This window comes from Lepisosteus oculatus, chromosome 13, assembly GCF_040954835.1.
Source record: "Lepisosteus oculatus isolate fLepOcu1 chromosome 13, fLepOcu1.hap2, whole genome shotgun sequence".
NCBI lineage: Eukaryota > Metazoa > Chordata > Actinopteri > Semionotiformes > Lepisosteidae > Lepisosteus > Lepisosteus oculatus.
Genome location: NC_090708.1, coordinates 26,886,444 through 26,992,484, shown reverse-complemented (window position 1 = coordinate 26,992,484; position 106,041 = coordinate 26,886,444). Strand labels below are relative to the sequence as shown.

General features: G+C 41.0%; 1 long non-coding RNA gene across 2 annotated transcripts; it reads right to left on the bottom strand.

Moving 5' to 3' along the window:
* Nucleotides 1-26,627: 26,627 nt before the first annotated feature.
* LOC107079188 (uncharacterized) lies at nucleotides 26,628-92,745 on the bottom strand. 2 transcript variants are annotated; one of them, XR_001480153.2, is made up of 3 exons: nucleotides 92,504-92,745; nucleotides 91,245-91,357; nucleotides 26,628-26,753 (listed from the first exon to the last, which is right to left on the bottom strand). It is a non-coding gene; the product is annotated as an uncharacterized lncRNA (long non-coding RNA). The 2 variants fall into 2 exon arrangements; XR_011191483.1 differs by lacking the exon at nucleotides 26,628-26,753 and adding an exon at nucleotides 84,801-85,521.
* Between the last annotated feature and the right edge of the window lie 13,296 nt (nucleotides 92,746-106,041).

Below are 106,041 nucleotides of genomic sequence, written 5' to 3'. Positions count from 1 at the left end.
GATATATGTGTAAAGTATGATATGCATTAATGCTTTGTTTCGCTTTATTATTACGTTATTACGTTACTGGGTTTTAGCAAGATATAATAAAGTTGCTTTCATGATTCCTGGACACCCGTAATAACCACTGGCTGGTGGTTTCTGTGCGTGTGATAGACTGATTACAGATTTTAATGCAGTGGGGAGGGGTTCTAGTAACTGGTGTTAAAAACTAAAAATATTGGGTTGGTTTCCACCCCTTTACTGTCGTGCTTGTGAAATGTATTAACATATGTACACATAAGCCGGTGTTCTGGATCTGTTAGCCGCCTGAAATGCAAAAAAAAAAAAATGCAATGGATTTTGGAGTATTTTATCGTTTTTATTTGCTTTTTTTTTAAAAAAATTAACATTTCTAATTTCTAATAGCATTTATTCATCCAGTTCAGGGTCGCAGGAAATCTACACATATACTGGTACACAGTGGGTGCAAGGCTGGGTACACCCATCCATAGATGGGATGCCAGTCCATTACAGGGCACACACACGTCCACAACTGGGCCAATTTACCCAGAAGCCAATTTCCAAACTTGGGGAGAACATGCTAACATACTATATGTCACTTTTTATTTTAAAGTTATTGATGTGTGTTTGCATGTGCTCAGAAGATGCCCTGGCACAAAATGACTGGAACTGTAATACAATATGTAGTCAGTTTATGTGACATGACAGAAAGCTTAGTAAATTCCATAATGCTGTTCACATGGTTTTGGAAATGATGTAATAAATGGCGTGCCACACAAGCACTTTATCTGTACAGTGCAACAGAACAGCAGTGCTGCAGAGGACTTGTAGTCAGAAGGTCTGGGAGAAAATCTTACTGGTACAGGCTATAGAAATGAGCTCTGGAGGCATAAGGTGACTATACTCCCATTTTACTTTTTGATTCTACCATCAGGGGGGGTGGGAAGAGAACATTTGACACCTGTGAACTCAAGTATGAGAGTGGTAGAACAAGTATTAGTAAGTGTTGGTAAATCCAGCCTTGAGTCCTTTGACTACCTGGCGTTTTCTGGTTTCATGTGAAGCTGTCATATATAGGCTTGGGCAATGATATTGAAATGAATGAGAAAGCAGACACACTACATATACTGTACAGAAACATCCATATGTCTTCCATAACCATCTAATCCACCAGGCTGAGCTGAATCTAAGCTGTCAGACGATGGGTAGGTGATAATATAATTAGATCACTTTATTGGCCATATACAATTTCTTGTATTATGAATGTGTCTTTTCGCATACCCCAGCTTGCTCTCCATGAGACACACAGACAGGGAGAAAGAGGCTTGGGGTCAGAGTGCAGGGTCAGCCATTTATATGGCGTCCCTGGAGCAGTTGGGGTTAAGGGCCTTGCTCAGGGACCCAACAGAGTAGGATTCTTCTGCTGGCCATGGGATGCGAATCCGCAACCTTCCAGCCACAGATGCAGAGCCTTAGCCACAGAGACACTGCACCGTCCTTTACCACTTGGACAGGATTCTGGACAGGATTCAAGTCCAGCAAAGAACACACATATTCACGCATTCATGCACATAGGGAACAAATTAGAGACACCAATTAACACAGAAATCATGTCTTTGGTCTGTCCGAGGAAACCAGAACACCTGGCAAAAGATGTACTTGGACATAGGCAGAACATGAGGACTCCATGCAGAAGGTGCCCCAGACCAGAATCAATCCCAGGTCCCAGGATCTGTGATGCGGTATTGCTATTCACCATGCCACCCTAAACAAAACCACTTTTTTTAATATATATCCTCCCCTTCAACCTGTGGTTTGGCATACTGCTTTACAAAACATGGTCTCAATTGCATCCATATTTTTTGTTCACTAATAAGGACTGTAAGTAAAAAGCATCTATGATAAATTTTAATCAAACAGACTAATAACCTGTCACACCCAGTACACCTAGAGGGTGGTCGACTTCTCTCCTGTTCCTAGTTCCCTGTGATTATTCATGTCTTTCTGGTGTACGACATTTCCTGAACAGCTGAGCCTGGGCTAACCCCCGTCTCGCTGCTATGCATAGGGTCTTTATCACTCCCCTGCCATTCCACGGTTTGTCCCTTCAGACATCTATGACAGAATGCTGAGCCTACTCTAGACCCCGCAAGTGTTTTTTTTTTCCTTTTTGTTTCCTGGAATTTATTTTCTTTATTCTTGGTTCTGGGCTTCCATGCCCCCTGCTCTTCCCTATCTGTTGGGGGTTATTTCTTTTACGTGTTGTTGGTTTCCCTGTTTATATTCGTTGCTTGTTTTGCCTCTGTCCCGGGCTCCCACGCCCCCTGCTGCTTCCGTGTTCCGGGCTCCCACACCCCCTGGTCTGGGCTTCCATGCCCTTATGTGTGGTCTGTTGCCCTGTTCCGTCAGGGTTTATTTTGTTGTGTGTGATTTTGTTTTATTTAATGTGTTTTGTGTGTCCCGGGCTCCCATGCCCTCTGGTCTCCCTGGCTCCGGGCTATCATGCCCTCTGGTCTGGGCTTCCATGCCCTTATGTGTTGTTTGTTCCCCTGTTCCGTCAGGGTTTATTTTTGTTGTTCATGATTTTTTACTTGTTCGGTCTAGTTTTTTGTCTTGCTCCTCCGGAGCCCAGTTCAGCCCCTCTTCCTCTACTCAATTAAGTTTTTTTTACCCCGAATGAGGGGTAGCACTCAGCCGTGGACTCCCGGAGGTTTCCTTTCAGTTAAATGAGGTTTTTACTCCCCCCAGTGCTGTGCAGCTCTTTTTTGGGTCTCAGGAGCCGCCCTGTGATTATTCATGTCTTTCTGGTGTCTTGTTGTGTAGTTTAATCACTTTGCAGGGGCCCACCCATTTAGCCTTGAGCTTTTGATGGCTGCCTTGGACTTATCCAACTTTCTCTTGGAAACTGTACAGTCTGTAGTTTGCCCTGATATCATAATTGCACTTGTATCTCTGTTCTCCTGCATGCGCCTGCTTCTCCTTAAACTGGTGCACCATTGCAGCTTGGCTGTGTGCTTAGGGCCCTCAGTCATCAGAGGATGGTCCAATGAGGTGCAAAATGCCATTTTCGCGGGGGGATCTGCAGTTCCCACCCCAGTATAAGGAGAGCAGGTGTGCACACTGTTGAGTCCTGCATCACTGTCTGACAGGCCAGGAGCACAGTGCTGGCTTACCACCAGGCACAGTTGTATTCCTAGAATCCTATTTAACTGTTTAACTAATCCATTTCATTGGGGATGCAGAGTAGTGGTCCATGTGTTCTTGATCCCCAGCTGCTGGTACATAGTGGAGAATGCCCTGGATTTGAAGTTTCTGTCTTGATCGGAGAGGATCTCCTAAGGGAATTCAAACCTACTGAAGAACCTTCTGTGCATCACACACGGTTTTGGTCTCTTGGTCTGGCAGGACGTAAGCTTCTGGTCAGCGCATAAAGTGGTCAATCAGGACTAGCACGAACTATTTGCCTCTTAATATATTAAGAATTGGTCCCAGGATGTCCACCACCACCCACTTCATTGGTACTCTCCTAGGAAAGGGTTAGAGGGCAGCTCTCGACTATTCTGTGGGGCCATTCCTGGTGTTGCAAGCATTAAAATTGTGGTATAAACTTCTACATCATGCTGGATGTTCTCCCAGTAAAAGGCTTGCTGGAGACATTAGAGCATCTAAGAAACACCAAAGTGCCCTCACTCTTTGCGGCCCATGGTGGGCTCTCAAGACCTGGGGTTGTTATGCAGTGGGTATGACTACCTGCCATAGTGGCTCTCCAGATGTGGGGTGTATCCAACACCACTACGGAGCTCCTTGCTCAGTCCCAAGCCTGGCCACTGCTCCCAGAGGACCTTAGTGGATGGCTGTTCTCCCGTAAGTTCTTCCCAGGTAGGTCATGTCCCGTCTTGCACTCACCATTGGTCCAGCTGTAGTTTGGGGTCATTTTCCCGTGTCTTCTCCCAGTCTGGGGTCTTCTCTCAGCTTGTGATTTTCGCTCTCGCTCTCATTCCTCTTGTTGCGTTCAGTGCTGTCTTCTTGCAACGGGGGTTGTTGCAACAGGGTATCTGTATTCTGAGTGTGCTGTCCAGGTCTGTGCTGCTCCATGAACTGGAAGACCTGTAGCTTGGTGATCCAATGAACAACCTGATCTTCGGGCCCCTTAAACGACAGAATCCAAAGGAGAGTCACATGGTGTGTGTGGAGGATGATGGAAAGCCCACAGATATGGTGACAGAAGTATTATATTGCATCCATGACAGCCAGGACTAAACAATAGTGTTACAGAAGGTTACACAATACTTGCGTTCTGTGGGCGTCAGTATCTCACTGTAAGACACAATGACTCATTTTCCCTCATCCGAGTTGTGCAACAGTACAGCTCCCAGTCCTTCATCTCTGATATCTATGTCAAGGATGAATTGAAGCCTGAGGTCTGGAGCAAATACGATTGGAGCATTGCACAATGTGTCAAAGGCCTACTGCCACATCCATCTATTCAAACTCTTCACCTTTCCAAGTGAGCTCATAAGGGGCAGAGGTGATAGTGGCCAAGCCTGCCATGAAGCAATGGTAGTGCAGTACCACCCCTTAGAAGGTTCTTAGTTGCTCCAGGTTGAAGGGCTCTGGCCACTCCCATACTACACTAACTTTGTCTTCCTGGATGTTAATTCCACTGATTCCACTAATTCCACTGATGTGGTGGCTTAAAAAGGATCCCACCCTCTGTATTAAGTTCACTGAGTACAGCTTTGCAGTTCTCTGTCACATGGTCTAGATCACTGCCGTTCTTGTCTCTGGGCTTGGGCTCCACTAAGTGGTGTCTACCAGGGTTGAGGTTTGAGGTGGCATGTCATCTTCCTGGGCTGGTCCCATGGTTTGGCCATGTTGCGGTGATGCACATCTCCCTCTCCAGTGTGCTGGCCATATGGAAACCTTCACTGATGGGGATGTCGCCAAAGTAGCTTTTTGGCATAGGTGGAGCTGAGAAGGAGCTGGTCTGCACTTGGCCTGTGAATTCAGAGAGCCATTCAGTGCTAAAGGTGCTCAAACAGGCCTCCTAGCTGACAAGTGGACCCTCCCTGGAGGCTAGCTGGGCCTGGGACCCCCAATGAAGTCCAACTCTCCTCACCTTCAGTAACCTCCAGGTAGAGCTTAGACTATGTGGTGTGCTAATCTCAATGTCTACAGCAGGCATTGGGGGACAGTGTATGCTCCTGGAAGATCTACTCCACTTCTTCAGATTTCTACGGGGTTGTTTCTAGGGTTGAGGGGTCTGCTAAGCATACTTAGTGGTGTGGGCAGTCGGGGGTGAGGTCATACATGAAGCAATAATTTGTTAGCTCTTCCTGGATATCTGTGTTGAAGCGTGGATAGGCCATGCATGGTAGATAGATAATGTCTGTGGCAGAGCACCCCATCCTTTTTCCAAGCTGTTGCATGTAATGTTTGAATGGTGTCACGCCCTCTGCAGCCAGAGGGTGCTCTTTCTCTGTTCTGTCTCTCATTTCCGTTTTTTTGCTGTCCTTCCGGTGTTTCTCTCTTTCTAGGACTATATATTTCCGGGTCTTTCAGTCTGCCTTGGCTCAGCATTGACGTTCGGATGTCCTGAGACCCGCCTAGCACCAGGTCGCTCCACATCCGCTACCTGAAGGCATAGGTTTCTACTGTATACGGCATTTCCTGAACAGCTGAGCCCGGGCTAACCCCCATCTCACCACTATGCATAGGGTCTTCTTTGCTCTTTGCAAACTCCACAGTTTGTCCTTTCCGACATCCGTGACAGAATGCTGAGCCATTTTCGACCCCGCGAGCGCCTTTTTCCGCAGTTTTTTCTTTTTCTCTGGGCTTTTTTTTTTCAGTTCCTCTATTCTAATCGCTGGATATCACTAAGATCTTCCGTGCCTGTAAGCAGGTCCTGTACCTGGCTTTCCTCGGGTACGATCTCTCTGATATCAGTGATTGAATTTTGAATTTTGAGCTGGCTCTCCCATCCTAATTGCTGGATATCACTCCAGTCATCCGTGCCTGTGAGCCTCAGACGGCACGCAGAGCGACGCGCCAGTTGGAGTATTCTCGGTCGCATTTAATGGCAACATCAGCTCAAAGATTTGGTTCAAACCACCAAATGGAGACGGGCGTGCTGACAAGCGGACCCTGCTGATGCGGGATTAACGCTAGGATGATAGAGATCCGTGCCTGTGAGTGGGTCCTGTGCCTGGCTTTCCTTGGGTTGTCCACTCTGATATCGGCGTTAGTTTGGTGAGTTTTCTGCCGTTCCTCCATTCCTTTTGCTGGATATCACTCCTGGCATCTGTGTCTGTAAGTGGACTACAGTCTGGCTTTCCTCAGGTTGTCCACTCCAATATCAGCGTTGGAATGTGTACGTGCCTATTGCCCAGTCTGCCGTATTATTTCCCATGGGTTTTTTGTTTTTTATTCTTGTTTTTTGACCGTTGTTTTGATTTTTTTCTTTCTGTTTTCCCTTCCTATTTGGTTCCCCCCTGCTCCATGTGTCTCAGAACTTTGGTTCCTATCTGTTTTTTGTGGTTTGTCTCCCTGGTCTTTCCCAGGTTTTTGTCTGTTGTGTTTGTGATTGTGTACTTTTTTGTTTTAAGTCTCCAGAGCTCTACTCAACCCCCCCTTCCTCTACCCAATAAAGGTTTATACCCTGGAGGAGGGGGTAGCTCTCAGCCGTGGACTCCCGGAGGATTCCTTTCAGTTAAATGAGGTTTTTCCTCCCCCCAGTGCTGTGCAGCTCATTTATTAGTATGGGTGTCAGGAGCCGGCCATGAAGGGGGGTGGGGGGGGGTACTGTCATGCCCTCTGCAGCCAGAGGGCGCTTCTTCTCTGTCCTGTTTCTCATTTCCGGTTCTTTGCTGTCCTTTCGGTGTTTCTCTCTCTCTGGGACTATATATTTCCGGGTCTTTCAGTCTGCCTTGGCTCAGCATTGGCGTTTGGATGTCCTGAGACCCACCTAGCACCAGGTCGCCCCACGTCTGCTACCTGAGGGCATAGGTTTCTATATGGCATTTCCTGAAGAGCTGAGCCAGGGCTAACCCCCCATCTCGTCGCTACTCATAGGGTCTTCTACGCTCTCCTGCCTCTTCATGGTTTGTCCTTTCCGATATCCATGACAAATGGTTCATACATCACCAGCGTTGTTTCAGCCCCACCAAAATGGTAATTGAAACCTTCTAGGAGAGCTTCAAAACTCCTAACTTCATCCCACGACAAGTCGTGCAGAATCCTGAACCTCTATGTGTGCACACCAACTAGCTACAGCCTTTTTTGTCTTCTGTCCAGCTGTTAAGGTCAAGGACTAATTCAAACCTCCTATTAAAAGCCTTCTAGGTGCCTTGTTCAATGTGCAATGCCCCACAGCCGACAGCATGGTCCGGTTGCAATACTAACTCAGCCTCCCTGCTTCACGGCCTGTTCTCCTAGGCCTCTCTAAATGCCCCAACCTTTCCTGACTATTGCATCTGGCCTGCTCTACTCTTGCTTCAGCCTGCAATCCCTCACTCACCAGTGCATTTGACAAAGTCCGTCATTTCTAACCACAACGTGAACCATCTTTTCACTTTCTCTTTCTGAGGAGTAATTTCACTCCTAAAGCTCTTAATAAATTCAGCAATTGCAGCCCTACCTCTCAGTTGGTTGGTCTGGGGGAATCCAATGTCCCAGCACAGCTCTGGTGCATATTTAGCTACATTCTTTGGTTTTCTGTGCTTGACCCCAGGTGGGGAGTCCTGGCTTTCTGCTGTGTTTTTCAACATTTTCCATTCTGCCTTCAGTTGGAAGGAACCTGAATCAATCCCACCAACTGACACCAATGTGGCGAAACCAGTTTGACAGAAACGATATAGACAGGAGGCAGGAAGAGGGAGCTCCCGTAGCTTGTCAAGTGGTGCAAAGAGGGCAAAGTGCTAAGGCGGACCCTCTTTACAGAGTGGGTACTGTGGGTACAGAGGTGGAAAGGAAGTTACGACCCAAGGTTATAGGGCAATGGCACTGTCCATAACTCTGAAGGGGAGCAGAATGCTACTATAATAATACATTTACAAAACATAGCACATTTAATTACAGTGAATCTCAAAGTAGATCTCAAAGTGATATGAAAGAAAAGCTAAAAGAGAAGCTAAGGAATCTAAAAGTTGCTAAGAAGTAAAAATATAAGAAATTATTAGTTTATAGTACAGGAATTTGATAGTCTTACTGGTAGAGAAGGGTTTTGAGATCTTTTGAAGGTCTTAGTTGAAACTACTTGTCTGAGATCAGCAGAGAGGCTATTCCACAAGCGAGGAGCTGCCACTAGGTAGGATAATACGAAAACATAATTTTAACCTTCATTCATATGCTGATGACACTCAAATATAAATTTTGCTTACACCTAATTACAACTTGTCTATTATCACTTCAGTTAATTGCATTAATGATTTAAAGACTTGGGTGTGTGAAAACCTTGTTACTCAAAACTGAGCTTCTGTTTTTTGGAGGCAACAATACTGATAGGACTACTATAACTTCAACATTTAACTCAGAGGATTTAAAAACTTGCCTCAAAGACTCAGCACGTAACCTGGGTGTCATGTTAAACACAAGCCCCTCGTATAACTCTCATGTTAAAACAGTACAGAAAACATACTTGCAAAACTAAGGCAGTTTAGTTGGTTCCCAAAGCTTATGGAACAGCCTCCCAACCCATATTCGCGAAGCAGAGTCAATCTCAGTATTCAAATACAGACTGAAGACCTATTACTTCAGCCTAGCCTACTCACACCTTACATTATAGTCTGCTGCAACCATGGCTGCTGATGCTGCTGTACATGCCATTGTGTGTCTCTGTGTTGGTCCACCAGGTAGACACATCTGTTCTGACCTATTATCTATCCTATTCTCCTCCTCACATGTCCGGATGGCACCCGGGCTGGACACAATCTGAGTTGGATGCTGCATCACTGACATGGATCCAAGAGGGACATACTGTAGCTATTGTTTAGGAGGATTTTGCTGGTCTACAGAGATCTGCATGGAGTACTGACATACAGAATACATGATGGATGGATTAATACCTTTATTAATTTTTTCCTTTTTTTAATTGTATAATGTAAGTATGCCCAAAGGGTTTGGGCAGCCAGTTGACCTCGGACCCCTAGAGGGATTTTTCTCTTTACTAAGGAGTTTTGGGTTTCTCTCCTCCACTGTCTTCTGGTCTTTTCTGTTCTGTATTCACGGCATGTATGGTCACTTGCTTTGTTTGCCTTGGGGCAATCTTGTTGTGAAAGGCGCTTTATCAAAATAAATTGAATTGAATTGAATTGAGATAGAGAAGGCACAGTCATTCATAGTACACAGTTTGGTTGGATTAAATTGACCTGATCATAAAGACCAGGGTGAGGTTTGAAAAAGGCCTGTGAGTGCCTTTTCATTTTAGAGTCTTAAAAACTAGGAGAAATTTAAAATCCACTGGTGGATGGGGAGCCATTTATGTAGCTCTTTTCCAAAGCTCATTCCAAAGGATCCCAAATCACTTTACACATAAAGGGAGTCCCACTCTACTGTGTATGTGGAACGTCTGAAGTGTTGTACCTACCGGGGTGCCACATTATACCAAAGTGAAGGGATGGCCAGATTACAAAAGTACAGAGTGGAATGTTTCCAGCACTGTGAGGCTAAAACCACTTTTCAATTCCTGAGCTGCTATCTGAATGGAGGTTGTATATATGTTCTGCCCATGCTCATATGGGTTTCCTTCAGGTGCTCTGGTTTCCTCCCACAGTCCAAAAACATTTGTCACGATTATAGTCCCCCCTCCTTAAGGGTGCTCCAGCCCTTCACTTTAGACTTAATTCTGTGCACCTGATCCCTTTTCCCAGCCCACCTTAAAAGCCAGGCGCAGACGCTCATCCTGGCTCTGCATCTGGTTTCCACACCGTGCGAGTCCGGGACCTGGAATTGCCTGGTCCCGTTAAGGTTTTAACCCCTGTTCCTGTTCCCTGTCCGCCGGTTCCAACTCAGTTCATGGTTTTTAATTCCTTGATGGATGGATCACCTGGCAATGGACTTATTCTTGTGTTTTGGATTCCCTCTATGGATTGTTTTTGGATTGTTTGCCTCGGCCACACCTCCCCCGTGCACCAGAGCACTTTGGACACGCCGCCCTGTTTTCAGCCCCGTATTCCTGCATGACGTTTTCCTAGTGTTTCCCCACTTCTTCGGATTGTGTCGTCCGCATAGGGTCTGGAAAGAACTGTTCGTTACAACATTCTCATAGGTTAGCTGGCTTGTGGGTAAACTGGCTCTGTTCTGAGTGTGAGCATGAATATGTTCATATCTGTCTTCCCTGTGATAGAGTGGTGTGTCCCATCCAGGCTGTATCCTGTTTTGCACCTGTTGCTTGTCAGTTTAGGCTCCAGCTACCCCTTGACATAGTAATGGACATAGAGGTTAAGAAATGTATGGATGAATATGTCAAAACATTTTATAGATTCAGTATACTCAAGAAGTATATTAATTGCCCTTACTAAGAAGGTTGAAACAATCTGCCCAGGGACACATGACCTGGTATCAACTACTGCTTTGGTTAAAAAAAGATCATTGTCAGGCCCTCCCACGGCAATTTGACTCTTCCGCAAGTACTGAGGTCTGATTGTTCAGTCTTATATATTGTTGTGAGTTTCTATCCCTTTATCCATTATAATTTACAAATTGATGTGCATCCATGTCTGTATGTCACTATAGTCTGTGATCCATTATGGAATGCCATCATATCACATGGGAACCGGTTTCTGATAATTGCCCCTGAAATAAGGCACTTGATTGCCTAATTGGTGACAATCCAACTAGTTGTTGAAATGTTGTGTTTAATGCTACAGAGGGTGGAGTGAACAGACATTTTGAATACATACTGTAAATGTGTTTTTGAAAATGCAGAGAAAGAAGCCAGCACCAGATGGAGCCAATAACTGAATGTACAGTTTTGCACATTAACAATCCTGTTTTCTTGAAATTACAGACATTCAAGACCCATAAAAGTCAGGCTGTAAAACTTTTACGTTTGCAAACTACGAATGATAAGGCAGCAGCTTGTTTTTAATTTGCACATTCCGCACGTTTTTGGAGGGCTTGGATTTATTAGGCCACACGTACAGAACTGGATTCTGCTTTTGTGTATAATTGCCTGGTGGTGCTGTTTCCCAAGTTTTGCGTAGTTTTATGTTATATCTTTTTGAAGTTTTGACTCCAGCAATTTGACTCCTTGAAATGCTCTTGATGTGTAGAGAAAGCTGGTTTAGCCTATGAGTCCTCTGTCAGGGCTAACACTTGTCAGTTGTGTTTGCTGTGTGCTAAATAGTTGTGAGTTATGATCAGGAATCTTTTAGAGACTTAGATCCACATTTGTCAATGACATTTTTGTTTTGATTTTATGGGGTTCTCTGCTATGAGGGTGCTTTCCGATGCTTTCTGGGATATTCTTTAGACACTTGTCTTATGTTTCAAGGGACTGGTCAAATCCATCCATCTTGTAATACTTTGTCTACTACAGGGTAATAAGGGAGCTGGAGTCTATTCCAGCAAGCAGCAGGCATAAGGCAGGATGCACCTTGAACAGGACGTGCATTGCAGGATACACAAACATCTACACACTGACACTAGGGCCATTGTTAACCACTGCTCCACCTGCCACCCATAAGTTAAATATCGGAGTGAAACTTATTAAGTCAAAACATCACCACTATGCATTATTAATAAGCTATAACCTATTAGCAATGCATAGTGGTTAACTGAATTAGAGTTCCCCAGAGACTGGAATATGCATTGATGCAATCCTAGTGAAGGTTACTCAAAACTTAAATCACTCCTACAGGTCATAGGAGTTTAGGGGACCCAGATCAGTGTGTGACTTTTCTCTGTCTTCACCTGTCCGTGCTGTCTTTGTAAAGATGTAGCACACTTTTACAAGTATAAGTGCTACAGGGTGTCCTAAACACTTATCAAAATAAAAAAAAAACTTATTGATATCTCTCAATTCCTAAAACCATCGCAAAAATTCATCAGACAGAAAAATGAAAAATAATAAAAAGCATACTTGTAAAATACAGACGAAAAATACAGAATACAGAAGCACTTTTTGTAGATGTGTTGCACTATAATCATTTGCCTACTTCTTCTAGGTGCATTGAAGGATGATGATGATATATTTATGCACTCTGCTTCTGCCAAAAATCACACTTCATTGCTGCAGCAGTCTGACACTTTTAGCTATTTAGCAACCCTGTAACTATTAGTTTGCAGATACATTTTTAGAAGCACATTGGATTTCTGAGGTTTTTTTAAGACTGCAACATCTTTTCAAAGACAGCACAGAGAGGAAAAGACAGAGAAAGGACATTCTGATCCTGGGCCCCAGTATTGTTCACATCACATCACCCCCAATTTCACCATCAATGCCGCCAGGGCTGCCCGCTGAGTGTGACGCAGGGCGCAGGACTGTTAACCCTGGCTCTGCAGGAGTGTGGCACCTCTTCAAGCGGAGTTTTTAAGTGCCCAGCTGAAGAGCCACTGGCAGATCCCATTATCGTTTACAGCTGCGAGTTCCTGGTCTGCTTTAAATGTAGGGCTTGCACCTGCCCTGGCACTGGAGGGGGGAGGGTGTTAGAAATCACCAGCTTCAAAAGAAAAGAAAGAGGTACACTTGGCAACCCAGGCCAATTCTTGCACATTGAACGCACCAGTTACAGTTATCTCCCCTGCGGCACCTTGGATAAAAGATTCCATCCCTTTACTGAGCCACACATCACCACAGGAGTGCCCTAATGTGCTGTAACAAGCCACAGGCAGAGATCTTTATTGGGACTCCAATCAGAACAGCTTTTTTTATGTTGCCCCTTAAGGACAGTGCTGGTCACAAATCCCGAGAGTGTAAGGACCTGCTAAAGAGAATCTGAGCCCTGAATCGGAAAAGACTTATATCTTCTAAAGAGACACACCTGCGTTCTGGATGAGATTAAAAAAATTGCATTTGAATAAAAACAACACACAGCTTTAGTTGGGGCATTCGCTGCGCCTAGGATTCAAGCTTAGCAGTGCAGCTGCTTCTAACAGTGGCTAAACTGAGAGTCTTTTCTTAAACCAAAAAGGACATGATAAACAAAAACTGCTTCATTCTGATCAGATTCTTACAAATTCTTAATCCATCTATCCATCCGTTTTCTAAACTTTTCGTCCCCTTCAGGTTTGTGGGAGAACCAGAACTTATCCGAGCCTGCAATGGGTGCAAGGCATGATACATCCTGGACCATTGCAGGGCAGACAGAAACACACACAGACACACACTCAAACCAGGGACAATTTTCCCAGAAGGCAATTTAACTTTCAATTTGTCTTTGCATTGTGGTTGGAAACCAGAGCACCCAGAGGAAACACAGCTGAATATGGAGAGAACATACAAACTCCACACTGATAGCACCCCAGCTCCAGAATTGAACCCAGGACCTTGGCTAACCACTCTGCCACCATGCCACCCAAAGCCTTAATCCAATTATTATTTGTATTATGAACTGTATGTACAAGACATTCTTTTTCTTTAGCTTTTTGGCCATTTCGAGGCCCGATGTGTGCTGCATTTTTTAATCTGCTGCCCTCAGCTGGACAACAATGTGTATTGTGCACAGAGCCTGGTACATTGATCTTAACTCTGCTGTGCAGTTCCAGCCTGCTCGTTTGCAGCCAGGTTAGGCCTAGGAACCCAAAGTAAGCGTTAATGGAGACAGAATATAGACTTGAATACTTGTAGGAATGTCTGTTTCTCCCTTGGCTCACACTGGTTTCACAGGGATCCTTTTCTTATAGACCCTCTCACACTTTCACTTCAGTAGCTGCTGATTTATAAAGGCCTATCCCACTTTCTAACAATCATCAGTGTTCATCACTAACAATATCTATGTACTTTTTTCACAGCCTGTTGAAAATTCACCAAAGAACTTAAATAGGTTCTGTGCGCTGAACAGGAGGGCTTAAACTCAGCAGAGGCTCTTTCCAGCTCCTTCTGCATTTTTGGTTCAGTCCTCTAGAGGGCAGTCAAAGCCCACTAGAAAAGCAATGTTTTCCTCCCTCCGTTGTCCAAGTTTCAATCCTTTTTTGCTTGGTCTGGTTCCTTCTGTAATGTTAATCTTTGGAGTGTCTGAAGAAGCTGCGCCAGCTGAATGCTGTCTTCCCTGGTCCAAGGAGGCTGGGCTGCATGGCCCATCTGAAAGGACAAGAGGGCCAGCAGCGTGACAGTGCAGTCAGGACATAAACACAGAAGCCAAGGCAGCTCACAACACTGGAATTATTGCCCTTCACTTAACCTCACATTTAATTACTACAGAGGTAACAAAAAAGCAGCCAGGTGGGCCTTCTTAATAGACATCACGCTCCAATCCTGTAAAGTGACTACTTGTGCACATTCATGTGTGAAATTCAAGGCAGAATCTTTTCCACAAGGTCATACAGCTGTGGATACTCAATGCACAGTTTATTCAGTGGGGATGAGGTTAAGTTGGCAGGAATTAAGTTCAGACACTCACAACTGCAGAGTTCCTACTGTACCAAAGGCCTCAGGCAGCAGTGGGGAGTAGTGGTTAAGATTTTGGGCTCAGAATTGGAAGGTTGTGGGTTCCAATCCCAGGTGGGATAGTATATTTAACTATAGGCTTTCACTTTGGCTTCTGTAGTAAGAGCTTTATAAACCTTTCTAAATGGGTAACAATTTAAGTATATTACCACTATAATATATTACTTTAGGTTCACGCAGTGGTTAGCATTGCTGGCTTGCACTCATTTGAAATGACCTGGGTACTATCTGCGTGGAGTTTGTATGTTCTCCCCCAGTTCGTGTGGGTTTTTTCCAGGTGCTCTGGTTTCCCCCCACATTCAAAGGACATACTGGTAGGTTAAGTGGTTTCTGGGAAAACTGGCTCTGGTGTGAGTGTGTCCATGTGTGCCCTGCAATGGACTAGCGTGCTGTCAAGAGTATATCTTGCCTTGTACCCTTTGCTTGCCGGGATTGCTTCCAGCTTCCCATTGACCCTAAATTGGATAAAGCTGTTAGAAAATGTATGGATGGGCAGGAAGGGCAGAAGTGTCAATAATCCTGTGTGTCAACGAAATTGTCATACTCCAGTGATTATTGCTAGCTAGAAGCTGTTCAATAATTCCATAACCGGTTTAAATGCTCTCTCAGGGAGAATGCTTTCATTTTAGATGCAGAATAGAGTTACGCTCTTCCAAGGAGGTTTTTTTCCTGCAACGTGGTTGTTCGCAGATGTTTGACCGCTCTCGCAACTGCTAGTGTCGGAGTACCGGTCTTTATTCTTTTCAGGACTGACGAAATCCCTGCAGCAGGCCGTGCTCTCTCTTAATGAGGACACAGCATCAGCCAGGATAAGGTAAAAAAAAATGAGCATATCATCAGGATGTTAGAGGAGTAAAACTGTTGCTATAAAATTTGATTTAGTGTCCCTCTCTGCAGCTGGAGCAGCTTACCGGCTTGAGCTTAAACATGATGCATTAAGACTGGGACTGTGGACGTCCTGTTCTTGTAACTCAAGAAAAACAAACGCTCTTTGAACAGAGATGCACATTAAAAACGGGGCCATAAAACAGCATTGGACCTGAGCAGAAGACATACAAGTGGAAACTCTTGTTCTGAGCTAATCTAAAACAGCGTTGGAGAATAAGCAATTTGATTATCTGAACCCATGGACAGGGATGAATGTAACACACAGGACAGCTGGGAACAGTCAGTCTTTTGCTGGAGGAAAGGTAAAAATGGGACTTCTCCAAATGCAGAGTGTTTAACTGAATGAAAAGATCAAGACTGAATCCAGCTACTGGATATCAATGACAAAATTGTTTACGTAACAGGGTCGGGAACACTGCTGCTGATTAAGCACGGCTGTGCATGATCAGAAGATTTATCACCTCGGTGGATGGGATGGAAGAAGTTTCTGAAGACAAAGGAAAACTATTTTCCCTGTGTTGTGTAGAGAATCACGGCTCTACGGGGTGTGATCTGTGTTCTCAGCCACCATGGTGTACAAACAGCTGCAGCTTGTTAAATTTTAAACCCACTGTTGCATTCAAACTTAAAAAAGGAGCCAAACAGCCGCAAAGAAAGAAGTGGAAGGACAGGGGAGAAGCTTATACACAAAGAAAATCTAAATGGAGTTTGGCTTGTATTGTGCAGAAACTTAAAAATGTAAAAAGTGAGTTTAGGGGGGAACTCTGACTGGCACTGAAAGGAACAATATTTATTCAGTGTTATGATGGTGGAAATCAGCTGCCCTGATTTTCATTGTATTGTTGTGCTGAAATTATTAAGAGTCTCTGCACTTAACTGTTAGTCGATAATTATTTAATTATATATGAGACACATTAGTGAATGCTTGTGTTAGCATGAGCACAGGAGATACAGACTAAAGACACCGTATGGATGCGTGTATATTTTTTTACCAGCAATAATTGCTGAGTGCCTAAGCTTTTTTGGGTGCAGTAATTGACTTAATTGGACACAGAGTTTGTTTCTGTTTGTAATGTAAACTGCACCAGTTTCCCTACTGTACAGGGTGGTTCCAATACTCAAGGGGTGTTGCTTCAGTATAAAAAAGGAAGGACTTAGTCATGGACAGGACAGGTCCCAGTGCATTAAGGGTGGAGTTTCACTTTGTGATAGGTGGAGCCTCAGGAAGTTGCTCTGTAGAACTCCCTTCTTAGGAGAGAAGACCTTTTCTGTAAAGAGGTTGTGGTGGTGGGGGGTAGTTTTTGTGCATTGGGAGCATCTTAATGTTGAGAATGGCCTTCAGCATTCTGTTTCTATATTGCATTGTTTTGTTCTCACTCCAGATACAGACAGAACTGTTTGCCTGTTCAGTGTGATGAATGGTGACCAGGTCTTTCATGACACAGTACTCATCCTATGCTAATTATCAATAACCATCCTCCTTTTCCCTTTCTGAAAGACACATGTTATACTGATGGTAAATCTTTTGGATTTATGATGTCTCCTATAGTTGTCACAGGGTTCTGAACTAGCAACTAAAAGCTTGTGACACTGCTGTTGAGCAAATTATTTCAAGTGAATTGATTCCGTAAGATATCTAAATGAATGGGTAAGTCGTATTGAATAAAAGTGTCAGCAAAATAAAAAAAATAGTTAATAAGTATGTAACGTGTGAGGAATAACCCAGAAAGCAATAATAAAAGCTTGCAGAGCTATAGCACTGCCATTCTTTTGTTTTGTATGACAAACTAGTAAAACCTACTGATGTGCAAGGGAGCTCAACTATTTCAACTTGAGTTGCCTGCACAAGCACATTAAAGTAATATGCCAGGATTATGGACCAGATACTGATTTCTTATGAGAACTAGCTTCTGTAGCATTGGTTAATGGCAACTGGATTGAGCTGGCATTGCTGTCAGGATTTCTGAGGTTTGTCTCCAAAATAAAGTCTTCATCGCTGAATAGAAAGCTGAGCTATAATCTGCAAGTGGTCAAAGGAAAGGCGATTCAAGAGCAACCCAAAAGTGTCTCTCAAACAAGGCTGGGGTTGTCTGGGGTTGGGCAGAATGTGAAGCAATATGCTACTGCAATCTAACAAGCAGAGGAATGCAACAAACAAGCACATCAGACCCCCAAAACACATCAGCTCGTCACCCCTTATTCCAGCCTTTCTAGATTGAGAAAAAAAAATTATTCCTGTGTGTGCTCTCAAACAAAAGGAAAACATGACTGCATCAATTATTGAATGATTGCAAACCATGAAATCAACAATGGAAGATAAAGGAGTTTATTATTATAAGGTAGTTTACATCAAAAACAGAAAGAAGATAGTGGATTAAGGTGAAAGTTGAGAGAAAAAAGCAGGGAGTGTGTTGAAGCAAGACTTAGCATCTGAAGAAAGGAATGAAGCCATATTTCAGGATGTTAAAAAGAGGTACAGTACAACTATTGGACAAGAGCCAAGGGGTGTGTTTAGGATTAGGATTATTTTCAAAAATTAAACATTCTCTGGGAGAATTTTTAAAGTAGATGCCAAGTAAAGTGGCATTCAAGTGGCTCACAAAAGCTCAATAATTCAAATAATGATGTCAGGTAAAACCAACTGACATAATGCAATGAGGTATCTGCGTCTCTTGCATCATACAGTTCCATTTAAGAGACCATCTAAGCTATTGAAGCTGTACGTAAGTGTGCAAAGCACCAGATCTTATCCAAATTAACTGTGAAAGTTACTGTGTGTAACGAAAGCATTCTTTCAGGACCCAATGCAGACAACACAATCCGGGGAAGGGTGAGGAAAACACGGGGAAAAAAGCATGCAAGGGGGCTGGAAGGAAAACAGGGGGCGTCTCCATGGTTCATTGGTTTTCTAGGGGGTGAGTCCAAGGTAAACAGTCCAAAGATTGTCCATAGAGAAATCCTTGATGAGGCAAATGTCCAGAGCCGGGTGGTCCATCCAAGACGAAGACAAACGGAGTTAAAAACTGGAGAAGGATCCGGCGGAGGGTGGGTGGGAAAAAGGGGTAACGGGACTGGGAACCAATGCCGAGCCCAGAACAGAGTGAGCGTCTGGTTTAAGTAAGAAGGCAGGAACCGGGAGCACGTGCGTAAAATCAACTCAAATGTGAAAAAGCCGGAGCGCCCTTATACTGTATAATATACTGTAATTATGTTTTGTTTACTCTTGGCAGAAACCTGCTCCCATAATGTGCTGTAGAAAATTTCACAATTCCTCCACTGCAGCTTAATTAATCTCCATTTTTGTTGAGCTGTTCTGTGAAGCCTGTGCTGGGATACATGCTCAAGCTACTATTGTACTTCTCAGACTCCGGGATAGCCACTGCTGTGTGCTGGCTCAGCGAGCTTTACTTTTATTTATAAAACTGCAGGGAGTAGGTTTTATCTCCCCAAATAAAATGTCTCTTCCAACTTTTCTCCCTGGAACGAAATGAGTTACAAATAATATGAAAGGATGTGAGGACAAATATTATAAAAGGCTGATTTATAATCAATTATAAACTACTACATCATTAAATACATACAGTATATAATCTTGGTAATCTGATAATAAAATAAATTCTCATTAATATATCCATCTGTGGGCAGCATAGTGGCACAGTGGTTAACACTGCTGCCTTGCAGTGCAGCGGCCCTGGTTTGAATTACTTATCTGTGTTCTATCTGCATGGAGTTTGTATCTTAAACCTGTGTTTGCATGGGTTTCTTGTTGGTGCTCTGGTTTCTTCCCACAGTCCAGAGACATGCTGGTAGGTTAACCGTCTTCTGGGAAAGTGGCCCTGGTGTGAGTGTGTTTGTGTGTGCCCTGCGATGGAACAGTGTCCCATCCAAGGTGTATCCTGGCACCTGTTACTCTCTGTGATAGGCTCTGGCACCCATTTGACCCTGTATTCGATAAAATGGTTAGAAAATGGATGCATGATATTCAGCTTTCACGATTTATCAACACAGGATAATTTCCTTCTGTTCCATTCCATAATGGGGTGGTCAAAATAGGGAAGCTGGCTGAGTGATCAGCATGCCTTTTTTTGGAATTGGGAAAAAACTAGAATACCTGGAGGGACTGGAGAAAAACAAGAGAAAACATGCAAGCATGTTCACAGAAGGGAAAACGAGTCCAGAATCAGAATTGAATCCAAATTAAAGACTTTAGAGATATGAGGCAGGAACACTCACCACCATGGCTCTGTGCCAGCCATCTAAACATGTTAAGTCTCTGTATGACCTTGATAATTAAGAAGCATATATTGACTACTGGATATTGGTTTACTAGAGCCTATGACATACAGTACATTTTATGAAATTATCCAGTTGAGTCACAATGTTTTAAAAAATTAAATAAGAAAAGTGGATCCATTATCTTTTCTGTAGCCTCCATAAATAAGTCTTGAGCACCTCCAGGGACCTAGGGCTCTTTACTGCAATCTGTCCTTATCCTGACAGTGTCTGTCTTTTATCTCAATTAACATAATCTCAAGGGAAGTTTGTAATTTAGCAGAAATTTAGGCTATATGTAAAGCATATTTAAAACATTTTAATAAAATGAATAACATGGATCCTGGACTTCCATAAAAATTAATGAGCTCATTGGCATAAGATGGAAGGAATTGTATCTGTGGAGGATTGTGGGTGTGTGGTCTTGGGGTACCTCCAGGAGAAGCCAGGTCATGCTGTACTGCCCCCCCCCCCCAGCATTTCTCTGAACACACTGTTCCTGTTTGGGACCTTTCTGTCTTTCTGTAGTTTTTTTAATTATTACCAGGAACGTGAAATGGGAGAGAAAACTCAATACAACATCTGCTAACAAACAAGAGGCTCACATGAGAGGAGAACAGCAAATTAGACATGAAATGAGCACGTGTACGGCAAGAGCTGAAAGATCCTGGGAGAAGATATTACTGCATGTTATTAGGCTCCATGCTCTGTTTCAGACAGAATGTGCTTCCCTGTGAGGCAGAGCCTTCGCTGCCCTGCCACAGGTGGAACCTGTAGGTTCTGTGCAGGGGAATGGAGTTAGCACAGAGCAAGGAATCTGCGTTTTGTTACGATCCCTGCCTCTCGGCAACGAAAGAGGCAGAAGAAGGCGTAGCCTTAGTTCATCAGTCCACCTATCACTGTATGCGTTCACCACCACACCTCCGTCTCATCTGGTATTTAAGCATTAGTCTTTCCCTACCTCCTTGCTCAGTATTGGTTTCCCTTTCGAGCTTCTTAGTTGTGCTACGCCTTCAACCTCCTCGTACTGTTCTGGTTCCGACTTTGGTTGTTCCCCTTTTACTACGTCTATTGGATTACGGCTCGGCTTCGGTTGCTTTCTTCTAGTTTGGTTCTCTGGCTTCCCCTGGATTCTCGGCTCTCTCCTTCATCTACGGTTTTGGATTACGGTCTGGCTTTGGCTACTCTCTCTCAGTTTGGATCACTGGCTTCCCTTGGACTCTCGGCTCTCTCCTTCGTCTACGGTATTAGGATCACGTCTCGTCTCTGTCGGCTCCCGCAAGTGGGTTCACTACTTGGTTTCGGTTTCACTGGCCGAATCTGTAACAAAAGAGAGAGCCATTTAACATAAACCCAGCGGAGCAAGAGGAGATTCGCTCGGTTTTGGATCAGCACTGGCAAGCCTTACTCCAGTTACAGGCTTCCGTACAGCAGATTTCTGCGCACCTGTCGGCAATGCCGCCTACCGGTAATAGTGTAAGTAACGCTGGAGCTGCCACTTCAGCTCCGCCCCCGCCAGCTTCTACACTTGCTCCTCGACCTCTTCCACTCACACCCCCTGACAGGTTTGACGGCAACCCTACAAAATGCCAGGGCTTCTTGGCACAGTGTGCGCAGGTTTTCAGGCTCCATCCGGTAACTTTTATTTCTCCTCAAGACAAGATTGCCTCCTACCCTCAGGATTCACCCTACGTTCCATGTTTCCCTCCTTAAGCCTTTTCGCAGATCCACTCTGTCTAAACCGCAACAAAAACCCCCACCACCTCGAGTAATTGATGGACTTCCTGCCTACACCGTAAATAAGATCTTAGATTCCCGATGGTCTCGTGGATCCCTGCAATACCTAGTGGATTGGGAAGGCTACGGTCCAGTCCAGAGGAGCGGTCATGGGTAGCCGAAAGAGATATACTGGAATCAAACCTGATCCGGGATTTCCATCAGAATTTCCCTAATCGTCCAGCTAGGGCGTCGGGAGTCGCCCATAGAGAAGGGGGTAATGTTACGATCCCTGCCTCTCGGCAACGAAAGAGGCAGAAGAAGGCGTAGCCTTAGTTCATCAGTCCACCTATCACTGTATGCGTTCACCACCACACCACACCGTCTCATCTGGTATTTAAGCATTAATCTTTCCCTACCTCCTCGCTCAGTATTGGTTTCCCTTTCGAGCTTCTTAGTTGCGCTACGCCTTCAACCTCCTCGTACTGTTCTGGTTCCGACTTTGGTTGTTCCCCTTTTACTACGTCTATTGGATTACGGCTCGGCTTCGGTTGCTTTCTTCTAGTTTGGTTCTCTGGCTTCCCCTGGATTCTCGGCTCTCTCCTTCATCTACGGTTTTGGATTACGGTCTGGCTTTGGCTACTCTCTCTCAGTTTGGATCACTGGCTTCCCTTGGACTCTCGGCTCTCTCCTTCGGCTACGGTATTAGGATCACGACTCGTCTCTGTCGGCTCCCGCAAGTGGGTTCACTACTTGGTTTCAGTTTCACTGGCCGAATCTGTAACACGTTTGGAAGAACAGGGAATAGCACTCCCAGACTTTCCATACTCCACTATTTCCACCTGCCTTCTGCTTTTAGGCACAGCATGTCCTGCCTCTGTCCCAACAGTTCAAACTGACATTTGCTCAGTACTTTTTTATCACAGCAACACACCTGAGAAGACCCACCTGTGAACCAGCAGGAACACTGATTCTGTAGGGTGAAACGGTGTCTATTTAACTGCACCCCAGTGCAGTGCATCTTACTTAATCTGTCACTCAGATCTGGGAACTGGGATAGGGCAGAGGCGTTAACAGAGAAGTGAACAGGAAGATGTAGGGATCTGTCATTTTTATGGTCCACCACTTCTGATTCCCTTAAAACTAACAATAAAGAATCAATAAAGAGAACCAAGGTGTATTTTGCAGGGTAAGGTGTTTTTCTGCCCTGTGGTTGTAGTTTGTGTTTCTGGGTCTCTTGCCTTACTGCATTTGTGCCTGAGGGGAAACACATGTGAACCAAATGTGCCCCCAGTGAACTGTAACCATGGCGCAAAAGTGGTGTAACATTGTACAAAACTTCTAATAAAAAAAAGAATTGCCTTCTTAAGACTTTATCAGCTTCCAATAATCCCCTCTCCAATAATCACAAATTTGCACAATTGAAGCAGTTTATTTGAAAATATTCCACAAAAACCTGTATCTCATGGAACAGCATAAGAAGGCAGGGGAAACTGTCAACGTTAAAATTAACCATTTCACACTTGGTTGTTAGTTTGTCGAGGATGTCATCCAACTCTTTTGTTTTGAAAGATCCCAGGAAATCTACTTTGGTAATTTGGCAGGATGGTTTATTCCAGACACACACAAATCTTTATTTAAGGGATTTCCTGTTTAGGTCAACACTTTACTGATACTTTAAATGCTTGCATTAGGTTCTCTCCCATTCTGTGTGACATTCCTTTAAAAGCCAAGTATTAATCCAGACACTCTTCCATTAAATGATTTCAGAGAAGCAGTGTCCTCTTTGCTACATGCTAATCAAATTTATTCAAAATATCCCAATATTCAATAACCAAAATATCGAAGAATTGACACAAAATGTCTATAGATTTTAATGCATCAATTTTCAGAACATACTGTACTCTAATGCCCTCTTTTCTTTGTTATTCCCACATTGTCTAGATGAGCACAATGATGAATAAATATAAATACCTTAATCCCTAGGTTGATTTTTCAGTACTTCAGGGTCCATCTATCCATCATTACTGCTGACTAACAAAAAACATTGGGAAAGCTCTAGACTCCAGTAACAACCCCCATGTACAGCTATGGCAGGTGCTCAAGACTATGGGACTGCTTCTGCACAGCCACAACTGCAGCTGCTAATAAAAAATGGGCCTTACTGGAGACCCATTATCCAAATGCCATCTTCAAACACCCTTACAATGATAACGAGTTAGTTTGATTGCACCATATACCGGAACTGTAGTTTGTGAATCAGCATAAAAAGCTTCTTGGTTTAGATACAGGTGAGTGTTCTGACACTGTAAATCCTTATTTGATCATTAAAATACTCATACTGTATATAGAAAAAAACAGTGAATGGTTTGCTGAATCAGTCAGTAACACATGGGTGAGAAACTCATTTGCTATGGTGGCCCGAATTCTCATACATACCATGCAAAATTTAAATACTAGACAGATATTATATTAGTGTTAAGATTATTTATCTGTAGTATTTTGTATTTGTGGTATTCATTTTACAATAACGTTCCTTTAAAATGTAATTAGCAGTAATGTCATGTAGCGGCGAGGCTTATTAATAAGAAAGAATTAAGTGTTCTGAGCCTTCCCAAATGAGGCCCCATTTCTCTGTTCATCTCTGTGGTGCAGCCACAGAGAAACTATTCATGCAGGCTGATTTAAGGTTCCTTTGATAAAGTTTCCTAGGACAGCTCTCAAAGGGGGATGCACTTAGCTAAGCCTGGCTATCATGATCAATGGTCATCCATTGGCGCCTATCTGTCTAGGGAGTGCCAGATGGACATCTGGACTGCATTCCTAGGTGTCAGGAGTAAATGACTCATATCTCACCTTGATCAACCATTCAGGGACTGGTAGGGCCGAGTAACCCACGTGGGACTATGATGCCCATGGAACTTTCAGCCAATCAACGAACTGAAGTTCCTCCAGGTAAAAACAGGCAACACAGAGAGCCTGAGAGATTCAGTAAGATTCAGAGGGAATTCTGAGACTTTTCTAAAGGGAATTCAAAGGAGAATTCCAGGGCAGGACGGCCCAAGAGCAGAAGGCTCCCAAGGGCAGGACATTCTCGCAGCGCGCCTCCTGACCATCCTGAGACTCACCCCGGACAACCACGGAACGGCCAGTGTGTCTGAGTGCCAGAACTTTCCTTTGTTCTAAGAGTCTAGAGCGGAGGTTGCCAGAGAGTAACCAGAGGATCCACCTGAGGTTAGCACCAGCAGCAGGCCTCGTGAACAGGTCGGAACTGTGGACAGCTGAATCACTATTCAGAACTAGCGCTTCATCAGGAACGAACCGGTCCTCTTCCTGACTTGCTGGGACCCACAGTCATCTTTTCTCCTGTGCACAAACTCTGGCTAGTTTCAGCCTAAACTAACTAGCCGGTCTTCAGAAAGCATCAGCAGCGTACCGTCGCAAACCGCACAGCACAGCCTGGCACGGAGCCAGGGAGCGCGGATTGGACAGCAACAAGCCTGCAACTGTTTCTTTGTGCCTGCAGGAGATCTGAATCCCCAGAGATTGGATGAATATTCAACTTCACTGCATTACAGCTCGAGAATTCAATTGTTATCCCAACCAGTTGATATCAATTTAATTCCTAAGAGTTATGTACTTGTTTTGAGTATCTAATGTAGAAGTTGTAACCAAGTTCAATTACGAAACGGTCTAAATGAATGATATACTGAACGTATGTCCTCTTGATATGTGTAACTCTTTGTGACTGACTGAATATATACCTCTTGTATTCTGATAACCCTCACGATAAGATCTATTAGGTTTACATGCATATTCTATGTATTAATAAATGTATCCTTGTGTATTAGTACCTGTGAGTGTGCATTGTTTGAGGTATATCGCATGGTTGGATTCTAAGGCCATTAAAATAATCAATTTTGTGATTTACTGCTACAATTAATAATTGTCCCAGTAAATGCCCAAACCCTACAGAACTGGTGCCTTCAGAGAGCACACTACATTACATTTTGGCTATGGCAACATTACAGTCATATCCACTAGATCTAATTAAGCAAAACCTATTAATTGTCCTCTGAGTATTGTATGTTGTAAGCATTAATTGTAATTATTTAAAATATCATAGTAGTCATTATTATATATTATATAAATCAATGTTCTTTTGAATAAAAAAGTGTCAGAACATCTTGTTTAGTGATCAGCCCCACCTGTAAACTCTGTATGAGGGCCTTGTAAGATGCGCACAGCCACCCAGATAATAAGTGAGATAGTATGATTTCCTTGTTTCCGGCCTCACAGGTTGAACCACTGAGTGTGGTGGGCCATATCTAAACAATGGGCCATGTAAGGGAATGCCATCTTTTTGGCAGTGGGAGTTGATTCATGTAGTGAACTATTGATGTCATCTTCAGGAGTCAGCTTGTTCTAATTGATAGTAATCTCCTTACAGTACATGGCATGATGGGAACCTACCTTTGTTACAGCAACACCAACCTTTTTCTTTCTATGTAACAAGGTTTAACCCCTCACGGCAAAAGATACTCAAGATCTTCAAATTCAATGCAGAACAAATCTCATGGTATTGTTCCTCTGTATAGGCTCATATTAAACCAATTAAGTACCTTGGAAACTGTGCCTTGTGCAGACCTACAGTATATTTCAGTATCAAGCATGGACATGTAACACGGATTACCTGGCAAATGCTTAACAGATTGTATGCAGGACATTCCTTTGAGATATATACAACATCTCTGTGAGAGTACCTCACAAGATACAACCTTGTGTTTGATCATATAACAAACATACCCAGGTATTCATCAAGGGTGTAGTGGTTCTTGACCTTACTGCTTGACCATCTATTGCTTATCTTCATGCCAGATCTGCTTCTGTTATTTATAAAAAAATATGTCTGGATGCATAAATAGGTAACTATCATAATATAACAATATCACACTAATGCTAATGTGTCTGCCTGCTTGACTATAATAAATATAATTAGAAGTTTTTTAGATGGCTCTGCTGCCGCTAATGTTTTACCAGTGAGAAACAGTTGCCAGACCTAAGTATCAATCATGGGATAGTGTATATGCATATTAAAAAGGTCTTAATTTCTAAGTAACAGAACTTACTAAGTAAGAACTTAATACTGTAGCTCCTTCACCTGGCACTGTGGCCAAAGAGCACCCGGCTGGAGTACACGTTCTCTCTTTCTTTTTCTCTCTGCTTGCATGCAGGCGGTGTGGTTGTGCTTGCTGTGCCAGACGCTCGTCTGAAAAAAAAGTGCAGTTTCTCATTCAAACAAGAGTCCGAATCACTGTGTCAGTCCTCCCCAAACCCGAAAACGTTACAATTTATACAGCATACAGTATATCCCATTATTCACAGCAACATCTGCTCTTCTCATAGACCTGAAAGGTGTTACTTCAAAGACAGTTATGTATAGTGGGGGTAGAAAGTATTGACCCTTGTTGGAGGTTACTGGGGGAGTGGTGGTGTACAGAACAATTCAGTTATTGTCACAGATTTTCTATGGCATTTATGTCGGGACCGTGACTTTGCCACTCAAGGACATCGATAGTGCTCTAGGTTCTGCCTATATTTTGCTCCATCCATTCTGCTCTCTATTTTGACAAGCCTACCAGTCCTTGCCAATGAAAAGGAACCTCCAACATTGTGCTGTTCCACCGCCATAATCCAATGTGGGGATGGTGTTTTGTGACAGTTGAACAGTGCTGTTCTTTTGCCAGACATAACACACAGCATTAACTCAAATAACTCAATTATTATCTCATCGGATCACAATTTTTTTACATGTCATTTCAGAGGTACTTACATACCTTTTTGCATATTCAAGAGAGGACTTCATATGTATTTTTCAAATATGGCTGCCCTCTCTCCACTCTAAAATACAGCTCAGATTTGTGGAGCAGCTGAACTATTGGTGACTCACCCACAGTTTCTTTCATCTCAATTACGAAACATCATACTGTAGGTCTTTGAGGGTTGTTTTTAACTTCTTGACTGCTTCTCTGACAAAGGTCCTTCTTGCCTGGCTGCTGGGTTTTTGAGGACAAGCTGTTCTTTGAAGATTCTGAGTAGTTGTATGTGTCCTCCACTTCATGATAATTGATTTAACAGTGCTCTGTGGCATATTCAGTGCCTTTGAAATCCTTTCATATCCTTAGCCTGACTTGTGTATGCCCAGAACTTTGTTTCTTTGAGGAAGCTCTTAATTCTTCGTATTATATCCAATGTCCAACAGTGGAAACTCACACTGATAGGTGTATTTAACCTTAGAATGACACGTGTTCAATCTGAATGGCAAATCACCTTAATTGTACAAAGGTTCCAATCAACATATTTAGCTAATTCTCAAGTCTACTGGTTGAGGCAGAGTTTATTAAGGAGTATTAATGCTAAGGGGATTCATATTTTTCAAATGAGGATTTTTAGGGTTTTTATTTTTAGCTAATTTATTTTTTAACTCCAAACTCTTAAACACTTTGTTATTGTAGAGCCCACGTGGGGAGCTGTGGGCATGCTCTTGCAAGGCAGGCTGGGAATAGCGGCTGAGGGGTAGGACTACCCACCTGTATATAGTGGGACGAGGGCTGGAGACGCCCTCTTCCCTCTTGTGTCTGTGTAGGTGTGGTGCAGTGCTGTATTTCCCCTGTCCCTAGGTGTGTAACCCCCCACAGCGCCTTTAATAAATCTCCTGCCAACCCGTACCAGAGCCTTCGGCCTGTTTCTTTACATCGGCTAACCCTGTAAGCGTTACAATATATTATGGGATTGTGTATGGAGCAAAAGGGAAAAAAATATGTAAGTCTTTCGAGTTTTCTGGTTGTAACACAACAAAATGTAGTTTGAAATACTTAAAAATACTGTATACACAATGTACAGTATCATTGGACTGAAGCAGTATTGTGTGTGTTAGGCAGTTACTGAGGACCAGATCCTCAGTCTGGTCCTCAGTCAGTAATCTGTCGCTGTCCGGGAGGCCATGACAGGGAGGACTCAGGGTGGACTGCAAGGTCTGTGGAGCTGCAGGGGTAATCTATATCACAGACACTTCTGTACCTTTGAGGATGCAGTAGAGGAGATATACAGTATCTGGCTGGCTTGTACAGCCCCATTTGCAGCTAAGAAAAAGGGGTACCTTGATTAGTCACATGCAGAAATCCTGTCTTTTCACTCAGTCTTGTGGAGTCAGCAATTTACGGGCTCCCTTACCCTCTCATGGCGAGCGTCAATAGAGTCAGTGTCAACAAAAGGGTATTTTTACAGAAACCAAAGAAAAGAAAACAACTGCCCTTGAATTCTAGGATACTGGGGCACATTTCACAATTACAAATAAAGAGCCCATTCAGAAAGAATGCTTAACATGGCACACAGTCCAGAATGTTAGCCAGAGAGACCCCAGGATGGAGATTTTTGAGGGGAAGGGGAAGTTACCTTCATCCATAACAATGTAAGTCACTTGATAGAATCCTCTAGCATCTAGAATTAATGAATTCTGCTCTACTTTCTACCACTTTCTTCTACTTTTTTCTACTTTCTTCTACCGTTTCTTTACCATAAATTATACTTTAATGATAATATTTAAATAATCAGTGAGGGCCTTTTATTGTACTTTCATATTAATTTGATTTGGTTCTATGTATAAGGCTAAACCCACATACATTATGGCTTATCACTGCACAGCTCATAAAATCTATACATTGGTTTAATCTCATTGCAGTAACTGACCACTGTTCCTGCAACAGAACAATTTGATAGTTGTTTTAGCTTATGTCCAAGATGTACTGTAAATAAAGAATCATTGAAGGCCATTTTATTGTATATTCATATTATTCATTCATTCCAAGATGTGTGTCCAGGCTGTCTCTTGCTCATCACAGCAGGGTTCAGACAGCTATATTTTTTAGGAGTGGCATATAATTCAGTCTGTAATCTTTTTGGAACAGAAGTATCAGGACTCTGTTATTGTTATTTGTAATTTTTTGGAGAAGGTCCCGAGATGACTTGAGCTGCCAATGAAGAACAATAAGTGAATTGTCTGGCTAAGAAAAAAAAAAGATACCCAGGTATGTTTTCTCAAAATGGAATATCCTTTCAGGTTTAAAGGATATTCCTTTAGGAGTTTGTGCCCCCCATAGCTGATAATAAAGAAAATCGTGAAACCTCAGCTCTTCAGCACGTGGGTGTTGTTTCCAGCAGCCAACCTGAAATCTAATCCAGCAACTGGGAGATGATACTCTAGCCCTGAAACCATGCCTGGCAGGCTGATGTCTAACACTCCCAGAACCTGCCTGCCTGATGGCACCCTGTCCCAGGTTTCCTGGCTCCTGCTGCTGCTCCGCTGAGCCAACATCAACAAGGATCTGCATTCCTGGCCTTGGCAAAGCACACAGCTGGCGCCTTGCTTGGCAAAGAGCAGCTTTACTGTTTACCAACATGGCATCCTTACTGAGATAACAACAAGAAAACAAATCTGCAGGTAAAACCAAAAGCTCTCTCTTAATGGAAGACCACGTGAAATGCTATGGCAGATTAGGCAATGTACTGTAGTGTTAAAGCTAGCGGGAGTCAGTAATTAAAAATGTTTTGTACTTAAAACGGAAAGCTTCTAATAACTTTTTTACATGACAAATTAAAATGGCTTGACTCCCTGTACTTGAAAAGTGAGAGCATTGTCCAGTCATCCTGCTTGCCATCTTGAGAAGATGGAGGAAAAGGGGAAGGTACAGAGGGTATCCAGTCTAGGGATTCTTCCTCACAGATCCTGTCTGTGGAAGAAACATCTGCTGCAAATACACATATCTGAATGCTGAGAGGAATTAAAAATGCAACACATTGAACTTACACACCAGCTTCCTTTTCTAAGCTCTTGATGTTTCTACTTTTCCCTTCTGGGTTAAAAAGCTAAATGTGCTGAAATCAATCTCTTGCAGTCTTCATGGCTTGTTATTTAAAGTATTAGAACTTGCATTTCTACATTACCTGTCTCAATAACAAGCCCTTGTTTCCTACTGATTCTCAGGAACTTTGGCCAGGATGTAAGTCTTGCCAAATCTGAACCCAAGCATGCAGGTGTCACAGGGATAGCCTGCAGCGACAGTGAGAGCTACCTGCAAGTTACAGACACAGTGGTGAAACGTTGGTGCTTTTTGCTTTTAAAGCTTTGGGCAATTGGCCGCTCAACCACACCTTGTATGTGGATGTGTGTGTGTTGCGTGGGGGGCGAAGAGATGAAGCTAGAGTAGAGCCAGAGATACAGGACAAGGCTTAGATAAGATTTATTCTGCTGCCACCACACTGCTGAGCCAGCGCCAACTGGGTCAGAACTGCCACTGAACGATTTCTCCTCAACACTCACGCAGAGAAATACTCAACTGTGTGGGGGTGTAGTTTTTTTAGGGAAGGGAGGGGAGGGGGGTCTGGGGAGGACAACCGGAACATTTTGGGAAAGCTATTCATCAAAAATTAAAGCAGCATGAAAGCAGACTTGTAAAACTGCTGATCCAGACTTTTGAAGGAAATTGAGAGAGTGCTCGTGTGTGTGTGTGTGGAAGAGAACAAGAGGAAGGCAGCAGCACTGCAAAGGAAAGGGGGTTGGGGGAGGTGCCCATAGATTCAAAAATCAAATGAACCAACAATCAAGTGTGCCTGAATCGTGGACCTCTGGTTCAAAGTGCCAAAAGGCACCTGAGATCCATTTGCAATCTGCTACACATAAGCAGTGTTTCCACGTCAGAGAGAACAATGGGCTGCATTGAGGCAGAAGCTGAGGAAACACCACATTGATAATGCTGCTGGAAGGAGTTCTTGCAAACTACCAACCCCTTCATAAGAAATACAGGAGGCAGCCAGTTTATAAACTCAAAGCACAGCTCCAGTGATTCAAAGCGAGATTTTCAAGCTGAGTGATTATCCAGGTGCCCTATTGCCTTTGTATACATTTATAAAGGAGATGAAAAAAACAAGATATGCTGCTGATAGAGTACCAGGGTTGAGAGTTGTTGGTCATCTTGTACAGACCTTGGATTCATACTTTAATGTGCTTGGTCTCCTGTTGAAGGCAGTGAGGAGGAAAAATGTTTTTACCCCCTCGTTTGGTTTGTGAAAATGGCCTCATGTCTTTGTGTGAGGGAACAAAGCATTGTTCTAGTGGTTGGAGAAAACAGCCACCTCCTAGTGAAAGAATCAGGGAGCTGTCTTTACTAGAAAGGCCTATGCTTGACTGTCATTGGGTGGGCAACACTAGTCTGTGTACAGAGAGTGAAATGTAGAGCATCTTTATGACTCTTTATGACATTTTAATTCTCTAGGGATAAATTTCACATTAATGATGACTAGCTAGGCAGGCTGGTTTAATGGTAAAGTCACCTTATTTTGAAAAATAAGTAACATGCTATGTTGCCTATTTAGTCCAACAGTCATAGTGCTGGATTAAATTGTATCAATCATTGTAAAATCCAAACATGTACTTTTTATTTTGAGCAATTGGAGACTACTCCATATATTTTCCCAAATCATATCTAAAACATGTTTTATCAGTAGTGTCATGATATCATGTGATTATTGACATTTTAATGGGGATTTTCTCCTGAAAACTTGCAGATCTCCAGACAGTCTGAGCTTTGCTGCTGTAGAAACACAGGAAACTAGATTAATCATTTTTACAATGAGATAAAACTATGTTTTTTGTTATTTTTATTCATCCAGTTTCTTGAGGAAACAATAATCCCTGATTGGCACATTTTCAAGAGGGAATGCTGTCTGGATTAATTAGCACTAAAGAAAGAGCTGCTTTAATGACAGACACCACTAGATTGTGCCCACGATTGTACATGTCAGCTCCCATTAAGTACAAGGACAGTTGTAATACAGAGCTTTGACCATGAGTCATATTTTGCTACTAAGAGAGTCCTTTCATTTGCCTGAGTTTGGCAGGTGAGAGTTAATAAGTTTTTTTTTTAATAAAGTACTTAGAAGCATGGGAAGCAAGGAACATTTTCATCCTGGATGATTTCCAAAACAGTGATTTCCTGAGCAGGAGTGCAGCATATTAGATTTGGGCCGCTGATGGCCACAGGCCCTGGAGTGAGATCTGCAACAGCCTGTCTGTGGTCAGAGTTCGGAAATATAGCCACCATAAACATATGCATGAGATCAAGGGGAGCACATCTACAAGCCTCTGTGGACACTCTTTGACCACAGAGCAGCGCGCAGCCCTTCTCTGCCCAGTATACAGTGACCTCTGGGTCCTTACAACACACTGCTTCTCCCTATCCTTCAGTGCTTCATGCATAATCAGCAGTAACTGGAGGGAGGCATATAGACTCACAGAGCCGGCCATAAAAATCTGATCTTCTTTCCTAGCTCTTTGGTCTGGTGTCCTTTGAAAGAGGACTGGCAGTGCAGGATGTGGAAATTCTTGAAACTAGATATGGTGTGTTTGCTGCGTGCTAATAAGTGGTTTTTAAAAGAGTGTGAGGAAATAAACTCTGTGGGATAGTGACGTGCTGAGCAGGCCCGTTTCATACAGGGACTTGCGCAGTGACCACAGCAGAAAGGAACAGAGCCTTCTGTTCATGTCAGAATTGTTGCATTTCCTGTAAAAGAGCAACAATGAACTGTGGTGCTAGGGGGTTTTATTCCACTTTTTTCATGTCAAATCAAGGAAAACAAGAACCATGTTTGTGTACTTGTGACGAATGCTGCTGTCGTCTGCCCCTGCTCAGATTCAATCACTGTCTCCTGTGGGCTCTGAGCTCACACAGTCCTGCTCCTTAGAGAGTGATTAACTCCATCATGCCACAAGACCAAGGGGGGGGGAGGGGGTGATTGGCGCACTGCACAGAAAACAACAAGCGGTCTGCTGGTGCTCAAGACAGCTTCCTATCACATCCAAGAAATTAACTTTCTGCAGATCCACAGTCAGTCCTTCTTCCTCTGGTGAGTAGCACAGACAGGGTATCTTGCTTTTTATCTGTTACTTGAACAATTGTCATCCGGCAACTAGTCAGGTGACAGAACAGCAGTCACTCATTCTCCCAGAGGTTTGTCTGACAGGTTTGCACTCTCACACCATGCTAACACAACACATTTACTTTGACATGTGTCTCTGCTTTACCTCTTTTCAAATCATGGTGGAAACTGTAAGGGTTTTGTGTTCAAACTAGACAGTGTTGTAGACCTTTAACAGGTAAAACCTGTGCCAAAGCAGCTAAAAAACTTGTCATGCTAACACACCTCTGATGCTTTTGCATAGATTGCTTAATCAACAAAATTTTGCTAGAATAGAGTAGAAATTACAGGTATTATGGAAAATAATATATAAATAAAGTATACTGACATCACATAAACAGCTAGGGTTTTTCAAGATCAGGAATTAAGTATATTTTCTGGATCATTTTAAATAATCAGCATCTCACTACACACAACTGGTGGCTGGAGAAGATGCCTTGGACTCCCAGAGGTTTATTTTTCTCCTTTAAGGCTTATCCCATTTCAGTGAAAACTTCACTGGAGGTTTCTGTTGTTCTCTCCTCTGTTCCTGATGGTTACACTGTTATTCTAAGATACACTAAACTACTTGACATCCACTTACACTCATTTCCTTCTGACATGTTGCATTGTATTGTATAACCCTGTCTGGTATAATTTGGGTAATAAACTGTGACAGCTGTCTATGGCAACTTGTTGTGGTGGGAATTATGCAAGAAATTAAATTGAATTGAATTTATCTGAAGAATTGGTTAATCTGTTCTTTATAACTAAGAAGTGCAGAAATCTTTGCTTAACCTAGGTGGCCTCAGGGTGACAATGTGACTGCATTCCACATGTAATACAGCATTTATTTTAAGGAATCTGTGCATATTGAAAAGTTAAAATAAAAATGAAAGCAACACTTGTTGAGTGGATTTGATTAGTCATCTGACTTAAAATTGTGAGGTGACTGACCAAAATGTAATTTCTACTTCTTCTTTGAACAATCGATTTATGTTCTATGCCAGCATTCAGCTATTTTTGTTTCTTCTCAGTAGTTTGTTCTCTTGTAGTGGCAGCACCTCAAATCCGGTGTTGTTACTGAGTACTGTCTACCTTTCGGAAGAGTCTGACTCCAGTGCTGTCTCAACTGCCTACCGGAGAACACTGCAGACAAAATCAAAACGTATTGTGTGAAAAGAAGGCAGGAGAGATCTGCACTCACTACTGTACAGTACCTGTACTAAACACAGGGACCCCACGCTGCTAATGAGAAGCACATGAATCCTGAAACTCAACCCTTCTCAATGTTTGAAAACATAACAAAACATCACAAGACTTTGACCTAGTTCTGAAAATGTGTTGAGAGGGGGCTACCAAGCTCACAGCCTGCTGAGGGACAGGGCTTCTTTGAGGATTAATGGAGCTGACTTCTGTTCTCAGTTAATCAACAACACCCAGTGTTAAACCTTCAGAAGCGTATTTGGCACTGTCCTAGTGCTTATACCTGCAGACCTCAGAAACTGGAGTTCAGATAAGACTAAAACAAATTTAAATAAATATCTGTGTAAAATACAGTAACATAAAAATGCTAAAATACAGTATGTAACTACCAATACTGTATTTAGAAATTAAAAAAATATCAATTATATAATGATTGTATAAAACACAATACAATGTATTCCCAATTCAGAAGCAATTTTTGCATTCATTAAAATGAGCTCACTTAAAGACGGACAACCTGGCACTGGGAGTAAAGCAGGAAAAATGAATTACTGTCAGCAAGTTGACAGTTTAATTAAATTAAATTAGGGAATGTTTGCTCGTCACCGTTTTCCAAGCAGTCATTTCTCAATGAGTGGGAATGACGATGATTAGGACATGCTGGAAGCCTGGAAGTTTCCAAAGCCTTCTGCAAAACAGTCATCAGCATCTCTTGCAGTGGTTGACTGCCGAAACTACTACTGGTTCTCCGAATCCCTGAAAATACCTAATCTTCTCCATACGATGAGTCAGTTGGGCCATGGTGTAGGCTTCTGCACAGTAATTGAATCCGATTGTGTCAGGGAGGAACTTCTGACTGGAAACTATAATATTACTTCAAATTCTTAAAGTTTAAGGAACCATTCAGCCACCTAAAATCACTTGCCTTCAGAGGTCACAGATGGGCTAGATCCTCCCTGATTTGTATGACATATAATATGTCATAACCAAAATTGATCTTTCCAGGCTTCTGGGAAAGGTCAGTCAAAGAGGTAAATAGTAAGGGAGATCTGACCTGCCTTGCTATCCTCCATTATAAGCCCCATAATTAAGCTAGTGGCTGCACAAGTCAGAGGAAAACTGATGGAGCAGTACCCTGTTGAGAGTAAAGCCCAAGTGTAATTGTCTTTATAGCATGCTGGATGATGTTTTGCAGAAATTATGACAGATAAACTTATAGACCACGCAGTCTTTTCTTCTGAAATGATGTGGCAGGCATGCTTAAGAGAGAGTGCTAGATGGATAAGATTTTATTGTCCCCTGAGGGAATTTTTTTATGGACACACAGCACTCCTGTACATTTAAATAGAGTGCAAACAAAAAAAAAAAGAGAAAAAAAGAAAAACATTGCACATTATTCTATTACAAAAAATTTTGCACATCACTCTATTGCACGTGAACAGTACAACACATAACAAAATGTAACATTTATAACACATCACAAAAACATATTGCACTCAAGTGGGTTGTAAGAGTGACATGGTGCCGCTGCCCTGGACATGAAAATACAGACAGTAATCTCCCAGTATTGGACACCATCACTGCACCCTCTTCAAAACATCAATGATCAATGACCAAAGCCCTTTCTATTTGATGAAAAAGCATAGAGATCACGATCTCTTACTCTATGTTTCTTAATCAGTCTGTTTCCTTAGATTTATAAACCTATCAATCATCAAAAAGCCTCTTGTCCTGGCAAGTACAAGGAATCTACTTATACTGATCCTATAAAAACTTGGTTATGCTGCCTGCTTCCTTTTTGTGCATAGAATCTTCTGTAACAGGGATGAAAATGCTATATGTGCTTTTTCACATGTTTTAATATCATAATAAAATGAGCCTCAATAAATATTTTTCTTTGTTTCAGACCCCCTAAGTCTCTCATGTCTGTATGAGAGAAGGTGAAAAAGAAAACAGAAAAGCAGAAGGGATGATCAGAGTTAAACCTCCAGCTGTTGTGCAGCCTCAGCAGCCCAAAATCAAATGAAAACACTTTCTTCTTTGCAGCTCTTTTTCTCTCCCCTGCTGTCCACAACAGAGCGAGACTCACTCATCATCCCTACCGCTGGGACCAATGCTTTCCTTCCAGGAGCAGCTTGTGAGTGTGGAGAAACAAGATGGAAAATAAGTGATTAGAGTTTTTAATTTGTTAGCAGTTAGTTTAGATGGTCAGGAGGGATTAATGAAACACAGCATAATCTGATCGCACTCACCTTTAAAGATATGAACTGACTCCACTCCAGCAACTTAAGATGGACACAGCAGGACTTCCTGCTAAACTTTGTAGTTGTTTTTTTTTTTCCGAAATCAGTGTATACCAAAAAAAGGATTGCTTTAGTACTGTAATTTAAACCCTCCTGGGGTTGTTATAAACCAGAAATCTTATGGCAGGTCTAATAAGAAAATTATTTACCAGTTTCATTTCCTCAAAGTTCTGGAACATTAACAGGAAGCTTTGCTGTCCAGCAGACACGGTGAAGCTGAATTCCCCAGTGTGTAATGGAAACATGTGGGAAAGAGAGTTATTTCCAAGACAGAATGAAAGTGGTTTATCATAAATTATTATTTCTCTGTTTAGATAAGTGACGTGTATGTGCTCTTGGATCAAGTGATTTCCTATTTTGATATATTCACATAATAATTTGAACTATCGTAACGTTTTTAAAAAATCATTTGTTGAAAGTGTCTTAACAAACTGCTTTACCTGTTATTTTGGTAACATCAACACAACAAATTGTAACAGGTTGGCCCAATTTTCAAGGGACAAGATTTGCCACTCCCACTGCGCACCATGGCATTATTAAAGTCCGTGTATACTATACTTACAGTAGGAACTCTAGTGCTGGTGTGTGTGATCCACATTAATAAGTCTTCAACTTGACATTGCAACTTGTTTTTTTATTGTTGAAGAAGACAAAATGAGCTGACATGTGGAGCTTTTATAGACCAAGGAGAATGTTATTGATTTCCCAATGAGACCTGTAACTGTGTTGGAGCTGTCTTTTCTCTACCCCAGTGTATTTCCCACAGAATTAGCTCAGTAAAGTGTGCTGTTAATATACCCATGTCCACATTGTCTGGGCTAGTTTCAGCCATCTGGTTAACAATCCCAAAAGGATTTTGATTAACCATAAGTCTTCACTAGGATAACCAGAAACCAACGTTGAAGTAATATATGTTATATTATTGTATATATAGTTATATTATTGTATCAATAAGGTTGTGACTCCCAAACTAGCAAGGTCAGTAGGATGACCTTTTCTCTTCTTAGAAATAGATTAACTCTTATCACAGGTTTGTGTTAGGACATCCAGGGGCTTCTAGATTGGAATCACATGGAGATTCTGTGCAGAGGGTATTGTTGTTCTCTAAAAACCTGTTTACCATCTACAATGTCTGAGCACAGATTGTGAGCAGATTGTGTGGTTGCTTTCTGTGGGAGTTTGTCCTTGTTGCATCACTGAAAGACTTAACTAGCTGGGTTTCAAAAAACACTGAATGTATTAGCTGAGGTCAGTGGGTTAAGAGATCTACTTACAGAAACAATGACTTGCTCTTCTTATTGCTTCACCTTTGCTGTTTTTCCAGATCAAAAACAATGCCTCTGAACTCTCCAATGTACACAAAACACCAACATTCAATTTCCCAATCAAAGACAAGTCCTTAGTACTCTGGGATGCAGTTAAAACATTTCTCATCTTCTCTGAATCTTATTAAGACCAGTAAACATGATCCAGCTAAAGGCATTTTGATTTGACAACCTAGGTTCACCCAAAACACTTTCGATAACTAGTCTCCCATGCTTTCAAAAGCCAAATTAGTCAAAGACCAGGATTACAATTCAGAGACTGGAGTCAGGTGGAACTGTCTTCTTCCATTGACTGCACACTTTCCTGACATTTCACTCTTAGGAAATCGAAATCGTAACTTAGACATCCAGTAGCTTTGATGTTTAACACTGCCAAGAAATCTTAATTCTATGACACACAAAGCAAGCACACACTATATATATTTATCTGAATATTTGACTAGTTCATTCATCTGACATAATGGCCCAGATCTCTTTATAATGATGGATTTCAACTAAGTCTCTTTGAAATTGAAAATTACTTATGGGTTTTGTGAGGAACAGAGGTCCCATATAGTAGCTAAATGTTCTCTTCCAGCAGGAGTCCTTTTGTTTATAGTGAACACCTGACTAAAGGCAGGAAAAAAGTTCCAACACTGCTTCTTGCCAATATGGACTCAGTGCCCTAGTTCAGTCTAAACACTGTGCGTGTTCATGCTAAAGCAGGCAGCACAGAGCCTGTGTTCTCAGACTTATCACGCATGTATCAAACTACTGTACATGTGACCATTACAAAGAAATACACATTTGCTGGCCTTCCAACTAAAACCTTAGTTTATGTTTATGCTTCCTGCATGTAATACTCAGCACTTGTCTATATGATACGTCATCTGCCAAGTGTTTGTCCAGTCTCAATTTCTATCTGAATCATTTTGAATTCCCTTGGCAGCTCCTACAGTGTTAGCTAATCCTGTTTTTATATCCTCTGCAAACTTGACTACTTCACTAACTATAGGAAGACACTTCAGAGGGTGATGGTCTGTTTTCTTCCATTAATTTCACCTCCACAATAATGTTTACCCTTTATCTGTACTCTCTGTTGTCTATTATACAGTTTTGTTTTTGTTTTTGGCACAAAAGTAGTCTTTAATATGAATGGAGGTGTTAAAAAGAAGAGATTAAGTTAATGATCAGTACCACCAGATAATGAGTCAGTTAGATTGGATTAGTAAAAGTGATGGATTAGCTACCACTTCGCTTTATATTAGCATCTTATGTATAGTTTAACTTAACTCTTGAGTGCTTGTGTTCAAGGTTTCTGTGATTCTAATCAATACAGTATGAATTAACAATGGCTAAAGGACAAATGCGGTTTCTTCTTTTCTACTCTGTATTAACCAAGTTGTTATAAGAGCAGAAAACACTAGTTTTCTAGGCTTTTAGTAAATTGCTGATGCTCACAACTGGCATGTGTTTTTATTTATAATTGTGCGCAAATTGTGTAAGACAGCAGTACAATTATACCATCAGAATAAGAAATGGCACACTGGGATAATGACCTACAGTAGGAGATGGAGCATATTCATCACTCTCAGCATCTCTAGACAATGCATAGAGGCAACATAAATGGCAAACTGAATACTTGATTACAAATCAAGTAGTGCAGGATACAAGAAAAGAGTGGTTAACACGAGATACAGTATGTCCAATTTATTAGTAAGACCACATCTGGAACATCTGGAACACTATATACTGTACACATCTGACTGTCTCTTTAAAAAATGGATCAGGAAGCATTAGAGAAAATCCAGAGAAGAGCAATCGGGGACTGTCAGTGAGGAGTTATAAGGCCAGGCTGAAGGAGCCTGATCTCATCCGTCTCAGTACGGTACAAGATGCCTGAGATGCCAGATCTATGGTTAACGAGGAATTATATTTAACTAGTGGTTTCAGCTCCACTTAACTTATACTCAAGACTAATTTGATCACGAAACGAGAACAAAGCCAATATCCCATACTCATCTGCTTTATGAAATAAATGCATCGAGTAAATTCCGCCTCTGCAATCTATCACAAATCTGCCAAGAAAGTGGGCTTATTCCTTTGTGTTTTCTTGGGGCTCCCTATTTCAACGCCCTCTTTCACATCTGTCAAAGTCTGAATTAACAAAATACTAGACTGCTGATACGTGAATACTGTCATGTGATATACAGTACAGTCACACAGCAGATGGCAGTTTTATCCCACTGCTTATATGATCTTATCCATTAATATTTGGTACCAGCCTTCTATATTGCATTCAAAACTAACAAAAAGCAAGGAATTTGCAGATATATTATATTGTTATTTTTCATTATTTCACTCTCAATTTAATTTGGGAAGGTCATACATTTTCACAACACTTCTATATATTTGTGATATATAGAATAGGCAGGTGATACTGAGAGATACGTGCTTGAGGCACACTTACAGGCATCTGTACATTATTACTTTGCTTAAAACACATTTCAGATGTTTAAACACGTCTGGTTTCAGCCTTTGAAAATGTTCCGCAGTATCAGTGTGTTGTGCTTCTGAGACAGATTTATTAAGAGCTGTAGGCTCACATATGGCCTATTGCTCTGCTTTTCGTTGTTTTGACAAACAGATCATCTTCATAGAAACGTCTTTGATATAGGACTTGGGCGAACAATGGGGCCAGCTGAATAAAAACAGAATAAAAAACTGCCCATTTTTGGCCACTAAGTGTATCATCTAATCATACCCAATCAAGGCTTTAATGGCTAATGCTTCATCACATAATATTTCCATAACCTTTTATGCATCTACTGTATACTCTTAAAATGACATTACAGCCAAGCGACTGAGATATGATTGCATGATTGTCCCTTAGGTGACCTTCAGTATTAAGGCTGTGCACAGTAAAAAAATTGATTGGATTTCTTCGTGTTCCATAGTGATATACACACTATGTACCATAGTGTGCAGTTTCTTTCTTTTGTTCTAATGCATTTACAGGAAAGTACTCTTATGACAAAGATGATTGCATGTCTGTTTTTTACCATCATTATTATAGTAAGTGGTCTGTAGGATCTTAGTTATATTTCTGTTGTATTCCTTTATCACACATATTAAGAACTAACTGGTAATTTATGTTTATGTTTTGCAGCACACAAAGGAAAAACCCATTCTGGGGTAGAAAGACTTGTGATTGCAGCCCCTAAAAGCTTTGATTGTAAGGTTTTGTGCGGTTTCTCTGAGCAAATGTTCAAGTCAGTCTCCCATTTAGCGCTGTCTTTGGACTCTGCTCTTACAAAAATGTTTTCCATCACAATAGTGTGTGTTTATTGTTTCAGATAGAAAGACCCAGTGGACACGAAGCTCTTTGATCAGGGATTAATTGGCATGCCATTCAAAGCTCTGCATTTCTCCGTCTTGTTAGCCCATGTCCGGTCACCAGCATGCATCTATCTGTCAGAGTGTGCAGTTCCTGTCTGCACTGTTTATGTTTAGCGTGAATGAAAAGCAGCTTGAAAGCTTGGCTGGCCCTTTGAGCATTGTGCAATAACCAAGTGTATCTCAACAGTTCCTATCACAGCAAAAGCAATGGGATACAGAACTTTCTACGTAGAGGATAATCTAAAATCGCAGTATCAATACTATAGCTATAGAGATCCCAATCAAGGTTTGTAAGTTCGGGAACTCACCAGGCTTTTTATGCTAATGTTACTTACAGCTCTCAACATGGGAAATTAATTTAATTGATCCAATTAGTGTTTAACCAGACCAAGTACCTTTATCTCACTGATCTGAAAAACGCAATCTGCTAATAATAATAAAAGTAACCTGCTGATAACAAAAAGACATACACAAGCCTAATTTGAACACCAAGCCCTGGAGTTAGGTGCCTCCAATAAAGAACATAATCCTCAAACATAGTGGGAAAAATAATAGACAGAAGAAGTATTTTGATTGTTTTGGTTTGTGTTTTTTTTTTTGTTCTGTGCACTATAAATAAAAGGCCATTAGTTTTAACCTTACAAATATGAATGTGTGTCTGTTGTTGAACTCTTTTTAAAGATACATTTATGGCACACCTAAAAGGTTGTTGCACAACCCATCCTTTCACCACTTAATATTACCAGTTAAAGGCTGTATTAGCTTTACTCCTGGAGCATGTTGGAACCTCGAGTGATAAGCTGTTGAGTCTTATCAGTTTTGGGAACTGTGTGAAAGGTAAAACTGCCTTTACAGCCGAAGCACCTCAGAGGCAGATGTGCCTTGTGGATGAAAGTGAACAGTAGAAACTAGAAGGAGACAATAAAACTGCAAAAGGAAGAACTGATTCAATCTACTGTAAGCCAAATAGCTCACTTTACCTTCCACTCTCCTTGAGCTTCCTGGAAGGAAAGCTTTTGACAAGGTTATTATCTCATATGAGCCAAGTATTGCTTCAATGCAGTTAGTTGAACATCAATTGACGCGAGTTACCACGCCCGAGTTGCAGAATTTCGGTTACTGAAGCTGTCAAATCTCTGTATTGGGGGTGACACATAGATGACATATAATTGCACCACATCCATCTGCTTCTCTGAAGGAAGACCACAGCTTGCATGGTTTTTTAAATGAAGCAGTCATGCAAAATAGCGAGTACTCAGTGAGTGCCAAATAGGAAGTTTCTCACATCTGGTACTTTAATTAGAAGGAAATGACCTCTCCCACCCGCTTCCATCTCTGGCTGTGTCATCAGTCCACTCCTGGCCAGACTTCCTTGCTCGTAAGGGAAACTGCCAAGGTGAAGCTGACGCTGCCTCCTACTGCACGCCCACTCCTAGACACAGTGCCAGGACGTGGAAATCCCAACCCCTCCCAGTGCTTTGTGGGAAGCCAGTGTTCTGGAGTCCACAGCCAACTGAAAGCAGGTCCTAAGTCTCAGTGTCCAGAGCGCTGTTCTGTCCATCTTCATCAGTGAACTCATTCCAGCAGAGAATCAGGTAGGTTATAGAGCTGAGACTTGGTTTTCAGCTGCATACGCTCAGTGCTTAGGGGCACAGGCATTTGTACACTCATAAGAAATGTAAGCCTAAAACCCTTTTTCTTCTGTTTCAAGTTTGCAGTGGAAATAAATAATCTTAAAAACCCCATTTAAGCACAGGGATTGTCGAAAAGCTTAGAGTGGTGGTTCCTTCCAAAACATTATGTAATAAGGGCTAATTAATCACTAGACAGGAAAGTAGCACGTCCTCTGTCCAGAAAAAAAAGATAACCCTACTGACCTGGGAGTCTGACAGGTACTGTACATGTTTGTGATTATGTCACACCCCAGTCTCTCCATCTGCTTTGACGTCACTTACTGAGAAAGAGGTGTGTATGAGCGCTAGTTTGTGGTTAAGAGCCTAGTGCCAGTGATAGGGTTCCAACAGCCAGACAGCTTAATGTAGCTGTCATCCATCCCAGAAGGCTCTTCTTTCCCAGAGAGCCAATGTAATGAGGGTTAAAAGAAACAAATGACACGATGTGCTAATCAGGAGCTGCAGCAGTGCAGAGACAAACCCCCAAGAATGATGCAAGAATAGATCCATGGAATTTTATTAAGGCCCTCCAAACATGTTTAAAGAACCTGAGGGATCTGACTTTTTTATTATTTATTATTATCCTAATATATACTATATACTACAAGATGCATTTAGTATTCTGACAGAGTGCTGTGGGTATTGTGCTTATGCAATGTGTCTGAAAAGCACGGGATGTTTACATGTGTATTTCCTTGGCCTTCTCAGTTTCCAACTCAGTTTTTCCGAGGTTTTCTAATCAACACCTCAGGGGTTACGGTATCTGCTGACGCACTTGAATGTTGTGCCTTGATACTTGACAGTTAGTTGAAATAAGCTGTTTTTGCTTCAAAGAAAACAATAACCGAAAACTGTGACCTTTGTAATCGTTTTATCTTTTTCATACTCAGTGTTTTCCCCACAGCAATATGGGGCCAGTGCAGCAGGATGTCTAGCACCTCTTGGCAAGCTCACAAGAGCCAGGATAACAGTAACAGAAAGGACAACCACAACTGATTACACAAGGAAAATGTGATGCATCCATCTTGTAGTTTGGTCTGATTAGACTGGATCTGGTCAGTACTGGGATGGGAGACCTCTAAGGAAAACTAGGTTGAGCTGTAATTGTTGTTGATGGACCAGTAGGTGGCGCTCCTCCTCACAGTAAAATATTTACCCTAACAATACCCCAGTTTGGTGACCAGAGACCTTCTGCTCTAAGAGGTGCAAAACTTTGAATGAGAGACATCCTGAATGCTTGGTCATTAAAAACTTTATGACAATGTTCATAAGAGTAGGAGTGTTAGCACTGGTGTCCTGGCTAAATTCAATTTACACAGTATATGTGCTTTTACTTAGAGTATTCAAAAAGTGCACTAATACAGAAAGTAAATACAAATATGCCATGAAAGAGCAGGAAAAACAAAACAGTGAAACAGGAGTGTGATGGGAATGCACAGAGCGGAGGGACTGTGCCCCTTGTACAGTTATCAATGTAAATGTAAGGAAACTGTTTCACGCTGAGCTATGAAAAAAATGATATTTCAATCAACTTCCCAGTAGAGGCCAATATTGGCCCATTTTGTATACTTGTAAATAAACACACTGAAGGTGAATTACTGTTGGTGATTGGATAATTGGGCTGAGTGTCATATTCTTGCAGAAGTGTAATTATGTATGTCTGGGATATACTGTAAAGGGTTGCATGGTATTTAGTGGTTGAGTTTTTGATTTGTAAGGTTTTGCTTGTGTCCTGGAGGATTCTACCACGTCTTTCACCTTAGTGCTTTGTATCATGATGCATTTTAATGTGCTCTGTGAGATACATTATTTAGGTTGACGCCTTTCAGAGTCACTGCAATCATTATTCAGTTTGAATATCTGAAACCGGGGCTTGAGTTTTTTTTTTGCCTTTCAGCCAAAACACCAGACAGTACTTATTCTCTGTGAAATAACAACATGATATAAAGCCACCTCTATAAAGTTCAGGCTTTCCACTAGTTATAAGTATTTGAAGCTGTAAGTGACTATCTGACTTACAAACAATACCAAAAAAAACAACATATATATAATCCGATGTTACATTCTTGTAAGTGGGCACACAGAAATATTACATTTAAAATCTAAAACCCTCATAGGGTATTCATTATGTAAAACGTAACCAGCATGAAAGAACATGCAATGTTGACAATGGAATTGTGCTTGATTTAATAATAATAATTGCTTACACTTATATAATGCTTTTCTGGACACTCTACTCAAAGCGCTTTACAGGTAATGGGGACTCCCCTCCACCACCACCAATGTGCAACATCCACCTGGATGATGCGACGGCAGCCATAGTGTGCCAGAACGCTCACCAAACATCAGCTATCAGTGGGGAGGAGAGCAGAGTAATTAAGCCAATTCATAGAGGGGGATTATTAGGAGGCCATGACTGGTAAGGGCTTAGGGAAATTTGGCCAGGACGCGGGGGTTACACCCCTACTCTTTTCAAGAAACACCCTGGGATTTTTAATGACCACAGAGAGTCAGGACCTCAGTTTTACATCTCAGCCAAAGAACAGTGCCTGTTTATAGTATAGTGTCCCCATCACTGTACTGGGGCATTAAGACCCACATGGACCGCAGGGTGAGTGCCCCCTACTGGTCCCACTAACACCTCTTCTAGCAGCAACCTTAGTTTTTCCCCAGGAGGTCTCCAATCCAGGTACTGACCAGGCTCACACCTGCTTCGCTTCAGAGGGTTGTCAGTTGTGAGTTGCAGAGTGATATGGCTGCTATCTGGACGGTATTTATATATGAACAGTATTTCTGTTTAAGAACAGTATTTGTTCCAAAATCCACCAAAATCCAGGCTTTGTGAATTAATACCTTTGAAAAAAAACAGTAGTAGTTAAGTTACAATTAAATTAGTACAACACAATTCTCAAACCCATGTGAATGTAACATTTCCCTCTTGCTCTCCCTACCTTCTGACGTTTTTTATTTCTTCTGTCTGGCAATAAGTCATTCTGTCTACAACCATAATTCTTTGTTTGGTACAGTATGTTTAGTTTTTCACAGCCAGATGCTGTACAATTCTCATGCTACAGTTCCGGGTTTGTGTTTACTGGCACACATTCAGAATAAGGCCTGTTTTTCGTATATTTTATAAATCTCAAAGAGAAGTACAACTTACTGCCCTTTCAGATTTGCCTTTCAAAGGTGGAGGAAGAAGTTTTCAAAACCACAGAGGCACTGACACAGACTACACTGTCAGCTTCTTCAGCATGAACAGTGAAACATGAACTAGAGGAAACAAGTGAGAGCTTCTTGGAAGTATCATTTAAAACGGAGAACAGGAGGCACACTTTTGCTCAAAGGGTGATGGGAGTCTGGAACAAGCTTGCCCATTGATGTTTTTGAAGCCGGTACCCTGGTTTCTTTGAAGAAATAGGTGGATGAATTAACTATTAACTACCTGGAAGTACATTAAAAACTGAGAACAGGAGGCAGGAGCAGATGAGAGGAATGGCCTCTTCACATTTGTAACTATTCTTATGTTGTTATTAAACAGTTGCTTAGTCCAATTGGTATGGAGGGCGCCACTCATTCTCAAAGATAAATGTTGTGTGATCTGTGTATCAGCTGAAGACTGACCTGGAGCTATTACAAGCTAGGCTACTGTATTTGCAGGCTACAAAGCCGCAGATGGTCCCTGTATATCCTCTCTACAATTTACTGTAAATAGGCTGGTTAACAATTAGGGGCTGGGAGTTTCTCAACTCCCAATGAGATGCACTTAGGAACCAAAACTGAGATATAACAGCAAAGATTGAAAGTGTTTGAAATCAGCACCAAGAATTGGTGATTAACAAGAAAGTTTGATTTGTGCTTTTAAAAAAAGCAGTCAGAAACAGATGGGGGTACAGCTGTTGTTAAGATAAGGGGTTAGGTCAGTACAAGGATGCTAGTTCAAATCCTAGCTCTGCTTTGGCCTATATGTCTATTAAAATTGTGAAGATCTTGCACCTCCTTTTTTCAAGGAGACACAAACCTAAGGGCCTACCATTTGTGACTCTGCAGCCCATGTGATTTAATTTTGCATTGAGTTTTGGACCAATATACTGTATCTAATTGTGTATTAGTTAGGCTTTTTCCCTCAAACCTACATCCTACTTCCTGAGAGTCCATCTATTACCCTCATGGTTGCTCCATTCATTGTTTCATTGTACAGCTACAGAGTTATGTTATAGAAGGGTAGTGTTTGTGTGTGTGTGCTTTGGATAGAGCTTCTCAAGTGGTACAGTGTTGTGTCAAAGCAAAAAAAAATGTTTGACAAGAAGTATTCTAGCCTATAATTATGGTTAAGGAAGAATTAAATCAACGTATTAACTACCGGTAGTTATTTCACAGTTTTTTTAAGAGATAGGGTAGACTCTACCACAAACCCCAAAAACCGCAGGTACAGACCTCGAATTTAAGAATGCACTTAAACAACGCTGCAAATTTGTCCCGGCTGTATTTGATTCTTTTTAAGGGTTTCCGTCTGCTCAAAGGGTAGGCTTTCGAATTAGGATTAGAAAGAAGCCGGGCTGCCATTGTAAATAGGTGACAAAGATGTCTTTACAAATAAACTACTGGAATTCTTGTTTGCATTAACCTGAACAATCTGACCCCTTTAATTATGAAGATAATAGCTTCCACCAGTTCATTTATTTCTTACATTATTGTCATAGTTTTTGATAATAATCAGAAATGTACTGTGGCTCCCTTCCTGTTCTCTGCCATTGTTTCTCTTCCTTGCTGTCTCCCAGGCTGCTCTTTACTTCACTGGATGGCTGCTGGATCAAGCCGCCCAGGGTCTTAATGGCCATGAAATGTGTTTCAGATGCTGCCATTGTCACATGGAGTCTTTTCTGGCTGCCCTGTGCTGGTGTTTCTAACATGCACCAGCCAGCCAGCATCTTACTGGAATACCACTGACTCTCTGTGAGGAGAAGCAGTGCCGGAAGACAGGAAGTACAGCCTGGCAAGGGCACTCACCAAGCGGATTTGCATCACAGCTATAAAGTTTGGTCAGGAAGGGAAATCCAGCCTCATTTCCTGGATGTTTCCCAGGGGTCTGATCAATGTAATATGTTATGAAATGGGGAAACACTAGATGGGAGTGTGACAACGTAGTTGCACAACAGACAGCTCCCTGAAAACACTGATCAAACCATTGAAGTCTACAAATAGTGATACCCACATAGAATTTGAAGAAGGATTCCCCCAAACCCTTACAACTGAGTTGATCCTTATACTTCATGTTTAGCCCCTTGATTTATCCTTCACGTCTTCACATGGTTTATTCTTACTATTCTCTAAGCATTTGGAAGAAGTATATGACATTAGAAATGTTGTACTGTAAGCAGAAAGCAGATCAATTCCAGGAGGTGTTAATCATTTTTATTTTCCTACTGTGTCCTGGTAAAGTCACAAAAAGCAGGAAATGGGTAAAGAGAGACCCAGAGGCCATCAGGTTTTGTTATTTCCATCAGATATTTCCATCAATATTGCAGCAGGATGTGGTCTTTGGTGTAATTTAAATCTTTACATTGTAACCCTTATGGTAAACCATAGTCAAATACAATCCAGAGACACAAGCCAGTCTTTCACCTAGATACCTCTGTCCTGTGTGAGCCTGGGGATAATATTAATCCCTATTGATCCAGAGTTTGGCTGACAGGCTCACTCTCTGAGGTCTGTTGGGCCATTGTGACAGACCTTATAAACAGGCCTGTAGCTCTCTATAAACCATCTCTGAACTCTCTTACCTCAGCCCTGAGGCATGTGCGAAACAAAGGTTTCAGATTTTTCTCAACTCTTAAGGCAGACAAGGATCTGCTTGCCAAGCATGTTCTCTGAACTTTGTAAATTGAGAAGGCAGCGGCTTCCTCGTGACAGCTCCCTAAATCACCCCTGAGTGCTGGGGTGATGCTTTGACGTAAGGGAGAGGCAGTATGACGCAGTGTTTGTGGCACAGATATCAGCCTGACTTAAGAGTAATGGGGTAACAAGGAAGGAGGAGGCTAGGGGAGTGCTCAAGACTCCTCTCTGGACAGGGCTTGTACAGCCCCATATTTGTTTCTGCCTAAATCTGGCTTCAGGCTCTCCAGTGAAGAGATCCAGTTCTGTGCCGTGATCGACCGGGCTAAGGTTGCCCAGGTGAGACCTGTGTGTCTGTAACTCACTGTACGAGGAGGATAGTCAGCTGACCTGGCTGCAAACTGGAACCATTAAACCTTCTGCTAAAGCAGTTTGAGTGCACAGCACCCAAAATCAGATAAGCTCTCTAAGAACAGTCTGATGTGCTGCCAAAAAAAAAAGTAGAGTTCATAGAAAGGAATTTGACTGCACACGTTCAAAACTTACAAATGGCCTTTTAAAAAAAAAAGAAATAAGCTTGCTATTTTAAAATGCAAAGAAGGGTTTTCTCTGAGTATGCTCTCAGAATTTGGAGAGAGCAGTATCTGTTTTCAATTTATGAAGTATCCATGGAATCTAATCTGTACTCTGAGGATGATAAGAAGAGCAAATTGTTAGATCTGTTCTTGTAGAAGATAGATTAAAAAACTATGTGTTCTGAAATTGAACTTCATCTTCTTTTCTTAACTGTCACATTCAATATCCAGACCATCACTCATTTTCTTTACATTTAATGTATCCAGCCAATTTAACATCTTCTATACTGAGTTAAATAAGTGCACAAAAACATTGAACCCTCAGCCTTAAGCTCATGACCATTGCAAATCAAATACCCTTGTCTACTGGCATGTGTCACACCTGGATGACTAAAGAAGAGGCAATAGTTTCTCCAGCTGCATAATAAAAAGCGCACACTGACAATGATGAACCTGGACATTTTTATTCATGCAGTTTTATTTTGTTTTTATTTAAACAACATTTTATTTATGTTGTTCTCTAATGACACAGGAGACTGGAGACATCTCCGTGAGCCAAGCAGAGGAAATGTTTTTTCTTTACAGCATGTTCTTGCTAGAGACAAGCATTACTGGGATGTGGTTTGATGCTGAGTGATTTAAATGTTAACAGGCTGTAACCAGAACAATCTGCAAGGCCCTTCTCAGGCTCAGGCAGGGAAGTAGTGCCACGTGTCTTCAGAACCCACTCCACTGTAAACACGCCCAGACGGAAGGAGCTCAACCCACCTGCACCTCCCACAGCAGTCCAGTTCTGCTAATCCTACTTCCAGACCTAAAGGATCAGCAAAGGCAAAGACAGCCAACAGTAGAACAAATATGAACAAATAAATAAGTCCTTGGGTATTAGTTCTGGGTCAAAATATGCTCTGCAGGACTTTGCTGTTCCCATTGATGAGAAGAGATTTCATGCTGATAGGTTACTTGATTTTAAGTAGAGCTACACCTAACATGTTCTGTTAGTGCTGGTTGAAGTTGGCAAAATGGCAGTAGCAGGTCTGTCAGGGAAGATTATAGGGCAGTCACTAATGTCCGCTCCTGGCGCACACAAGGACAGCTGGCACAGAGATGAAGTTCAATCCACTGCTTCTGTCACTAAAGATGTCCTTTTGGCATCTGGAGGAAGTCAGCTTCTGCTATAATAAAAGGTTGAGCAGCTTTATGAAATCTAACTGCATCTTTAAAAGAAGTTCAAGCTTCTTTTCTTTGGTCCCTCAAATGTCACATTTACAGAGTTATCAGAAAGAGGTGTTATTTTTCAATCTCGGGACCTTCGCTCTTTTGAAAGCATATTTATGATCAAAACTTTTCAAAAGTGGATATAGATTTTTGCATTTGACTTTGTGGAACCAAGGTAGAGAAAAAAGTTGCAAGAGACAACAAACTCCGGTTGTTTTAATAAATACTGACTGCAGAGCTAGACACTTTCAAGAATTGTGGGTGCCACAGTCTCTGGCTCTGTTATTTTCCAGAGTAAAGCAAAAAGAAAATTCCAGATTATTTGGTGCCAAATGAAAGCACAGGCATTTTGCTTGCAAGAGACGCAAAGGAAATGTCACTCCTTTCCAAAACCACAGAGCAGCTGACAGAGGAGAATAGAGCTCACAGGAGAGGGACAGAGAGACGTGTGCCAGCAGGCACTCACAGTTTTCTTGTTTTTTATTACAACATGAAAAAAACAACAAACAAAAGGCTGTGATAAAGTCATTAACATAATATGACAGATATTCTGTTTTAGTCTTCTGTCTTTACACCATTTCTCTCCTTCTCACGTTTCTGCGCTGTATCACTGCTGTCCTAGTTAACCGGGTGGCGCCCACCTAGACAACAAGGCACAGGCTTATACCTGGAGTTCACTGAGAGTACACACATTGAGTATCCTACATCCTTGGCCATGATCTTTGTGCTTGTCACCCACCAATATTTCTGCCTGTAGTGGAATTTTAGATTGTCATCGAGCAATGGGTGTTAGTCAGGGTACCCTGGATGGGACACTAGTCGATCACAGGGAACACAAACAGACAGATAACACTCACAATAGGGCCATTTGTTCCAGGAGCCAAATTAACCTACCAGTGTGGGTATGTTTTTGGACTGCGGGAGGAAACCGCAGTATCCAGAGAAAACCCACACAAACGCAAGGAGAACATACAAATACCACGCAGAGAGCACCCCAGGTTTGGGATTAAATCAGGGGCCTTAGAGTTGCAAAGCAGCAAAGCTAACCATTGTGCCAAGACGCTGCTCATGGTGTGTCAAACCACAGCCATCAGAATCCACCCAGCACATGGCCTGCATGACCTGCTCGTTCACCCCATGAGTAGGGAGTTTGTTGCACTGACTTGGACATGAGGTTCATGCTGTTACAGAACGCTGGGGAGCAGCTCTGTTCTTCATAGAAGGTGTCTCAAAGACAACTGACTGAGAAACTGGGTCAATTGGCTATTTGCCAGAGCTGTGCCTTCAGGCTACAATCAGTGTTAGCTGTGCTTGTATACACTTTGAGTTCAGCTAGCATTAGAGGGACTTCCTGCCATTGAGACTTGGAGGCCTGAAATGCCCTTAGCAGCTCTTAGATCTCTGTTGTAGGTGGCTCCAGTGTGCTCTCTCAGTGTCTAAATGAACTAAAGAGTTTTACTTTTAGTTGAATCCTTTGAGGTGGTTCACTGGCATGATGTTTTTAATAATACATTTTAATAATTGCTTACACTTATATAGCGCTTTTCTGGATACTCTACTCAAAGCGCTTTACAGGTAATGGGGACTCCCCTCCACCACCACCAATGTGCAGCATCCTCCTGGATGAAGCGACGGCAGCCATAGTGCGCCAGAATGCTCACCACACATCAGCAATCAGTGGGGAGGAGAGCAGAGTAATGAAGCCAATTTATAGAAAGAAATTATATAAGGATGCCATGATTAGTAAGGGCCAATGGGAAATTTTGCCAGGACATCGGGGTTACACCTCTACTCTTTTCAAGAAATGCCCTGGGATTTTTAATGACCACAGAGAGTCAGGACCTCAGTTTTCACATCTCGTCTGAAGGACGGTGCCTGTTTACAGTATAGTGTCCCCGTCACGTGCGTCCTCCAGCAGCAACCTTAGTTTTTCCCAGGAGGTCTCCCATCCAGGTACTGACCAGGCTCATACCATCTTAGTTTCAGGGGGTTGCCAGTTGTGAGTTGCAGAGCAATATGGCTCCTGGCATTTATTCTGGAAGCACACTGCGTAAGGCAAACTACGCCCCGGAAGGGATGCTAGTCTATCATACAAGCTCAATGTAGAGACGCCAGTATTTTAAACAGTATGCTTTAGGTAATCTTAGAGCAAACTGGGTGAGCTGGATAAAACCCAGGCAGACACAGGTATGGTTAGGGAAGTGAATTCTTCCTAATTAGCACAAGTCTTTCCGCAACCACTATAGACCTCTGACCCACTCCAGCCTCAGATTTTCCTTGGCTACATAATTTGTCAGTGACTACATGACAGTATTAGGCACCAATATACAATTTCAGGGGTATCCTGAGTTAGAAGAATGCTTCATTAGGGTACAATAAAATGGATTTTCCTCATTTAACTTGCTCTAAACAGTCTGACTTGTTTCTAAACCTGGTTAAATTAACTATACAAGTCCCCACTTTTGAATTAATGTGAGTTTTTTAGTTAAGTGAAAATGTGTGGAAAACATAAGAAATTATGAATTATATTAGGTGGACAAATCTCTCATTCAAGACAAGACTCTACCTAGATTTCAGCCTTCGACAGCAATAGGAAAGCAGAGATAGTCTCTCAGAGTCTACACTCCTAGGTCAGTATTTCCTTTGAATAGCATTTCTTCCCTGATTCAGCTGTTTTCTAAGTATGGAGACATGCCAATGATATGGCATTATAATTTAGAACCCCACTCAGGATCTACAAAAGGAGGCCCACAGTGGAAGAGTCTGCTATTTCACTGAGGTCCTCTTTCCTGTGCACTGTGTGGCATGGTTTGCTCATCAGTCCACCAGGAGTGCATTGGCAGGCTTCCTCAAGGAAGGAAGCAGATGGCTGTGACTTCAGAGTCCCTCCTTGCTCAGCTCGAGCACTGAGGAATGCTGGGAATCTGGGCTCATTCATTTATTCATTCAGCTCCATGATCCTTGCCCCCGTGCGGTCTCCTGTCACACATGCTTTGAAGGAGCCTTGTCTTTGGAAAAGCCCACTTAAAGACGTGAGTGCCCCAAGTCTCTCCAATTGTTTCCACATCACATGTGATAATGATATAATCAGTAAATCTGTTCTTCTGTTCTCTTTATTATACACTATGCCATTTGACTCATTCAAGAGTTAAAATATAAGTACGAAATAATCATCAACCATTTACTCAAAGCCTCCACTTGTGTTTTCCGTTATTAAAACAGTTGTCATGACTAATAATAAAGTTATTATTAGTTACTAAGTTAGTTTGGTTGAGGAAGAATATAAGACTAAGATTCCACAATCTTTAATGCACATTGATTAGAGTAATCAGAAGTGTGATCACAACAATTTGAAGTAAACTATACAGGTGTCAGTGTGAAGTGTTGCAGTAGCTTCTCTCTATATCACCTAAAAAGCTACTCCTTGTGCTATGACAAAAACAAGTACAATAACTTAAATTTCAAGAGAACTGTGTTTCTGTATAAAAAAGGTTCATGAGTAAATAATGCAATAAGAAACATTTATTGACGATTTCAAAGAAACTTTGACTTAACTCACTTATGTGAGTGTCACCCTCCTGGCTGTAAGACAAAGAAGGTAAGACCCCTTCATAGAGAGAGAAGGGATAACCAAGGGGCAGTTGTAAAGGTGGAGACTGGGTGGCAGAGGTGTGCAGAAAGCCAAATATAGCCATTTATACAGCACCCCTGGAGCAGCTGGGGTTAAGGGCCTTGCTCAGGGGTCCAACAGAGTAGGATTCCTCTGCCAGCCACGGGATTTGAACTGGAAACCTTCCAGCCACAGTTGCAAATCCTTAGCCACCACTCCACCACTCTTTATTTTAAAGAGTAAAACAATGCAAAATGTTTTTGCATGAGTATGAGTATATCTAATTCTCTAGTTTGGTCAAATTCTAATTAATGCAACAAGGAGATAATAATTTGTAGGGACAGGAAAAATCTCAGTGTTACCAAAGGCGACAGGACCTTCCACTCCCCCAAACACAACACCCTCCCCCCTCCTCTGCCATCTCTTCAGGGAATGAGCTGTGCTGCATTGGTGAACAAGGGGTGAAGGAGGGTCTGTGAGAAAAAAAATGAGCTCAGGGTTGAAGTTAGAGTGTGATCTCCTGCTGCTGTATCTCTTTGGTTGGAGGACAGTGAATGTAGGTGAATGCTTTCTTTAGCAGCTTCACAGTAGCACAGGTGACATTAGTTCATAGCAGACAATGGGTCTTTTGCTGAATTTAAATTTAAATTAACTTAATTTAAAATTAAGCAAAAATTGATTATTCTTTGTTATTATTTTCTTATTGTTTTGTTGTTATGTTTGCTGTTGGTTGGACTTATCAATAGAAAAGTATTTGTCAAAGGAAGGTTTGGGAATTTCAAAAAAGATAGCACTTTACTATAGTTTTTACAAACAAGAGTTGGATTCCCATAGTTGTGGTACTTCTTTTAATTGTGTTTTCGGACACTACGAAAAAGATTAGGATAGTTTAGTGATAAAAACTACCCCTAAGAAGGATGTGAGCAGAATACATACCAAAATGAACCAAATGGGTGTCGTAGAGCTGCAGCAGGGTTATCCTGGGATCTCGCTGCGTTTGCGGATGGGATTACCCTTTTGGGTGGAGGGGTAGGCGTTGGGGGCGGCGCAGTTCAGCACCTTGTAAAGCCATCAGGGGGCGAACGGGAAGCAGAGCCCCACAGAGAGCTGTCTCACTGCCCGTTTCCATGGCGTTATTACTCTACCAGACCCCTGCCACCCGCCCCCATACCTCCCAGCCCCAGCGGTCCAAGCCTCATCGTAGCAACCCAGACCGCAGCCTGCCGACCAGTCAGCCCACGGCCTTCTGGGAGCTCAGGACAACATAGTGAGGACAGGGGTCCGAGGAATTTCAGCTCCAATCTTTTAACGCATGAGATGGGAAAAAATTAGTATTGGTTTATAGGCAAGCACAATAAGTGGTAACCTGTAAAGATGAAATTGCAATTATAAAAGCTAAGGGTGATTGTCGGTGGGGAGTAAATTTTCAGGTTCCATTTTAACTTGGTGGATTCCTGTAAAAGTGACGCAAAATGATTATGTTTAGGTTGATGTGTTATGCAATGTTACACTGTATTTACAGTACATTTAATGCAATGTTCACTTGAACTGTTTGTGTTTTTGCAAGTTTCTATATATACATAGCTGTCTGAATGTAGGACAAATTTCTGAGAAATCAGATAATGAATTATTTTTGCATTGTATTGAATCACATTTAGCTCTGTGATGCACAGAAAAAACAGACTGAGCATTGAAAAAATGTGGAAGTGCACATGGAATGAGTGATAGATGGGTGGATGCCGAAAGATTATAACCCTTTCCTCTGCAGTGCAGGTGATAAATATTAGTACCTTTAATACAGGTCAGCCTTCTTAGTCTGTGGAGGTCACCACTGAACTGATGGCTGACATCATGCCTTTTCTTCTTCACAGCATTAGTGGACGCGACTGGCGTGCGGACAGCAGTGCTCCAGTTTTTTCAATGGGGGGAGAGAGAGTTCAAAACTCTCGTGAGTGTTAAAGGGCCGTCACTTCCATCCCACATCTTTTGGAACAGAGACGGAGCTCCGCAGGCCCCTTTGATCACTCATTATGTACTGGGAAGCAACTACCATGTGTTCCACATTTGTTACCATGCAGAACAAGCTCCTGCCTGTGTCCTAAGACATTGCTAAATGAGGGGCTGGAAGCTAAATGTGTCGCCTCTGATTAAGAACAACAGGCCCGACTGCTGTGAAGGAGCTCCACTCCAGTTAGAGCCTGACTTTTCAAGTCAGTTACAGTACCAGGAACTCTATGAGCACTGAACTTAAACTAATTGCCCATGACTCACCAAACCTTTACAACAGCAGATGGGCCTCTTTAAAAAAAAAACTATGTGGCTGCAACACACAAGTTTTTTTTGTGTGTTAAGCTCTTACGGGTTCTCTTCCAAACCACTCCAACCCACTTACTGCAATCAATGGAATGAGCATATTCTTTGTGATCTGAGAGTCCTCCACACACTTTGATGTTCCAATAGCTAGAAAATATTGAAATACTGTGAAACCGCTTGACTCCACAGATAAGGGACTTCCCAACAAAGTTTTTAAATTGACATAAATAGCCCACTGTTACACAACATCATTGTGCTTTCTGAAACATTCGTTATCAAACTAACTTTGTTTGCCAGAAAATCGGGGCTGTCAGCCAGAAAATCAAAGTTTCTTGTCAGGAGGTTGACTTTCACTGGCTCCTTCTTCCTGGGATGCCCTGATTGATTGGTATTGAGGTGCTCATTCATTCGGGAGCCCCACAGTTTTTGCATCTTTCCCATTGATATATGGAATGTAGACTCCCTTTTACAACATTGCCATTTTCCAGTTGATGACTGAAATCAATGGTTGCATAGCGGTGCTGTGGTTGACATTGCTGCCTCGTAAGGGTGGAGTCCTGGGATTTCTGGCCGTGGAGTGCTATCTGCTTCGAGTTTGTGTGTTCTTCCATTTCACATGGGTTTACTCCAAAAACATATTATTAGGTTAATTGGCTTCTTAGAAGATTGATGGTGGTTTGAGTGTGTGTCCGTATTTGTGTGTGTGTGTGTGTCTTGGGATGGACTTGCGTTCTGTCCAGGATGTATCCTGCCTTGCACCCATTGCTTTCTGTGATAGGCTCAGGCTCCCCCATTGGATTGGAATTGCATGAAGTGATTAGAAAATGGATGGGTGGACGTTGATTAAATTTTAAATTATTGAAAACCCCAGAACCCCTGCATCTACATACTGTACACCAATGCAAGTATGTAGTAATAACTGTTCATTCATGTCATCTGTCGCAGTCCTTTGTGTGTTTGTTAGTTCCTATACAATTATCCAGAAATGTTTAGTTTGATCCATGAGTCTGTGCAATCAGAACCAGATGTGTTGGAAAACAATAGCAAAGACCAAAATCAAAAGACCTCAGAGTTATTAAATGAATAATAATAAAACACATGCAACTAATGGTGCCATGGATGAGTGTTTTCTAATGAAGAACCTTTGCAGTTGTTAACACATGAGAAGATTTTTCATACTGGTGCCTGGAAGCCGCACTCCCTTGGAGAGGGGAAACCATAAAATGGGGTACAAGAGCAGAAGTGTAGAGAGGTACTTAATGTTTTCCCTAGGGGTTGGTCACATCTTTCACATCCAGGGGTGTCCTATGTGCATAGCTAAAACATGTGTTCTGCTTGTTAAAAAAATAGAACTAGTGTGGATTATAGGTCATCTTTTCATGCCATTCCCTGAGTCCTGCAAAACAAAACGGAGCAGAACTCCTTAGCTAGCGACCTCTTTGAGTCATCTAGTCCTACAGACACCCAAAAACAACTCAGAAATAATTTTGCAGCTCAATTAAAAGGCAGGAGCTCTGTGTTGGGCAGAGGGAGATCTGAACCTTGCCTAATTATATGAGGAGCCCTGTCACCTCTCTACGCCACTGAGGGAGACTGTGGTCACTCATAGGCTGTTCAATTAATCTGATTCTGACTCTTGGTTGAAATGAGGTACAGTAGATGTGTTGAATGGTCCCTATCCTTCTACTTCTTACACTGGCGGACAGGAGAGGGGATTTAGTGTGGACAGCCTGGGTCCAAGTGAGAGTCTCAGAAGAGCAACCCCTTTGAGTTTATCTCTGTTTTCAGGTATTGACCCATTGCAAATGGAATATAGGAGAAGCTGAGAAGGGATGGAGTCCTTTTTTTCTCTGTGGGACTATTGCTATGGACTGAGAAGAGGTTACCATTAAGATAAGATTAAATGTCCACTGCAAGCAACGCCTCCTTTTCTCCATTTCAGAATGTGACACTAATATTCAGGCAAACTCCTGTACATTTTCCAGCTGCCACACAAACTGTGGCTCAGACAGGTTGCACCAGAATATCTTGAGCTTTACCTCTGAGGCCTGGATCCTGTGCGCTATGTCTACTCTACCATCAGCTATGTGCACTGATGGCTTTGCTTTCTGTGCAGTTGTATCAGAATGTAGTCAGCACACTATTTCGGGTGTGCTTACTGATAATGAACCGGTAAAGAAGGCATCATGTAGTCTTTGTACGCCTTCAAAAGGATACTTAGATACACTTCCTGCCAGCTAAAACCCAAAAAAATAACGAATGCACAGCAGGGAGTATTTTGGACACCATAGTCACAGTGGCAATTCCTTAGACGCATCATATTTTAATCCTCTGACAGCACTGGATTCTCCACTCCACATTAAGAGATGTTTTTGGTGAACTGCTTTCAAGTATTTGTCATTTGTAAAAGATGAGCCCAGAGCTCACACTAACGTCTTAGCCGAAGGAGCACTGGGGTTATGATCTGGAGTGCATGCGGGTAGTCACAAGGGAGTGAGCCTGAGAAGTCTAGCAGCACACAGCTGGGTTTCTTCATGCAAGATCCTGTTATTGTCTTCGTAGTAATGAAGCAGCTGTGTGTACATGGATTAAGACACTGTACTGTTTATACAACCAGAACTCTAGACCAGAGGATGCAAATGTAGATGAAGTCCAAACAGAATAAGAACTGATAACAGGAGGCACTGCTTTACACTCTAGACAGTGGCGAAGGGAACAAGCTGTTTTCTTTAATCCTCCATTAGCAGCATGTTGAGGTTGTGGGATGTAAAACATATTAGTAACAAAATCAGCTAAAGGGCTTCTTGCGCGACTACAGTATGTCGTAAAAAACAAAGTAGTAAAGTGCCAGGAGACCTTAGTTGGAGAGTTAAAGTGGCTGCTGTCCTTGATGAATGCTGCTGTGGAATCAGGATTCTCACAACTCATATTATTTTACTGTGATATACCATGTTGAAGACAGCATGATATGTAACAGAGCACAATGAATTAATGGTAAAATGGTATAGTACAGCAGAATAAAGTATGGCCAATCATGATGCAAGTCACTGTATGTCTAAGCAAAGTACTGTAATTGTGTGGTAGCAATACAAAAATACTTTTATTAAGTGGAAGAATAAAGTGAAAATGTAACAAGACAAACTTGAGGATTTTTTGGTAGTAAGCGATTTGGTGGTGTGTTGATCATTCTGAAGAACTATAGCTCCCTTTTATTTTTTTTCTTGATTTCTTCTAGGTTTCCTCTAAGCAGACTCAAGAGGGCAGCATTGCTCTTTCATAAAGAAAGCAGGACTGCTGTAATGTTGCACTCTGAGCCATCGGGCCTCTCTGATCCCACTCAGACTAGCCCTGCAGAACCTGGAAAGCTAGTTCTTTTCAGTGTTTGAATAAGGTCCAGGACCTGGGACTGAACACCACACTCTCTAATTGGATCCTGGACTTCACGACGGAACGTCCGCAGGTGGTGAGGGTGGGCACCAACATATCCTCTACCCTGACTCTAAACACCGGAGCCCCCCAAGGCTGTGTGCTTAGCCCTGTCCTCTACTCCTTATTTATCCATGATTGTGTCACCAGGGATAACTCAAAATCCATCATTAAGTTTGCGGACGATACAACAGTCATAGGCCTGATCACAGATGGTGAGGAGTCTGCGTACAGGGAGGAATTTGAAACCCTGGCAGCATGGTGCCAGGAGAACAACCTCTCTCTGAACATCAGTAAGACTAAGGAGATGATTGTGGACTATAGAAAACACCAGGGAGGAGATCACACACCTATCTATATCAATGGGACTGCAGTGGAGAGGGTCAGCAGTTTTACGTTCCTGGGAGTTACATCACGGAGGACTTTACCTGGACCCACCACACCAACATCATGGTCGAAACAGCACGGCAGCGCCTATTCTTTCTCTGCAGGCTAAAGACATTTGGCATGCCATCACATATCCAGGCCAACTTCTACAGGTGCACTATTGAGAGCATCCTGAGTGGTTGCATCATTGCCTGGTATGAGAACTACTCCGCCCGGGATTGCAAAGTACTGCAGAGGGTGGTGAAGTCAGCGCAGCTCATTACCGGCTATGAGCTACACATCCAAGATATCTACTCAGCTAGATGTCTAAAGAAGTCCTGGTCCATTCTCAAGGACCCAAGTCATCCCAGTCACAAACTGTTTTCCCTTCTACCGTCTGGTAAACGGTACCAAAGCATTTGGTCAAATTCCAACAGATTACGGAACAGCTTCTATCTCCAGGCAATAAGACTGCTAAATAGCCAACCTGCAGCTCCTTTAGCAAATCACCTGTAATGGCTACATGGACATACAGTTTTAATTGTATTCATCATACTGCACTACTTGGACATAATATATTGCATATACCATGGACACATAGCAGTTCTATTCATATTGAGTATTGTCTGAGTTTATTTTATTCAATTTCTTTTGTACTATTATATATTATTATTTAAACTTTTTTGTAACTTTAATTTTGTGATTTTTACACCCCCTCCCCATGAGTTCGTAGAAAAGACATTTCATTGCCAGCAACTACTGCTGCATGCTGTATTGTTGTGCATTTGTTAAATAAACTTTGATTTGATTTGATTTGTATGCTTGTGAAGTCAAGCCTATGGGAGGCAAGGCTGCAAGACCTACAATTTATTGAACTGAGAGACAGACACAGACACTACAGAGTGATAATGAAAATATTCAAGAGCTGTTTCACACACCATAGCGACAAACGAAGAGTATACATTAATCTCTAATCTGCTCATATTTTCCCTCACTGGAATTGTAATGTGTCCCCAAATAAATGAAAATTGGATCTTGCAACAGAATATCTGGGATTTGAGCTGTGGTGGAAATGATGGGAGGGACCAAGGTCTCAGCTCTATCAGCAGGTCAAAATGCAACATCACTCTTTCAGGAATTTTAGCTGTTCAGCCATGATTTTCCACTATCTATCAACAGCAACAGCAGTCTCTTTTTTGACACTGAACAGCTGCTTATCGTTCAAATTCAAAACACCCAGGGTTTTCGGAAATACGCCCAAACTTCACGTGGCTACATTAATGGAATATGAATGCTATGGAATTTAAATGTTTATTTTGTAGGAACAAGGCCTAGCTACCGAATGTGGATCTCCTGCTACACACAATGTCATCTATGATGCATCTACACAAGTACAGTAGTTTCTAATCATTTTACTTAATCTTGTATATACTAATTAAGTCCTAAGTGTTTTTATATTTAAAAAAAACTGTTTTTCATATTTTAATCATTACAGCAGAACTAAAAGTATTAACATTGTCCTTCACTGACAATCATTAAAAGGAAAACATCTGCACTGGGATCAGCATTTTTCTCCTTGGGTGGAATATGAAGTCAAAAACCATTTCATCTTGTTGCAAATGTCTTAAGAAACCAATGTACAGTATATTTATATATATTGTATATACAGTATAAACGTTTATGTGTTCAGTGCTGTAACACTCAAACATATATATATAATCGCAGACATAATGGAACCTTTCTTAACCAACCGTTTTCTTCACTAACTTACTAATTCTGGTGAAACTACGATTATTTGGCAACGTTGTCTCTTTCAATGTTTATCCAGCACTCATTTGTCCTAGAAAGAGGTAGTTAAGTTTTTCAGAAAAGCGATTAAGCTAAGACATAGGGTGTACTTATTTCTGAAGTTCCAGCTAAGTCTATAGATACACACACGATTGAAGAGAGGATTCAAAACTACAGTAGAATAGCCATTTGTTCTCTTTTTCTCACATTCACATGCTTTGAAGAGGAAGCCATTAAACTGTGTTTCACAATGTGTATGAACTTCCAGTGAAGCCTATGGCCTGGTGGGTTCTCGGCATTCCAAGTGAGTAATAAACTCTGGCTACTAAACAACACGTGATGTTTAAATAAAGAGGTTCCGGTGTTTAAACTCTACTTTTCCTCTCCAACTTGAGAGGGGGTTCATTTCCCAGTAACTGGACCTGAGTTGTAGGTGAGGGGGAGCAGGAAAAATGAGAACATGGATCTCTAGAGCAAATACCTGTATACATTGGCTCTGGGGGATCCTGTCCAAAAGATCCTCTACAATTACCACAGAACCTCTGTGGAACTGTTGATCCTCTAAAGCTTAAGAACATTCTTCCCGGGAACTGAGTTCGAACATTAAATTAGATTTCTTCATACAAACATGTTGTTCATCAGTAAACAACACGAGGGTCTAGGATTTTTTTCTTATTTTTGTTTTCCAAATCCTCATTGGTGAGTGAAGATTGAGTCCTATAGGAGTTTCCTGGTTGCAGACCAAGTTGTGTAAGTAGAAGAGTATGTATGGGGGATTTGAGACATTAGCCAGGTAGCTGGGACTGCAGATTACTGCCTCATGTCTTATTGCACACTGTTTTTTTGCTTTGTGGCAGAGTATCACTAAAAATGAGAGCTCTTGACCCAAATCTCAGGTGATCGATGTGTGCTTGGCCTCTCTCCTTAAGGTAGTACTTCTCTTGTAGTAGTGAGTCAAGCTCAATTAACCTAATAATTATTTAAAAACTAATAATTATTTAATACCCTTTTGCATTTCTACAGTACTTTCCATCCCTGAGGATCCCAAAGTGGAGGTACTGGAGGTCATTGCAGACAGTCTGGAGAGAGAAAGGAAGAAAGAGAGCAAGGTGGTGAAGGGACTGACATTCATAGACATAGAGCTGACAGTTCCGTGGGAGGAAAGGATGGAGGAAGCTCACGAGAGGAAATACAGCAAGTACCAGCAGCTTATAAAGGAAAAGCAGGGATGAGGGTATGGTGCCCAACAGTAGAGGTTGGCTGCAGAGGTTTTGCACGACAGTCATTATGGGGAGGATTGCGGATCATTGTAGTGATGGAGGAGAAATGAACAGTGTGAGAAGAAAGCATAGACATTAACAGAGGTTATAGGGTTATGTCAGTAATAGAACTTTAAATCAATAACATCAGGAGTGTTATGTGGTGTACAAGCAGAGCATCAATAGTACCATCTAGGCTAGTAAGCCAATCAGTTCCTGGTTGAGCCTGATCACCTCAGCCGGCACACCTCTGGAGGCTGCTGTGGATAGTGCTGAAACAGCCGATGAAGGAGGATCAACACTGAGGATCAACATTGAGGATCAACTGATGAGCTTATGCCCATTCCAAGTATCTGGTTTGGAAATGAACCAAATGTCCAAAGTTAAGGGAACCCACCTACTGGTCCACCAAAGCTACTTACCAGAGTAATGTGGCCAGCAGTCATTGTCACCCTGCAACTCACAACTGGCCACCCACTGAAGCTAAATAGGTGTGAGCCTAGTCAGTATCTGGTTGGGAGACCTCCTGGGAAAAACTAAGGTTGCTGCTGGAAGTGGTGTTATATTGACCAGCATTGACAAGCCCTGTCTTTCTGATGAGATGTAAAACCAAGGTCCTGACTCTCTGTGGTCATTAAGAAAATCCCAGGACGTTTCTTGAAAAGAGTAGCGGTGTAATCCCAGCGTTCTGGCCAAATTTCCAATTGGCCTTTACCAATCTTGGCTTCCGAACAATCCCCATCTATGAATTGGGTTCATCACTCTGTTCTCCTCCCCACTGATAACAGATGTGTGGTGAGCATTCTGGTGCAATATAGCTGCCATTGCATTATCCAGGTGGGTCTGTACATTGGTAGTGGTGAGGGAATTCCCCATTACCTGTTAAGCTCTTTCAGTGCAGTGTCCAGAAAACGCTATATAAGCAATTATTATTATTAATGTGGCTTTCCTCAAATGTCTTTCATCACAGAACTGACTGGGCCCTGCCTTGCTTTACTTCTTTATTTCTGAGACCTGTTGAGATCAGGTCAGGAGATCAGGAGAAATGCTTTTTTCCTCTGTATTTTTAATAAAAATAAAATATCTGTATTTTTGCCTATAAAAGAATGGGAAAAAAGCTACACAAGTATGAGGTCAAGCTGTCTCCTGAGAAGGTGTGGAAACATTACTGTAACATCAGTGTAAAGACTTTGAGAGCCTCTCCATTCAGGTCATGTCACATTACTGCCGTTCCTACCTGACAGCAGAGGGCTTGATTGACGAAAAGCCAGAGACACCTACTCAAAACAGATCTCAGTCTCAGTCTTTCCACATCACTTCCAGGAATGAGAGACTCACTAATCCCAACCGATGCTACTATGATCCGGAACACTGTGAAGTTTATCAGGGGGCCTGCACTGTGTCTCTGTTTGCATACAGAGTGTTAAAGGTTACAAAAACTAAACCTCTTTCAACGCTGCTGATGGAATGGGCCTGGCCTAGACCACTCACACATCTGCCAAGAAACAGTTCCTAGAAACAGTGAGCACAGGGATTAACCCTTCACGAGGAGAATGACAAGACCTATATGTTTGACAGGATTTTCTGGACTAGGGGCTCTTAAATTATTCTTTATTCCAGAGCCGTCTTTCTTTAATGAATGGTCATGGAGTGGAATTATCTATCCATCTCTCTATCTGTTTTTATTTACCTGTCTATCAGTTTATCTTTATATAGGCTGTGTTTAAAATAGCTGAACTTTAAAGTGACAGTAAATGGTAAAGAGTCTTAATATGCTCACATGCTGTAATGAGATCAGTCTGATCTCACCATGTGATGCAGTGAGACTCGCTCTCAGGGCCTCTCTGCACCAGCAGGACAGTGACACAAGGCTGAGTGCAGCTGCTTCTCAAGTGCAGCCCCTTGCCCTGCGTCATTCACTGCGCAGAATGGTGACATCAGCATCGTCATGCACAACTTATCACTGTTCATTGCACAGGCACTGCAGGAACAGCATGCTCTCAAGTGCGGTCCAAATTCAGCAGCTTTTAAACAACCTCACATGCTATGGCAATCAAATCAAAAGGAATGTGCCTTATTTATATACTCTGGATCACTTCCCACCATCATTTCCCTCAAGTCTCATGAAGCAGCCTAGCTAGACATATTTACTAAGCCATTATATGCTGCACAAATGACCTTCTTTAACAAACTTTGACTCATTTCAATTATCTGAATTCTTAACCATTGTATTCACCTAGTAATGACCTGCCACTATTCAAAAACAATTGTGCATGATGCTCACCTTGGCCTCTTCCACATTTTCATTTAGCTAAAAATGAAATAGACAATTATATTTCCACATTCTGTCTTAATGGCTTCACTGGTTTTGTCACTTACTAGGTGTTATCTGTGATTCTTGAAGAAGCTATATACAGTACATTGGTACTGTATGTGTGTATGAGTTTAGAAAATAGAAAACCTTGGGCATGAGAAGAACATGTGAGATTGTTTAATCCTTATTCTGCAACTGGAACAAAAAGCTTGCTTCCTGAAACAATTATTGAAGGAGCAACCTGTAATCACATCTGTCAGACTTTACATGCGTCATCATTGCTGCCTTGCAGACATAGTTACTGATGCAAAGCTTATTAATGAGAAGAAAACTCATTAGCCCTGGCCTCTTAGTGCAATCTGCTGAAACAGGTAGTTTTCACCTTGATTTTGTCCCCAGTAAGCATCTGTACATTTTGCAAATCCAGCATAAAGTAATAAATATCTTTATTACAAGTGTCTCTGGGTAAATTACAAAGGTTCCACAAAATGGCTACAATCGATTTATTTTTCTTCCCCTTATTGGACCAAACTAGGACATGGAGATACTACAACAGATAACAAAAGGTATGGTGACACTAAAACACTTTCCTTTCTTCCTGGAAAAAAAGTAAAAGTGAAACCACGATGACATACCAAGACTCTTAGAACACATTAGTTTTCCCTCTTTAAGGCCTGTCCCTATGTCAATTTTTGATATCACTAACAATAATAATACTAATTCATTTATATCATGCTCTTCATCCCATAGCATTTTTACATCACTTAAGTGCCAGGAGCCTCATCATACCTACCAGCAGAGCAGTTATAGAAGTGAGAAAATGCTTCACTAACTGCATTTAAATGGAACTTTAAGAAATTCAGATTGTGCAAACCTATAGAGAAATTAACCATTTTACCAATTAACCAATTAACCAGGAGTGAACCACCTACAGTAGCAGTGTCCGTAGTCTCCATATTGGTACATACTTGTACATACTTGGAAATCATTGTCCTGATGTAGGAGCACCATGTACTGGGCTGTTACAGCAGTGACATGATTTTCCTTAGATGTCTCCTTTCCCTATACTGACCAGGAACAGTCTTGCTCAGATTCTGAGATCTGGCAAGAACAGGTTACATATTGGCAATGCTTCTGTTGGTTACACGATGTAACAATGTGTGGTGAATTCCTATTTCTCACAACTAAACCCAGAACTTAAACTCAGAGTAAAAGGTATCTTAAAGGCTTAATAAAGTAATAAGTCCTTTCATTTAGATTCCATGTCTTTATTTCTGTATGATTGCCCACTCTAAATCAACCCCAATCAAAATGAGCTGCCAGTCAAGCACCCTAGTTCATTTATCAATGGGTATGAACCCTCTTCCACTGATTCCCACATTAATGGATACCTGTGACCGTTGCTGGAGGCATCTCAGGAATGCATGTTCTGCTCTCCATTCTTCTGTACAAGAATGGTGAAATAAACATTGTCAGCCAGCACGTTATGAAACCCGAGAGCTTAACGAGCTTCAAATCACTTCTGTTTATAGCAGGGGCTGGGCGGATTCATTATGGTCATTAGAGCACTGTGTTTTGCTTGGAAGGGGACTGTGGCAGCAGATGCGGAGTTTTAACGTATGTGCTAGAAAAAGAGGGGAACATTGTGGTCCGCTGAGTAATTAGTCAAGTAGAGAACAAATGGAGGAGGGGGAGAGGAAGCAACAAGGAGATGGGAACAGAGGCTCCTTGGGGCTGTGCCCCAGTGACGTGGGACAGAACCTGAACAGGGGGTCCACACTCCTCTTGGGAAGCTTTGACGTCAATCCTTTACATGCCGAACCATGCTTGTTAAGATAACAGGCCTTCGCCTAAGCTGAATGAGAGGGGAATGTGCAAGCAGAGACTTTCATCAATCTCTGCAAAAGATTCCATCCTGGAATCCTGACAGCTGACACCTGTGATGTGCCCAAGCCTTTCCTAGCCCTTCAGCTTCCTATCCAGTTAGGGCTGTGCTTGTGTCTGGTCAATGCTGCATAGCTCCTGACAGCTGCAGGGATATAGACACATAGAGTCCTGCTTATCTGCACCCTAACTAATAACAGTTTTAAAATCCACTTGACATTAGTGCTGTGCAGATGCCTTCATTCTTACTCACACTGGCCTCTCCTGAGTTGCCTGCAGAGTGTTACAGACAGTGATATCAAATACAAGTTCACCAAGAAAGCTATGGCAAAAGTCATGCAGGAAAGTGTGATCTCTTTTTATGATGTGAAAACTGAGAGGAGCTGCAGCACTGAATGTTTTACAGCTCTAGTTCTCATCCAGGCAATGTTTCACTGCTAAATATTATTTCACTTAACTGATTCCTTGACATGCTTGAAAAGAAAGGCTACACCACGTCAATTCTAATTATGTGCACACACAGCAAACTTAGAAATCTTTTCCTCCTGTACTCTTTTACCAGCTTTAGACAGGCATGGTGTTTCCAGGAGTAGAGCAACTTTGTGCAGCAAATCTGTTAAAGCCTCATCCTGCCCAGGCTGCAAATCTTTCTTCTACACATTACTGTCTTGACACTGGGGTTTTCCACTCATATATTGCCCAAAAAGACTAAGAGTTATTGGATTCTTTTTTGGGCAAAACAAAATAAATTGGCAATTGATTCAGATATTTTTGGTTGGCTCGTTTCTAATAGATAGATGATTTGTAACTGGATTACAAACATATAAATCCAACCACAAGGTCTGGAATTCTCAGAAAAGAAATGAGCTCACAAGCTGTGCCACATTATCTGCAGAAAGCTGCATAACCCAGCCCAATACCAAAACCTCAATGTGCTGCATGTCTGCTACTTCTCTCTGTGCAGCTGATTCTGGCTTCTGCAGTTCTGTGTCTCACAACCTGATAATCTTCCCTGTAATTCCTGATTTTCACACAGGACTTCATACGGTATGTTCCCTTGGGAAGACAGACTATTTTGTCAACAGGCACCTTGAGATCTGGTATCTTTATCGTTATCTCCAGGGGTTTAGAGGGCTGGTGTCACTGGCACGACTGCTGACAGCAGGCATGATAATCCTGCTGTCAGCGCAGTGCCTTGTGTTCATCAGCAACAGATTTCACAAGCCTCCTTCGGTTTTGGAGGTGCAGCGATGTCTGTAGTGGTGGCGTCATACAGCTTGTGAACATGCTCTTTGATAAATGCAGACTGGATCTACACTCGTGGACATTTGTTTTCTATGGGAAAAATATTTTTTTTTCTCAGACATATAGAATCCTGTTCTTAGAGTTTGGTCCAGGAGTAGACAGCAGATAAGAACACAAGTTGTACTGTGTAAAGGTCAGATCTACACTGAAAGTCCCCAAGGATGTCTAGTGCTGGGGCTGTGAATCACCTCCCTCTTCCAGAAATCTCAGAGAACCTAACCTGCACAGCCCACACAAGCAGATCCCTCTACTTCAAATGACCAGCCACATTAGCCTAACAGGAAAGTCTATTCCTGGAATTCCTGGGGAGTGAGATCACTTTAATAGACCCATCTTATGAGACCTAGGGTATGATAATGCCAAAGTGCGCCAGTATACACACCGCACATCAATTATCAGTGGGTAGGAGAATAGAGTGATTAACCCAATTCATAGATGGGGATAATTAGAAGGACATGCTTGGTAGAGGTATGGAGGAAATTTGGCCAGGAAACCAGAACAGTCATTCAAGAATCTGTGCTTCTCACATTTGTAGAAATGTCTATTGTGAATCCCCTGCAGTTTCACTTTCAAGATTTTATTGTTAATACGATCAATATCACTATAATCCGATCCATATTATTGTGTTTTGGTCTTTCTGTTTTCAGCGTTGAATGCTGTTTATTTGCATACCTCATACTGACACATGAATAACATGTTCTCAGTCCAATATAAACAATGTGATACTGCAAATTTAATTTTGTTACAGTTTACACTGCGGGTGATGGTCAGGAGAGAGCAATTATGCCCTCACACACTCACTTTGGCCCACCTCAGTTCAGGAGAGAAGGAGGGCTTGGAAGAGACAAAAAAAAAAGCGAAGAAGATCTGGAGTGATTGAATCAGACAGATGATGCTGTCAAGGCAAATTTCCTTCACTTTTAGTCACATAAAATTGGGTTTTGCCCTACAACCAGACTCCGCTTTCATGAAAAACACACACAGAGAAGAAAATGAAAGAAAAATGAAACATGGGGGAAGACGAAATGTCTCCATGTGACCTAAATAGTAAAACATCGCAACCCTTTTCTGCTGTCATTTGTTGCCAACTTGGATGGAAGCAGAAGCTGATATAAAGTTACTCTGCTGTCAGCTGAGGACAACTGAGTCAGTGTGGAAGATTTTAACCATTGTAGCTCTTTAATACAGATATAACTAAATCTGAACTGGAATTATAATGAATTTCAAATTCATTTATATGTATACACAGACATAGGCATGCACAGACTGTTTAAATACCACCATCTTTTTTTGTGACCAAATCTAACACAGATGTGCTAAATGATCTTTTGTGTATTGAAAAATTTGTCTGCTTGATGTCAGATTTCTGACACTGATTTTTTTTTTTGCTGTAGATTTTAAGATAGCAGGTCACTAACCAGAGCTTTCCTTCATGTTTATGTTTCTCCAAGACAAACCAGTAATTGATCTCTGTAATTATAGTACATATTTTGGAATAAACATAGTTTAAGAGCATATTGAACCCAAGTGATTTCTAAATGAATACATTTATTTTATTTTACTGTTGCAAATTTAAACTGACCCCAGTGTTTACCTCAGTTTATTTTCATGGCTTGAGAAGGTATTTCAGATAAAAAAATAGGAAAAACAACATTCTGTTTTAAAATACAGATAACATTCTGAAAGGAGGCCCTTATTTAAGTGACAAAATAAATGTTAAATAACTAAGCTTGTTCAACATTTGCAGAGTGAAACCAGTGCTTTGTTAAGAAAAGAAAAAAGGTTAAATTTAGCCAAATAAAACAGAAAGTTCTACAAAAGGTCCATTTCAACCTTCTGATAGAACACTGAAAAAGTATAAAACTCGGAACCCTGCTCTCGCGTGTTCCAAGGTTAATTGTATTTTGTTATTATCTTTGAAATTAAACCTTCGCCATCCACAGCCAGCTGTAGTGCTAAAACAATATAGAATTGTATCACATTAGCTTCTCACTTTATTAAGGCGCACTATAGAGGAAGTGCTGTCAAAGTTATATTATTCCTGCGGTTCAACAGGCATGCTATAGCTCTGCGAGCAGCATTAAGAATAAAAACATGCTTCTTTCATATAAATCAAGTAAGGCCTCTTTTTTTGCATAGGTCACTGCCTGTTGATTAGCTGGTCTGCAACACAGACAGTAGTAAAATTCAGATGCAGCTTGATAAATGTATATTCTTATTACAGCACTAATGCCATCTGCATTCTGCATTGTATACAGTGAGCCCTCAGCTTGGTAGACTTTGCGTTAATTGATACAATACGCAGAAGGGGAATTTTAAATTCCAGAAATTTATATAAAATACAAGACTTTCCCCTCAATAACAATGAAATACACATGTAATAAAACAAACTAAAAATAAATACCACATAGGTTTAAAATTCAGAAATATCAATGATGCTTATTAGAGGTAGTTCAAGTGCTTGTGATGAGTGTTGTAAGTGTTTGTAGAACTTTATACAATATATTTATGACACATGAAATAAAGAGCTTTTGTATATTTACATGTATGATAAAAAGGCAAATTTATCATCTTCATTGCCTGCATTGATTGCAATTGTTAACACAATAAGTCAGAAGATCTAGAAAGCATTTCTACTGTATATATACATATATATTTCTCATATATTAGTGTATTTTGGGGTTGAAAAACACCGTTTGTGATTTAATGGACATTCAGAAATAACAGACATTTTAGTCCATTAAACAGAAAGTTAACTGTATTAGTCAGAGGGCACTGCTGTAACTATTACCACTTCATTTGCAGCACTCAATTGGATATTGGTGAGCAGGCACGGTGGTGCAGTAATTAGCATTATAGTGCTGGAACCCTGAGTCCCAAACTGGGACCTGGTGTACTCTGTGTGTGGAGTTTGTATGATTGCCTGTGTTTGAATGGCTTCCCTCCAGGTGGTCTGATTTTCCTTCCACAGTGCAAAGACAATCTTGGTTAATTGGTTTCTGGGCAATTGGTTTCTGCATTTTCGTGTTTGTGTCCTGTGATGCATTGGAGTCCCATCCAGAGTGTGTCTTGCCTTGCGCCCATTGCTTCATGGGTTAGGGGCCAGAACCCCCATAACCCTGTACTGGATAAAGCAGTTAGAAGATGAATGGAGGGAATTGGATTTGGTGCTGCTGGAGGGTTTACATAAATCATTCTTAAGGATTACACCTTCAGCACTGTCCCTGCCAAAGCCTTTCAGGAAAGATTACTGTCACACTACAATGACAAAAACCCACATTCTGAAAAACACACAAGACAGCAAACAAGTTAGTCATTTCTGAAAACTCGAACACAGGATGGCAAAGTCTGAAGAGACTGGATTTCAGGACTAGGAAATCAGCTTTAAATTCTAAGAACTGCTGTTCAAGTCAGATCAGCTAGGGAGACGAAGTGTTATGTGTTACTTTGAAATGGAAAACTACAGGTCTGAGAGTTATAGCAACACAGATTGCTCACGTTTAAAAGAAAAACAGAGCAAGCTTCTAACCTTTTATATTAACAAGCTGAGACACAAGAACTCAGTACATATCACCAGTACAAAGTGTATAGTTCAATACCAAAAGATTTCCTTGTTTTTGTTGATAGGTTCCTGGACCAATTCAATATATAATGCATTTGGTTGCATACTAAATGCAGTCTGTATGAGTCCTGCTTTCCAAATGCACACAAAATTAGACAACTGTTTAAAGTATTTCTTACTGAAATTCAAAAAGTACAAATTGCACCCTTTCATTACCCTTTAATGGATTTAAACACTGGGAGCTCTTCATATGTGTTAAGACCTTCAGTTGGTTACTATGAGCCCAATACACATGGACAGACAAAACAGGCAGGAATAGCTGAGGTTGTTAGAAGTGCGGTTATTAGAAGATTTTGAATAAAGAAGTAGTTTGCCTTGGCCAAGAAATAAAGCTATGATTCATGGATGCTTTCTAGCTTGAGTGTCAAGTTATGGCTGATAAGAAGATGTGTGGAATTTCGCTTTGAAGACCAGCATGTTGGCTGGAGATATCTCTTGCATGTCTTTAAAGTAAATGACTGACAGTGAGTTAATTGCCATGGAAGGGCTTTATTTCCATCCAGCCTGACATGTCTTGACAGGAATGTCCAGTTGTGTAACGAACAGTTCTTTCCAGACCCTATGCGGACGACACAGTCCGACGGAGTGGGGAAACACTGGGGAAACGTCATGCAGGAAAACGGGGCTGAAGACAAGGGAGCGTGTCCAAGGTGCGATGGTGCACGGGGGAGGTGTGGCCGAGGCGAACAATCCGAGAGAGTAGTCCTTAGGGAAAATCCAAAACGCAAGGGTAAGTCCAAAACCAGGAGATCCATAAGAAGAAGGAATTAAAAACACGAAGGCCGGGTCGGAACCGGCGGAGAAGGAACAGGAACGGGAACGGGAACCGAGGTTAAAACCTTAACGGGACCAGGCGCTTCCAGGTCCCGGACTCGCACGATATGGAAATCAGATGCAGAGCCCGGATGAGCGTCAGCGCCTGGCTTTTAAAGTGGGCTGGGAATTAGGGAGCAGGTGCATAGAATAAAGTCTTGAGTGAAAAGGCTGGGGCACCCTTAAGGAGGGGGAACTAATATCGTGACAAGTTGGAAATAAAAAGAGGGAGTACTCAATGTTTCATCCCCCTGAGACATTCCCCATGCCCCCAAACCAGGGTGTCCCACCTGTTTCCATACAGACAGCTAGCAACCACAGTGTTAATGTGCAGATGGAGAATGAACCACAAACCCCCTCCATACACACAGATCATTATCCAGTAGACCTGGCACCAGGGGAGACTGAAAGGCCATTGTGCAGCTGTAGACGCTCTGAAATCAACTGTAACTTTGTCTGATTGGTTCCATAATTAGGCACTTTGGCTTTCTGCGATTAAAAAAAAAACAACATTTTTTTTTCCTGTTTACTTTACCTCCCTTTAACTCATAATTCCTTGCCGTGAAGCACACTTTGATTACTTTGGTTTTGGCAAACATGTGATTTAAAGTGCATTGAAGAGCAGATTTTGCCAGATTACACTGACCCTGAAGGAGGGCTGCTCTAAGGACTCCACACACTGAAAGCTTTAATGTTCAGATTTCCATCACCACAGTAAAACCCATGTTCTGAATCTTCTTAAGTGGCCCTTTGCTTCCAATAGCTTGATCCAAATGTCTCAGATTTAAAGAGTTCCAGGGTTGTCTGTCATGGACCATACTCAAAGTACAACCTTCATCAGACTCCAATACTGACAGCCAAATTTTTTAATATTGAGGAACTCTGGATAACCCACAGAACTAAAATCCAAATTAATTTCAAACAAGCCACAAACATTACAAAGTACTAAATTAAATTGCAATTTAAATTAAGAATTTAAGAGCCTCTGGAGACATTACATATTATAAGCCACTAACCAGTGGGTTTAAAATCAGAAGATGAAAGGATCTGGTTAAAAAGAAAATTAAAAAAAAGGTTAAATTAGACTCAAAATAAATGATAAATGGACAGCTTCAAATAAAATTGGTTGTTAATATCTCATCACTGCAGTTTTGTGGCAAAGGTCTATTGTATAGGTGTTGTTAACATTTTTTGTGTTTTTTTTTTAAATAAAAATTCATTTATTTCACTGTATTCCAGGAGAAGGAGGCAAAAATGCCAGGAAGGAGCAGATCTCAGCGCTTTCTCAGGAAAAGGTTAGGCATAGACAAAGAATGGGAGAAGGAGCTAAAGAGAAAGTGAAATGTCACAGCACTCTGTGTTGCTATCTCTCACATGAGCATAAAAAGACGTGATAGAAAGAAACAATGTCTGTCCCAAACTGGGCATGTATGTGGCCTACACTGCATGTACAGGCTGGAAGAATCAGATATCTTAAGTCTTGAGCAAGGAAGACTATAAGGGCATCTAATTCAAGAATTCAAAATCCATCAAAGGAACTGACAAAATTAACCTAAATGATTTCTCCAGTATGAACAGTGAAACAGAAACCCTACCCCCTGGTTTCTTTCAAGAAACAACTGGATGTGATCCTCCCTTAAAGACAGGAGGTACTTCATTATCCAAAGAGTTATTAGTGTGTGGAACAAGCTTCCTATCCAGGTTGTTGAAGCCAATATGTTGGCCTTCTTCAAGAAGTAGCTGGATAAGCTACCAAAGAGGGCAAATGGCCTCTTGTCATTTGTGACCATTCTTACTGTATGTTCTTAACGATACACACTGTAGAGGACTGGTTTTCTGGTGTGCACCATATGTTTAATGGTTGTTTCTGGGGAAAGAACCATTGCAGTCAGGACATTTTGAATACCATGTGTTTGAATCCATCAGCCTTTGATTCTCTTTGAAGAGGTGTAACCAACAGTTTGCACATCTCCGTCAAATGTGGGGATTGAGAAATCCTTGCTAGACCTGTCCTGTGCATAAGCAAAACACAAAGCACAAGTTCTTTAAAAGCAGGCAAACACCAGGGCAACACACTGTTCTCAGGGAGGGAGAGATGTATGAGTCAATCAATTTGGTATTAAGATGTCTGACGTCTGATTTAAAAGTTAACAATCTCATTTGAGCGGAAGAGTGTTTTTAACATTGTATAAAGTACATGAGTATTTTGGGTGACTCATCAAAGTATTTAAATTAGTGTGCAATTATTTAGCCTACATAAATTATGCATGGCCACGATTCTATTAGCATTGTACAGTCCTCAGGAACAATGCACAGAGCCACTTTGCACACATTAAGCCACCGACCAGTTAATGTTTTCATGTCTAGAGGCAGAAGTTTCCTGTCATTGCAGTTTTTGGTTTAATATTTAACTATTCTTCTGAGTACAGATTTGTAAAAGCATAAATTAAAAGCATGCATTATATTTGCATGAACCATGAAAAATTGGTCAATGAACATTTCTCTCCTTCACATAATTTGTGCAAATTGTCTTAGTTGTAAAAAGACAATATGTATGTACACCAGTTTCTACAGTAGGGACCCATTTGAGGAATTTGCATGTGGGCACAGTGGTTAGCAATGCAGCCTTGCAACTCCGGGGTCCCGGGCTCAGTTCCTGTGGTGCTATCTGTAGGTATGTTATCCCCTTGTTTGTGTGGGTTTCCTCCAAGTTTTCTGGTTTCCTCTTACAGTCCAAACATATGCTGGTAGGTTGATTGGCCTCTGTAAAACTAGCCCTTGTGTGAGTGTTGTGTGTTTGTGTCTGTGTGTGCCCTGTGATGGACCAACGTCCTGTCCAGTGTACTTGCCATATTAGGCTCCAACACCCCCTGAAACCCGTAACTGGATAAGCAGATTAGAAACTGGACTGACGGTAAGGATGTGGGTTGGCCTTCCAGTAAAATAATAATAATCACTTGCATTTCTATAGCACTTTTCATCTCACAGCACATTATATATAGCAGGGGATGCTCTTCATCCACACCCTCTTCATCTACAACTGAAGGGGAGCCCCCACACTGGTTACATGTGGCAGCTACAATCCATCAGCCCTCTTCTTATAAACTCCTTTGAATTTCAGTTTACCATCACATCAGAAAAACAGAACCTCTTAACTACAGTTAAATCAAGGCACCTTCCTTTTATTTCATTTATTACAAATTTGATTCTTCTTACTAATTGGCAGTACCAGTGCCCACCTTCACTCTCCTCTGCAACCTCACTTGCCTGAAAACTTGAAGCATTCTTTTCAACAGCAACAACAGATGACACTGAGCTTTGTTCCATAAAGGAGTGCAACCAAAGCTGTTAACCAACAATAGATTTTTCCTAATTATAGTGTGCTCCATACTTGGAATATGTAGAGAAAATCCCTATTTATTATTATTATTATTATTATTATTATTATTATTATTATTATACCATGAACTCTATGCCAAGATCACCAACTACAAAATCTGACTCACCCTTCGAACTCCAAGTGACTCTGTCTTATCTGGAAATGATAAACCAGCACTAATAGTTCTCTGAGCAATTAATTGTTGATTGGACTCAGAGAGGCTGAACACCCCAGTGAACAAATTATGAAATCCTGGAATTGTTTAGCTGGCCCTGAGCACGGAGGGTGGATTGTATTACGAGCACAAACTTGAAATGCCATGTTTATTCCCCTGTTGTGGAACACCTCCTGACTCCACGTTCCAGAATACAGAAGGAGTGCAATCCCACGGTACACTGAGTGAAAGTGCGGCCAGAGCTGGGGTGAACTAAGTTGAAAAGGTCTGGCACGGCATGTGCTGATATACCTGGGTCTTTCTTAATCTTTCCCTTTAAAGGCTTCTTGCATGGATTTTGAAACTAATCCTTTGTGGAAGGGTGAAAGAGTGGTGAGGTGGAAAACTATGCTGTCTCACAGAATCCTGAGTATGATTTGGACTTTGGTGCTCCTGCCTGCTGAGAGTTTGTGTGTTCACATGTGCTCCATCCAGTTTTCCTCCTACCATGCTTGATCATCAGCAGAGAGGCAGGGGTGCCTCTCTCCTGAGGCCTGTTTCACAAACCTTGTGGAAATCATAAAAGTTAGAACTTGTAGGCCCAGTAACAGTCCTCAAGCTGTATTACAGTGGATATAAAGTCTACACACTCTTATTAAAACTGTAGGTTTTTGTTATATAAAGCCCGAAATCAAGATAAGTAATGTCAGACATTTTTCCATCTTTAATGTGACCTTGCTGTCACGTCCCGCACTCGCCCTCGCCTTCGCAAACCCCATTACATTCCCAAACCCACTGTTTCACGCTCTCATTCCTAACTGAACCCATCACAATCTCACAGGCACCCGATTCCACAGATTTTCACTCCTGAACCAATTATCCAGCCACGTTCTTCTCCCTTCAATATTTAAAGTTCCCTCACGCACCAAACCCTGCTCACTATTGAAAAACCTCTTAGAGTTTTCTAGTGTGCGTTATTTCCTTGTTGGCTTTCTTGGTTTTTGGACTTGACTTTTCCCTTTTTGATCTCGATCTTTGGATTACAATTTTGGATTGTTTGCCTCTGCATCCCGCAGAGTTCACGACTACACACAGGATCCTCGGAGAACTACCTGCTGGATCCTTGACACTTGCAACCAACAAAATTAAAGAGAAAAATAAACAGATAATTATTAGGAAAAATAATTGAAATTAAAATAACCTACAACACCCTGGTGTGTGCACACCCCCCCCCAACTAATACTTTGTGGAAGCACCTTTTGCATTTATTACAGCAGTAAGTCTTTGTGAATAAGTCTGAATAAATCAACTTTGCACACCTGGACTTTGCAATTTTATCCCACTCTTCCTTGCAAAAAAGTTTAAGCTACTTCATATTGCCAGGGGATCTCCTGTGCACAGCCCTCTTTAGGTCATTCTATGGGATGACCTATGGGCTATTGGCTTTCTATGGGATTGAGGTCTGGGCTCTGACTGGGCCATTCCAAGACTTTGATCTTCCTTTTCTTAAGCCATTCCTTAGTTGATTTGAATGTGTGCTTTGGGTTGTTATCATGTCGGAAGGTGAAATTCCTCTTCATCTTCAGCTTTCTGACAGAGGCCAGAAGGTTTTGTGCCAAAATATCTTGATATTGGGAGCTTGTCATTATCCCATCTATCTTGACTAGAGTCCCTGTCCAAGCTGGAGAGAAGCAGCCCCAAAGCATGATGCGTCCACCACCATCCTTCACAGTAGGTATGGTGTTCTTTGGATGATGAGCTGTGTTGTCTTTGCACCAAACATATCTTTTAGAATTAAGGCCAAAAAGTTCACCCTTTGTCTTATCAGACCATAAGACATTTTCCCACATGTTTTAGGGTGATTGGATGTATGTTTTTGCAAAATTTAGACAGATTTGGGTGTTCTTTTTTGTAAGAAATGGCTTCTGTCTTGCCACACTACCCCATTGCCCAGAAGTATGCAGAATACGGGAGACTGTTGTCACATCAGGAGCTGGCAAGGAGTCAATTATACCAGCAAGAAATTCCTGCAGCTCCTTTAATGTTGCTGTAGGCCTCTTGTTAGCCTCCCTGATAAGTTTTCTCCTTGTACTGTCATCAACTTTGGAGGGTTGTCCTAATCTTGTAAATGTCCCTGTGGTGCCACATTTTCTTCACCTATTGATGATAGTCTTCACAGTGCTCCATGGTACATCCAATGCCTTTTATATTCTTTTATACCTCTCTCCTGATTGGTACCTTTCAACAATTAGATCCCATAGATGTTTTGTCAGCTCCTTGTGGACCATGGCTATCCCAGTAGGATGCAACCATGAAAGTTTTAAGGAAATCCGAATTAACTCTGAACACAGCTATAGCCCCCATTATGAAAGGGTGTGCACACTTATGCAACCAGGGTGTTGTAGGTTTTTTAATTTAAATTATTTTTCCTAATAATTATCTATGTGTTTTTCTTTTGAATTTTGTTGGTTGGAAGGTCACATTAAAGATGGAAAAATGTCTGACATGATTTATCTTGATTTCTGGCTTTACATCACAAAAACCTGCACTTTCAATAAGGGTGTTTAGACTTTTTATATCCACTGTATATTGGGGTCTCAGATGAGATTGTACTTGATGGTTGGCTGCAATCAGTTTCTCCCATCAGAAAAATGGAATATTCAAAGACCAAAGCTGAAAACATGCACGCAGTCTCAAAACCCCACACATGGGCATTGCATAGAAAAACAGGACTTTGCAGATGCTTTAATCAAATTTTCACTACAAATGAATTAATCCCAGCACACGAAACACTAACATGACAGAATTATTTTTGGTTTTGGCTTTTAGGTTTTGGGTTAAGTCTGCTTTCATGTTATAGCTTCTTGTTATAGTTATAGTTGAGTCTTTTCTTTTTCTTGTACAGTTTAACATTTTTAAGTTTATGGTAAATTCACTTTCTATGTTTTAAAAACTCATGTATGCCACACATATTTCTATAGTTTCTTAACCTAAGTTGACTCGTGGGCAAAATTCAGTGCATGTCTGTTTTGACATGTGTTTTACAATTGGAACTCTCCCCCCTATCCCACTCCTCCTTCTTCCAGGCCAAGTTTAAAAGAATTTAACTTTTGTTTTCATTGTAATATCAGAAGCATTTACTCCAGGACACACTTCTCTCTGTGTATTTTTTTTACTGCTGGTGGAAATAAACCCAGTTCTCAATTCGCAAAACCGGCATTAGTGATAACTGGATTCATATGGACTATAGTTCACTAGGAAAAAAATAGACAGACATACTCCACAGGACATCTTTCTATGTCAGCAATTTATCTATGGTCCTAACATGAGTCCTGAAATTTGGATTAGTTACATTTATTGTCAAAATCTAGGTCTTGTTAAAAATAACAGTATAATTAACACCAGACACACTGCTGTACAAGTCAAGTGAAGCAGTGCTCTTCTCCCTTTTTAAATATACTAATATAAATTTGCCATGAAAGGCATTCTTATGACAGTCAAACAGGTGAAGGCTGAATTATTTAATCTAAAAAAAACTGGTCCGTTTCACAGTAGTGTTGTGTTCAGGTTCCTGACTGTGCTTCGGGAAAAAAGAAAGACTGAAAGATAATTCCACACATCTAAATTCCAGAATTATTTCCATTCAGTGATTTTGAGCCATTTCTTGAAGGATTCCAGGATGTGTGCTTTAACAACATGACCGTGCAGCTTGTTCCAGATTCCACAAACCTTTGTGTAAAGATGCACATGTCACATGTATAGTGCATTGCTTAGGACCCTATGCGGATGGTATAATCCAGAAGTGACTGGAGAAGGACAACAGGGAGAACACAGCTGGAACAGGATGGGATGACAGACAGAGGGGTGGTGATAGCAGTGACCTGGTGCTCGGAGGCTGTGGCGGAGGCAAACAAGTCAGAAACAGTCCAAAGGGGAAATCAGGGCACAGTCCAAAATCCAATGCTGGGAGGTCCATTCGAGACGAACAATTAGAAACCAGGGAAGAGAGAACTGGAACCAGGAAAAAGGAGGATTAAAAGCATAACTGGGCTAGGCGCTCCGAGCCCCGGACCCAGAGGTCAGGACGCCGTTTGGAAGCCTAGGCTTATAAAAAAGGGTCAGAGAGCCCTCTAGAGGAGGGAAGATGATTGTGACAGCCCATCCCAATTTCAACACTTCCTTGAGGCCAGAAATTAATTTCCTCACCTTCCTTTGAACTGATTTTGGAACAACAATGTTCATTGTACTGTACAAGGTGGAGTCCACAAAGAGAGGCAATATCTTATACTAACATGATAAGACGTATTTGTGTCACGACACGGAGGGTGACATTGACTGTTCCGAAGATGTAACTCACCTCTAGCCAGCAGTGTCTTGACTCTTCTTGCCTAAGTAAGAGAGGAGGGGTTCTTGCACGAGTCAAGGTAATTCTAAATATTGGGAGATCTGTGACCCTGGGTTTGCAACACCCCAACACCCCAACTGCAGGTGTTTTTTCTCTTCTCTTTTTAACATGGAATAAACCTATTACTTGTTCCTTTACTCCTAAGATCGTACACTGGGCAACCTGAAGGCACAACGTTAGCAATTGCTTGCCATTGTGTATAGCTGGAAGGCCAAAGTAATCAAGTTTTGAACTTTACATTTACTTTGCTGATTACTGATCACCAAATTATTAATGTTAACCCAATCTGTGGGAAGCATTTTTAAGCTCAGAAAAACCCTAGCATGACTATTATCTCCCAGCTGTGTTGCAAAAGACTGCAGTGTCAATGAAACAGATGCACTGACTTTTACCTTACAAAGGCCCTCTTTAAATAAGGACCTTACACATTTAAAGGTCCTTGTCAAAAATGATTGTGTTTCATGCTTGGATGTGACAGTTTTCATGTTTAAATGTAAGGAATTCTTTATAAATACGTAATCAGAATGGGGACCCTGAGACAAGGGACATTCATTATTTTTGGGGCATGCTCTGATCAAAATAATTTCATCCAGAAGCTATTGTGAAATTCTGCTACAAATGCTTCCTTTTGTTAAATGGCATCACGACATTATGACAATATATGATTTCATTTTGATTGTATAGAATGAGGCCCATCAGCTGATAATTGCTCTTGCCTCTGCAAGCGCTCCCTGTTGAAACAGGAATGTGGTGACCTTGGAAGTAATTTTCCTTGATTTTCCTTGATGAAAGAATGTTAGGAAGTGGAGCTATACTGTACTATATACATCTTTTCTGCTCCCTGCTCTATCGATTCTTTTCATTTTTTGAGAAGGGCTTTAAGCCAATGTTGAACTGGGCAGTGATTTAGTGGAATGCAAGATTATTGCATGCATGGGTTAGGAGAATTCCTACTTATTCCTTTCTTTCAAAGAGCTGTGCTCTTAGTGGCTTGGGTTTTAATGCTAACACAGAATCTGCTGACTCAATTCTTTGGCAGAGAGCATTTTGCCCTAGAGGCCATTTATCAGGAGTCTTAACTGGCCTGAAAAGAGTACATGCTGTGGTGGAGAAACAAAGATGACATTGTACATCTGGATCTATGTTTGAATTTAAAATAAAATTGCTTTTCATAATTTCTATTCTGTGTCAGCTCATCCCCACAACAAGGGGTGTGGTCGGGTGCTTTGGAAGGCTGTGAAGCATGAAGGACTGGCCAATGCCGCAATTTAAAATCTCTCCATGAGTATACATTGGTCTCAGAACATCCTTAAGGACTGATCCAAATTCTTTAATTTTGTTAGAACTCCTAATCTCTTCGTTACTATGCCATTGAGTGCCAGAGATAGCAAGCTACACTCCCTTTACATCTCAAAGCTAAAATTTTCAACACAAATTCTAGTAACCTCCAATTTGCCAGATACACAAAATATATAATATTCTATATAGTGTCTGTGCTACCAGTCATAGTAGTTATGTACTTTATAAATCCTTATATTAATACAGCAAAGTGTTGAATGTGTTATCCTTCCCTGTAACTTTATATGCTCAGGCTGTGATCTGTCTACAACAGCAAGGTGACAGAAGCTACACAGGAAGACAAAAGAATGAATATGAGGCACCAAAGAGGATCTTGTGGAGATGAGTAGGATGCGAGGCTCATTACTGATGGTGCCTTAGTGTCTCATCCTTATCCTGGAAACTCCCAAGCCTGCTGACCTATAACTACAGCATATGAGACAGATATTTTAATTCCACTGCGCCTGACAGACGTCAACTAGAATTATGGAGAACTCCTGTAAACTTTGCAGAAAACATTTCTCTGAGAACAGGAGTGTGAGACAAGTTTGTTAGTGGAGCTGTGTTTGCTTTCATCCCACATCAGAAACGGAAAACAGAAAGCATTCATAGATGTGAACCCGGCTGGAGAGAAGCACAAAAGCAGAGATACAAGCAATACGTGGCTGGAGTGAATGACCACAGAGAAGCCTGGCCGTGTTTATGTGACCCAAACAGAAAGAGACTGATAGAGTTTGACAGAATGGGCAAACAAATTGACACAACAGGAGGGGGAGAGACAGAGGGAGGCATGGCTGATCAAACAGATCTGACAGAAAGAGCTGTGCAGATGAATCACAGAGCCCAGAAGTGAGATGAAAGGCTGAGGCATTTCATTTTCTGTCTGGGTCACAGTGGACCCTTCACTGGCTACTGCAAATAGGACAGGGTGGAAGGGAGACTTTCACACAACAAAGAGAAGGAGGTTCACCCTATTTGCTTCCATTTCAATGGGGTATGAATGGGACTGTAACGACAATGTAAAGCTAGGGGAGAGGAGGGGCTAAGGATCAAACCAAGAGATAATGCAGAGGCCTCACAGGGAGTCTAGAAGGAGTACTTGATGTCTTAACATAAATAAGGAAAATATTCCAGATGAAAGGAGGCCATTCACCCCACCTACGTCATACAGGTAGATAATGTGGATTCCAGTAAGTGATAGATCTGAGGAACTCATCTAGGTGATTTGTGAAGAAAGTCAATGTGTCAGCTTTAATATTGTGGCTGGGTATCAGATGTACTTTTTGGGTAAAAATATGCCTCCTGTTCTGATGTTTGTATTGGTGTTAATTTTTAAAGCCTTGTATTATTTTATTGTCAGGATGAGCCAACAGGTCATAAGTGACTCTGCAGCTCTAAGTTGAATCAGATAAGAATGTCCATACAGAAAAGAGACAGAATGTCATCTGATGCGGAGAGTAGTGGTTGTGGACAGTATAGTGAAGAAAAAGCTTTCTTTAGAGGATTATAAATATGTTTAGGCACAAAAACTGAGACAATGATGAACACAAGCAGAATTGCAATGTTTCAAGGCACACAATTAAGACTTCTACTGCAGGAAGCTGTCTGTGCAAGATCGCCCCCTAATTATATGCATTACACAGAGTGGACCGAAAGTTGATATGAGGGATGTCTTTTGGCAGAAGCCCAAATCCAAACTTCTGCTATCAGAGATGGAGGAAAGAAGGACCTTGTTGCAATCTTTTCTTGTCTTTATCTGATTTGATGATCTGATCTTGTCATTGGATCATGAAAAAAGCAATGCCAGCACAAAATATAAGAGCTCTTGTCACGGGAGCCATGTAATGCATAGTTTAGGATCCTGTGCAGACGGTATAATCCTGAAGTAACTGGAAATGGGCTACAGGGAAAACACAGTTAGGAATTGAAGGGATGGCGAACAGGGGGCGGTGCCGACAGTGATCAGGTGCAAGGGAGGAGTGCAGGCAAACAAGTCCAGGGAAATCCAGGGTGCAGTCCAAATTCCAAAAATCCAGGTGACCCATCCAAGACAAGAGAGGGTTAAAATCCGGAGCGGGATCCGGGACAGGAACAGGAGGCTAAAAAACAGAGAAATGAAGCCAGGTGCTCCGAGCCCCGGACTCAGCTAGGTCAGGATGCCGATCAGAAGCCTCAGCCCTGAAGCTGCGGACGTAGGGCGACATGATGCTAGACAGGCCTCCGGGCATCCGTCTTCGAATGCAGAGCCCCAAGCTTCCGGAGCACCGGGTTTGACTATGTGAAAGGCAGACCACAGTCTGTGAGACTACAGAACTGTGTGTCCGAAAAGGTATTAAGTAACACAGGGGCTCCTCAGGGGACGGTTCTTTCTCCATTCCTCTTCACCCTCTATACTTCGGACTTTAAATACAACTCAAAGTCATGCCACTTGCAGAAGTTCTCAGATGACTCTGCAATTGTGGGATGTATCAAGGGTGGGCAGGAGGAAGAGTACAGAGGACTGGTCAGCCACTTTGTGGAGTGGTGTGAGAAGAACCACCTGCAATTGAATGTAACAAAGACAAAGGAACTGGTGGTAGATTTCAGGAGGAAAAAGGTCAAACCTACTCTTGTCTACATCCATGGGAGTACAAGTACCTGGGAGTGCACATCAATGATAGACTGGAATGGTCTAAGAACATCGAGGCCACTTGCGTGAAGGGTCAGAGCCTACTTTACTTCTTTAGGAGGCTCATGTCCTTCAATGTATGTAGTTAGATGCTACATTTGTTCTATCAGTCAGTGGTGGCGAGCGCCATTTTCTACATAGTGGTATGCTGGGGCTCTGGGATTAGAGCGATGGATTCTAACAGGCTGAACAAGCTCATCAGAAGAGCAAGCTCCGTCATTGGGTCTGGCCTGGACCCCCTGGAGGTAGTGACTGAGAGGAGAATGGTGTCCAAACTAGAGGCCATCATGGACAACGTCTCCCATCCCCTCTATGACATGCTTGTAGAAATGAAGAGCACGTTCAGCACGTTCTTTTTCTTTTCCTGTTTGCAACCGTTTTTGTGCAATATTTGCCAGGGACCCGTGCAATACATTTATATTTATATTCATATTGTGCAATACGACTTTTTGTGTACTGTTCTGTTCTGGTTTGTTCTTTGTGTGTTCTGGACTGTGAGTAACTCTTCTTAGTGCACTTCTTACTGTACTGATTGTATTGTATTATTATTATTGTATCATTCGTTGCACTGTTGCTGTGTTGTCTGTGTTAAGCTGCTGTTGCACTGCAATTTACCTCACGGGATCAATAAAGTATCTATTTATCTATCTTAAATAAAGAACGGAACGAGGAGGCTGGTTAACGTGATAATAAACACAAATGTAACACAAAAGGATCAGAGTGCCCTCTAGAAGAGGGATGATGATCACGACAGCTCTGGTGCTGAGTTTTTAGTCATGAGTACAGTGACTTCTGAGCATGTACAGGGATGCTGTAAGAGTGCACATACACAGCATATCTGACTCAGGCTCATCCAAATCCATCATGAAATTTCCATTTCATTCTCAATTAATCCCTAAACTGCACTCAACACTACGGTGTTGTTGAAATATGTGCATCAAGGATCATGATAAAATAAAAAGTAAATCATTTCTGCAAGTTTAGAGTTGAAAGTACTGCTGTATAAGGTGGGCATTGTTCTGAATGCTCTTTCTGGACTGCATCAAACATAATTTTTTTGAGAGAAACTGCATGCTATCACTCCTGGACTCGGTACCTGTTATAATACTGGGAACTTGCTTGTTGTTTCCAGGGTCCTTTCATGCACAGAAAAAGCAAAATACAGTAAGTGAACTTCCTAGTTATCTCTGAATTCAGGACAACTACAAAATAACTCTTTAAGAGCCTACTTTACAAACCTTAAAATCATGTGTTAGATAGCTGAACTAATCTGAAATAACCCTCACTGCTCTTTTAGGCATTACAGGGACAAAAAACTCACCTTTAACATTCAAGAACAATCAGAGAGGACTTTCTGTTCTATGCTCTTGTGCAGACAAGCATGCAGTCACAGAAAGAGAAAAAATTAAGCACACCATATTGTGCCTTGTGTGGTAGGTCATCATGCTTTCACACAATTCAACATAATAGTTCTTTTGTGCAGTTTAAAAACAACTTTTATTTTTTTGGGTATTTTTTGTACCCTACCACTGTGGATAGCTAGTTATTCACTCTATACCACACCCAATAATCCAACTTAAAAAAGTAAAGAAAGCAAAGCTGTGTGATCTGCACTATCATCATTCTTCCGAGAGCCAGAAGCACAAGCAGGAGGGGCTGTGTGACCTTGGAAGGAAAGATACACTCTTTTGAAACAGCAGGAGATGCAAACTCAATGATGCATTGCCTACAGTATAACTGTAATAACTGAGCAAGGAAGATCGGTCTGGTCAGGGATCAAAGGTGAGGGACTGTGGAAAGGCAAACTTATGTAACCTTCTCCACAAATCTCTGATTCTACAGAATGCATACACGCACAAAAAGTCATTTTTTATTAAACATCTGGAATGAGAAAACAAAAAAGTAGGTCTCTAAAGTTATTGAGAGGAAGTCTTGACTTTTCCAATAAGGAGTGATCAACATGGACCTCTCTGGTACTCTGGACCGGTAGGATTGTTTAGTAGGGTAATGGACTCTAGCTGGCCTGACATTGACTGTCTCTTTGCAAGCTCCACAAGAGTAAATGCAAGACAGTAAACACTAATTGGAATCTGGCTCATCTGAACTTAATAATGGCTTGTGATAATTGCCATCAGAGTCCATGGAATATTATTTTGCAACAGTAGATTTGTAATTACAGTAGCAATAACATCAGACATGCAGCATAAAGTAGCACTTTGATCTCTGTCTGCAGTGTATCATACACTTGGATTATAACTCTTATTGTTAAGACATTTGGAACCTGATCAATGATATGAAAAGAGAGCCTTGGTGCAAATTGACTTTGCTCTTTATATGTGTTCCATAGATTGTCATGATCATTAAACTTTAAATATGTTGTTCAAATGAAAGGAGTTTGACAAAGGCAATAAGGAAAGTACAGTACCTGTTGCTAACATTTGGAAAAAAATACCAGTTTTCCACTATAACCAACCACAGTTTACTGTTTCTTACTCCACAAGAAAAAAATCTCCAGGGTATCAGTTTTAGATGTTTATATAAGAAAGACAATGTTGACGTACAAATAAAAGTTATTCCTCTGGAATATTCCACTGTGCTATTTTCAGTTCAAGGTGTCTTTCCTTCCTGCCAAAAAATGTAAAGTTGCCGAAATCCAGGATCCTTCAAGAAATCCATCTTGAAATTTGTGAAGTGAACAAGATGAGCTTAATGGTCTCCTCTCTTTTGCATCTCTTAAACAGACACCATGACCCCAGGTCATGCCACTAGTGGATGGGGCTAATTCCATGGGAATCTCCAAGCAGCAGTTTTTCTGCTACAGATAAATCCACAAATAATCCCATATCAAGTGGGTGAAAAGTAAAAAAATTGCTGGCAATTCCAAAACCGGGAAAAATGAATGGAGAGGCCTATATTGAAAAGTGACATTATTAACACCCTCATACATGCACGAGGAGGGTAGACATCAGACAGCACATCCCACACAATATAGAGCACTTCAATGCCTCACCCACATGATTCCACTTTCCCAACCCTTAGTGTAAAGATGTGCCTTAGGTTCTCAGTCTTAAGTGCACATCTCCTTTCCATGCATGTCCTCTGTTTTGTGTTTCACTGTTCATTCTGAAGAAATTAGATGGGTTGACTTTGTTAATGCCCTTGAGGTTTTTTTAAAACTGCACCAAATAATCTATTTAGACTAAAAAGGTTCAGTTCCTTAAGCCTATCAGTGTAGGAAATTGCTTAAAACTCCAGAAAACACATGAATGTATAGGCTTGGCTCCAGCCTTTGGAGTTTACATTTTGGATCTGCCTCTTGAGTTAGAAGGTATAAACCGAAATAAAAAATAATGAGTTGTCTATGATGCACAAGAAAGCAGTTGTGAAAATGAGAGCAAAAGAAAAGTCTAATTAGAAACTTTAAAAAGAGACAGGCCAATCACAAAATCAAAAATAGGCAATGACTTGAAAAAGACAAAAACTACTAGAAGAGTAAACATTCTGTTTACAGAATAACCATTAAAGATGTGAAGAAACACCCTAAAAATGCAGGCAAAGTGTTTGTACAAAGATGAGCCAAACAGTGCTGGAAGTTTTATGGACAGTCAAAACAAATGTAAGCTTTTATAAAAGTCAAGGAAAGACAAAAGTGTAAAGAAAAAGAACAATTGGAAATTATCCTAATCTCACTACCTCATCTGTGAGATTTGGTGGAGGTGGTGTCATGGCTGGGGCATACAGTACATGGCTGCCTCTGGAACTGGCTCATTGGTTTTCATTTTACCTGACAAGGGTAGCAGAATTAAATATTTTGTCTGCCCATGTGCAAAAAATGCCTCCTGACTCACTGTGCACCCTGCAGCAAGACAATGACACAAGACACACTGCACACTTACAGTTACTAAGGAGGTCATCAGGAAGAAGAAGTGGAAAAATTTGATTTTAATCTTATTGAACATACTTTTTACTTGTTGCAGAGGAAACAAAAGTCAGAAAACGCCACTAAGAAGGAACAGCTGGAAGTGGCTGCAGTTAAGACCTGGCAAAGCATCTCAAAGGAACGTTTCAAGAGTCTGGTGATGTTGATGGGTCACAGACTTGAAGAAGTCATTACATATAAGGGTTGTGTGACTAAATGGTAACATTAACAAAATAACTTACTTTAAATTCATTTGTCCAAATACTTATGCTGACCTGAAATTATCGGGAGATTCAACACAAAAACATTTTTGTTCTATCATGGTTTATATGGTATGCACAAAATATCCAGAAATAAAGGCTGACATTTATATTTTTGTCTTATTTTGTTATTGTGATCTGAAATAAAAAATAGTGCACAGTAAAAATAACAAATTTCACTTCACTGTGCAAATACATACTACAGTATTTTCACTAAAACGTTAGTGGTCCTAATACAGATCCCCGATGTACTCTATGCATTTTATTTTCTCAGCTTGAGTATTTACCTCTTTCTGTTATTCTTCATTTCCAACCTATTACCCAATGGACACATACTGTATCTAATAATGACAGGAATAGCCATTTTGTTCAATTTAAGAATAAAACATATCAAAGAACAGAACAAATATGTACTTGTCTGTAGTTGTCAGTGGCCTGACAAGAAGACTATGATTGTTTCAGCTAGTCTTATTACTTTCAAAATAGTAAAACAAAACAATATTAAAAACAAACGCAATAGCTCATAATGTGACCTTTCAGGCACTGAAGGTTACATGCAGCAGTGAACTCTGGGATGTCTGTCAGGCAGCTCTTTGAGCTACGTTGACACCATGACCAGCTGAGGTCTTAATACTCTTTCAGTCATCTCCTATTGCTTCCAACACAACATGAGATTATGCCAATCTACAAAAAAAAATAAAAATCTACAAAAATCTCTAATGCCTTGTTTTGAATTTCATTCCTGTGGTCATCAAGGTCCAGGATGGTAAAACTAGCAAATTGCGTTTTGTTCTGTGATAAACAGGTTAAAGACTGAGCTCAGTCCTCTATCTATGGGATGAATCACAGACAATGGGAGAATTGAAAGTTCAAGAGCAGAAGGTTAAGTGTGTGCCTCATCCACTGAAATCTTGGATTTTCTTGGATACTGGATCCCTTGGTCCAGTAGTGGTACTGCAATGTACAGTATTGTGTAACTTAAATTTCCATGGGGTGCATTAGATTATCATCAACCTTTCTGGTCATCTTTTGCATCAAAGCTTTGCCTTCGCTGTGGTTTGAGAATCTTAACATGTTATGCTTAAGGTAGGGCTAGTAAATCTGGCATTATTCTACAATAACTCAGTACAATCACAGAGCTTGCCATAACACTTGCCATAACACTCAGAAAATATGACAAAGGTTATATTTTCTGAGTGTTATGAGTGGGAAAGGTTATGAGTGCATCTTTTTTCTAAGCAGACAAATACTGTACAGTACAGTACATATCTGTGTCTCTGGGTAGGTGTGGGTGAGTGTGTGTCTGAGAGGAAGCAGACATCTCTCCGTCCAGCCTAGATTGCATTTCAGGGAGATTGTGATTGGCTGAAGACAGAAAGGCAAAGTCTCTGGGGAGCCAACTGGCCCTGACTTACTGTTTTGCATCTGCACCACTGAGAGATATTTCTAAGAACCGCTTGGCTTCAGCAATTCCCAAGAACAAGTGGCTCCCTTTCAGAGTTGCTGGGGTGACAAGATAATGCAGCTCCTGCCAGGAAAAAAAAAGAAATAAGAGAAAGGAAAAATGTTGCCATCACTCTGATGGTTGCACCCACATTCAAATAGTCATATGTGCAAGGGTAGCCCCCTTCTCTCTTTCAGTCTCAGACTAACATCTAGAAGGAAATCTGTGCCTTTCTTGGTTGTGCATGCAGGGGCTCAGATATACATAGACACAAAGATGTAATCTCAGAAGAACACGTGGACACAATTATCCCAATAGTGTTGTTTTTATAGAAAAAGAATGCCAAGAATGCATACTGACAATACAGTTATGCTAGCTATAAAAAAAACTTTCCATATGGGTTCAGCAATTTCTAAAGAATTGCCTTGGCACAGAACCCCAATTGATACTGGCCAGTCTTCTGTAAACTCAAGCTGAAAGATAATCAGAATTCTAAGGAAAGAGAAAACCTTTCTCCCAGAAAGAGGTGAAATCTCAGTGTGCAGCATTTTATATTACCAACAAAGGTTTGAAAACCTTTTACCATTATTTTCAAAGATGTGGCTTTGTCATTATTTGCCAGAATAATAAAAAAGAAAAAGAATTTGAAAGAAGTAACTTCAAAGAATCTCTGGGAATAACAGTCAGTAAATGAAATAATGTGTTCTTTTTTTTCTTTTTTAATATTTTTTAAATTTATTTTTTACTTTATATCGATTCACATCCACTGGAATCACAGATAACTTCTTTATGTTTTGGCATTATGCAAGCACGATACCAACTGGCAGGAAAGTTATTCCCAACTCTAGGACCAGTATATCCCTCTCTGACAGCACAGGAAGCACCCAGGACGTCACTGGATGGATGGTATAAATCACAACAAATTATGGGTTTGAATATAAAGGCCTTCATCCAATGAGAGTACTGGATAGATGATAACAGCAACAGAATTTGGAACTGGTTCCTGAAACTGAAATCTCATGAAATCTCATGAAATAAAGGATAAAGAGATAATTAGTATCCATTGACAAATTAATTTAACATTTGATCAAGATTTGTCTAAAACAGGGGTGGGGAACCTTTTTTCTGCCAAGGGCCATTTGGATATTTATAACATCATTCGCGGGCCATACAAAATTATCAATTAAAAAATTAGCCTGCTATATTTGGTCAAACATTTAATTAACTCACCCCTAATGTGATGGCTGGAACTGCCTCTCTTTGGTGAGATGTTAGCTGGTATTGATGATGTTGCTACTCGCAACTGCTTTTCCAGGTTTGCATCGGTCAGACTTGAGCACAGTCGATCAAACAGCCACTTGCTATCATTGAGTTCCCTGAGAGGTTTTCCCTTCACCTCCATGAACTGCTTGACTTCATCCCGCAGTTCGTAAAACACAGTGTGTTAACACTTTCGCAACGTCTACACTCCCAGCCTGCCTGGCACTGACTGCCCTCTGAGTCACCGCAATACAGGCAGACAGGCCGCGGGCAGCCGGCGAGAAGCATGCGTGTCTGTCCCGTCATGTACTCGTATGTGTCCTGTCTATCCCGTAATGGATGTTCCTTGCTTGTCCCTCAAAATTAATGTTATTATTATGATTCACTTAATATAAATTTATGTTGCTATGAAAAGAGCTCCTAGATTTATTGAATTTCAAGTCCCGCCTGCGTAGGGCTGGGCGATATGGCCAAAAACATCGCGATAAAAAATTTCATATCAGTCGATATCGATAATTATCACGATAAATGTCAAATAATTATTTCTTTCAAGTTTAAAGGCAGATTTTTTTCTCCTGAGTGAAAGTTGAAGAAACCAGACAATTAATTGGTGAATTTAAACAACTCTTTATTTTAAGAACACATCACTTGCCAAACAGCAGAAACATTAAACAAATCCGTTAGCTGCCCGGTCTACAACACACACGCGCACTTGCGCAGTATTTAGTGCGCATGCGCGTACCATGTGTAAAGCATGAACATTTATCGGACTTTTGTTAAAATTATATCGAGGAAAATTATATCGCGATAATTATCGTTATCAAATTATCGCCAGGCTCTACGCCTGCGGTTGCCTTGGCAGGGCCAGACCAAATGATTTTTGGCCCGCGGGCCGGACGTTCCCCACCCCTGGTCTAAAAGAACAACACTTCAACTTCTTGTTTTTTAATTTACTTGAGAGTTATTAATTTATGTAAAAATATGTCTAGATTTTTCTCTTTAAACCTATTCACTCACTGAAATCACAAGATAGCTTCCATATGTCTTAGCTTATGTAGCTAGAGATGATAATATAGTTGAAGAATCCATGTTAAATTCTGGTTGAACCTACAGGTGAAATTGTATGCCAATAAATTTAAATTAAAACAGAATTATTTCCTGGTAAAAGACACATTTGAGGATTTTCTAGCTTTTTTGGGATGCTTTGATCTAACTCAGTTTGTTCATAGCCCTACACATAACAAAGGACACACCCTAGACGTAATCATTGCAAGGGACACTTTTGTTTCTCACCTCTCCTCCCTTGATCTATGCCTCTCTGACCACATAGCTATTCTTTTCAATCTGGAAATACTTGTTGCTAAGACTTCCCCCCCATGCTCTGTAAATTTCCGCAGCTGGCAATTAATTGATCAGCCTAGGTTTGCAAATTCTGTTCTATCCTCCTTATCTTGTTAATCTACCTCTGATCCTCTAGAGGACAAAATACATTTGCTTAATAGTGCTCTTTTATCTACCCTTGACAGCTTTAAAAAACTCCTCTAAAAAACTCGCACCATCTCTTTTTCTCACTCCGCCCCCTGGTACACTGACCATCTGCAATCTATGAAGGCAGTCTCCCGGAAACATGAGCGTAGGTGGGGTCTTTTTGGCCTAAATGTAAATTATCAGGCTTGGAAAGATTACTTGTCTGAATATAAGGATACAGTAGTCTGCTAGATCCACCTACTTCTCTCACATCATTGAAAATCACCATAACAACCCCAGACATCTTTTCTCCATCATCAACAGCTTACTAAAGCCAAACTACCCCACCACATTACCTCCCTCATAGCAACTTTGCAACACATTTTTAGATTTCATTAGCTCCAAGATCGACAACATCTGACATCACATTCTCCCCATAGTGCATATCACTTCCACACCTCCTCCCTACTTGCCTAACTTTACTGGTTCCCTTCTCTCCAACTTCTCTTCCTGACTCTACATCCATTAGTAAACTGGTTTTGCATATGAAATCCACCATCTAACTATTAGATCCCATTCCCACAACTTTATTTCAGTCCTGTTTCACTGCTCTCTGCTCCATTGTCCTTAATATAATAAATTAATTCTTGAGCACTGGTAATGTTGTACCAATGGTCCTCAAAACTGCTGCCATTACCTCCATGCCAAAAAAGCCTAACATGCCACTGGACAATCTAAACAATTTTCGCCCCATCTCCATCTTACCCTTTCTTGCAAAAATTTAAGAACGTACTGTCACATTTCAATTACATAACCATCTCATTGTAAATAATCTTTTGGAACCCCTCCAATCTGGCTTCCATCAATTTCACAGCACAGGAACTGGCCTGGTCAAAGTTACTAATGATCTTCTAATAGCTTCTGATTCTAGTTATTTCTCTACTTTCTACTCTACTTTTCATCTTACTTTCTTTCCTTGAGACTGTTTTTGGAGTTTCTGACACTGCTCTCAAATGGTTCAAGTCTTACCTCACTGATCGCTGTCACTTTGTCTCTCTTGGTGGATTTAGGTATGAAACTGGTCTCGTTAAGTCTGGTGTTCCACAGGGCTCGATACTGGGTCCCCTACTTTCAGCACATGGCCTCAACAATCATTACTATGCTGATGAAACTCAAATATACATCCATGCCAAACCTGACACCTGTGGCTGTCTCTATTCTATCTGATTGCATTTCTGACATAAAAACCTGGATGGCTCAAAATTTCCTTCATCTTAATTGTGACAACACTGAAGTAATGCTTATTGGCACCCCCATCAACTTTGTAAATCGTGTTATCACTAACTGTGGCTGAAAAGATGATCAATACATTTGTCTTCTCCCAGATTGACTACTGTAATGCTCTACTTGCTGGGGTATCTAAATCCACATTATGTCCAAAATTCAGCAGCCAGAATCCTGACCGGGTCTAGTGCAAGTTATCACATTACTCCTATCCTTGAGTCCTTGCACTGGCTTCATGTCAAGATTCATGTCAACTTCAAAATCATCATGCCATAAAATCACCTATAAGGCTTGGCACCTCAGTACCTGTCTGAGGTCAGTACCTATTATCGCCTTCTCCCCATCTTGCAACCTTCACGTCTGTGATTCTGGTCTCCTAACTGTCCCCCAAGCCTGTCTACATGTATGTGACAGGGCCTTCTCCTGTTATAATAATAATTGCTTACACTTATATAGCGCTTTTCTGGACACTCCACTCAAAGCGCTTTACAGGTAATGGGGACTCCCCTCCACCACCACCAATGTGCAGCATCCACCTGGATGATGCGACGGCAGCCTTAGTGTGCCAGAACACTCACCACACATCAGAGCAGAGTAATTAAGCCAATTTTATAGAGGAGGAGTGTTAGGAGGCCATGATTGATAAAGGCCGATGGGAAATTTGGCCAGGACGCTGGGGTACACCCCTACTCTTTTCGAGAAACACCCTGGGATTTTTAATGACCACAGAGAGTCAGGACCTCAGTTTTAAATCTCATCCAAAGGAAAGCGCCCTGCTCGCCCCACTAACGCCTCTTCCAGCAACAACCTTAGTTTTTCCCAGGAGGTCTCCCATCCAGGTACTGACCAGGCTCACACCTGCTTAGCATCAGTGGGTTGCCAGTTGTGAATTGCAGGGTGATATGGCTGATATACCCCCTAAGCGCTGGAACTCTCTCCCCAAGGATATCAGAGAGTCACCTTCTCTAAACTCCTTCAAATCCAGACTCATAACCTTCTTCTTTAGAAGAACCTTACTTGTGGTTCCATTCTTTACCCCTCTGCTCTGACTGTAATTAGTACCACCATCTATGGTCTCCTCTGTGTATTCTCATCATGTTTATCTTGTATATTTTTATTGTTTATTTTTAAAATAACCAACTTTAAAGGCACTATAGAAAATAAAGTTTATTTTTTTATAATATTGTGATTGAAAATATGAAATTGTATGCCAATATTGTGATTGATTCAGACACGTTTTGAAACCAAGTTAAGTTTTCCAAAGTGACTTTGTTAGGATTACAGTTAGCATTAGCAATAAACCTATACTTCCATTAACATTACAGCTACATTTTAAGCAGAATTAATAACAGCTTGAGTGACAGCTTGATCTTAGCTTTTAATTTTTGGCTGACTAGGGTGCATAATTAGCATGAGGCTTAATAAAAACCAGGACTAGTCAATTTCTAATTGTTTTGCTTACGGCTGGGATAAGTCGACCAAGACTTGCCTCTCACCAAAATATTTGCTCCTAAAACTTGCCAGGTGCCTGAAGGGTTGCCTTGATATCAGTGAGTGACGTGCTGCTTCCCCAACTGGCACAGCAGAGTTTGCAGAAGAGCTTGCAGCAAGTTAACACATCAGGATATCTTGATTTGTGAGTGAGTTTTTGCTGTGAGGTGAGACATGAAGTAATTTGTGATTCCAAATTGGGTGGGTATAAAGCAGTATGGAAGAAAAGATCTGTGGACCTCTGGTGGGTCCCTGTCAATATGGTAGCTTAAATGAGAAATTACTTAGTGACTATAGCCTTTTGAATTTCAGTTTTGGGCATTTTTCATAGCTTTTGGCCATTTTTAATAGCTTCACTCCGTTATTCAGGAAGTAAGGATGTAATTCTTCACTTCACAGGGCACAGTTCCAGACATCCAAATTTCCTGTGATGATTCACTGAGGGAATACCTTACTTGGAACTACTTTCTTGGTTCAAAACCGCAGAAGTGTCTCATTTATTCAAACAATATCATTGCTGTTCTCAATCTGGCAATGCAGGGCATGGTTACATTTTTTTCTCTGCTAATCAATATACTTCTGTGTTTTAACATTGCATTTATAATTATTGTTGAAGCCTTTGGAAGTTACATTAGTGTGGGCAATTTAAAATTTTTGTCTCCCCTTTCCCCATATGATATTGTTTTTTTCTGCAAATATGCAACCTAATTTCTCTTCTGTTTGTTGCTGTTGCTGTGTTTTCTGTTATGTACATTATATCCAGTTGACCTCCACTGTGGTGTTTCTAAATCCCTTTAAATGACACCTTATAATAATGCTATTTCCTTTATTGCTTTCCTTCTGGAGATTCATCTAAATTCTGTATACCAGAAAAAAAAAAATAAATGTGCTGTTGCACATTTTTGCGCACTAAATAATACAAAGGGGTATATTATAGTGGTGGATAATGTGACACACCCGGTGGTTGGGGTGTCATAGCAAACAATCTATGTATAGATGGGTCCCAGGAAAATAAACATGAATGCAGCTGCAAGATACAAAACAAATGTTCTTTATTTAGCTCAGGGAAATGGAAAACTAATCCCTCACAAAAATTAAACAAAACTTCTTTGAGATCTTAAGAAACTAATTTATTCAGGTTCCTCTCTCTTAATATTGCCAGGAAGCTAAGCTACTTACAAGCATCTAAACAAACTGAAATGAAACTCCCAGTTTCATATAGGGTTCTGTTCTTTTTTCTTTTGCTTCTCTTCTCCCTTGGAAGAGCCAATTTCATGGATTCATAGCATCAACTAACCAACTGTCTTAGTGATTGTGGCTGGAGGGAAGGGCAATCTACTTCAGGCCAGAGCTACCATCCTGCCTGAATCTACCATCCATAGATTAGATAAGAAGATAAATACAGTATGTATTGCAGTCGATGATTTTAGCAGAGATCTGCAAGGTCATTTCTGTTAGTGATAGTAACAGTATTAAGCTGTTCTTGCCATCAGTTTACATACCCAAGGTTTTAAAACTTTACTTTGATTTGTTACCCATTATTGTATACCTCTTCACCAAGTACATTGCTGTTCCTTCCCTCTTTGCACAAAAGTTAACTGCGTGTGAGTCATTGTGTCTGAGAAACAACATAAAATATTTTGCAATTTTGTCATCCACAAATAAAATATACTCTCATATTGACTATATTGTTTTTGCATTCTTGCTACAGTAAACTCCAATGATACAGTAAATTCCATTACTTACAGTACATCTGATCATGCCTTAGTTCTGCAAGCCAGGGCATCAGCATTTAGATGAATCACACTAAATGTTGATATTTTGACTTTCTTACATCAGATTGAGGCCTTCTTCAAGCTCCTCTGTGAGGGTTTAATTTTTTGTAGACTTTAATAATAATTAAATAAAGAAGCTAGTATGCTTTATTAAACACTGTGGCTTTTTAGTCTCATCTGTACAAAAATATAATGCGCGGATTTCATGGCTGGAAACTACAATTCTCCAGCTGGAAAGAGAACAAATATAGAACATCCTGGAGAGCAAGGTTAGACATCTGGCATTTCTGAAATGTGAATTTAACAATCTCATAGGCATTAGAGCACAATTATTAATACATAAGACAAGACTATTATATTGTGAACATAATGCACACCCCCAGTAGCAGACTTTACTATGACTTAAATAAAAATATATTTGTTAAGTAAATAATAATAATAAGAATGTACTGTAGTATTCTCTAAACATGAGCAAATGAATAAGAGTAAAAAGTTGTATGAGACTTCTACTCATTTCACTACATTAGGCAGCACAGACGTTCCCAAAATCATGGAATTCTTAAACCCATGGAAAAAGACAAAAAACTTAATTACAGCCAGCATGAATTACTTAGTTTACAGTTGGCAGCCATATCACCCTGCAGCTCACAACTGGCAACCTGCTGAAGCTAAGCAAGTGTGAGCCTGGTCAGTACCTGGATGGGAGACCTCCTGAGAAAAACTAAGGTTGCTGCAGGAAGAGGTGTTAGTGGGGCCAGCAGGGGGTGATCAACCCTGGCACCCTGGCCAAAATTTCCCATTGGCCCTTATCGATCGTGGCCTCTTAATAATAATTGGCTTCGTTACTCTTTGCTCTCCTCCCCACTAATAGCTGATGTGTGGTGAGTGTTCTGGCACACTATGGCTGCTGTTGCATCATCCAGGTGGATGCTGCACATTGGTGGTGGTGGTGGAGGGGAGACCCCATTACCTGTAAAGTGCTTTGAGTGGAGTGTCCAGAAAAGTGCTATATAAGTGTAAGCAATTAATTAATGAATTAAGTACTAAACGACTGTATCTGTAGATGCTCCTTCTGTATGCCTTTTCAGGACATTAAAGCAGCTAGTCAAACTATGCTGAAGCTCTAATGGCTTAAATTTTATTCAACCTGTTTCTAGCACAGGAACCTTTTACAAGTAAATCTTTTGTTCACATTTCATTGCAAACTGGCTTTTAGTTTTTCATAAGCACTAAGTGTGAGTGCTTATTTTTTTCTAGTTCAGTAAGGCAAAAATGAATTAGAATTAACTCTTATAGGCTAATGACAGACATTTATTAGTGCCACAGAGGAAAAAATATATTTTGTGTTTAAATGAGATTATACTTTTAATAATATAATAATATAATTTAGTAATTTAATAATAAATTATTATTTGTAAGATACTTACAAATAATTGAGATAGGGCTGCTATCACATTGCCAGCAGCAGGACCATTTATAAATGCATTTACTCTGTTGGCTACAGCTTATGTGCTGTAGTGGAATTGAATTCCCTTGAAATGACGAAATTCCTAAATTTTGTTGTGTAATTCCAAATTAAAATATATTTGATGTAAGCATAGGCTAAAAGCTTTTGAGGTTTTGTGCTTAAAGATTCAATGATCAACCAACAGTAACAGTCACAGTAAACTGACATTAGGCATAATTCTTGCTGTCAAATCATAATACTGTAAATGAATGTATTCCATTAATTTTTAGATTAAAGATTAGATGAAAACCTATGTATAGTACATGTTTCTGCAGTTTTACATGAAGAATATGTATGCAAAGCTGTGCCATTTCTGCTTTTTACAGAAATGTTGAAAAATGCATGCGATTAACCCAGGAATGCTCAATGACTGAGAGTTCTACTTCATGAGGAGCTTCCAAAATAAAAGGCTGATGCTCAACCCTACTAGGAAATTCTCTGCCACATTCTGGAAGAGGCAGGTGTTTTGGCTCCTGAGCTAAAGTTTTTTTTTTCTCCTTGCTCTCCGTAGTTCTTATTACATTCCTGTTAGCTGCATCGTAAATAAATTGTTAACTCTTTTATGTGTTGTTGACTGCCTGGTCCTGACTTCTGCTACGTTCTAGGCCTGAGATGACTCCTTGGAAAGAAATGAGGGACTGTGACAATAACAAATAACAAACTTTTGTCTATTTTTTTGTCTTGAGTGTTGTTAATAAATGTGTTATTGATCATTAGTTGGCAACCATTGCTACTCAGCTATTAACCGTCTAATGCAGCGCTAATCTAAGGGTTATAGAGAATTTATTAATAGAATGTAATCTTAAAAGTGTCAGCTAATCACAGCTAATCAAAAAGATTCATATACTTTAAACTCAAGTTAAAATAGTAATACATGGGGCAAAACAGTTATGGGGACCATATATGGTATTTTCTTAACTGTAATTACTATATTCTGAAAAATATGTTTGAATTATCAAGAAAAAATATGCATAAACATCCATGAATTGCATGCACCTCTAAAGACTAAAGTCATAAACTTTATATTTTGAACAAACAGATTATGTCATTTAAGAGCTTTAATTCTGGTTTTCTTTGCATTCTAGAAACGCTCACTCAGCAGCACATACTGTAGCCACACATCGTTAGAACTCACACTTCTTGTGTTTGATGTTGAAAGAAATCATAGATAGGGGATGGCACCTGGCTTTAATCTGAGCTCGCTTTTGCAACCATGTGGTTCAAGCCTTTAAGTCTCTCTAGCTCTCGTCATCACTATAGTGGTTTGCATGTGAAATCTCATAGAGAACAGATCAGACTATGTCCTGTTACCTCTGCCAGCTCAGGTTTCTTGCAATCGTTCATCTTTCACAGGATACCGGTGAAGACAAACATAAGCGCATCAGTGATGCAATTTGGCCCCTTGTTATGAAACTGGCTTTTCTGATATCAAAGACACAAATTTAATCAGAACCAAAGACATGGTTTGATTTTGTCGTGTGTAGTTAGGCAGTGAGGTCGCTGATCCATAACCTACAGAATAATCCAACTACTTGTGTGAGGTCAGTGATATTCCTGCTGTTCACTCTGAGTAGAGGTACTTGTCATTATCTCTGAAAATTTTTATAACATTATAATTGATACAATAGAATATGATTTAATATTCCTCTTTCTCTTTTAAACCATGTTGAGCCCATTTGAAAACTTCAGAAGAGGCTGGCAATATAAAATTAATTAGTCCTTAAAAAATTAGTTCTTAATTTTCCACTGCTATAACTGCTTGCCTTCTATCCCATGATCCCATTCAGTTACAGTCTTCAGGTTTTACTCGTCTGAGTACTCGGTTCTCCCCAGACCTCTTCAGCATAGTTGTAAAGCAAATACTGTACCTGTATATACCATTTACAAATGTATTTTTATTTTCATGTGAACTCCCATTTTTTAGTCTTCCTTTTGTATTTATTGGATTTTTGTCTATACTGGCAAGCCGTGGCAGAGGGCTGGCTAACACTTAGGCACAACGCCATTTTATCACAGGGCAGTCACTGACACACACTCGTAACAGGGCCAATTTTCCACAGAGGCTTTGTAATGTAATGGTATGGTTTCAGACTATGGGAGGAAATGCATGTTAACACAAAGAAAATATGCAAACACCATGCTGCTAAGATCACATCACTTTATTAGCCATATACAATTTAAATATTAGGAATTTGTCTTTTTGCATATCCCAACTTGCTCTCCATGAGACACAAAGACAAGGAGAGAAGCTTGGGGTCAAAGCACAGGGTCAGTCATTTATATGGCACCCCTGGAGCAGTTGGAGGGTAAGAACCTTGCTCAGGGGCCCAATGGAATAGGATTCGTCTGCCAGCTGCAGGATTTGAACCAGCAACCTTCCAGCCATAGGCGCAGATCCTTAGCCACAAAGCCACAGGTCTAGAATTGAATCTAGGACACAAGTGGTGCAAGGAAGCAATGCTAACCATTGCACCACCTTGCCACCCACTTGAATAAAGCAATTGTGTAAAAAATCTTGCAGGGTGTCATGGTCCCTTATTGCTCCAGACCTTTATGAGTTATGCAGCCAAAATCACCCTCAGTGCTGGTCTGATTTGTACCTCATACAGCAAAGAAAAGAGGCTCTGCAATGAATTAGCCTTGAGTTGCATTCAGAGCTTAAATCCATGAATTTGTAATAATTTAAAATATTTTTTTTTTTAAAGTGCAGATGCCTGGAAGGGATAAGCTGTCTGTACGTAATAGTTAAAGCCGTGATAATCGGGGAACTGAAGCTCCAATCAAACCCCTTGTTCTCTCCAGGAGAGAACAGACTGGTCTGTCTGTCTGGTGTGGCTCAGTAAGTGTCACTAAAGGGCTACCTGAGCTCCAGGACACAACCAGTCCAGATTGTCTGCCAAGACAGATGAATTCACTCAGAAGTTTAGGATTTGTGTTCCTGGACACCTAATTACCTGCTACAGGCAATTTGGCAATAATATCCATCTCATTTCTTTTTTTGACTGTGGTTCTTGAATTAGCCTGTAGATCTTAATCTTCTGCTTATTAGAAAAATGTGATTTAAGAAAAAACAGAACACTGAACTCTCTGAAACCTCAAAACAGATGAGCTTAACAAATCTTTAAAAAATATGCTAGTAATCAGTCACAGGCGTCATGTCAGTTTCTGTTTTAACGGCCAAAGAGAACATTCGCAAGTCTCAACACCATAGCATCAGCTACACTGACCACAAGGTTCAGAGACATCCCTTTCTTTACAAATTATCTCCACCTGTCCTTGGTTTGTCTGGTCCCTGCCTTCAATACTAGTGTAGTACATACTCACCTTTCTCCATATACATGATTACCAAGGTCCAGGGAAAACCAATATTTTGAGAAATTCTCCAATCACAAATCACAATCACAGTGCTTGAGAGTAAGACCAGTCCCGGTCCAGGAGGGACCGGTTTGTCTCCAGGTTTCCCATGTCACTGAAGAGCTGGAAGAACTGGTGAACTGTTGCAGTTAACCCAATAACCAGCTGGTTTATGAGCTGAGTTCAATGAAAACCCACAGACTCACCATCTCTCCAGGACTACGACTGATAGGCCCTGACTTAGATGAATTGGGGAGAACAAATATTAAAACTATTATTACAGTGTTCTTTAAAATGTAATGTGGACCCCTGTGTGCTTTGAGACTATTTTTAACTCGTTATGCATCTTCAGTCCTCTTCTAAATATGAGCCTGGGAGTGTCATAAAAATTGAAAAACATGTAGTATTTAAGCAGAATATATTCATTTTATACACTTTTATTTTACACACTGACAGCCAGCACATTCTAGAATGCAACACTGCAATCTAGGATTTAAGATTGGATTTCCATAATAATTCTCCCCTTTACCTTCATTAAAAATTTAGGAATTTCAGACATTTTAACTGATGTAACATTTAGAAGGGATGACAGGGCTAAGCAGTAGCAGACAGCTTGAATTGCAGTCAGGAGCAGTGGAACCTTCTTTGATGGACTTCAGAAACAAGTGCACAGAGGGGAAGGAAGTGTTCTTAGCTGCAATGGACCACAATAAGTCTTCACTGCCATGACGTAATTGCAGTGGAACTCTAAGAAGCATTTCATTTCTTCTTCTCCGAACTAAACAGGATCCAGGTGTTTGACTTTCCAGCTTTGACAAAAGACAGAGAGTGGAAAAAATATATATTTTGAAATGAAAACAAAAATACCTAACCATGTCTCCTGACCTTGAAGCCATCAGCATAATGAAAGGAGGAATTTCACTTATACAAGTCTGGTGTTGTTATTTATCACATTGAATTATATGGTGACGAATATATGAATATGTACTATTTATACAGTATATGTAATATACTGTATATAAGATGACATTAATGAAATATTCTGGAGTCAGAGAGCTAAAATGTAAACCACAAAGCTGCTTGCATTGTCTTTTTCTGTAACTCTACATTTGAATAAGCATTTGAGACATTAAGCAACTACAGTCCAGCCTTTGGGCTCAATAACCATGTCTTGGATATACGGCTTTTATTAATTTATTATTTTTTTGACCTGACAGATTTAGTTACTCTGAAGGAGAAGACGACTAAATATGTAGTATAATATAGACTGGAATGTATTAATCTAAAACACTCTCACTGAGATTTTGGTGGGTTTACCCTTTCCAGAAAGAAATATGCATCAGATTTTAAGCCCTTAAGTTTTTTTTGGGGGGGTTAAGCTTTACATCCGAATCGTTTTGAATTCTATGTGCATCAGTGTACTACGACAAAAAGACTTTATTCCATGGTACAGTGTCTGCTCCCCAGTTTCCAAGTTCATGTGCACTCCACATAATTTGACAGAATTATTTGAGGAAATAACAACAAGGAGAATTTCTCTTTTGGCATTGCACGTAGTCTCTTGCACGTTTAAATTCCTGTGATTATTTTTCTAATGGAAAACGTTAACAAAATAATGACCTGTCAAGCTATAATAACCCTGCTAATTAACAAGCTGGAAAGACAACAACAAGGTTTTCATTGTAAATAAAAAGTTCACATTCAGCCTTCTGCTCCCCTCATATTCAGTTTACTTCTGTGTGTCACAGAATGGGGGAGTCACCCCACCCCCCTTTTCATTTTAAATGTTAGATTTCAATAATGACTATGTGACTATGTTGCAGAACATCTGCTGCTTTATTCTAACCTCTGACACTGGACATAAAGAACAGATACAGAAAGTCTGAAATTAATTCCTGAGGCCATGTTGCCTGAATTCTAGAATATGAAATTCCAGAAACAAAAATTCAGATAAGCTCATAAAGTGCATTAAACAGTCTGGTTCTCCATGCTCTAAGAAATTACTATAAGTACTAAATAACACAGTAGAAGCATATCTGTAACTTCCAAGTTTCAAAACACATCATTAATACATAATAGTACTCGTTGGGCCAGAAAAAATCAAGATAATATGAATATTAATGTATTTCAAGAATTGACAACCCTCAACTCTGGTGCTAATAAATTAATAAGAAAACACAATCTCAAAAAGATCAGGCCACACAATGCTCTGTGTTGATGCATCTGTTTTTGGTCTTACCCCTGTCCCCATCTAAGCACACACACACAATGTCCTAGTCAAAGTCCAGACTCCATTGAAATGTTGTGGCATGACCTGAAGCAAACTGTCCATGCAAGGCAGCCATCAAATGTCACAAAGTTTAAGGTGTTCTATAAAGAGGAATGGGCCAAACTTCCTCAAATCCAATTTGAGAGACTGATCAATGATTGCAGGACATGTGTTGCAGTCATTTTTGCTCACGGGGGTTCCATCAGTTACTTAATCTAAAGGTTTGCACACTCTTCTCACAAGAATATTGAATTTTGCATCATTTGAAGATAAATAAATGTTGAAAGATTATGTTGTATTGTATCATTTGTTTCACCAGGTTGATTTTGACACTTATTAGGACTTTGGTTATGGTCAAAAA